Source organism: Argentina anserina, chromosome 3, assembly GCF_933775445.1.
Source record: "Argentina anserina chromosome 3, drPotAnse1.1, whole genome shotgun sequence".
Classification (NCBI taxonomy): Eukaryota; Viridiplantae; Streptophyta; class Magnoliopsida; order Rosales; family Rosaceae; genus Argentina; species Argentina anserina.
Genome location: NC_065874.1, coordinates 22046369 through 22190547, shown reverse-complemented (window position 1 = coordinate 22190547; position 144179 = coordinate 22046369). Strand labels below are relative to the sequence as shown.

The 144179-nt window shown below is 37.4% G+C and overlaps 8 protein-coding genes and 3 non-coding genes across 16 annotated transcripts in view; 8 read left to right on the top strand and 3 right to left on the bottom strand.

Annotated features, from left to right (window-relative positions):
* Window positions 1–7051, bottom strand: part of LOC126788620 (NAD(H) kinase 1) — an 8615-nt gene extending 1564 nt beyond the window's left edge. The window contains exons 1-9 of one of the 2 annotated variants that reach the window (XM_050514629.1): window positions 6886–7051; window positions 6163–6316; window positions 5899–6018; window positions 3246–3383; window positions 2279–2454; window positions 1755–1868; window positions 1535–1629; window positions 1051–1157; window positions 414–487 (exon numbers count right to left, since the gene is read on the bottom strand). In XM_050514629.1, coding sequence (XP_050370586.1) covers window positions 414–487; window positions 1051–1157; window positions 1535–1629; window positions 1755–1868; window positions 2279–2454; window positions 3246–3383; window positions 5899–6018; window positions 6163–6316; window positions 6886–6912 — 1005 coding nt within the window. In that variant the 5' untranslated portion in view covers window positions 6913–7051. The remainder of the gene's footprint in view (window positions 1–413; window positions 488–1050; window positions 1158–1534; window positions 1630–1754; window positions 1869–2278; window positions 2455–3245; window positions 3384–5898; window positions 6019–6162; window positions 6317–6885) is intronic. The other variant, XM_050514627.1, reaches the window with a different exon arrangement.
* Window positions 7052–50805: 43754 nt separating this feature from the next.
* LOC126789696 (small nucleolar RNA R71) lies at window positions 50806–50912 on the top strand. Its single transcript, XR_007671609.1, has one exon. It is a non-coding gene; the product is annotated as a small nucleolar RNA R71 (small nucleolar RNA).
* Window positions 50913–59103: 8191 nt separating this feature from the next.
* LOC126788622 (protein TRAUCO) lies at window positions 59104–62830 on the top strand. The gene is made up of 2 exons (XM_050514632.1): window positions 59104–60279; window positions 62369–62830. The coding sequence occupies exons 1-2, from the start codon at window positions 59223–59225 to the stop codon at window positions 62632–62634; spliced, it is 1323 nt and encodes a 440-aa protein (XP_050370589.1). The 5' UTR covers window positions 59104–59222; the 3' UTR covers window positions 62635–62830.
* Window positions 62831–64234: 1404 nt separating this feature from the next.
* LOC126787245 (ABC transporter G family member 15-like) lies at window positions 64235–68416 on the bottom strand. Its single transcript, XM_050513161.1, has 9 exons — window positions 68124–68416; window positions 66836–66920; window positions 66301–66762; window positions 66100–66216; window positions 65784–65915; window positions 65399–65683; window positions 65033–65305; window positions 64825–64932; window positions 64235–64594 (listed from the first exon to the last, which is right to left on the bottom strand). The coding sequence occupies exons 1-9, from the start codon at window positions 68414–68416 to the stop codon at window positions 64235–64237; spliced, it is 2115 nt and encodes a 704-aa protein (XP_050369118.1).
* A 13333-nt stretch (window positions 68417–81749) lies between these two features.
* On the top strand, window positions 81750–81856 carry LOC126789632 (small nucleolar RNA R71). The gene has a single exon (XR_007671548.1). It is a non-coding gene; the product is annotated as a small nucleolar RNA R71 (small nucleolar RNA).
* A 6238-nt stretch (window positions 81857–88094) lies between these two features.
* Window positions 88095–92439, top strand: LOC126786613 (ABC transporter G family member 15-like). Its single transcript, XM_050512480.1, has 9 exons — window positions 88095–88311; window positions 89358–89437; window positions 89598–90059; window positions 90143–90265; window positions 90626–90757; window positions 91122–91406; window positions 91489–91761; window positions 91860–91967; window positions 92082–92439. The coding sequence occupies exons 1-9, from the start codon at window positions 88095–88097 to the stop codon at window positions 92436–92438; spliced, it is 2037 nt and encodes a 678-aa protein (XP_050368437.1). The 3' UTR covers window position 92439.
* On the bottom strand, window positions 89455–89528 carry TRNAT-AGU (transfer RNA threonine (anticodon AGU)). Its single transcript has one exon. It is a non-coding gene; the product is annotated as a tRNA-Thr (tRNA).
* A 594-nt stretch (window positions 92440–93033) lies between the features above and the next one.
* Window positions 93034–98448, top strand: LOC126787803 (uncharacterized). 2 transcript variants are annotated; one of them, XM_050513709.1, is made up of 10 exons: window positions 93034–93628; window positions 94071–94201; window positions 94310–94372; window positions 94520–94609; window positions 94784–94949; window positions 95426–95615; window positions 96004–96842; window positions 97165–97779; window positions 97861–97926; window positions 98012–98448. In XM_050513709.1, the coding sequence occupies exons 1-10, from the start codon at window positions 93047–93049 to the stop codon at window positions 98117–98119; spliced, it is 2850 nt and encodes a 949-aa protein (XP_050369666.1). In that variant the 5' UTR covers window positions 93034–93046; the 3' UTR covers window positions 98120–98448. The 2 variants fall into 2 exon arrangements, with proteins under 2 accessions (XP_050369666.1, XP_050369667.1); XM_050513710.1 differs by having other exon boundaries at window positions 93389–93628; window positions 94082–94201.
* An 11591-nt stretch (window positions 98449–110039) lies between these two features.
* On the top strand, window positions 110040–113294 carry LOC126787810 (RNA-binding protein Y14). The gene is made up of 4 exons (XM_050513717.1): window positions 110040–110379; window positions 111551–111687; window positions 112294–112445; window positions 112935–113294. Exons 1-4 carry the CDS (start codon window positions 110094–110096, stop codon window positions 112984–112986), a joined length of 627 nt encoding a protein of 208 aa, XP_050369674.1. The 5' UTR covers window positions 110040–110093; the 3' UTR covers window positions 112987–113294.
* A 5576-nt stretch (window positions 113295–118870) lies between these two features.
* LOC126786343 (zinc finger CCCH domain-containing protein 46-like) lies at window positions 118871–121636 on the top strand. 2 transcript variants are annotated; one of them, XM_050512139.1, is made up of 8 exons: window positions 118871–119850; window positions 119937–120098; window positions 120189–120368; window positions 120469–120560; window positions 120655–120897; window positions 121024–121102; window positions 121211–121431; window positions 121553–121636. In XM_050512139.1, the coding sequence occupies exons 1-8, from the start codon at window positions 119036–119038 to the stop codon at window positions 121588–121590; spliced, it is 1830 nt and encodes a 609-aa protein (XP_050368096.1). In that variant the 5' UTR covers window positions 118871–119035; the 3' UTR covers window positions 121591–121636. The 2 variants fall into 2 exon arrangements, with proteins under 2 accessions (XP_050368096.1, XP_050368095.1); XM_050512138.1 differs by having other exon boundaries at window positions 120994–121102.
* Window positions 121637–138100: 16464 nt separating this feature from the next.
* Window positions 138101–142481, top strand: LOC126785697 (zinc finger CCCH domain-containing protein 55-like). 3 transcript variants are annotated; one of them, XM_050511321.1, is made up of 9 exons: window positions 138101–139308; window positions 139512–139688; window positions 140594–140773; window positions 140859–140950; window positions 141035–141307; window positions 141401–141539; window positions 141673–141869; window positions 141968–142019; window positions 142142–142481. In XM_050511321.1, exons 1-7 carry the CDS (start codon window positions 138284–138286, stop codon window positions 141824–141826), a joined length of 2040 nt encoding a protein of 679 aa, XP_050367278.1. In that variant the 5' UTR covers window positions 138101–138283; the 3' UTR covers window positions 141827–141869; window positions 141968–142019; window positions 142142–142481. The 3 variants fall into 3 exon arrangements, with proteins under 3 accessions (XP_050367278.1, XP_050367276.1, XP_050367275.1); XM_050511319.1 differs by having other exon boundaries at window positions 141670–141869; window positions 142147–142481; XM_050511318.1 differs by having other exon boundaries at window positions 141670–141869.
* Window positions 142482–144179: the final 1698 nt, after the last annotated feature.

Here is a 144179-nt window from a genome sequence, read left to right as displayed (position 1 = left end):
ATGGTGATTGTAGCTTAAGTAACTTGCACAATTGATAGAAAATACTATACTGTGGTTTCCTATTAAGGAATGATAATAATGAAGAACATCAGGTCCATTAAACAAGCAAAAAAATTTAAAAATGTAATAGATCTGACCCTGTTGATATACCTTCAATCAATTTATTAACCATCCCTGAAATTCCTATCACTTATCATATTCCTACATATCACTCGGCATAATTATACATGGACAGGGCAACAACTGAGGAAGCACCAAAAGAAGCAGAACCCTTGTTTTCCATATAGTGTAGCATCTATGCATATGATGACTTCACATTCCCCTACATAAAGTACTCAAATGTTCTAAAACATCTGAAGTAAGGTCAAGGTAAACTTGAGAAAAAATAAAAAACAAATTCCATCAACACATACCCAGAGGACAGTTCCATCCCCACCAAGAGTTACCACAAGGTCAACTTTTGTGTGCAGGAGCATAATCTCGGTCTCTGTCAAGCAAAGCATCAAACTTTAAACAATTAATAACAGAATCATAAGCAAAACAAGTAAAAAACTAATTGATTCCTTAATTTATAAGTCACAGTGATCATATGTCATTGATTATGCAAATATGACCAAAATGACTTGTGATTTTGTGGCTAGAGCTTGAAGGTCGATACACAATCAAACACAAACAGAAATTAAAAAAGAATGAAAGAAAAAAAAACTCGGTTACTACTATGTATGGAACTTCAAAGATCAAAGAGCAATAGTTAAGACTGATTTTCTTCTTTACTTGACGTGTTCTACTGTTTTCTTCAGTTGTTCTACTAGCAAAATTATAATGTTCTCTATTTAAATATAAATAGATAAAAAGAATAAAAGGGATGAGCGAATAAGTAGATGCATCTTACATGTAAATAAATGTATTAAACAGATATCCAGAGTATAAAAAGGATTTTGTGAAACCACGTCGATACCAAGTCCTTGGAATTTGGCACGAGTCTGAAAGAGACACTTCCATTTATAGCATTTTATAGTAGGAACAAAACAACCCTTTTGTGGCACTCACCTTCTTTCCAAGTATGGACGAAGTTGTAGTATGATGACTCTGTTACAAGTTCAACTCTCACACGTGGCTCTACATAAATATCTAACCCTTTCTGCTCTCTCAACCATCTGGAAACAAAAAATGACTTAGAACATCAATAACATATAAAACATATAGCAAAATTTTGAAAAGTTTAGTAGCTATACCCAAACAATCCGAATATTGGCAGGAGACTTCATAAAAATGATAATCATTTTACATCGTAAGTGCATATGCTGGATGACTTTGAATTCAAATAACATTTCCAAAACAAGTGTTTCATTTAAATGAAAGATGACATACAAGAAAAGAAGCCTGCATCTATATATACACTCTAAAATAAGCACCAGTTTGAAAGACACAGCTTGGATTTATCTCTTCTGGAATTTATGGGTAACACATATCAAAACAGCCTATCCAAATGAATAAATCTGATTTCGCAAGTGACAGAGGATAAGATCCACACCTGACCATTTGTGCACATAGAACTCGAACGGAAGTTGAATTTGGTTTGGTCAATATTAGCACAGTCTGTGGGTGAGTTTCCCACTTCAAAGAAATCTGAAGTGAAAGTGAACGTCAGGTACGGTAAATTCAACGGTAACCCTACCAGAAAATATGCCAATCTTTTGTCAAGAAACATAGTGGCAAACTAAAAGCAGCATGCTAGAAATGATATTGTATACCTGTTTACTGCTACGCTCTGCAGTTGTAATGTTTCCTCTTTCGAAAGAGACGATGTCATGCTTGTGCTGGTCACTCTGATCGCCTTTGGAGCACCATGAAAGTTTGAACGACGCCTGCAGAAATGACTCCATAAATGTGAGAAATTCATTGCAGTAAAAGCAACATGAGAAAAACAAAGAGGTGAAAACCCAATATAGAGAAGCAGTAGTGTAAACATAAATATTGTGGTATTGATCATTATAACAGTAAAAAAATTGTTATTACGCTAAACTATATTTAGGTGATATATGCAGCTCAAATTTTAACCATATGATAGATTTGTCTCATAACAGAAAAAATAAAGTCTCCAAATTCATAACCAATTGGGAATTACTACCCAAATCCATAGCTAGTTCTAACAAAAATAAAAGTTGATCCAATGAATGACACCATAAGCCTTAAGAAGCCAGAGAGCCAGAGATGTGAATGGACACCACCCCCCCCCCCCCCCCAAAAAAAAAAACCCAAGAAAAGGGCACATTACCTTTCTTGCAAACTTATTGAGAAGCGATTTTGAATCAGAATCACATTCACCATCCTGAAGAACTTCATGAGACCATATCCCATTACTCCCACAACATTGTTCAGATTGGTCATTTGATCTCGTGGCCAAGTTTTTTATCCTCTCATCATCCCCATTATTCTCTCTACTTGATGGCCCTGTAACATGGCAGAGCAATCAGAGAAAAAAACACTAATCTGACTATGTTTCACTTATTCTTTGAATTACGGGAGTGACAACACAACTTGAAGTGGTCAAATCATAGAAGAATATAGATTAAGTCCAAAAAAAAAATTATCAATACGTTGCCTGATGCTAAACAATTTCGTACAGTAATCCGCGGGTGACAGATACCCCTCTGTACCAAGCACCATATAGGCATCTTACTTTAATCATGCAGAACAGAAAACAATTAATTACCATGAACATAACTAAGACAATATCTTTCCCCAAAGGCGAATGATCAACCTAAAACCAACAAAGCACCTATGCATTCATAATAAGTAGCAAGAATATCACAAACTCTAAGCCCCTTCCTGATATCAATTTTGGTTATTGCTATTATGGGATGTATTCACACTAGAGTGAGTATCCAGCTTCAATCACTTGATATTATACTGATGAAGAAACAAATGAATCCCTGTGGGGAAACAGTAATAAAGATACACTAACTTTATAAACAACTGTTACTATAAAATTCCTTCCCCGCTTTGTTGTTGGCCTGCATCTGGTCCTTGTAGCACCTTCATTCCAAATTATACAACACCACCTACAAGACCGTCTGACCTTAAGCAACAGTGGCCTGTTGTGGTCTCAATTAAGTAGCGCTTATCTTATTTTTCTTTTCTTGATATCGAGTCCTCATAGATGAGGCATTGTCTTTGGTAAAAATTTCCGCATGTTCTTCATGGAAGAATTGCTATGACTATTTGTTTTAAAAAAAACGAACCTTCAGAAATTTTTCTGTCCCGTTCCTGGCATATGTCCCATAGATGAGACATGGAAGTATAAACTCCTATAGTTCCAATTGCATTACAAAAAGAACTCCAAGTCCACCAACTCTGAAGTTTTTCATACACGTTGTAGCCTGATAACGGACTATGCACAATATGATGATATGAGTACAATTTAATTAGCACGACGAGCAATACCAAGGAGTAACAATCAGTTTTGACCATTTGCGGATGAATCTAGAACTAAAAGTAAATTAGAAATGTGACCATTAAGACTTTCACCACACAAAGTTACAACTAGTAGTTTCAAAACAACAAAATCTTTTTATTTTCAGAAACAGACATGACAAGCACAGAATCAAACAAAAAAATTAGAGAACTAATACTATTTAAAAAAAAAGAGATATTTCAGAAAATTTCATAAAAAGGATGATATAAGAGACCCTCCAAGTCAAGACGTTTTCCAAACGCCACCGTAAAAACCTTATCACATATTGTTAAAAAAAAAAAAGAAGGTCGCATGATAAGCTTCTCTCTAACTTTTTTTTTCTTTCTTGAATAAATAAAAAAAGGAGTGCAGCATGAGGCGGCCACCCATCCTAGCACTACTCTTGCCTAAGCAAGTTTAATTTCAGTGATGGGATCCCGTGCATCCTGTCAAACATTAGGTTGATTATTAAAACAGAAGCCCTGGCTAATGACCAGAACATTGATATTATCTCCTACTTCACCACTTGTCACCCGGTGAGCAGTTGCATCCAAAACACTTGGATGCTACAAGTGGTACTAAATCACCAACTTATACAGTGATATAATTTTGTAGCTTTTTTATTGGGGAACTTTCGCCCTCACATGCAACCCCACCACAGGGCCACACTGGCAACCACTTCTCATAGGGAACTGATCAGTAAGAACAGATGGGGTAGCTCCTGTAAGATAGATAGTTTCATGACAGAATGTTCTCAAGTTAACCGCTTCTGTCCAATGGGCCTGGCTGCTATTAGTAGTAAAAGACCAACTTATATAGATTATGCCACAATCGAATGTCGAACTGCCATCTTTTAAGATACGGATCGTGAGATTTTGAAGGCATCATAATATACTCAAATTAACTAATCTGTATATGACCCTCATTTTATAGTTTCAACTTTCAATTAAGAGGAACTATGAACAGATTAGGCTGCAGTTTTAGCTCTCCATCAAGCAGGGATGATTTGGTAAGGTGGACCTTACCAGATACTAAGGTTCTACAGTAAATAATGGCATTTGAACTATTAGAGAACAGCAAAAAAAAAATATGAGACTACTGCGGTTGCAACTTGCAATGAAGATTGCAAACAGAAGAAATCAAAACTATAGAGAAAAAAATATCTGATCCTTCAGTAAATAATTATATGTTTCTCTTCCAATCTTCTTCTTGTGACTTATAGGAGTGGGCCTTATTTAGAAACATGCGAAATAACTCAAAACACCTGGGTATCAAGCATCTGATTATTCTTAAAGACTTAATAGACATCCAGTTATTCTAGGACTTGAACTCTGAATAGCACCCAGAACTGACAAAAGGTCGACTCTGACTTTTTGTTATGGAATTATTAGACTGCTAATAAAGGTTTTTCTTATAGGTCAAGTCTTGGAGTGTAGGATGAAATCATTTCTATTTGAATGAGTCTCTTTGATAAAAGATAGAATCTCCTAAAGTTACTATAAGCTACTGTTTTGAATTCCTAGATTGTTATCATTTACACACAAAAAAAATCAAAGTTTCTAGATGTGTTGATCTTTCTATTTTATTTTGTAACAGTTAAAGCTACTATTCCATATTCCCAGAGTGTTTCAAACAGAAAACCTCTAGCACATCCTTTAGAAGAAAGCCTTCATACCACACCCACTTAAGGAGTCATGCATAAAAATGGAAGCTATGTTGGAAGCTATCCAACATCAAGAAAGCTTACCAGGATTCCTATGCAACACTGATTAACTACTTCCTTATTTTCTTTTTTGTTTTCTAGCTAAGCCAATAGGTTCCACCAAACAAGAGAAGTGCAGTCGACTATGGTACCAGTTTTTGTCTTGGGTTTGCAACCGTAGTACCCCTTTTCTTTAAATTTTTTGATAAGAAATGACACTGGAATCCATAAAATTAAATAGCATCCTTCGCACATCGATAGTTCTATATAGACAATGCCATTCTTAGCAGGGAACCGGAATATTTTACCCATTACTAAATTTACAAAACAGACAGTCTATACAGATATTACATGAATATACAGGTCATCACCATGAACGACAAGCACTAGGAGAAGCTTAACATTGCTGAATTGATAAAGTGAAATGATCGAAGCAATGAAGACTAGAATATTAACTAAAATGGTTAAGTAAATGCAACGAAGACCAACAACTTAGTAGTATGAAGGCTTTCGTTTGACTGATCAGAGCTACAAGATATGGAGAAAATCTCAAAAGAAACATGAAGCCTGAATAAAATGATGGATGAAGGATGCAGACAAAATAGGGAGATGACCAAAGCTAAAGGAAACCAATTCGCATGATACTTGTGCAAAGCATCTAACAGTTATGATAATAGCACAGAAATATTGGATAATGGCATATAACAACTAATGCAAGTTGTTCAATCATTCAAAAAACCTTTATGCTCCAGATGCAGATTGTGCACCCTCTCCAGTTCATATTTGCGCTTCCATTCAGCTGCTTCAGCTTGTGCAGAAGCCTTTCCTTCGGCAGCTCGTCTCAGGGCCTTTGCAACCGCTAGAGAAATTTGGACAAGATATGAGCATTGTATCTAAAGACACGTACATACCTACATATAATCTCTAGTTACTCGCGCACACATGCATACACAGAGTTTCAGATGAGAAGTATAGAGCATTAAGAGTGTAAAAAAGACCATACTTCTCATAGCCTCAGAGAACTCTATGAGGTGGTCATCTGTTTCCTGAATAGAAGACTCCTCGAGAAGCTCCTGAACCGCCTTCTCTGAGCTTAAGAGGGAAACTGAACTGAGACAACCATTCTCTGGTTGTGGGCATGAAACACTTGCATCACCCTGTCAACAGAAACCATAATCAAGAGCAATCAAGGTTCATATACAACAAAGCCTAAAAATCATTTCCTGACTTCCCAGACCGTGAAGCTAATAGATCATCATGACGTCATAAACAAATGTCAATTAATCATCATGTTATAACCTCATAGAATTCCCCATTAGTAATGATTACTCATTACTTAGACACAAGGACACCAAATTGACCTATCTAGGCGATGATGATCCATACGTGTATCGGCTACTTTCTAATTCGTGTTCTTATCGTAAGTCATCGGTTACTTTCATAGACTCAAGCCTAGTCTCTCTTAGATTTCAAGCCCGGTGGGATCGACCAGTTTCCTTCAACTATTGGATTCATCAAAACTCGGTAGACATATAAGTTGGCAGCAGATAAGCAAAAACGCCTTGAATGATCACCACCGGTAAAGAAAAACAACAGTCGTTTCACTGCAAAAAAATTCCAGAAATAGTACATGCAAACCAGAAATAACACTAGAATTCACAACTCCAGATTTCGAAAACAATGCTTGATTCAGAGAGAGAGAGAGAGAGAGAGAGTAAGTGATTACTGTAGGATTGGACTTGCTGGGAGCCATGGATAGTTTTGAGCTGAAGAGAGACAAGACAGAGAGAGAGATCCCCTCTTTTTCCTTCCAGAATTGTTCTAACACGCAGTTCTTGCCATCTCCGAGTTTCACAAACAGAAAGGGAGAGAGATTTGTGAATTTGTCTGATATTTTAGAGGGGGGGGGAGAGAGAGAGAGCACCTACTGTTGTTGTGTCTACAGAGAGATAGAGTGGGATATGCGCGCGGGGCCCACGCAAGAGGCGTAGCGGAGACCTGGCCATCGTGCTTGGTAGTTGGTACAAGGAATATATATATTATATATAGGGTTGACTTGGAACCCCAACTACCCCTTTCTCCTTCCTATTTTCACACAACCACCCAACAACGACGTTACCAAGACAATTTTTCTCAACAACAAAAAAACGTTACAAAGACAAAAGATTTTGCATGCGAATCATCTTTTCGTGTGCAAGTACGAGTGCCAAAATTTTGGACCTCATCTTTGTCTCTCCGTAGGATTTTTTTAATGAAAAGCTTCATTGCACTCTTGAAGTCATTGTCTTTCCGATAATCTAAAAAGGTCATTTCTTGTTACTCTACTAGTTCTAAAATCGAAATGGGTTAATTCCTCCTATGGTACTTAATGTATGACTACTTAGACAATTTGATACCTGATGTAAGAAAACGGACAATTTGGTACCTCAAATTCTCATTTGTAAGCTATTTTGGTACCTCTATCAATTTTAATCATATTTTAAAGTTATTTTCGTCATTTCTAGCCCTAAATTCATTAAATTCATATTTTTCTTCATTGCTTCATATAATTGCCTCTCTTTAGAGATAATTAAATTGATATATCTACTCCACTTAGCATCTACTTCACATATATCGAAAATAAAAAAAAATTCTTAATATACTTAATGTATCCTAATTATTTTTTGTAAAGGAAATAAATTGCCTTTATGCAATATAAATTTTTATTAAAATATATTTTTTAAATTATTTATAATTAAAATTAATTTTGATTGATAGCTACATTATGAAAACTTATATACGTAAATCATCACAGATACTAAGTGGAAGCAATATGCACCACTCTTCATGGATTAGATTGTTTTGACATTCTTAGTCTTGAATAGTACTTGGAGAATAAAGCTAAAAAGTAGTTCAGTACTTGTGTCACTATTAAACAAAAGAGACATTTAGCCATTTATGTTCTCTTAGCATATTGAGAGTTGTTACGTAGATATGTCATTCTTTGCAACATTCATTTACTAATACTGTTGTGGCCAAGATGCATGAGTGCAATTGGTGTAATACCCCTATTTTTCTCTCCCTTTCTCTCCGCACGCGCGCCTTCAGAGTCGAAATTTTTCTTCTAACACGACCCGACTTTTCCGGCCGACTCCAGCGGTATCAGGCAACCAGGCCAACCCAGATCGCTTCGCCTCCTCCTTGTGTGCCTCCCCGTGGTGGCGGATCGTGGAGTAGTAAGCCGGTTTCCACCCATCGAAGCCCGGAAGTCGACTCGAAAACCCAACAGTGACTCGGTTGTGTTCTTCAAGAGTCGCTTGGTTGTAGTACAATAATATGTGTGGATTGTTATTGTACGTGGTTTTAACATTGAGTCTTGATAAAACATTTTCTGTCTTCGGACGTGTTGTAGTACAATAACATGTGTGGATTGTTATTGTACGTGGTTTTAACATTGTGTTGTGCTAAAACGTTTTCTGTCTTCGGACGTGCTGGCAGTGGTCGGAACCGAGCCTTGGCCGGGTGTCATTTACGATTCAGTTAGATCTCTAGTCTGTTTGTCGGTGTACTTCATGAGGGGTAACAGATGGGTTGCCTGGGTCTCATGAGTACCCATGTTTTTGTTGATAGTGAGTAACAGATGTGTTGCCCAATATTTGTCGGCGTACTGCATGAGGGGTAACAGATGAGTACCTGGGTCTCATGAGTACACGTATTATAAATGTAATTTGGGTAAACAGATGGGTTGCCCAATGTTTCATAAGTACACATATTTTTAAATATTATTGGACGACCAGATGGACCGTCAGTGTCATATGAGTACAATTTTTTTTTAAATTTCATTAGTAATTTCTTTGTATGCGACGTGTGTTATATTGTTTGTTTACTCATACGAGCTGCAAAGCTTACCCGGGTTTGTGTTTACAATCTCGATGCACCTATTCGATGGTATATGGGATAGTTCTGCAGGTGTGGATTAGTAGAATTGGAGGACTTACTCTGAAGATTGTTGAAGTTTATTTCTTCTATTTGTGGTGAGGATTAAGAGAATTTTACATTTCCATTTGTTATAATACTTGAATTATAAATGGTTATCTATTAATCAGGTCGACTGAGTCGTACTATGAACTCAGTTTCGATACACTGTTACTATAAGATGATTTTAATATATTTGAAATTGTTTTAGAGTTTTCATGGCTTCGAATTCGAATATTTATCATTCGAAATTTTGGGGCTATGACAGTTGGTATTAGAGCGTAGGTTACGTATTTGGTGATCTATCAATATCATCTTGGAGCGATGGCCCGACTGTAGCCGATTCTCATCACATGCTCTTCGGTATTGATATGTCACTGGATACGCAAGAGTGTTAGGAGCCACACCTTAAGGTTTGGTCCTCTAAATAGAAGTGTTGTAATAATACTTCGATGATTCATCTGCCCTCTAAATATCTTGGTTAATAGCGGGACACAGGAATGGAAATTGCCTTATTTATTTTTGACTACCTTGCTAAAGTACTGTTGGATACGGTAGCATCACACTTTTTTATTGCTAGTTCGGTAGTGGAGGTGTTAGGGTTGATTTCTACATCTCTTGGAAGCTTTTTATGTATCACTTTACCTCTTGGAGTAGCTCTCGAGTTTGAGACAATCTGCAAGGATTGTCCTATTGTGATTGGGATAGAGAATTCTCTGCTTTCTTGATAGTGATTCCAGACCACACCTATGATGTGATCTTAGGAATTGATTGGTTGAGGCTACAACATGCTTGATTGATTGGTTTGACATGGTAGTGTTTTTCCATAGTCCCGGGGGGCCATTTTTTGTAATCGTTGCATCAAGTCAGATAATGCCATGAGAGCAGGAGTCTTGGCACATGTGGAGTATGTGGATCAGGAAGTAGCTATCGCAGAAATTGTTGTGGTATCGAGTATAATGAGGTGTTTTAGGAGATATCGGGTTTACCTCCTCTGAGAGTTGTTGATTTCTGCTTTGAAGTTGTACCCGGTACAACACCTATGTCGAATGCGCCTTATAGGATGGACAGATCGAGCTTTTAGAGTTGAAAGTGCAGACAAATGGGCTATTGGACCAAGGGTTCATTATACCTAATGTCTCACCTTGGGGTTCGCTAGTGTTGTTCGTGAAAAAAAAAGAGATGGTTTCCTGCGGTTGTGTGTGGACTATATGGAATTGAATAAGGTGACCATCAAGAATATGTATCATTTGCCTATGATTGATGACTTGTTCGATCAAATTTGAAGGGCTATGGTATCCTCTAAGATTGATATGAGATCCGGTGACCATCAACTCAAGGTGAAGAAGTTACAAGAATGCTAACTAGTTTGAGTAGATAGATTTCCATCAGGGTAGAGACCTATCAAGAAGTCTTGATGGAGAGCGTTGATCCTGCATTGAGGGATATTGAGTCTTCCAATGCTGAGCACTAGATTTTAGTTATGCAACTAATCCAAGTTGAGGCCCAATGAGGTTGAAGTATTGTTTTCAAGGTAAGAGATGTGAAGACCATAGGTTGGAGGTGGTTTAACGAAAATTTTCATGACAAGCATTTCTAACATTATTTGTAATGGAGTGGTAGGGTGTGTGATACATCCTTAATGTGGTAATGCAATTATTGAGTTGAGATTCACATTTTGTCACTGTCGTGTTTCAACTTATTTTGGTTAGGCCGTAGACAATTGATGTTACTCATTGTTCTTAGCTGACCAAGAAATCTAAGGTGTTGGGAAAATTTCATTTATGGTGTCATGATTTAATTATTTGCTAGATGAGCATTTAATTGAGAACGCTAATATGTCGTGAAATTAATCATCTGTCTGGTGTTGAGAATTGGAACGTAGCTATGCCACTAATCCAAATGAGATGCAGTGGCAGTGAAGTAATTCTATTGAAGGTAAGAAATGAGATGACCTTAGCTTAGTGGTGTTTTAACGAATTTTTCGTGACAAGCACCTTCTAACTATCATAAAGGAGCGGTTGAGGACCGAATTCTTCTTCCAAGTACAAATGGTGTTTAGTGTTGGAGACTTGGAGGCTTAGTTCTCTCTATGCATCAGGTTGTTTATTGTTGAATAAGGAGATGTTAACTCAAGAGTTCAACAAGGGCTAAATTTTACTATAAGGGAGTGATCCTTTAATTGCTGCTTGTAGAACAGTTATTTTAGCCAAATGCTTTGGTAATTGAACAGGAGCATTTGGCTTCTCAAAATAATTAGGTGGCCATTAGGGGTTATTGAAGAAACTAAAGAAACAATCGTTTAGAGTGATAATGCATCGATAATTTTGGGTGAGTATGGAAGAAATGGTGGACCCAATATCATGCTTTTGTTGAAGTGGTTACTGAACTTATTAGTATTACAAATGTGGGGAAACCAATACTTTAGATGATGCCACTAGGGCGTTTGTGTAGACCCATCTGTCATGCCTTTGAGGCATGCATGAACCAGGGGGTAGGGAATGTCTCTGTTGTGGTCGTGTTGGGATTTGGACTGTAAAGTCCACCTAATTTTCATGTTCCACTATCGGGAGATAAATATCTTCTTTGTCTGTCCAGCAAATTGTGGCATACCACTCATAGAAGCATGTAGATGTAATTGATTTCCGACTGTAAGAATTGGTGAGGGTGGTAGGGTGCATGAAACATCTCTATTGTGGTGGTAGTAGAGGTTCTCTACTTCCTTGTATGTGTGTTAGTCAATTCTCTGGTGAACTGTTCGAGAGTTATTCTTAGTTCAAGGTGGTGTTCTGTTGGGGTGGTGGAACCATTGAGTTAGGATTCTTATCGTGTTATCTTTACGAATAAGATGTTTGTGTGGGCATCATGCATGCCAAATTTTGTGACCTTATAATGAGAGGATCATGAAAGGACATTGTTTTGTTGATTGGAAAGAAAGGTAGGTTCGTGGTTCTAGCGATGAATTGTGGTGAAGTCATGAAGGTACTATTGTGGATAAAGTACGATTTTTTTGAAAACCATTATCTGTGATGTAAGTAGTAGCATGTGTTAATCATTGATTTGACTCATGTTAGATGTCGAGAGTTTGCGACCATGCTTAGTAGTAGGGGCTAGCTCATGACGTGAGTATTGCCTGTTAATCGCAAGAGAGTGGTGAATTAGACAATAGGGTATGTTGACGTCTCTATGCCGAGAACATCATTATATTTCGGGAGGATCATTATATTTTGGGTGGCTCACATGTGGCTATTAATGTTAGGACATGTGACAGTTAGTTTGTTTGGAAGAAGTTAGAGGTATGAGTAATTAAAAACTAAAATGGTCCGAGAGACTTGGAAATTTCGGTTTCTAAGACTTGACACCGACACAGTGTAAACAGAGATTATGTAGTGTTGATGTGGGAGACCACTTAACCTCGAAACCTCATTATTCAATAGGGTAGTGAGATATGTCAGAGAAGATAAGTCAGCTGTAAGATTCGTTGAACTTTTTCAAAAGTTGGTGACAATCAAGACAACGATGTCTAGCGTGTCTCCTAAATGTCCTACCGTGCAATATGTTCCTTTGAACTTATATTACCCTTACGAGAAGACTATTAGAGTGGCGCCGTGTGACCATTTAGTTGAAGGGCTCACCTATAGTGGGGTGGTGGGAGTGGGCAGGAAGAGAAGTTGACATTGAGGTACGCTGGACTCTACGGGAGCAAGGTTGGTAATTTAGTATACCAACTTCATCATCTAGCAGGTTCAGATACTTATTGTATGCTATGTGCTTATGCTAAGGTTGTACATCCTTGCACCCAATGTGTGTTATATATGTAAATGCAGTTATGACCTGTTGGAATTTGGGTGAATAGTGAAGTTCGTTTCTAGATTCGCCTTATTTCTTAAGGGTCTTGTTCTGCGGAACATCTGGTTTTATATTTGATCCTGGATGGTTGAGTTGTGGTTCTCCTTGAGCGGTGTTATTATGCTCATTGTAAATTTCATTTCATACACGATGAAGTTATATAACACCATGATAGAAGAAAAGTGAGCTATGATCGCCGTATGGAGATATCATAAAGAGGAAAATTGTTAGGAAAGGTGAATCAAAGTTTTAGGAAGAAGTTAAGAATTAGTGGTTGAGTAGTGCGCTTAAATTTCGGGACGAAATTTCTTTAAGGGGGGTGGAATGTAATAACCCTATTTTTCTCTCCCTTTCTCTCCGCACGCGCGCCTTCAGAGTCGAAATATTCTTCTGACCTGACCCAGATCCGGCCGACCCGACCCAACTTTTCTCGCCGACTCTAGCGGTTTCAGGCGACCATGCCAGCCCAGATCGCTTCGCCTCCTCCTTGTGCGCCTCCCTGTGGTGGTGGATCGTGGAGTAGCACGCCGGTTTCCACGCATCGAAACCCAGAAGTCGACCCGGAAACCCGACGGTGACCCGGTTGTGTTTTTCAATTTTCCGACGAGCTCTGGTGAGTTTATGCTTCACCACCGGTCTCAAACTCCTTGCCTCAACGTCGTCAACAACCTCTGAGAAGGTTTTGAGCTAAATCGAAGGGTAAGAACTCGAACCAAGAAATTTCAATTCTAGGGTTCTTGATTTGGGATTTTTCGGAAATTCCGAAATTGGATGTTTTAAGCTTTGAATAAGACTTTGTTGTGAACTAGAAAGTTGTTAGGAATGTCATTTAGATTGTGATGGTGAAATTTGGTGGTCATTGGTGGTGGTCGGAAAATGGTGGCGGCACGTGAACAGTAACTGTGAACAATGTTTTGTAAACAGTAAAACACGAACAGTTCTATGAACAACATTTAGCTGTAATGAAATCGTCACCTGATATTTTACGTATCATTTTCTAAGCATTTTATCATGCTATTAGGTGACTGACGAAACAAGTGAGGGAATCGCTTTCGTTGTCGTGAAAGTTGCATGCATGAAATAAGGTGAGTAAACCTCACAATGATTATCAGAATCGAAATACTGTTACGATTATTGAATTTAGTTTGAGTTGTTACCATAGTCGTTGCATCACTAGTTTATAAAAACTATTTTAAAAATATGTTTTGGTTTAAATTACATGAACTTGATCGTCAATGGATTATGAGTAAGTAAAACGCTATTTTAATAAATATGTTTTTTAAAAAGGTTTTAGTGATTATGGACTATGGTGAATGTAAATAAATCTCACTATGACAAGTCTACCCTTAGCGGTGACTTATTATTTTGAATTATTAAAAAGAGTGAACCGTGATATTTATATAATATAGTGGGCTGTGTATGTGTATGAAAATGGTAAATACGATACATATATATGAGTTGCTATATTATATAATGTTTCGGTTTTATTTCAAATGTGAGATTATAATGATGTGACTATATTCATATTGTTGTGCAAGAGTCGCTTGGTTGTAGTACAATAACATGTGTAGATTGTTATTGTACGTGGTTTTAACATTGAGTCTTGATAAAACGTTTTCTGTCTTCAGACGGGTTGTAGTACAATAACATGTGTGGATTGTTATTGTACGTGGTTTTAACATTGAGTCGTATTAAAAGGTTTTCTATCTTCGGACGTGTTGGCAGTGGTCGGAACCGAGCATTGGCCGGGTGTCGTTTATGATTCAGTTAGAGCTCTAGTCTGTGTACCGGTGTACTACATGATGGGTAACAGATGGGTTGCCTGGGTCTCATGAGTACTCATGTTTTTGTTGATATTGAGTACCATATGGGTTGCCCAATATCTGTCGGCGTACTGCATGAGGGGTAATAGATGAGTACCTGTATTATAAATATAATTTGGGTAACCAGATGGGTTGCCCAATGTTTCATGAGTACACATATTTTCAGATATTATTGGACGACCAGATGGGCCGTCAGTGTCATATGAGTACAAATATTTTTAAATGTCATCAGTAGTTTCTTTGTATGCGACGTGTATTATGTTGGTTTACTCATACGAGCTGCAAAACTTACCAGGTTTGTGTTTACAATCCTGTTGCACCTATTCGATGGTGTAGGGGATAGTTCTGCAGGTGTGGATTAGCAGAATTAGAGGGCTTACTCTGAAGATTGTTGAAGTTTATTTCTTCTATTTGTGGTGAGGATTGAGAGAATTTTACATTTCCATTTGTTATAATACTTGAATTAGAAATGGTTATGTATTAATCAAGTCGACTGAGGCGTACTATGAACTCAGTTTCGATACACTGTTACTATAAGATGATTTCAATATATTTGAAATTGTTTTAGAGTTTTCATGGCTTCGAATTCGAATTTTTATCATTCAAAATTTCGGGGCTGTGACAATTGGTGAGCAAAATCAAAAACAAGACGATAGAAAAAAGTGAACCATTTGAATTTGATATCATTTCTCATTAGTAAAGATGTATTGCAAAATTAAAAAGCAAACAAAAAAGGTTCATATCATGTCTCTACATAATAGTTTGCCCAGCTAGAAATCAAAACTTCAACTCTCATCTCATGGAGATGCAGTATATGCTCTTTGACATAATTGATCTCGATGGAGGCTTATGACTTTGTCTAGTCTTTCTTCAAAAGAAATTGTGCCTACACTAACATAATATACTTGTATAAAATTTTACCAAATTATGCAATAACAAAACAGGAAGTATTTCAAGTATGAATACTTGTGGACAATTTGTTACGCAACCTTGCTGATAGTTCGTTATAGAACCTTATGGATAATATATTCTAACATTGGCACCTCCAAAACCCTGTTGATATATTTAAAGTTCCAGACATAAACATACGGTAAAAATAATAAACATTTAGACACATAAAGAAGCCTGGTCACCTGGACATGTTGAAATGGAGATGCAAATTGTATTTGGGAAAGCAAAGTAGCTAATGTGAATTGCATTTGGGGAGGCAAATTAGTAGGCGATGTGAACTGCATCTATGGAGGCATGGTTTTTAGCTTGTAAGTTCCATTACTGATATGGAGATTTTGTAATAATTATGTTATAACTAGTGATACAATCTTGGTGTAGTAGTGAGCAAATGTTTTGTAAAACAATCATATATATATATATATAATTTTATGAGACCTGACAGCAATAAAGCTAAAGAATGCATGTTACCTTTGGGAATTGAGCTCCAAGATTCAGCTTCATTCTATCATGAAGATCATGGTGCATGTTCAGCTCCATTATATCATGCATGGTAGAGAAAGGATTCTGGTGCAAATGTTTTTAAATTAACATATAAATAACTAAGCAAGTACAACAAAAACATGACATTATAGAATATCCAATATATATATGACCCGAAGTAAGTGTGATGGTTGAGGTAAAACTGTATTTTCGATGGATTTATCTATACTAGACTTTGTAAAACCGATCCCCTGCCAATAGGATAAAATAAGGTGAATGAATGTGTAAATATAATGGAACAATATAACAACGTCCTTCAATAAGTAAGCCACAAATATAAACAATTTAAGTAAATTAAGAACTACCAACCTGTTCTTTCGTTTGATTTAGTGAAGAAGGAACCATACTTATGGATTCAACAGGTGAGGACTGTGTTTGCACTTCTATTTTCTGTGTGGAATGAAGTTGATCTTGTGTAGCAGAAATACATGTGGAGCTCACATTTAAATGTTCTAATTATGGTTCTCTTTGGTGTCTAGATGAGGTACCAACATCATTCTTCTGCCTTTTTTTGCGAAGAGCTTTTCTAGAGCATTTTTTGGTCGAAGAGAATCCTCCTTACGAACAATTTTCTCTCTTACCTTGATTCCTCTCACCCTATGATCATCAACAACATCCTCAGGTATACTATTAATGATATGAGATTTAAATTGAGGTGCTTCTTGATTGGTCCTTTCCTTCAAAGATGCCTTCACATCTGCTAATGTCTTGTTAAGAGCCACTATATCATTCTCATAAGCTTCATCGGTTTCAGCAGCAGTTGTAGCAATTTCAGCATGTAATCGAGCAATTCTCTGTAACGCCTCACTATTTTTGGGGAAGACACCTTTGCTCTTTCATCTTTGAAATCCTTTGCTCTTTCATCTTTGAAATCCTTTCTCCATCTCTTTGAGATGTACTGATTAGAAATAATCTTTACATTATTTGCCGACAAGACCTTCAAAGCATATGAACATAAAAATTCTAGCAAACTCAAATTTCTTACAATTGCATGAAATAGTATTATCACCCAAGTCAAATGTTACAACATGGTGAAAACGCTTTCCATGAGCAGTAAATTCATATATGCGCATCATTCCAATGTCACTAAATAACTTCAGGCTACAATCATGAGCTTTACATAACTCAGTTTGGAACCACTGGAAAATTGTTGGTGTGTAAACTTACTGCATTTTTCAATATTTTCACTGGAAATGCTAATGCAGGGGATGTATGAGTTGCTTTGAAATCAGCTACCAACTCATTATAACGACGATCGTCAAGCAATCTTTGAAAGTGACGAAAAAACCCCCAACAAATCATACTTGTAACTCACATACCTCTTTATACAGTTGTTCATGCTATCACTGCATTGAGTAGTGGTTATATCTGCACGAAATATTTCCCATAAACTAAAGCCCATTTCTCCTTAACTCAAATAAACGGTCTAACCATTTATTTTCTTGCAGATTGTACTTTTCAAGCATTTTCTTCCAAGTAATTAAGAAGTCTTCAATATCTTCATAATCATAAATGATACTGCTAAAGTCTCCAGAAAAATCCTTAAGCTTCTCAAAGACACTACTAAGATGCTTAGCTGCATTTTGGTATATGTGCCAAATGCATAGTCGATGATGTGTTTCTGGCCATTGGGAGGCTAAGGCTTTTGCCATGGCGGGATCTTGATCAGTCAATATGCTCTTCGGTTTCTTCCCCAACATTGTCTTTGCAAATGTGTCAAACAACCATCTGAAAGTTTCAACGGTCTCATCATATAACAATGCAGCACCAAAAATAAGTGTTTGCTTATGATTATTGACACCAACAAACATTGCAAATGACCTTCCTTCTTTGTTTTTCCTCTATGTGGTATCAAAACATACTACATCACCAAAAATAATCATAGTCTACCTTCATCTTTGCATCAGCCCAGAAAATATTAGTTATGATATCCTCCTTATCCACCTGTATAGAATAAGAAAAACATGGATCACTCACCTGCATGTTTTGTAGATATTCCAAAACATCACTTGTATCCCCCGACTTCATCTCTATTGTTCACTTTGAGTGTAAATAATTCCTCAAAACTTCTGGAATAAACACTAGATGCTCACGTCCACGGGCTTGTCTACTCAATAGCTCGATAGTTTCTTTTGGATATATTCCCGAATCAGCAGCCATATCAGCTTGAACAAGTTGTGCATGAGAGATTTTTCTGTGAGACCTATAATGATGGGTATTTCTAGGAGATGCAGTTACATGGGTATGATCAGCAACAAATTCAACCACAATATACTTTCCATATAATGTATCATACTTGACTTTCATCATAGCTTTACAATCAAATCTTGTCTCAACATGATGAGATTTGACATATAGATCTCGCTTGTCTTTTGCACGTTTGCCTTCAGCTGTACAGACAAAAATCCTATCCCTCAAAAAGCCAGTGGAGGATACATGTGCCCTACCTAGTCTAGTACCGAAACCAAATTTATATGCATATCAGTTGTAAAATTCATGTGCATCATCCACCGTTGAAAACTCCATACCAACTATAGGAACAGTTCTTGTTGAATTCTAGAATGAATAACCTTAGCCATTTTTATAGGCCTTGTAGCTTCTTCTGACTCTTCTTCATCACCTCCAACTTCATTAGTTTCAACTTCTACATACCCATTCAAGCTCATGCGTTAGTAAAGAGTGATGCCTATTGAATATAAGATGCCATCTATTGTAGTTCAATGTTCCTTATTCTTGATAACACAGAAGTGCATACTTCTTAGACCCCAAAAGATTTTACGTATACATACATATATGTGTATACATATATATATATATATTTGATGGTTGTATATATGTTTCAAAAAGAAGAAGACTCAACACTTACCGGTGTTGATATTGCCGAATGATTTGAGTTTGATGGAATCTGAAATTCAAGTTCCATGACCTGAGTAATTTGGAATCAGGTTAATATCATAGAAGCTTCCTAAAAGCTTGATAAAATTGAACGGGGACAATTGAACATATCAATATAATATGACAATCAATATTTCTATAAAAAAAATCGTTGAAGACTACTGACCTAATTGTTGATCAAGTAAGAAGATTCATGCAATTGGCAACTGATTGATATATATTCAAGGTTCAAGGAATGTTAGCCAATACTTATATGTTGTTCTGTATTACATAGTAGGCTAGGATGAAAATCATAGAAGCTTTGAAGAAGAAGAAGATAACTAGAAACATGAGTCGTTGGTTTAGTACTCTTTCTTCAGTTCCTTGACGTTTTGTATTCTCCTTTAATTTCCAGTGTTATTATAAATATAAGATTATGATTTTTTTAAATTAGAGAAGAGGTAGAATAGGGTTAGAAGGGGTTTAACGGGGTTAGCATGGGTTAAAAGGCTGTTAGGATGATTAGGCTGATAATGCCAAGTGTCAGAAATTCAATGGGAGACAGGGAAGGGAATAGGCTTTTGGGAATAGAGGATTAACTGCCATATCCACTCATGTAAACAAATTCGGATATTTATATCCGCGTGCATGGCTGCCTTTATAGGCATGTTAGGATACAAAAAGTTGACCGGTTTGATTAACGGCAAAATAAGTTTTTTTTTTCCGGACAATACCAATTAATACCTCATAATTACTCTAACATTATTAAATTTCAAAAAAAAATATCGATTTATTGTAGTTGATTGTGTCGCTAGTATTGTTGTTGAACTTTATTCTTGCTTATATTGAGGGAAATAAATTTTGAAAAATTGATATTACCAATACAGTGGAATAGGCAACTTAAAAAAAATCATCGTTATCTGATAACATTTGAGTCATATTCCCCTTTGTTAGTCTTGTGCATCATTTTTCCTCCTTAAAACATACGTGTTGTGAGTCCCAAGAATTTTATCGTACTAACTTTGGAGGTTACGACAAAGTTAGTAACTGTTTGTAGAATTCTAAAGTAATACATCATTTCTTCCTACGACGATTTCTTAACTTTTTCAACTCTTCAATTTCAAGCTACGACAATTAAGCTCATGTCGTTACGAGTTCACCAATACTTCCGGAATATTTTTCTGAGTTTCGAGCTATCGTCTATGATTTTTCAAAATTTAGCAATATTGAAAAATCATTCCTATTTATTCAGAAAATAGGTGAAGAGATCATAGTCATTTGTCTTTTCCACCTTTTCCCAAATTTGATCTTAGCCCTCCATTCTAATTACTTTTTTTTTTCATTTTAAATTCTGGCCAAGATTTTAAATTAGAGCCTTTGGATCAACTCTCACTTTTTAATCTCAGCCCTCCATTCTTTTATTTAAAAGGAGAGTAAGTCCAACTTTGGTCAAAAGACCAAAACCCACATACTGAAGCTTCTTCTTCCTTTCATGTTTCTCCCCTTCAGACCCGACAACCCGCCAAGGAGCAGACGGGTCGGCCCGACTGGTCCAGCCAACTTCGGCTACTGCATGACGCCGGGAGCTCCATATCCGCTTTTCTCGACATGACCATCCTCCCTATGCCGACATGCAGATGATTGGAGTAGAGATTAAGGGATTGGAAATTTGAGTTCTCCATCTCCATTGTTCATCATCTTCCAATTCGATTGGATTATGATTCTCTATGGTTTTTAGGTAAGAAATCACTTACATTTTATCGAAATCTTTACTTCCTTGTAGCTCAAATCCTTATCTAATTCTCTAGCATTCAGTTCAATGGAATTACACTCATTTTGAATTCCTTTTCTTCTGCATGCTCATATCGGCGATATCTTCCTTGAAATCCATCCATGTAGCTCATCGAATCGAATAAGAGTTTAATTAGAACATTAAGGGAAGCATGAAGAGAAGCTGAGGAGGAACTCAACTGAATGACTGAGGTCAATTCGATTTCATTGAATCACGAATTTAGAGTTAAGCTTCACTGTTCCAAATTCGAAAGTTCATGGCTCTATGTTTGGAACTTCGCTTTTAATTCACTTTAACGTTTCTATTTAAGGAGAATAAAGATTTACACTTTTGAACTGAAGCCATGAATTAGATAAAGACAGCAGCGCCGCTTTACCTCTATCTTGGGTGTAGAGATCAATTTTCGAATTGATACATAGCTTTATAAATCGGTAAGCTTCTAAGCTTTTCATCGCTTTATCGTGAAGCTAGACTCAAGTTCTAACTTGCTGGCATTTGGTCTCAATTTAGGAGAGGGCTGAAGAAGGACTAAAAGGCTTCAACATCAATTACAGAGAGGAACAGAGAACGTACTGCAGTCATCCATTTTTACCTTCACAAACGTGTATAAGGTAATTGATTTGATCTCACGGCTTTGATCTCCTTGCATTTCGACCTTGGAGTGCAATATTGAATTGTATGTCTTTATCCTAGTCTAAGGAAATGAAGAGGAGCAGCATGACACTTCCACGAAGTGAATTGAAGGACAGAGAGGATAGGAGCAACTTGTATTAACTTCATTTCTCTGGAAACTTCATTAGGTAAATGCCCAATTCCTTTGGGTTATTTCCTTGATATATTTCTAGTTGGAATGAAAGAAATATGGATTGATTATCCAAGTAGATGTCTTAGAAGGTTGTACATGAATTTTTCAGCCTTGGTTTTTAGCAGAGAAGGAAAAAGGAAGACTCCGGCAATGATGTCAACTTTCCGACAAGAATATGTTCTCTTTGACTAAGGCCCTTGAGATAGATTTTCCCATCCTTCTAAGCTATGTTTATGACAAGTTTCTAATTGGGAAATATATCTTGGGTGTCCTTAGTAATTTTAGAGATATCGGTTTGCTAATACGACTTAAAAACCTAAGTCGTAAGTTACACTACCTTATATTGTCGACCTATTAATTTTGTTAAGTATTTGTATGAGTGTGACTAAGGTAATAGATACGAGTACTCGATAGTACTCAAAGAAATTTGTCGATAAGTGGGTAGCATAGTTAGCTATAATCGATATTTGACCATCACTTTGGTCAAACCGGGAATGAGGAGTAAAACCTCCAATTTCATTCGTGTAGCGACATTTAAATTATATTTATATTAACAGTCGCTCGTTGATTGATTATACCAAGACTTGGATGTTTGGCGAAGGCTTTAGCTGAGCGAAAGCATGATTGTGGATTGAGCATTAGCTTTGCATATTCCAGGTAGGGTGAGCTAACCCCCTTTGTGTATTTCGTGCCCGTTAAAATTCATTGTCTATGCCTAGGTGATGTATTGTTGGAAATGCATATATGATTTTAGAAATGCTAAAACCCGAGGATAGGCGGATAGATTGTGAGTGAGTAGACCTGAGAGTGTATGGGGCCAGGTAATCCAGTAACCCCTCAGTGTCGAAAACCGTAAACCTCCGGAGGGGCAGTACCCTGTTTATTATTGGATCCATACCTTACAGTATTATTTAGGGCATTCCATTAAATGGACACTCTCACTCCTTTGTTGTTTCAACAAAGGCAGTCAGCCTCGACTTAAGAGGTGACTCTTTCGGTCACCACTAACTTCATATTATTGATGGCCATCATGCATGTTTTTGCATTATTTTCCCGTTCTTATTATTAAAGTTAGCCAGTTTCTGATTAAATGATTTAAAAAGCATGCTCATATCTAAATGTTTTAAGTTTTCATAAAACTTAACCAACCTTACTTTTAAACCACATTGGTGGACTTGCCTCTACTGGGTGAGCGAGGACGAAGCTCACCCCTACTTTAGATGCCTTGCAGGTTTCTGGACTTATTTCGGGGCTTAGGATACAAGAAGTTAGAAGTACATTTCATTTGAATTCATTATGTTTAGAGTAGTCCTTTGTATATTATCCGTTATTGATGTTCGTACATTGAACCTCTTATTCCGAGGTTGTGATTTCATTTCTGTCACCATTCTTGTTTATCTTGGGTTACTTGTATTATTTTTAGTTATGGCCTGGTCACACCCACTTCTACTTCCATTTTTGAAACCTTGTTGTACAACTCGCGTATATCTTAGTAAATATTCTTTTATGTTGGAAATGTAAAGGCTTCTTTCATTGTAAACGTGTTAGCTTGTTTCCTTTCGCGAAAAAGTTAAGCCGTTTTTCAGTTTTCGAGTGTTCAAGTCAAACTGCGTTTGTTTGTTCGTTTGTTAACTTTCTATTATACCATTTCAATACGGTCATTGTTCCTTCCGAGATGTGACACGTGTCGTGCGATAATAAAAATTTGAAATTTTTTGCATGAGTGGATAGGGACATGACTGTGAGAGTTACTAATTTCGCAAGAAATTCAGGTCACCGAAACCATTTATGATATTTTTTTGAACTTCAAATATAATGAAAATGATTTCACAAAAGAAATTTGAGTCATAGAAGTCTGTGGAAAATTTACGGGAACTGAACGAGTATTGCATTCGCCTACATGTGTCATTAACTTCTTAATAATATAAAGTCCTATGGTAACAGAGAAAAAACGTTGTTGTCCCTCTCACACCACCACTACCACCCATCGCCCCATTTGACAAAAAATAAAATGTATTTGTTGTTTCTATGATAATGGCTATTAAATTTTATTTAGCTCCCTTTTATAATTTTCTTTTTGTTGCAGGAGGAACGAAACGAGAATAATAACAACATAAATAAGGGGTAATCTATACTAATAAAGAAATCTAAATATGCTAAGACACACACAATGGTAGAATAAAAATTCTCCCATAACACTCCCCCTTGTGTTGCATGCCTAGGTTGTATGGTTCACATAACGTTGCCTCGGTAAAAACATTGTCAAGCAAAATAAAAACCTCTTGGGTGAAAAACAAAAGCTTAATCAAATGAGAAAAAAAAAGCACAACGCACCGTATACATTTGATAGCATCATGTAAGGTATACTCCCCCTGATTAGTGCCATAATCCTGGAGTACAAAGAACAACGTATACAACATTCATTACATGCTTCTCAAACGTAGTCTCGGGCTAATGATTAATCATTAATCTAGGCTATACTTAGCCAAACTTAGATCTTAGGAAACAAGATTGCATAACAACTCAAAACAAGAGACTACAATGAAAATCAGATTCTCGAGTTGAATGACCATCACTCACTTAAACGGCCATAACTTCTATGTTATAATACGTATGAGTGAATCGTAAAATATTCTGAAATGTAGACACATGTGGCTTTCCAGTGATATAAAGTTCACAACCTAATTCGACCGGAGCAGTTCACAGGCTCTGTTGAAGTTGACTGACTTGAAAATTCCTGGACATAACTGTCCTAATTTGCTAAAACGGCCATAACTCACTCAATACGACAGATATAATTGGTGTCCCTGAAAAGTAGACACATAGACATTTCCAATGGTACCAAATGCAACATATTGCATTTAGTGAGCTGTCTAATAGGTCTCGTTGAAGTTGACATACGAAACTGGACAGATTCTGATTTGTCATATTCAATGTGTCTTTCACAAAGGAATGAGGGAATAGACTAATGGAGGACTGATTTTGGTCCGAGACAGAACCATACGCATCCTCTACGCTGCCAGTGTTGACTGATACACTAAGGCGTACGTTGATGTTGCTGGAGCTGCTGGCGGCGTTTGTGCGGATAGGATTTGTGTTGGTTCACTAAGTATAGAACTTAATCCCATGTCAAAAGAACAATTCAAGTCCAATGACGATGCATAGGTGCATAGTTAATCACATCATGATGAAAGCAATAGTGTCTCAACAACACTTTATATATGAATCTATAGCTCATTGAATCTCTTCATCATCTTAACTTAGACGGAATAAAGAATCCATAATTGGCTTTCATATGAACACATATGGGTATGAGTTCTTGCAACCGATTGTATTACGTTCTCTCGAACGTCGCAATCTAACTGCATAAGCTCTTCGTGGTCTGGAGGCATTTAATTGAGCAATTAAGGTCCTTCAGGCACTTTCATATATGTGTCAAGATCCCTCTATAGATATGCTACAACCACTATCATATGCTGCAAATCAGTTTTCATTGACACTACTACTGATCAAGTAAGGGAAAACAATTATGTCCATTACGACAGAATATAACTCATCGTAGTCAATACTAGGATAATGAGACAATCTTTGCGCCATAAGTCCTGCAAATATCGCATGACTTCATATTTCTCATTACACTTACAAACAATGACTAACATAACAAGTATAATTCAGCCTGTATTGATTTCTTTGCACTTCGGTCAAGGTGCTCAACATTGATACTTCACAGCGTACGATGGTGTCATCGCCAGCTTTCTTCCCACTCTAAAGAATGGTGTCAATGGTTCTAGGACCAGGTCATATGAAATTCTCATATTCTGAGAGTTCCAACCTTATCGGCACATCACAGCATTTATGTGCGATCTCGTCACTTTCGCAATATCAGTAAAGTCATTGAGCATCGAATCTTTGACTTTCTAGAGGTCGATAATGCGTTGAACTTCTTGCTTACTCAGAGCAGTGTAGATCTTAATGAGACTTAGTGTCACACCACGATAATTCCTGGCGTTGAAACCTGAATGAGAGCATTCCATAACTCCTCCTAACGACGGGAAGCATGTCTCATAAAAGTGACCGTCTGCAGATATCGAGGGATAAAGATCCATGATTATAGATTGGAAATAGTGGACAAGTGTTGGTAATTCATAACCAACTAGAATACTTAATAGTTTCATGTAGATCCATTGAGATACTTAAATTGAGGCACATAAACAACTTAACCAAATAAGCGTTTGTGAAAAGAACGTTGGGATCGTATCGAGTAACCATTTGGTACGCACTAAAAACTTGGTCAGTTGTGGGTCTGAAATGAATCAGTGTTGCTGCATGCAACATCATTACATAGCCCCATGTAAAGACCGGCAGGTTAGTACCCATAACCAAGCCCGAGCTCTGCTGGATTATAATATGAATGAACATGAGGAACAAAATGTTCAACAACGATCTTAGTAGATGTGTAATACGAAATCATCAACGATCTTGGAGGTGAACTCTCCAACAATATCCAATTGAAAAGATTGGAGTGGATCAAAAGGATGGTGAGCCCATAGTATGATGATCATATCTAAAAACTTAGCAAATGCAGCATTCCATATGGATAGCAAAGCGACGTGTCACCAACGTGTCGGTGCATCAACCAATACCATAACATACTTAGAAGGTCTGCATTCCTGGTTGAATAAGTCAACAAATGTCACCTTGAATACCTTGTAAGAATGGACTATGCTCCATTAAAGCCTTCAGATGAGAATGTGGACTATTACAGTCATCAATTAAGCAGGTTTTGTCAAGAGACCGTGCAGGGAGGCCTGCGGGGCAGTGCAGAGCAGCCATAGCCGTGCAAGGCAGCTGCGGGGTAGCAGAGCCGTGCAAGGAAGTTGTCGGACATGCAGCAGGATTGCATACAACCATCTGTTGAATTTCTGACAAATATATTCCTCTTCATTGGCTGGAAAAGTCGCTAGAAAATCGGTGGCGCCGGTGACCAAAAAATCGGCCGGCGGCAGCCGTAATCTGGCCAGTTAGGAGGCCGAACTTCATATCCAACTGGAAGCACCAGTGATGCGACGCGTGAGCGTCACATAATAAACTCTGTAAAATGTCATCGTTAGTATAGAATAAGCAGGGATCGTTCTGTCCGGGGAATTGAAGGGAACTCTAAACTTTTAGTGTTAACAAATAATTGGGGGATTTAAGAATACTTTTCTAACTATTATGTAAGAATAAAACCTAAACTACTATTTACATGATCGACTTCTCATTCGGAAAGTTTCACCAAAACAATCTTAACACAAAACACTTACACATTCAAATTCAATTACGCATTCAACACATATTTTAGACACCGATACAACTAGAGCCTTAGCGGTCATCTAGTCATGCAATATCTCTTATGTATTTTAGGCTGACTTAGCGCATAATACCTAAATTATATGTAATCACATTCAAAAACACGTAGTGTAGAATTCAACCAAAATCACATATAAGCACTAGAGCTTTGTCGGAGACATGTTAACATGGAGGCGTCACTTACCAAGCAATACATTCAAATTTCCAGAAATTTAAACCCTTTTAATTGATACAAACCAAACCTACTTAGCGCATGATTTGATTTGTATCAAAATGGTAGTTGAAAATAGCACCCAAACACTATCACAAAGACTGCATTCAAACACTAAATTCGGTTGCACTTATCTAAAAATTATCAAAAAACATATAAAGGAAATGAAGAACACATGAATCGAATCACAAATAAGGAAATTGTCATAACATAAGGACTATAAATTGTCTTCTAATTATCAAATAAAATCTGAAAATTTATTAACAACATACAATACCAAAGACTAAACATAAACACAAAATCAAATCGTTCATAGACAAACGAATATGAAACTACAAAGATCAACAAAACCATAATGAAGGTTGTGAGAATCACACTTTGGAGTGGTTTTCGTGGGCTCTACTCCAAAGGAGATTGGTCGGCGTGGATGGTGGAGTGTCACACAGTGTTGCTTAGCGCTAGGGCCATGAGGTGGTGGTAGGAAAGATGAATGAAATGGTGGAAAGGCTGCTGATTTTTTGTAGGTGTGTATGGAGAGAATTTGACAGAGTTTTGGCTTGTGTTTGCAAATGAGAAGTGATGTCAATGTGTAGGAATGACATGCATTTATAGAGGAATAAGGGAGAGGGGCTGCATAATAATGGGCTGATTCTCTATTTCATTTTTTATTCTTTTCTTTCCTTCTCGATTGAATAATGATCATCTTTGTTGGTCACATGCATTCTCCCTTCTTCTAGGCCACATGCATTCTTCATAAATATCTCTTAGTTCTCTCATTCCTTTTTATTCTTTTGTTTTCTTCTTCTTTCATTTTTATGGCCGGATGAACCTTCCCTCCTTTGAGGGACGCGATTATGTGTAGAGCACGAGGAGCGAGACTTGGGGCGCAGACTTCGACACTGCTATATCGCTAGGTTGAGCCGCCCGCTAGGGTGAGTCGGTATCTTCTGGGTTAGTGGTTTTCTATATAAAAAAATGTATATGCTATACGTCTTTATCCCATGTTTCCAATCATTTGCACTTTACTTTGGTCGTTATGTCTCGAGACTGGCCTTTTATTTTATGCATTATTATAAATCGGTAATTTCGTGTACTGATGTCTGGTACCGCATGTTTTATTGTTATATGGTGAATCCGTGTACTGATATCTGGCACCATGATTTATCAACGGTAATTGTCGTTGTCTTGATGTTCGGCGTTGTGTGACTTATTTTACGGTGATTCTGTGTCATGATGTCTAACACCGTAGTTTATGATTTTAGCACATTATTAGCTCTTGATTCACTCGAAGGCGAACCTTGGAGCCGGTCGGGTCGTATATACCTCATCGGTGTATTTGATATTTCGAGCTGAGTCGCATATTGATAGGAGCACTCTGTGCGACGTTCATAACATGTTTTTACCTCCATTTGTACTTTACTTAGCCCTTATTATTGTAATGTTGAGTCATTGAGTCGAGTTAGGAGTCGTTGGTGGCATTAGTTGCTTTTTGGTGCTAAAACGGGTGTAAAATGCAGAAATTGTCGAGAGTACATAGAGTAGTATTCCTTATCAAACTAGGAAACCTAGTTGGGTTAGGATTTTTATTATTCGACATTTCTGTAACATTTGTGATTTATATTTATTATTTTCTTTCTTTATTTCAGAATTAAATGAGAGATAATGGCTTGGAAATTAAGGAAAGAAAGAGGAGGAGAAGGAAACAAAAGGAGAAAAAGGAAAGAAGTAATTTAGTTTCTGAATGGGATGAAAAGGAAGAAGAATGCAGCCTTAAAGGAGGGAAGGTTCATCCGGCAATTAAAAGGAAAGAAGAAGAAAAGAAGGAAAAAAAAGAAATAGAGAATCAGCCCATCAAAACCCTAACAACCCCTCCTCTTCTCATTCCTCTATAAAAGGCACGGCCTCCCTCACAATTCACCATCTCCATTCTCTCACAAACAAAGCCGAATTGCTGCCCAAAAACATCCAGAAAATTGAAGCCAAAAACTTTCATCCATCATCACCAAGCCGTGCTCATCTTCCTCCTCCACCAATTCGAATTCATCCTTGCTTCATCCTAGAAGGTTTCTAATGTGTGATTCATCCATGGTTTGTAATCTTTCTTTTTATTTTCTGCAAATTTCGAATTCATTGTATGAATCATTGGATGTTATTTTCGGTTTCATATATGAAGAACATAAATTCAGACTTCTTTGGTTTTATGTTTTGATTGCATGAACTCATGAAATATGTGTGTATGCCGTGTGTAGCATCTATGGGCAGTAGGTTTTCAATTTCTATTTAGGTTTTATTTTAATTTATTCCTTGAATTTGTGCATCTAAATCAATGCTTGAGGAAGCCAAGGCCATGGTTCTCCTAGGGTTGCGATTTCATTCACCAAAGTAGTATTTGATCGAGTTATGCGCTTCGTGTCTCAATTATTGCTACTCATATAGGGCTGTGATAGTTCTAGGAATTTGCATGTTTAATCAAGATGAGTGACGCCATGCTTGCTTACATGTCTTCAATTCGACTTAATGTGCTTATGTGCTACTTTGTTGTTTAACTAGAACGCTTCGTTATGTTGAACTCTTTGTAGCATATGTTTAGGATTGAACGCTTCGTTGATTCTAAATAATTAAGAAGTCTTAACGATTAGATGAACCGCTTCGGACTCTAATTAGAATTGGAATTGAAATTGACTTAGATATAATCGAAATAAGTCGCTGCCTATATGTTGTTCTATGCGTGTCATACATGTTTTATGAGTTGAATTCGTGTTTTGGTTATGTGATGAACGGTTGATCAATTGTATATAAGTAATTTAGGATTTATTTTAAGTAGTAGTTTTAGAATCCAACTCAAATCCCCCAATAACATGATAAGTGTTGAGGCCCTTTTGATTCCCCGGACTGAACGATCCCTGCTTATTCTATACTAACGATGATGTTTTTCAGGGTATTTTATAGACGTTCTAACAAAACGCTCTATCACATATTTCATATTTGCATGATTTTATTGATTTGCCCTATTTTGGTCAGGAGACATGTTATTGTCTCAGTTTGACTTTCGTTACGTATTTCTACATCAGCGGTCTCTTTATACTCTTATATATATATATATATATATATATATATATATACACGGTTTTCAAACCTAACTACGGTTCGGTCGTCTCACCCGAATCGGATTAGCGAGGATGAGTGATCACCCATACTTTTCAGGTACCTGGGAGCCGGTACACGAGGACTTGGACTAAGTACTAGTGGTGCTGCATCGCTCGTAGTCTATTTCTGGCACCTTGGTGCTAGTTTCCAGTGTGACTTCTTATTGACCCGATCTCTGTTTCTACTACAACAATCGCACGACGTGTACTTTGTTACTTTGCATTTTAGTTGTGCGGTTGTTTCCTTTGACCCGTATTTATTATGATGACGTACTTTACTCACGTCATACTTGAACTTTATTTTATTTCCTACCTTCCACTTATTTGTGATAATCATAATTTGAACCTCATTTACTTCTTATTTTGATTTCGTTTGTTATTCATTTATCCCTAGCCTTATAGTCGTGAGTTAGGGTGATCGATGCGTTGGATCTCGTATTAGTTGCTTCTAATTCGGTACTATGGCCATTACTGTTGTATTTCTGGACCAGAATTGATCCTGGGGTGTGACACATCATCCTGTTGTAAATCTAGCACTACGTAGTTTTTAATTATGTCCACACTCCATGCTTCATTGCATGTTTCAAGGCTATTTCTAATTAAAAATTTTCATTCTTATAACATTTATAATGACTGTTGGTAATAATTATTCAAATTAACCATTATCATTTCATTAATTTCTTTCAAGACTTTTGTCAATTATGTTGTTTGACATCATATGAATAATCTAAATATGAATATCTAGATTATTCATTCACACACCATGTGTTAAATATTAGATCTTGATTTGAGTTTAATTATAATTTATTGACGTAGTCTTCCTTAGGCTGTTGTTGAATTGAATTTATGAACTACTTGCTGCAATCATGGCACTTTCAAGGATAATCAAATTAAGGTTGTCCCTTGGTCTCTCTCTTTTGGCCTTTTTAAAGTGTTTCTTTGTCTCCTATTTTTATATTCTTATAGTACTAACCTTACTTTATTTAAATTAAATTTATTTAATCTTAATCTAATCAAAGCTTCATATTTCTATTTTAAACCGAATTCAAATTTCTACTAAACAAATAACAAAACAAAATAAATTCCATTTTATATTGTTTTTTTTCAATTGGAAATTTCCAATTATTTTTCTTTTTATAGACATGATTTGTGGGTATTGAGATGAATTTTATTATGGTAAATGAATATCACAAAAAAATTAAATATTACGTAAATAATCGAAGGATGATGTTTAAATGGGTGAAAACTAAATTCTTTATGGTATATATTTTCCTTGTTAACTAAAACCCGAAATAATAATAACTAATTTTAGGGATGATCATGCTTTGCTTTTCTGCCTTTATAATGAAGAAAAGAAGAGTTGTTAGGCTGGGGGGGGGGGGGGTCCGCTGAATGAGAAAAATGACTATGGAAAGCTGAGATTTTTTGTTTAGATTTTAGTTTGAGCTTTGAGTTTTAAATTGAATGATCATCGTAATTTCATACAAATATATTGATTGGTTTAAATTACTGAGTTTGGATTTTAAAAAAAAAACTATAATCACCAGAAATAATAAATTGACAAATGAGCGTATGCGTAATCTTAATCAACCTTAAACACCACACCCAAGGGCGGAGGTATGAACGTGTGCCGAGGGTTCTGATAGGAGTACAAAGTGTGACGTTCTTAATGCATTTATGCCATATTCTTATTCTTTGTTACATCTTATTTAGTATGTTTTAGTTTCTTTTATATGAATAATTGTCTAGGTAGAGCTTATATCGATTATGAGTGAATTGATGATGAAATCGTGCTAAGTGTTAAGAATCATTCTTGAGATATGATTCCTTGTTCGAGTAGGATTCATCCTTTCCTATTTCATTATTTCTAACGTACTTATTCTTATTAGGAAATACAAATCCATGTTGAAGAAGGAAAGCAATCGTAGTTCCACAAGGAAAGAGAAGAAGATATGCACTTAAAAGCCCAATTCATGCAAGAATCAAAATGCTGTCAAGATTCATAGTCCAACTTCGACGGGGTCTCCTGGATAGCTCCGATCGAATTAGAAGACTATATGGATAAAAAACTGTGTCAGTCTAGTTTCTGTAGGATTTGGAATCAAATCAATATCTTATTCCTACAGGGAGATATGACCGAATCAATACTCGGAGGTCCAGTGAGCTCGGCAGAATTATCTCATCCATTGATTTGCTTTTCATCCAAGGGCTGTGAGGGAAACTTGGGACCTTATTTCTCCTACATATAGAGCACAAATCTATATCAGAATCACCATAAATTCCTGTACCAAAGAATGTCAAAGAAGGAATGCAGCAAATTAAATGAAAAGAGGTAACAAAGTCAAAGAAGGCATGCAACAAATTAATGAGAAGAGGTAAGAAAAATCAAACATGGCTGCAACAATTAAGACTCTTGCTGCCTTCCTAATTCAAAGGAAGAAATTTGTGCAAAAGAAATCAGCATTAAAGGAGGAAGAAGATATGCAATCAATGTCCAATCCTTATAGAAATCAGAATTCTGGCAGTGCAGATCATCCAACTTTGACGGGCTCCCCTGGACAGCTCACAATGAATTAAAAAATGCATGATATATGGATGAACAGATATGGGAGTCTATCTTCAAATGCCATTAGAATCAACTCAATATCTATTTTCTATAGAAAGTTATGACCAGAACAAGGCACAAAGGTCAGATCTGCCGAATTGAGAAAATCTAGGAAACCTCAACCAATTTGGTTTCAACTTTGTGGCCAGCCTCCCTTGGGTTTCTTCCTCTATATATAGCACCTCATTTCCACACAAAAAAACATCATCAACCTTGCTCACAAGACTAGCCAAAGCTCTTCCTTAAACACTACTCATCATCCTCAAAGCTATTCAAACTGAAAACATCATCTTCCTTTCATTCCATTCGATCCAAAGCGCTACGCCTAGGATTTCCATTCAAGTTGAAGCCGTGCTGCCTTGTTTTGATACCGCTAAGGAGATCTACAAAGTGTAACTCGTTACTTCTTCAACTATGTTTTCGGTTTGGATTCTTTGTGTGATGTTGTGTTTATGTTTTTGGCTAGTTCCGAATTTGTGGAATACTCTCATGTAGTTTATGATTTTGCAAGATGTTATAAAGTAGTTTTGATTTTGTTTTCTATGATTCCTATGTAGATGTCATGAGTTTATAATTCAATGATTTAATGATTCTCTTTCTTGTGTGTTAACTATATGTGATTCAAGGCGCTAAGTTAGTTTTGCATATAGGATTCTTAAGTGTTTTTGTTAACTTGTTAAAGTAAGTGACAGGCTTGACTTGTTAGTAATCACTAGTAATTAACCATGATATGTTGTTATCTAAGATGCGCTAAGTAATTAGATAAGAAATGAATCAATGAAGTGGTACGATTGAGAATGACATGTTACCTTGTAATTTCTAAGCGCTAAGATAGGATTACCAGGCCATGTTTCGAGTTAGGGATGCGCTAAGTAACCTAGTTCGGCATTAGGTTGTTGTTTGTTCACTCAATACTTGTCCGCTAAGGCTCGGTGTATGCATAGGATGAGATTATGATTTTGAAACTACTTGTGACGTTTTGTTTGGTGATGTTTATGTGTTGGTTGGTTGATCACATGTATATATTAGTTTAGGATTTATTTTTATGTTCTTGATCCGATCTTATATCAAATCTTTATATCTCTTATGAATTCGTTGTTAAATGTTTGTGATTCTTTACCCTGGTTGGATCCCCAGTTTGTGAACGATACCCTATTGCTTTATACTACTAACGATGCTTACAGGGTTAATATTGATCTCGAGTAATCGAGCCGATCAAATGGCGTCGTTGCCGGGGATCCATCTTTATGGATCCCAATCTTTTAATTTCGAATTCACTGTTCATATTGTAAATTTATATATGTTTTTCTTACTTTGTTCTAATATATAGTAATTGTATCTTAGGTTGTTATTTTTGATTATTGAATGAATGATTGTTGTAGGTTGTAAATCGAATGGAATATGTAAAGTCCCTTTTGTTAATATTAGCCTTAACCCCTCATGTTTTCTTCCAATGTTTATGCATGAGGTTGAGGGTGGCTTTTATTAACACTTAGAGATTTTTCTAACACCCAAGTTTGTTTCCAACTGAGTAAGGGGCACGCTCTTTCATTACCCTAGTGCATGAGACCTAAATTGGATCTCAGAGAACTATTGACTGACATACATCTCGGTGATGGAGTCGATAGGGGGTTTGCCCTCCGTAGTTCAACAAATGAGTCCTACCATGTTCACTATCTCAGAATTAGCTATCCGGCCTTTTGAAACAACGATTCGAACTTGTGTCTAGGCATCCATACTTAGGCCGCACGTCCACCTTGGTTTACAACTTAGAATCAGTTGATCATTTAATTGTTTGAATGACAACTTAAGAATGTTGAAGCATGAAATCGATTGAAAAGTAACTTGTAAAAAAACAAAATTTTGAGTTGAGAAATTAAAACAAACTTAAACATAAGATTTGACAATATGTTGGATTGGTTGTTAAGCTAGTTTTCATTTCTTTTCTTTCCTTAACTTGTGCTTGTTATCTTTGTTTGACTTTTGACATATTTGTAACTTGTATATCGTAGACTTTTGAACTATCTTCTCTAACTTTTGCATTGCATCTTCATCATTTCATTCTAATTGCATTCATTATGCATTTCTTCATTTTACATCTCATTCTTGTTACATTTTAAATTCCACATAATATCATATGGCTAGAGGAACATAGTCTCTTAAGAACCTCGTGTCTTGTGTTATGTTCGTAGGTTCCCACTTTCACTAATAATTTTAACTGAGATTCTATAGATTTATAGTGAATTAACCAGCAATGAGCTCGAGAATATACTATAAGGTTGGACAACAAAATGGCGGAGGAGAAACCCCATAATGTGTCACCTACAAAATGATTGAAAGAAAAACTCGGTCTAAGCTATTACACTTTAAACTTAAGCGCTTGTTGGGAGGCAACCCAATTTGTTTTCTTTAGTTATTTTTTTTGTTCTTTTTGATGTGTTTTGTGTTTCGAAAAAAAATTGAAGATGAGCAAAACATTTTCATTCAACAGAATCTGGCAGAAGCAGTTCGTCGACTTGGGTAGGTTGTATCTCCGAGCACAAAGGGAGTTAGAGAACGTACTTTACATGCTTGGAAAGCTAGCAACATCAGCTTTCTATTCCCACTGCTATCACACTGATCGAAGATGAGTTTCAAACGTGATGGAGCCTGGAATTCAGACTGTTGGACCGCGCCATGGGGGAGCTTTTCTCATCTTTTCTCCTGTTTTTATTTTTGTGTCTTTGTTTCCTTCCACTATGCTTTTGTCTTTCATTGCATTATTTATTTTTGACATTCATTGAGGACAATGCATGATTCGAGTGTGGGGGAAGGTTTACATGTTAGAGTCATAAAATCAAGAAATAAAAAAATGTATTTTTTGTTTTGTTTTTCATTTTGTTTTGAGTCTTAGGTATGCCTTTAACTGTCTAGGATGAGTTAATCTTTGGACGATTGGTTGATAGATGATCACATGATTGGAAATTAAACATAATTATTATTTGATGGTTAATCGATGTGTAGAGATTGTAGGAACATGTAGTAGATGAGTATTTTGAAACTTAGGAACATAATGAACATGTTCCCTACTTATTTGAATTCATGTAACCTTGTGAGTTTCGAGCCATATATGTGTCTTTATTTTGAATTTTTTCTATCATTTTTTGGCTATATCACCTCATTACATTTATCTTGATCAATTCATATGTCATAGAATTGCAATAAACTAGAGAATGCTAGAATTTACTTTGTGAAACTTTCAAAACTTTTATCATAATATACTCTGATTTGAAAAGGATTGTTGGATTCTTTTTAGAATTTCCACTATTTTATGCCAAACAGCTGTATCTTTATTTTGAGCCCTGCTTGGGACACATTAGTATTAACTCATTTGAGCCTACGTTAAACCTTTTATTTCATTACCAACATGTTAATATCCTTGCTTAGTATAGTTATATCTCTACTTTGTCTTTGAGGCTTGGCAGAGTCGATTCTTAGTGTTAATGTGGAGGGATGATTCAATTCAAGTGTGGGGTCATGCTATGTATGTTTTTATGCCGTATGAAAAGGGTGAAAAGAAAAATAGAAAAATAAATGGACACGGCCGAAAATATAAATATATAAATAAGTTACGGCATAGCTATGTTTGATGTGAATTTGGAGTTGTGATGTATTTGTTGAAGGCTCAATAATGTTGTACTTTAGCGATTTTTCGTTTTCACAATGTTTAGAGTGAAGAATGGGTCCAACATGATAAAATTGACCCTTGTTTAATGGAGTATGGCGACATAAGGTGGATGATTTTTGCTCTGCTAAGTCTTGAGGATGACCTTTGTGATTCTTTTTACCTGAAAAATTATATCCTTACCGAGCCTAAGCCTACCTTTTATAAAGATCCGCATGATTATTAAAATGAGTAACCTCCTCCTCCTAGGCACAAATCCACCGGTGGTGAACCCCGAATCCGATCTTCAACCCCCGATCCGGGATCTTGAGGCGGCGATTCCGGCCGTCTCCGGCCGACTTGGGGTGAACTAAAGGTATGGTTACGATCTACTCCTCATGAACTTCATCTTTGATGTTGGAAGTTTGTTGATTTGATGAAATTTGGGCGGAGGTGGTAGTGGTGCGCGTGCCGCCATCTAGGGCGGCGCGTGGGAGCAGATGAGGGCGGCAGAGACTAGGAAATAGGCCTAGGACGGTGTAGGAAGGAAATCGTTTGGTTTTGGGGCCTGCGAAAAAGGTCACGCGCGGCTGCTTAGGCGGCGCGTGAGCCCCACGAGCAGCTACTGTGGGCGGGGCATGAGCGCCACGCGCGGCGACTGCGTGCGGCGCGTGAGGTCACATGTGGCTTCTTGGGCGGCGCGTGAGCCCCACGCGCGGCCATCTGCGGTAGCCCGTGAACTGTGTTTTCAAAACAATGTTTTCATGAACAGTATTTTTACGGTAATTAATAATCACCTGTCGGTTTACGGGGCGTTTTCTAAGCACTTTGGCATGCTATTAGGTGACTGACGAAACAAGTGAGGAAATCGCTCTTGGTGTCGTAGAAGTTACACACAAGAATAAGGTGAGTAAATCTCACTATGACAAGTCTACCCTTGGCGGTGACTCATATTTATGATTTCTTAAAAAGAGTAAACTGTGACATCTATATAATATAGTGGATTGTGTATGTGTACGAAAATGGTAAATACGATACACATACATGAGTGGTTGTATTATATAATGTTACGATTTTTATTTAAATTATGAGATTGTATTGTTTTCGATTAATTGTGGCGGATGAGACCGGAAGGGAGATAACGTACCTTCCGGTATAACGGATTATTGGAGTGACTATATATATATATTGTTGTGCAAGAGTCACTCGCTTGACATTAAATCAGAACCAAGCCTTGGCCGTATGTCGATTATAATCAGTTAGTGCTCTAGTCTGTCGGTCGGTGTACTGCATGAGAGGCAACATATGGGTTGCCTGAATCTCATGATTACCCATGTTTTAAAATGATACTGGATAACAGATGAGTTGCCTAGTGACTCATGAGTACACATGTTTGTAAATAATATTGGCTAACTAGATGGGCTGTCCAGTTTCTCATGAGTACACATGTTTTGAAATGTTATCTGTTATGTTTCCTTCATATGTGATGTATGTTATAATGTTGGTTTACTCATACGGGCTGAAAAGCTTACCGGGTTTGTGTTTATAATCTCGGTGCACCAATTCGATGGTGTCGGGGATAGTTTTGCAGATGGAGATTAGCAGGTTCGGAGGGCTTACTCAGAAGATTACTGAAGATTTGTTTCTTCCGTTTGTGGTGAGGATTGAGTGAATATTACATTTCCAATTGTTATAATACTTGAGGTATAAACTGGTTATGTATTATTCAAGTCGATTGAGTCGTACTGTGAACTCAGTTTTGATACACTGTTACTATAAAATGATTTCAATATATTTGGGATTGTTTTAGAGTTTTCATGGCTTCGAATTCGAATTTTATCATTCAAAATTTCGGGGTTGTGACAGTTAGTATCAGAGCGTAGGTTGCATATTTGGTGATCTATCAATATCATTCAGTAGCGATGGCCCAACTGCAGTGCATTCCCATCACATGCTCTTCGGTATTGATATGTCACTAGGTACGCATGAGTGTTAGGAGCCTCACCTTAAGGTTTGGTCCTCGAAATAGAAGTCTTGTGATGATACTTCAATGATTCTTCTTTCCTCTAAATATCTGGTTAATATATGTTGGATCTATTTTATTTGGGTCCAAGATTATATATGTATTGACTAAGTGTTTAAATGTTTCAAGGTGATAAATTTAGAGAAGTGTTGTGTGAGAGGCCGAGGCCGAGCTAGGGGTGTAGGCCGAGTTCGCAATATGGAGAACTTTTATGAGAATGAGGCACCACCGGTTGAGCAAGTTGACTCCGAGGCTGTCGTTAGAGATGAGGGTCGTGTGCTTAAGCTGATCAAGGACATCAGTAGTCTGTCAGCACCATCATTTTATGGGGGTTTGGATCATATGGTGGCAGATTATTGGATCGAGAGTATGGAAACCTACTTTGAGATGATGATGTGCTTGGAGATTGAGAAGAGGATGATAGCCACATTGTTCATAAAAGGATGATGCTATGGATTGGTGGAAGAGTACAAGACGGACTGTGGATGTGTCCACTCTGACTTGGGAGGGTTTTGTGGAACTCTTTCGAGAAAAGTACTTTCCATCTACGGTACAGGAGGAACTGGAGCTTGAGTTCCTTGATCTGGTGCAGGGAGATATGACCTTCAGGGAGTATGAGGCCCGTTTTGCACAGTTGTATCGATTTGTTAGGCCAATGGGTGTGACCTCCTTGGCTCAGAAGTTCCTACGGGGACTTAGGCAAGAGTACAAGACCATTATATCTGATGATTGCTCGATTACTCGACATCAATATTTAACCCTGTAAGCATCGTAAGTAGTATAAAGCAAGAGGGTATCGTTCACAAACCGGCGATCCAGCCAGGGCTTAGGATCACATCAATTAACACGAATTCATAAAGATATAAAAAGTTGATATAGGTTTCGGTATCAAAGATAAAAACAGAAAATAAAACCTAAGCTAATATATACATGTGATCAACCAACCAACACATAAACAATCACCAAACAATTCACATAGAGAAATCGAAACAAGTCCTATGTCCATCTTAAGAATCATGCCGAGATTAGTTCATAAACAACTAAGGTTGGATCATGCAATCTAAGTTCCAAATCAGTAACCTATATGCATAGACACTTAACACATTCAAGTCTTGCCACTCGGCTTCATTGAAATCTAACATGTTCATCTTACCATACAATCCCAAAGCCATGCATATCGAATTCATTAAGTATGTCACCTACTTAACCCCCAATCATGCAATTTCAAAAATCATATAGAAAAGAATAAACATGTTCATAGCATAAGTCTTTAATCCAACAACCTAAATATCATGCTACAATCGTATACATAACACATAAGTGTCGAAATTGATCAAGAACAAGGCTCGGCAGAAACCAAAAACAGAAATTCCATAAAACCAAACACAATTTCGAATCCTTTATATAAATTGAATCAAATAGCTATTTCATAGACAAAATTGAAACAAGATTACACTACTACACAAATCGCATGCTCATCCAAGAACAAGAATAAAACCAAAACCGAATGCAATCAATCAATCGATCCTACAAGGTGTAGCCAAGACTTCTAGGGGAATGAAACCTCTTCTCAATCGTGCTTCAAGGCTATAGATAAAGGTGGAATCGGTTTTAGGATATCTTGGAAGGATGAAGGATGAATTCGGCAGAGCTAGGCTTGTGTTTGTGTGTGAGGTTGATGATGCTCTGAATGGAGAGGCCGAGCCTCTATATATAGGAGTTTAGGAAGCCTCTTGCCGTCCTATAAGGAAGTAGAATCCAATTGGGAAGCTGAAATCCTCTTTGTTATGGATTTTGATTCATGTACTCTATATCCAACTTGATGTAGGAAACCAAATCCAATAGGGAAACATATATGGGCTGCACGGCAACATCCCATGTTCAACTAGGAATAGCTAGGCCGGCCTCTTCTTCTCCTTCTTCAACTCGAATATGATTTCCTTGTTCAACTAGGAATGCATCTCGGCATCTCTACTTCCTTTCCAAATATGATTTGTCTTTCCTGAAAAGAAATCGTCGATTAAGGAATAGGAAAGAATGAAAATAGGAAAGTAGAATCATAGTCGAGTAATCGATTAAGGAATAGGAAAGAATGAAAATAGGAAAGTAGAATCATAGTCGAGTAAGGAATCCTAGCTCAATAAGGATTTCTAACACTTAGCACAATTTCATCATCAATTCATCTAAAATCGAAATAGCTCTCCTTAGAATATACATATGACAAATATGAACCTAAAACAACTAAATAAGAAGTAACAAAGCATAAGAATAGAGCATATATACATTAAGAACGTCACACTTTGTGCTCCTATCAACAACCCCACACTTAGACTTTGCTATTCCCTTAGCAAACACTAAAAAGGGAAATCAAAACATGAAACAAAATCAAAGCAACAAAACTAACGACACAACATTCTAATGCCTTCAACATTTTGTCTCAGAGATCTTCAAACTCATAGCATCAAGAATAACACTCAATCGAAATAGATAAGATGAATTCAATGGTTAATAAACATGAGATTTCGTTTAACAAGTAAGACATGGCAGAAATAAAGGTGAAATTAAGCTCGACATGTTCAAAACAAGTTCAAATTCAACTCACATAGGATATGCACTCCAAATATTTTCTCTCAAGAACATGGCATATGCTTAAAAGCTTTTCACACACAAGAGTTATGAACAAAGTGAAATCGAAAACCTCATAAAAGATACCAATCATATGCACAAATGAACCCAAACCATATGCTTACTCATGAAACAAACTCCACAAATCAAGAGCTACTCATTTTAAGAATCATGCGGATCTTTAGAAAATGGTAGGCTTAGGCTCGGCATGGATGTATTTTTCAGGGTAAAGGAATCACAAAGGTCATCCTCAAGACTTAGCAGAGAAAAACATCCACCTTATGTCGCCATACTCCATAAAACAAGGGCCAAATATCATCACGTTGGACCCATTCTTCACTTTAAACATTGTGAAAACGAACAAAGGCTAAAGTATAACATTATTGAGCCTTCAACAAATACATCACAACTCTAAATTCACAAAAAAATAAGATGTATGCCGAGATCATCATTCTTCATTCAACTTTTTATTTTCTTAACCGTGCATCATGAATCTTTTCTTTTCTTTTCTCACGGCATCAATACATTTTTCTTTCTTTTCATTCTCTTTTCACGGCATAACATACATACAATAGCATAACCCCACACTTGAATCAAATCATCACTCCATATTAACATCCAAAATCGGCTCTGCCAAGCCTCAAAGACAAGGTAGAGATATAACTACACTAAGTAAGGATATAACATGTTGGTAATGAAAGAAAAAGGCTTAACGTAGGCTCAAAGGGGTTAACACTAAGGTGTCCCAAGCAGGGCTCAAATAAGGATATACGGCTTTTTGGCTTTAAGTGGTGGAACTCCTAAAAAGATCCAACAATCCTTTTCAAAATCATAGTATATTATAGGGGTGGACACGGGTCCATTCGGTTCGGTTTTGGACAAAACCCATAACCCAACCCAAATTTTAAATTCGGTTCGGTTCGGTTCGGTTTTTCTATTTTAGAGACTGTGACCCACAACCCAACCCAACCCGTACGGTTCGGTTCGGTTCGGTTTTTTTTTTCGGTTTTACCCGTATGTAAAATACGTAATATTATATATTAATTTTAAAAGTACAAAATTTAACATAAAGATGAAAAACTAATAGTCTAATGATTATTTCATACCTAATTGACTTATGCCTCATCATTTAGCCCGTGGATCTGTAAAGCTCGTCGAGGCCCGCAAGCCCGATGGGTTTTTACCCGAAAACAACACTATTATGTCATAAGGGAAGACCCATTACCAATATGCGAACACTAAAAGTCGTTTGCATATATGAAATCACCTAATTTTTGTCACCGATTGTGTGCGGTCGCACCAAAAAATTCCATTTGGCAAAGCCCTGGTCAATGAGGATTTTAATGTCAAAACTCCTTTTTTCTTAACCATAAGTATGGACGATCAATCAATATCCAAATCGGACGAAATTTTTACGGGTTCCCTAAATATATATACTGATCACATCTGCTGGTGTCGATCGACCATATTTCGAACTGGAGTTATCGATTGCTGAAGTGTCCACTAATGTATCATACCTTTATATTAGATTTATAATAAAACTATCGCATTATGAAGCGACTTTATGAAGTAAACTTTTAGGGATCGATCGACACCATCCGATGTGATCAGTATATATATTTAGTGACCATGTAAAAATTTCATCCAATTCGGACCTAGTTTGACCGTCAGAATTTCCGGTAAACTGAAAACACCACTAATTTGTCCTAAAGGAGAATCCATTACAAAGATGCGAGCGCCGAAAGCCGTTTGCATATCTGAAGTCACCTAATTTTTGTTACTTATCATGCGGGGTCGCACTGAAGAAATCTATTTGGCAAAGCCCCGGTCAATCAGGTTTTATTATGTGAAAACGCCTCTTTTTTGGTTGACCGTGGGTACGAACGGTCAAACCATGTCCAAAATGGACGAAATTTTTACGGGGTCCCTAAATATATATACCAATCACATCTGCTGGTGTCGATCGACCATATTTCGAATTAGAGTTGACGATCACCTAAGTGTCAACTAATGTATCATAACCTTTTATATTAGGTTTAAAATAAAACTATCGCATTATGAAGCGACTATATGAAGGAAACTTCTAGGGATCGATCGACACCAGCCGATGTGATCGTTATATATATTTAGTGACCCTACAAAAATTTCATCCAATTCGGACCTTATTTAACCGTCGGAATTTTTGGTAAATCGAAAACATCACTATTATGCCATAAGGGAGGACCTATTACAAATATACGAACGCCGAAAGCCGTTTGCATATTTGAAATCACCTAATTTTTGTTACTTATCATGCGGGGTCGCACTGAAGAAATCTATTTGGCAAAGCCCCGGTCAATGAGGTTTTATTATGTGAAAACGCCTCTTTTTTGGTTGACCGTGGGTACGAACGGTCAAACCATGTCCAAAATGGATGAAATTTTTACGGGGTCCCTAAATATATATACCAATCACATCTGCTGGTGTCGATCGACCATATTTCGAATTAGAGTTGACGATCACCTAAGTGTCAACTAATGTATCATAACCTTTATATTAGGTTTAAAATAAAACTATCGCATTATGAAGCGACTATATGAAGGAAACTTCTAGGGATCGATCGATACCAGCCGATGTGATTGTTATATATATTTAGTGACCCTATAAAAATTTCATCCAATTCGGACCTCATTTAACCGTCGGAATTTTTGGTAAATCGAAAACATCACTATTATGCCATAAGGGAGGACCTATTACAAATATGCGAACGCCGAAAGTCATTTGCATATCTGAAATCACCTAATTTTTGTTACTTATCATGCGCGGTCGCACTAAATAAATATATCTGGCAAAGCCCCGGTCAATGGGGTTTCAATATGTGAAAACGCCTCTTTTTTAGTTAACCGTAGGTACGAACGGTCAAACCATGTCCAAAATGGACGAAATTTTTACGGGGTCCCTAAATATATATACCAATCACATCTGCTGGTGCCGATCGACCATATTTCGAATTAGAGTTGACGATCACCTAAGTGTCAACTAATGTATCATAACTTTTATATTATGTTTAAAATAAAACTATCGCATTATGAAGCGACTATATGAAGGAAACTTCTAGGGATCGATCGACACCAGCCGATGTAATCGGTATATATATTTAGTGACCCTATAAAAATTTCATCCAATTCGGACCTCATTTAACCGTCAGAATTTTTGGTAAATCGAAAACACCACTATTATGCCATAAGGGAGGACCTATTACAAATATGCGAACGCCGAAAGCCGTTTGCATATCTGAAATCACCTAATTTTTGTTATCTATCATGCGCGCTCGCACTAAAGAAATATATTTGGCAAAGCCCCGGTCAATAGGGTTTCAATATGTGAAAACGCCTATTTTTTAGTTAACCGTAGGTACGAACGGTCAAACCATGTCCAAAACGGACGAAATTTTTACGGGGTCCCTAAATATATATACCAATCACATCTGCTGGTGTCGATCGATCATATTTCGAATTAGAGTTGGCGATTTCCTAAGTGTCAACTAATGTATCATAACATTTATATTAGGTTTAAAATAAAACTATCGCATTATGAAGGAAGCAAGACGGCTAAATAATGCGCCTCTTATACATTAAGTCAATTAGGTTAGAAATTATGTGCGGCTGTGAGGCCGACCACACTATTTTTTTTATTAAAAAAATAATAATAATGTAAAATTATAAATATGACAAAATGGTGTCGTTTTGTAACGTTGACCATTGACTTCGGGTTGTTCGGGTTGGTTCGGTTTCTAAGGGACTGAACCCAAAACCCAACCCAAATAGAATCGGTTCGGTTCGGTTTTTTTATTTTCGGTTCGGTTTGATTCGGGTTTCGGTTTGTTCGGATTCGGTTTGGGTTCGGGTCCGGTTTTTTTCGGTTTTCGGGTCAGTTTGTCCACCCCTAGTATATTATGACATAAAGCTTTGAAAGTTTCACAAAGTAAGTTCTAGCATTCTCTAGTTCATTGCAATTCTATGGCATATGAATTGATCAAAATAGATGTAATGAGGTTATAAAGCCAAGAAACGATAGAATAAACTCTCCAAAGAAAGGCACATATATATGCCTCGAATCTCACATAGGTTACATGAATCAAAACAAGTAATGAACATGCTCATTCTGTACCTAAGTTTCAAAATCCTCATCTACTACATGTTCGTACAAAATCTACACATCGATTAACCATCAAATAACAATGAAGTTCATTTCAATATCATGATCATCTATCAATCATAAATTCAAAGATCAACTCATCCTAGACAGTTAAAGGCATACCTAGGACTCAAAACAAAAGCAAAACAAGTTAAAAATCAAAAAACAGAACCAAAATGACACTAAAATTCGAAAATCAAAACAACAAAATTGAAACACATAAGCATCAAACAATAGAATTCAACGAATGATGTATACCCCACCCCACACTTAAAACTTACATTGCCCTCAATGTACAATATGATAAGCAACGAAAATTAAAAAGAGATAAGGGATAAGAAAATGCAAACACTCGTTGATGGCTCCTTCATTGGCTTAAGTTTAGAGTCTATAGCCTAGACTATCTCTAAAGCATCACTTGCTTGCCGTAGGATCAAAGAGAGACGTCTCCTCTACATTATACGCCATAAAATTCTCATAGTACGGCTTCAAGCGATGTGCATTGACCGTGAATTCCTTATCAATCACAACACCTTTAATCCTGATAGCACCAGAAGGAAAAATGTGAGTAACAACAAACGGTTCAAGCCACCTAGAACGGAGCTTACCCGGAAACAATCTAAGTCGAGACTTAAACAAAAGAACTTTCTGCCCAACGACAAAGTGTTTCTTCCTAATCATGCGGTCATGGAATGTCTTAGTCTTCTCCTTGTAAACCATTGCCGAATCATAGGCCTCATTTTGAATCTCTTCAAGCTCATGCAATTGCAACTTCCTATGTAATCCGGCCTCATCAATGTCCATGTTAAAATTCTTCACCGCCCACCATGCACGATGTTCAAGCTCCACAGGAAGATGGCACGCCTTGCCATAGACTAATCGAAATGGTGACATGCCAAGAGGAGTCTTGTATGCCGTCCTATAGGCCCAAAAAGCATCATCCAATCGTTGAGACCAATCCTTGCGTGATGGTCCAACAGACTTCTCCAAAATTCTCTTGATCTCACGATTAGATAGCTCCACTTGTCCACTTGTTTGAGGGTGATAAGGCGTAGCAAACTTATGCTTGATTCCATACTTCTTCAACAACGCCTCAATGGTCTGGTTGCAAAAGTGAGATCCTCCATCACTAATGATAACTCTCGGCATAGCAAACCTAGAGAAAATGTTAGAACGAAGGAAATCTGCAACAACTCGAGAATCATTAGTCCGGGTGGCTTTTGCTTCCACCCATTTCAAAACATAATCCACACAAACGAGTATGTACAAGAAACCATTAGAGCTAGGAAAAGGTCCCATTAAATCAATACCCCAACAATCAAATATTTCAACATATATAATCGGTGTCATAGGCATTTGATCTCTAGATCCTAAGTTTCCCATGCGTTGGCACCTATCACATGTCATGCAAAAATGATATGCATCTTTAAAAATCGTAGGCAAAAAAAAACCACATTCTAACACTTTGAGAGCAGTCCTATGTGATCTAAAATGTCCTCCACAAGATTCAGAATGGCAAAAAGTAAGTATAGAATGATGTTCATGTTCAGGGACACACCTCCTAATGATTTGATCAACACAATGTTTCCACAAGTATGGTTCATCCCAAACATAATACTTAGCTAATGCCTTGAGTCTATTCTTTTGAGCATGCGATAAAGTATCCGGAAATTGCTTAGAAACAAGATAATTGACAATATCAGCATACCATGGCTCACTTACCTCAACTCGAAAGAGTTGCTCATCCGGAAAACTCTCTTGGATAGCCAAGGGCTCGGCATCTCTCACCAAACGACTCAAATGATCCGCCACAACATTGTCACTTCCCTTCTTTTCCTTGATCTCGAGATCGAACTCTTGGAGTAGAAGAATCCATCGAATCAATCTTGGTTTGGCATCCTTCTTCGTCATTAAATACTTCAAAGCTGCATGGTCAGTGTAAACAATCACTTTAGATTGAAGTAAGTAAGAACGAAACTTATCTAGAGCAAAGATCACGGCAAGAAGTTCTTTTTCAGGTGTGGTGTAGTTTTGTTGAGCATCATTGAGCGTTCGTGATGCATAGTAGATGGCGTAGGGCTGCTTGTCCTTCCTCTGCCCTAGCACGGCTCCAACTGCATAGTCGGAGGCATCACACATCAACTCAAATGGCAAGAACCAATCCGGCGGTGCCATGATCGGTGCTGAAGTTAGGAGCTTCTTCAAAGTCTCGAATGCATGCTTGCAATCATCATCAAAGTGAAAGGGAACGTCCTTTTGAAGCAATGAACTCATTGGTCTCGCAATCTTGGAAAAGTCCTTGATAAACCTACGATAGAAACCTGCATGTCCAAGAAACGATCGAACATCCCTCACACTTGTGGGGAGGGGTAAGTGACGCACAAGATCTATTTTAGACTTATCAACCTCAATTCCTCTAGATGAAACAATATGGCCTAAGACAATGCCTTGCGTGACCATAAAATGATATTTTTCCCAATTCAAAACCAAGTTAGTTTCTTCACAACGTTTGAGCACAAGTTCAACATTTTCTAAACAAGTTTCGAAATCTTCACCATAGACAGAAAAATCATCCATGAAAACTTCAATTTTAGAACCAATATACTCAGAGAAAATGTGATACATACAAGGTTGAAACGTACCTGGGGCGTTGCATAAACCAAAAGGGATGCGACGATAACAAACGTACCAAAAGGGCATGTGAACGTATTCTTCTCTTGATCTTCTTCCGCAACACTTATTTGGTTGTATCCACTATATCCATCAAGGAAACAATAGAAAGAGTAACCAGCTAACCTCTCAAGCATTTGATCAATGAATGGCAATGGCATATGGTCCTTCCTTGTTGTCGCATTGAGCTTCCTATAGTCAATACATACTCTATGACCGGTCACTGTCCTTTGAGGCACCAACTCATTTTCTTTGTTCTTCACCACCGTGATGCCTAACTTCTTTGGCACAACTTGAATGGGAGAGATCCACCTACTATCCGAGATGGGGTAGATCACGCCACAATCATGCAACTTAGTGATTTCATCCTTTACAACTTGCATCATTGGTGGGTGAAGGCGTCTCTGACCTTCCTTAGTTGGTTTGGCACCATCTTCTAGCAATATTCGATGCACACACATGGTAGGACTGATTCCTTTGATGTCGGCTAGGGTCCATCCTATTGTCGTCTTGTGTCTCTTCAACACTTCAATCAATCTCTCTTCTTGCTCCTCATTTAGTGCAGAGGAAATGATCACGGGCAATGTATCCTCTTCTCCTAAAAACGCATACTTCAAGTGGTCCGAAAGAACCTTAAGATCAAGCTTCGGAGCTTGCACCACAGAAGGAAGATTCTTGTTAGTAGTTAAGAGAATTGGACTAGGAGAGACAAAGCTTACCTCACGTGCAACCTCAAGAGAGGTCACGTTCTCATGAATGAAAGATGGCACGGCATTGTTAGCTTCTAACTCCAAAATGTTAGAACCATCACTTGTAAATCCGGCCCCTTGGGCAATGGTGAGTGCCAACTCGTCATGTGCCAAGGTATCTAAATAGTTATCTGCAAGGAAATCAAGAATGTCAACTGAAAAACAATCACTTAACTCCGAAAGAGGATACCTCATAGCTTCAAAGATGTTAAAGCTAATCACTTCACCATCGAACTCAAAGGTGAGTGATCCACTAAACACATCAATTTTTGTTCGTGCAGTCCTCATGAAGGGGCGGCCCAACAAGATAGGGACCTCCTTGTCATATGCCTCAGTTGGTTCCATGTCTATGACATAGAAGTCGGCAGGAAAGATCAAGCTCGAAACCTGCACAAGAGCATCTTCAACATAGCCCAAAGGGACTTTGTTGGAACAATCAGCCAATCGAATCACAACATTGTCACGTTTCAAATCACCTAGACCTAGGTCCTCATAGATATAATACGGCATTACATTAATAGATGCACCTAAGTCTAGCATTATCTTCTCAAATGTCATGTTTCCGATTGTACAAGGGATAGAAAAACTCCCTGGATCCTTAAGTTTTGGTGGTAGCTTCCTTTAGAGCACGGCAAAAACTGTCTCACTCATTATGACAACCTCCTTCTCTCGAGTCATCTTCTTATTGGTGCACAATTCTTTCAAAAACTTAGCATACCTAGGATTCTGTTGTATGCATTCAATAAGAGGCATGTTCACTTCCACCTTCTTGAAGATGTCGAGCATGGCTTGATCAGAGTCATCCTTCTTTTGCTTTGCAAATCTACTAGGGAAGGGAACACGAGGAAGATCATTAGTGGAAACCAAACCACTAGAGTTAGGATCCTTACCTTTGTCATGCACGACATGATCTCCTTGTGGTAGAGGCACGGCATCATTGGCCTTAGAGGAGGCAGGGTCCTTCTCTAAGTCTTTGACATTGAAACTCTCGGCCTCCTTTCCTTTAGAAGGCACGGCCTTCTTGTGTTGCTGCAATGGAGCATCTAAGATCCTCCCACTTCTTGTCATCATAGCCTTCAGGTTAGGATTAGGCTCAGTTTAGCTCGGCAGCTTTCCTCCTTCATGGATCTTGCCCATGAAATCGATCACTTGTCCCATCTGCTTCTTAAGCTCGGTTATGTCCTTAAAATGAGCTTGTTGACTCGTAACTAAAGCTTGAGTAGCAGAGTTTAGATGTTGTTGCCCTTGAGCAAGAGACTTCAAAAGTTCATCATAGTTAGGTGAAGATGCGTTATTTGAACCATGAACATTAGAGTTAAAGGGAGCAGAACCTTGAGGTACCTGAGGCCTCACAAACAAACCTGAAGGACGAGGTCCTTGACCTTGAGCATTGGATGGTTGAGCATTGTTGCTCTAACGAAAATTTGGATGATCTCTAAGTCCAGGGTTGTATGTGTTCGAGTATGGATCGTACCTAGGACTTTGTTGTCCCATAAAGTTCAACTCTTCTTCAGTCATTGCACCATTTGGGCAATTGTCAGTCGTGTGATCTTTGAAAGAACAAATACCACATGCTTGATTATTGATGCTCGAACCATTGAATGCCTTGACTAGAACGTCAAGCTTCCTTTCTAAAGTAGCCATTTGATTCCTTGCATCAACATCATACACCCCACGGCTCTTGCTTCCTCTCTTCTCCTTAGAACTAAATTGGCGATTGTTGTCAGCCAAGTCATCAATCAAGGTGTAAGCTTCTTGACCGGTCTTGTTCATAAATGTGCAGCCACATACCGAGTCCACCATGCTCTTATTGGTGGTGTCGAGTCCTTCATAGAAGAATTGCACCAACTCATCCAACGAAATACCATGGTGAGGGCACTTCCTTTGTAGTTCCTGAAATTCCTCTCAAGCCTCATAGAGTGAATCACCATCCTTTTGAGTGAAGTTCTGAATCTCCCTCCTAAGTCTTTTCGTGAGTTGAGCAGGGAAGAATTGCTTCAAGAACCTCCTAGTCATTTCGTCCCATGTAGTGATGATTCCTGCATGCAAGGAATACAACCAACGTTTAGCATCATCCTTAAGGGTAAATGGAAACAAAAGCAACCTCAAGCCTTCTTGAGAAAGATGATGAATCGATTGGAGCTTGCAAATGTCCAAGAACTCCCTAAGGTGAACATTAGGGTCTTCCATTGAAGAGCCAGAGTACTTAGGCAGCTGCCCAAGCAATTGAACCGGAATGGAGAAGTTAGCTTCATCAGGTGGAGTGAAAGCAATGCATGAAGGTGATTCAGGGGTGGTGGGAATGAATGCATTCTTGAGTGCCATTGGAGCACCAATAGGAATTAAGTCACGGTCTGCAATTGTGTCTAAGTCTGAATTGAAGATGAAGGGGAAGGAAAGATCCTCCTCTTCTTCTGATCTAGGTGAAGAGTTTAAGATTGAATTGCTTGGAGATGTTTCGAAATTTAAAGGTCCACTTATGAAAGAGTTGTTTAAATCTCTAAGTGCTTGAATTCGATCCTTGAGCTCTTGTGTTCTCTTAGAAAATTCGGACATGCATAGTACCTGTTGTTCGAAAGTTAGAGTTAGTATTGAAGAATAGACAATGAACACATATAATTCGTGCCTTCCCTTAGTCATACACACGCACATTTATGGGGAAGGGCACGGCAACTATGTCAAGTTTACAAAGAGTTAGTTCTTTACGTTTACAAAAGTTCATACAATTCACAAGTTCTTTTTGCCATTTCAATGTTTGAACGATCGATTGATTCTAAGCTGTAAACCAAGGTGGACATGCGGCCTAAGTATGGATGCCTAGACACAAGTCTGAATCGTTGTTTCAGAAGGCCGGATAGCTATTTCAGAGATAGTGAACATGGTAGGACTCATTTGTTGAACTACGGAGGGCAAGCTCTCTATCGACTCCATCACCGAGATGTATGTCAGTCATTAGTTCTCTGAGATCCAATTTTGGTCCCATGCACCAGGGTAATGAAATAGCGTGCCCCTTACTCAGCTAGAAACAAACTTAGGTGTTAGACAAATCTCCAAGTGTTAATAAAAGCCGCCCTCAACCTCATGCAAACACTTTGGAAGAAAACATGAGGGGTTAAGGCTAATATTAACAAAAGGGACTTTACCTATTCCGTTCGATTTACAACCTACAACAATCATTCACTCAATCATCAAAGAAACATCCTATGATAAAATTACTATATGTTACAAGAAAATAAGATAAGAATATACAAATGTACAATATAAACAATGAATTCGACATTAAAAGATTTGGGATCCAACTTTATGGATCCCCGGCAACGGCGCCATTTGATGATTGCTCGATTACTCGACATCAATATTTAACCATGTAAGCATCGTAAGTAGTATAAAGCAAGAGGGTATCGTTCACAAACCGGCGATCCAGCCAGGGCTTAGGATCACATCAATTAACACGAATTCATAAAGATATAAGAAGTTGATATAGGTTTCGGTATCAAAGATAAAAACAGAAAATAAAACCTAAGCTAATATATACATGTGATCAACCAACCAACACATAAACAATCACCAAACAATTCACATAGAGAAATCGAAACAAGTCCTATGTCCATCTTAAGAATCATGCCGAGATTAGTTCATAAACAACTAAGGTTGGATCATGCAATCTAAGTTCCAAATCAGTAACCTATATGCATAGACACTTAACACATTCAAGTCTTGCCACTCGGCTTCATTGAAATCTAACATGTTCATCTTACCATACAATCCCAAAGCCATGCATATCGAATTCATTAAGTATGTCACCTACTTAACCCCCAATCATGCAATTTCGAAAATCATATAGAAAAGAATAAACATGTTCATAGCATAAGTCTTTAATCCAACAACCTAAATATCATGCTACAATCGTATACATAACACATAAGTGTCGAAATTGATCAAGAACAAGGCTCGGCAGAAACCAAAAACAGAAATTCCATAAAACCAAACACAATTTCGAATCCTTTATATAAATTGAATCCAGTAGCTATTTCATAGACAAAATTGAAACAAGATTACACTACTACACAAATCGCATGCTCATCTAAGAACAAGAATAAAACCAAAACCGAATTGAAACAAAGAGAGAATCATGGTTACACTTTATCAATCAATCGATCCTACAAGGTGTAGCCAAGACTTCTAGGGGAATGAAACCTCTTCTCAATCGTGCTTCAAGGCTATAGATAAAGGTGAATTCGGTTTTAGGATTTCTTGGAAGGATGAAGGATGAATTCGGCAGAGCTAGGCTTGTGTTTGTGTGTGAGGTTGATGATGCTCTGAATGGAGAGGCCGAGCCTCTATATATAGGAGTTTAGGAAGCCTCTTGCCGTCCTATAAGGAAGTAGAATCCAATTGGGAAGCTGAAATCCTCTTTGTTATGGATTTTGATTCATGTACTCCATATCCAACTTGATGTAGGAAACCAAATCCAATAGGGAAACATATATGGGCTGCACGGCAACATCCCATGTTCAACTAGGAATAGCTAGGCCGGCCTCTTCTTCTCCTTCTTTAACTCGAATATGATTTCCTTGTTCAACTAGGAATGCATCTCGGCATCTCTACTTCCTTTCCAAATATGATTTGTCTTTCCTGAAAAGAAATCGTCGATTAAGGAATAGGAAAGAATGAAAATAGGAAAGTAGAATCATAGTCGAGTAAGGAATCCTAGCTCAATAAGGATTTCTAACATTTAGCACAATTTCATCATCAATTCATCTAAAATCGAAATAGCTCTCCTTAGAATATACATATGACAAATATGAACCTAAAACAACTAAATAAGAAGTAACAAAGCATAAGAATAGAGCATATATACATTAAGAACGTCACACTTTGTGCTCCTATCAATATCAGCATTTTGTCTGATTACCAAGGAGCTGATGTATGAGAGTGTCTTGAATTTGGAACAGGTGAATAAGACGTGAGGCGGCGATGTGGAGTCTAGGGATGCTCGAGGAAAATGGAAGGCAATCAGTTTAGGTAGTGGGTCTACAAGACCGAAAAGTGGATCTTGGAAGAGGTCGAGGACCTATTACCAGACTCCAGCTAAAGTGGCATCTCCATCTGTTAGGGCTGCACATGTCAGACAGTTGTCATCAGTGAAGTGTTTCGTTTGCGGCGAAGTAGGTCACTATGCCTCAACTTGCTCAAAGCCAAGGAAGGTGGGATGTTTCAGGTGTGGGCAGGTGGGACATATGACTAGAGACTGCACCCAACCTCAGCAGGGTAGACAGGAACATCAGTAGAGAAAATTACATGCGGTCCAAGCTAGAGTGTTTGCGGTGGGTCAGTGGGACAAAAGAGTGGAAGTTACCTTACCTATTTTTGACTACCTTGCTATGGTACTGTTTTGATACGGGAGCATCACACTGTTTTATTGCTAGTTTGGCAGTGGAGGTGTTAGGTTTGATTCCTACATCTCTTGGAAGCTCTTTATGTGTCACTTCATCTCTTGGAGTGTCTCTCGAGCTTGAGACAATCTGCAAGGCTTGACCTATTATGATCGGAGGTAGAGAATTCTCTGCTTCCTTGATAGTGATCTCGGACCACACTTATGATGTGATCTTAGGAGTTGATTGGTTGAGGCCACAACATGCTTTGATTGATTGTTTTGACATGGTAGTGTTTTTCCATAGTCCCTGGGAGCCAATTTTTCGTTATCGTTGCCTCAAGTCAAATAATGCCATGAGAGCAGGAGTCTTGGCACATATGGAGTCTATGGATAAGGAAGTAGTTATTACAGACATTGTTGTGGTGTCCAAGTATAGTGAGGTGTTTAGAAGATACCGGGTTTACCTCCTCGGAGAGTTGTTGATTTCTTCATTGATGTTGTACCCGGTACATCACCTGTGTCAAATGCACCTTATAGGTTGGGGCAGAATGAACTTAAGGAGTTGAAGGTGTAGATAGATGGGTTATTGGATCAAGGGTTCATTAGACCTAGTGTCTCACCTTGGGGTGCGCCGGTGTTGTTCGTGAAAAAGAAGGACAGTTCACTGCGGTTGTGCGTGGACTATAGGGAATGGAACAAGGTGACCATCAAGAATAGGTATCCTCTGCCTAGGATTGATGACTTGTTCGATCAGCTTAGAGAGGTTACATTATTCTCTAAGATTTATTTGAGATCCGATTACCATTAACTCATGGTGAAGGAGGAGGATATCTCTAAGACGGTTTTCAAGACCACGTATGAACACTATGAGTTTGTTGTCATGCCCTTTGGTCTGACAAATGCACCTGCCGTTTTTATGAGTTTGATGAACCAAATCTTTAGCCAATACTTGGATGAGTTCGTAATAGTGTTTGTGGATGACATCCTGATATACTCCAAGTCCCAAGAGGAGCATGTGGTACACCTGAATATTGTGCTGCAAACTCTAATGGAAGCAAGATTGTAAGCCAAGCTTGAGAAGTGTGAGTTTTGGAAGGAAGAAGTTAAGTTCCTTGGTCATGTGGTCTCGAAGAACGGTGTGTTAGTGGACCCATCAAAGGTGGAGGCAGTGAAGAGTTGGAGTCGTCCAAAGACTCCTACAGAGATTCGTAGTTTCATTGGGTTGGCAGGTTACTACCGGAGATTCATTGAAGGGTTTTCTAGTATTGTTTCACCTTTGACCAAGTTGAACAAGAAGGATGTTCAGTTTGTGTGGACAGAAACATGTGAGGAGGCCTTCAATAAACTAAAGACTATATTGACTATGGCTCCAGTGTTGACAATTCCCACTAGTGGGGGTGGTTATGTCATTTATAGCGATGCTTCACATCAAGGCTTAGGGTGTGTGTTGATGCAGCATGGAGGCGTGGTTGCTTATGGCTCTAGACAGTTAAAGGTTCATGAGAAGAACTACCCCACTCACGATCTAGAGCTTGCTGAAGTTGTTTTTGCCTTAAAGATTTGGAGGCATTACTTGTATGGTGAGAAAATTTCAACTCTTTTCTGATCATAAGAGTTTGAAGTATCTATTCTCACAGAAGGAGTTGAACATGAGGTAGAGGAGATGGATGGAACTCCTTAAGGATTATGACTTCACTTTGGAGTATCATCCTGCAAAGGCAAATGTGGTTGCAGATGCCTTGAGTAGGAAAACTAGGGGTATGATAGCTTCTCTCATGGTTCAAGAATGGCTTATGCTTGAGACTGCATCTGAGTTTGATCTTGTGCAATCAAGAGGAGAACCAATAGTCTTTCTTGATAGTGTCTCAATACAACATACACTAATTTCAAGGATTATTCAAGGTTAGACACAAGATAGATTCTCACGAGCTAAGTTGGCATATCTTGTGGTAGATTCGCTTGATGAATGTCCATCAGAGTGGAGAATTGGATCCAATGGGGGTTTGAGATTTGGGACAAGATTGTGTGTTCCAGATTGTACAAATCTCAAGGAGGAGGTTTTTCGTGCAACACACCGATCTCGTTATACAGTGCACCCATCGAGCACCAAGATGTATAAAAACCCCCGTAGGCAATTCTGGTGGAATGAGATGAAGAAAGACGTGGCAGAGTTCGTATCAAAGTGCCTTACTTGTCAGCAAGTGAAGGCATAGCATCAACGACCCGCTGGCATGTTGAAGTCATTGCCTATTCTTCTTTGGAAGTGGGAGCCATTGCCTAAGTCTAGGAAGGGTCACGATGCAATACGGGTCATTGTTGATCGATTGACAAAGTCTGCACACTTCCTTCCGTTATCGATGAAGTACTCAATGGATGTGTTATGGAAGTTATGTGGATGAGATAGTGAGACTTCATGGGGCACCTGTTTCTATGTTTTTGATCGAGATGCACGTTTCACTTTGAAGTTCTTGGGTAGTTTACCCTTTACAGAAGGCATTGGGTATTACCTTAGACATGAGTACATCATTTCATCCTCATGATAGCCGAAAATTTAATTTTCAAAATCTGAAAATCTAAATGCATTTTGAAATGCTAATACTCAAAAGAAAAACCCGAGAGGTAGAAAGCAATTTTTTTACCTTGATTGGACGAAATTCGCAAAATAAGCTAGAAAATCATTTGAAACATAATAGGGGTTGAATCTTATATGAAAAGAAAGTCTATAACATAAAGACGATAATGATATAAGTTATATCACCGATTATTGCTGGAGTTGGCCTCGGTAATAGAAAATGTGGTGGTCACTAAGTAGGAGATGCTCTCTCTCTCTCTCTCTCTCTCTTCGCTTGTGTTCTCACAGGAAAAAAAGGGCGGGAAGAATCCAATTATAGTAGGTCATGTGCAAATGACAGAATTCTCCCAACATGATAATACATATAACTTTCTCATTATTATTTTATTGAGTTGACTGTTTGCGCCTAGACCCTTATATTGTCAGCCTCTCCAATTATACTAAGTCCTAAAAATAACATATAACTCTGGATAATGTTAGGTGACTTCTCTAACCACATCTCAAATACAAATGTTCCTAGATAAAATATTCATGCTGTAAATGTTCATGTAATGTTGGAATGCCCGAAAAATGGTCAAGTTTCTACTATATATCCTTGGTCATGGTGAGTTCAGTAGTGCTCACACCCATAGTGGAGATTTACCATTGATTTCGGATCCTCCCTAGAAGAGGGGGAGACAATGAGGTTCCACGGACAAACAACCCAGGAAATGGACTCGGGTTTAGGCACAACCCAATCTACTTATCATTGATTCAAATAATTTGAGTTTTGAAATTGTCTCTAATTATAACAATGTCCAAAAATCAACTTTGAATATTCTATGGGACGCTTCATAATCATTGTTGATGTCAAAGACAAAGAAATCTCACTGAACCTGTCAAGTGTTGAAGATATAATGGATAGACTTTTGTGCCTATCAACGCTCAAGAAATAATTAAAGAAGACATGGAACCACACTATTGTTGAATGCCAACGCACGGTAGATTTGCCAAAATAGAAGGAAGCAATTCAGGCGAAAATTTAACTCACTAAATAAATCTCCTCAGGGAACAATCAGCAAGCCCCGGTTTTAAACACTAGATGGTTCTAACCTTCGTTCTCTGTTGTTGCTTGGCGTGCCAGTACCTTTGAGTTAGGTACAACTCTTGCTTATTGATGATGATTGCACTCACGTACTGTCTTCTTCTCGAACGATTGTTCCGCAGTTGCTGATAAACCGCTGAAGTTCGAATGACCTATACACAACCGGAGTTGCTAGGTACCTTTCACTCCACCTCAGTAGTAGATGGCCGGTCTTACTTTAGACCGCTTGGGGAAAAGCAGAGTTTATAATGTGTCGTTGATAGCGGGACTCTCTTGATGTAGGGAATTGCTGACTAGTGCAGACTTTTGTGTTTGCTAGAAGCTAGGCTAGCGACTCGATGGACTTGACTCTAGTTGCCGAAGTTAATCGGACTTGTTGCTACATGCAGCGCGAGGCGTACATCTGGGTAGCTCCGCTCCGATGGGAGACTTGGTTGCGGAAGCTAATCAGACTTTTGCTCCGTGGAGAGACTTGACTATGCGGTTGCGCGATAGTTTGTTTGACGTTGTGTGTGTTATCTTGCACATTCGACCCCTTTATATAGAGAACACAAATCGTTCTTTCTTGCGGATCAAGTCTTGAGAACCTCCTAGTTGATTTGGATTTACCTTCCTTATTCAACTCAGATTCTATACAGCATCAGTCCCCGAAATATATTCCAATAAGGAATGTAATCTTGCTCTTCAATAGATTTTCCCCAAATAACTGGTCAACGAGCCTAAAAAATTTAGATAATACCGGAGTATTATTTTAGGCCCAAACACTTTAGTTCAGATTAAATCTTTTCCCTCATTCTTCCATATATCTTTAATTTCCATATTAAGAGACATTCACAGCTATCGTAAATGAAAAGATTGCACGCATGTGCGAACGCGGCCTTTTCGTATGAGCATCGTGCGTGCATGAAGGCTAATAAAAATAAATGAATTACATGAAATCAAGAAATCCCTACACTATCAGGTTGTATATACACTATCCGTGCACCGGCTCGTTCTCGTTAGTCGTAACCTATGGTGAAAAAATAATTTACATAATTCGTGACAAGAAAACCCCCACAAATTAGAACTCGTGACAAACAAAACGCAAAAAGAAAGGATAGTTGTATTAAGCCGTTCCCTTAATAACTGAAACAAACCCAGTTCCCACTTGTTTTCCCAGTTCAACTTCACTTCTGTCTCAATCCACATTCCCCCCACTCGAACAATCTCAATCTCTTCTCGAGTAAAACCCCCAACATTCTCACGATGGACGACCACCAATCCAATTACATGGACGAAGACGAGGAAGATGACGACCTATCCAAACCCCCCTCCACCTCCACCTCCACCACCCCCGCATCCGAGCCCACGGCGGTAACAGACCCCGAGCCCATCACAACAGAACCCATTATCAGTCCTCCTCCGCCACCACCCACCACCACCGACCTTCTCAACGGCAACAAAACCGAGACCGAAGCCTCCGAAGATCTATCAGAGTCCCTCAAATCCCAAGAAAACGACGCCGACGTCGAAATCGAAGACGACAACGACGACGGCGAAGAAGAAGACCCGCATCCCAAGAAGCAGAAGCATCTCTCCCTTCTCACCCCCACCGCCGCGCCGCCTTTCCCGGACCCGGCCCAGCTACCGCAACCCGCACCAGAATCCAACGGCGCCATCCTCCTACCGGCGCAGCCCAAGAAGTCGAAGAAGAAAAACAACAATGTGTGGGTCACCAAGTCGACCCGGAAAGGGAAGAAGAAGACCAAGCCCAACACCGCCACCACCAACAACAACATCCCCGGAGAGGACAAGGTCCTCGTCACTCCGGTCACCAGGTTCCCTGACAAGAACGACGACTCGCCGGAGATAACCATCTGCCTGTCCAAGGTCTTCAAGGCCGAGAAGGTCGAGGTCAGCGAGGACCGGATGAGTGCCGGCAGCACTAAAGGGTATAGAATGGTGAGGGCCACTAGAGGGGTTGTGGAAGGTGCTTGGTACTTTGAGATTAAGGTAGTGAGCTTGGGAGAGACAGGGTACACGAGGCTCGGGTGGTCCAATGAGAAAGGGGACCTTCAGGCGCCGGTTGGGTATGATGGGAATAGTTTTGGGTATAGGGACATTGATGGGAGTAAGGTGCATAAGGCATTGAGGGAGAAGTATGGGGAGGAAGGGTACAAGGAAGGTGATGTCGTAGGGTGTTATATAAACTTACCTAATGGGGGGTCTTATGCCCCCAAACCTCCGCATTTAGTTTGGTACAAGGGGCAGAGGTATGCTACCGCAACTGAATCCAAGGACGATGCTGTCAAAGTAGTGCCTGGTGAGTGCAATTTCTTTAAGTGATCAAACTTTTCGTTTATGTCGAGTTTTTAGTTTTATTCTTGCATAGACATTCTGTTGTGAATATGCTTGTACATTCCTGTAGATATCTCGGTTTTAGTTTTATAGTGGAGCATTTGTTTAGTTATCAATATGGTTGTAGATTATAATAGATAGGGCACTCTTTTTGTGATCTTGATTGCTGGCACCATAACAGAGTTGTACTAAATCGTAGTATTATGTTGCATTTGCTACTTATACTATCATGATTCATGAGTATCATATATACCTTACTTTGTTGACACATTCGCCTGTAGACTTGGTAGAATTTGGGTTAATTATACTCCGAGGCTACAGTGAAGTAAAGAGAGAAAGTGATCTTACTGCAGTTTAACATTGTTATCTTCCTCACAAGCGGAAGAAGTATTGAGTCAATAATCAGTCATTAGTCTAAATATTTTGGACACTTGAGCAGTGGCGGATCTAGGATTGAAATGCCATTAGGGCTAAATTTATGCGAAGTGTAAAATTACTTTTATTTACGCGAAGCGTAATGTTTTTTCTCCTTATATTAGGTATGTCGATATTTGTCATCAGAATGAAGTTATTTCAAATTAATCTCTACACACCTCTGTTTCATCTTTCATTATGTATCTATCTCGTCTGATGTTAATTAATAAACTTCAGTACTTTGATTCTAATTTCCAAATAGGCAAATAAAATACTCAATCTCTTATCATAGTCACCAGCCATTCTGTAACCGACAATACATACTAACACCTAATTTCGATTCTAAATTTCCAATCATTCTATATTAATACTTTAACCAACAAACTCATATACCAAAAATCCCAAATCATTCCAAATCAAATCAATCATTCCATAAGCTAAAATTTGATTCAATTTTGAAAGAGATTGGAGGAAAAGACTAACCTGTGGACTGGTCCAGAACTTCAGCGGCGCGCACGGGAAAGTGGAGAACGGCGACGGGCAATGGTGAGTGGTGAGTGATGACATGCAGGCTTGAACGAGAACTCGAGAAGATGATTAGAAGAAGAGGCTGAAGAGCAGATCAGCAGAAGCAGACGAGAAAGTCTTCAGAGATTGAAAGAAGAAGACGCGAATGTGTGAGAGACAGAGAGAGGCCCGTGCTGATGTTTTAATTTTTTTTTTAATAGAGAGTTGGATTTTTTTTTCTGGGCTTCATTTTCACTTGGGCTCCAGCCCAGTCAAGCCAGGGCTGGATCCGCCCCTGCACTTGAGTTCTCGTTCTCTCTTTCTTCCCCAATAGTTTCTTAGTACTCCTTTACATGAGATTGAAACGAGGTATAAACAAATTATGTCAATCGACAAATTTGGGATCATTAAAATGAGAATTGTCCATTGCAGAATTGCTTTGGTCTGCATTGCATGAGTCTACCCTCTTTTGCCATGGAACATTGGACTAGTGGCTAGGTACTAGGTACTGAGAGAGGCCATTATATGTAATGAAACTCACATTAGATACTCACAAGTCACGCAGACATTGTTAGTTGAATGTCATATTTAATAACAATGATTAGAGTAGTGAGCGATACACTGCAACAAATCAAATTTTTGTTTGTGTCAGGAAAGATAGCTGGACCTGTGTTTATCAGTTGATTCAGACCTCCCTATCAACCGTTGTGTATTAACTCATTGCTTGTTCTATATAGTGTGCAAAAGGTCCTATATAGTGAGTAAAAATAATTGCTTTTTGATCTAAGTGCGAAGTTGGTTATGGTTTTTTAATACTTGAATAATGCTTCCCATCTTCCCCAAAACTCCACCAATTACAACACCCATCCTACTTGTTTTGTGTTTAATAAACTCATTACAAACTCTTTATTGTGTAATTTATTTGAAGACAACATGTATGTTTAATCTGGGGTCAGCTTTGACTTTCTGATATTGTTGCTTCTTCCACCAACCTGCTACTTCGATGCTTTATGAAAATCACTTGTTTAGAATTCAACTGCAAAAATTATCCTATTTTCATAAAGTTGAATTACTGATAAATATATGTTTCATTAAATCTTAACCCTTGGTGTGACGATTGGTTTGTTGTACAGGAAGTGAGATATCTTTTTTCAAAAATGGGATATGCCAAGGTGTTGCTTATAAAGATTTATATGGTGGTCGTTACTATCCTGCTGCTTCAATGTATACTCTTCCCCATCAACCAAATTGTGTGGTCAAGTTCAACTTTGGTCCTGATTTTGAATTCTTTCCAGAAGACTTCAATGACTGTCCAGTGCCAAAACCCATGGTTGAAGTTCCTTATCATGGATTTAAAAACCGTGCTGAAAATGGAGTATCTGACGAGAAGAACAATTAGCCAGAAAGCAGCACCTTACAACCAGAATCTAAAGCAGAATCTTTTTCGTGGATTCAGGAGATGGCAATGCGTGCAGAATTCATTTGTAATCTTAATTGTTGCTAAAGTTATAACATGAAAACCACTGTATTCTTGACATTTATCTGACAAACGGTGCTTGAAAAATATTAATTGATATTCCATAAGCCTGATTTTCTGATTACTGTTGGTATTATCGATATTACTGCTGCGTACTGCTTGTGCATTTATCGCATGTGAGTTCGTTATAAGCTCTGCTAATTTGTTAAATTCTGAGTCTTTTGCATCGGTCGAATGGATGCACTTCTTTCTAGATTCTTATAAGCTATAAACCATTTATGATTTGGAAATTTATGCCTATTTTCTATCTGTTTACACTTCTATGATCTTTCAACGTTTGTCTTTTGCAGCACCTTAGCAAGCCTCATCTCTGCTCTGTTCTGGAATTGGATTGGTTACGGTGGGTCATTGATCCTTGTAAGTTGGCAGGAGATGGGATACTGAAATGCTAATGTTCTTTTCCTGGGACCTAAACTCGAAGGTCTCTTTCTCTCTCTTGCTCTCTCTTGCTCTCTAAGTTCTGTTTTGTTATGGTGAAAAAATTTCGAACAAATTTGATGATGCTAAATGTGGGGAAATTATAACTTTCTCATTACTTCTGCTGCATCTTATGGGTTCATGTTATATTGTGTTGCTGATGAATGGAAAAGGGCATAGATCCGTTTAGCAAATTCATGTCTTTAATCATTTGAATATTTGATCCATAAAAATTGGTGGTTTATTTTTGTGGAAACTCAAGTGCAGGGGTATATCTTGTTGAGCACTGAGTATCATGTAGGCCATGAAGCCTTAAGCATCAAGTCATAGGAACTTAATAATGGTTGGCTATGGTAACCTAAACTAACTTAGGTCTTAGATCATAAGTTGGCTTATAAACCTAAATTGATTGTATACAATTTGTAACGCCATGTAGCCTCAAGTAAAGTCTTAAGATCAAAACTCACAGAATAATTGATGCCATTTTAGGAACCCCGAGTTCTAAGTTGGGGATATATTTGGTCTTGATAGCTGTCAACACTAGTTTCCTTCTACTAGTGTTGAAGAGCTCCCAAAATTGACTTGATAGCTGTCAACAGTTCTTGGCAAATTTTAATTGATTGGCTCTAGCAGTTTTAGCTGAGAAGAATCAAGTGCCATGTGGGTACTTTTAACTGTGTCAGAGCTATGTGGCCAGTCGACAGAAGTAAAAGTTGAGTAGACTGTCTCTTTCTATGTAGGAAATTGCTATACTACCTGCTAAATTTACCCTGATTTATCTAGGGTCTACTATCATTATGACACCATTAATGATTGCAGCTCTGTTGCCAAAACTTTCTTCTATTAAGATTTTGGTTAGACAATTAAATTTCTTGATTTGCGATTGTGCTCTGACTTGCTCACTTCAGTCTCTCTCAACTCATATTCTGTATCATCAGAGATCAGAATATTCCAAGGGAAATACATGATCAAAAGTGTTTCTGGACTTCCAGGTAATACGAAATAATATAAAGCAAGTAAAACACGAGGATTTCAGTGTCTGTTTCTACTGCAATGGAGAGTTGAGACCTTCTTGGAAGGACAAGGGATGGAGAGGTTGATGTCTCTTGGAAGGGAAAAGAGGTCCATCTTTCCTGAATGAGGGTCGCTTCCTGAGATGCTTTATAGTTTGCTTGGCATAACATGCTCGGAAAAGAGGTGAAGCTCTCTCTTTGAGCTTGAGGATGATGATGAAAATAAGTCTGAAAGATACAACTACAGCAATGACAGCAGCCAAATCCCACCACTTTGATTGATCTGGTTGAATACCCAGCAGAGTTACGAGTATAAATTCGCCTTTTATCTTTGCGCCATTGGGATAAAGAGATTCAAACTCACGGCCAATCAATCCGTTCTTGTATTCTCCCTGCATACACAGTATCATTTAAATCATTTCCCTGTTTTGGTAATGCTTTTTTTGGTCTGAACTGTTTTGGTAATGCTTGATATTCAACTTAGTAGTCTACTGAATCCAAAGGTTCTCAAGCTTATATCATTTCATTGCTCCTTAGTGTAAGTCTAGCACCAGCTGTTAAACTTTTATTAGATAATTCAAGTTACCAAGATGTGGAAATATGAAATATTATTGCTTTGTACCTGCAGTGCCCAGGCAGCATAGTTCATGTATGAGACTGGGTAACGCCAAACTGGTTTGGGAATGTCAGGCATGAAGCGGAAGAATCCGGCAGTCATCATCATGATTCCCTGAATGAAACATGGTAATTGATGACAGTTAGAGCTCCAATTGTGCTTTATGAAGTTGCAAAAAAAAAAAAGTAAGCTATGAATTCTGATGTGTCCTGACCAGGTATCCTGCTCCAATTATTACTCCCATCAAGTAGTTTGGAACAAGAGAAGCTATGATCATCATGGCACTTTCTACCGCTGCAATGGCGCTGATAAGATCAAGGCACATGAACACATACTCAGACAAATGAGTATCCTTTTCCACCATGTAGTAAGTTATGGTCGCAGATGCGATTGACATCAAAGCCAAGAATGGGAAAGAAGCGATGAAATTTGACAGAGTAAAGACGGCAACTCCATAATGCCCGTTGTGCCTCTCTCTATGAAACACCTGTTTGAAGTACAAAAGCAGAAAATGGAGTCACCAAATGTAAGTTTGAATCCTCATCTCTATTACAAAATCGTATTTAGAAATTCTTTTTACCTTCATTTCTTCAAGGAAGGATGGGAAGCCTCCAATGGACATGAAAGTCATGAAACCAGAAATAAACCCAGCACAGGCTCCTCTTGCAAATATTGAAGTGTAACTTGTTCCCATGTCGTAGAAAATTGTACCAACGCATAGAGATAAAAGTATATAGACGATGATTCTCACCCAGTAATACCCCATGTCCCTAGACATGTTGAGGAATGATCTCTGTGTCAATACTGAAAGTTGTTTCCACCATTTTGCTTGGCTCCCACCCCTATTTTCTACCTCAAGTCCTTCCTGCCAAACAGAAATTTCGTTATAGTTCGTGGTCATACCTTTAAGAGTGCTAGCAGTAAAATAGTAAACATTAGGCTCTAGTTCTGCTTCTCTCCCTCACCATGGACGATATTTCTCGAATCCTGATTCTTGTGCATGTTGCATACTGCGAACGTCTGTACTTCTCAACTAGCATTGCTTTTATTGCTGCTGTAGCAAAGTCCATCAAAGGTTCAGTTGATTTTGGAACATCCTGTATTGCATACACCAAGAAAACAGAGTTTTGTATTATGATATGACCGGAACCAATTACCAAGTTGTTTAGCGTTTGTTTAACAGACAAAGGTGATGAACATGGCCAGACAGCCAAACCTGTTTACTATAGCAGCAAATAAGCAACAATAATAGTTTGAAGAAAAGGTTTGAGAAGAGCATACACGTATTTTGTGAGAGCTGTTCATTGTGACTTTGTCGAAGTCGGAATTAATACAACGAAGAAAGTGATCAGAAGGGTTTCTTCGACTCGGGCATGGAACTCCAGCTTTGGCAAAGAACTGTCAAATTTAAAGTGCATTATGAGATTGAGTTACACAATGCAGTGGTATGTATATAGGTATTTTTAAGCATGTTGTAAGTACCTCGACTGCCTTGTTTGCTTTACCAGAATAAACTGTTTGGCCATTAGAAAGCAGAACAAGATCATCAAAGAGAGCAAAGACTTCACTACTGGGCTGGTGAATCGAAGAGATGACAGTCCTGCCATCTTGAGCAAGATGTCTGAGAATTTGAACAACAAAGAAAGCCGCAGCACTGTCGAGGCCACTGGTAGGCTCGTCGAGAAACAACAGCCTTGGCATTGTGAGAATTTCAAGTGCAATGCTAAGCCTCTTCTTCTCTCCTCCACTTATCCCCCTCAAATGCCAGTTTCCGATGAGCCTGTGAGAGCATTCTTCCAGACCCATATCAGTAATTGTGGCGTCGACAATGTCATTGACCTCTTGTTTGGTGAGACTAGTTGGGAGCCTCAGATGAGCCGAGTATGTTATGCTTTCTCGCACTGTTAGAGTCCCCAACAGCACATTTTCTTGGGTCACATAAGCCTGAAATTGCAAATACATTAGCAAAATTGTCGAAGGGAACAATGAAACTTATGAAGGTAGAGTTGTTATGAACTTCACTTACAGCAACACCATAGTCGAGTCTCCTCTTCTTTCCATTAAGATGAACATTTCCAGTCATGACAACATTTCGTGCCAGTCTACCTACAAGATTTCCAGTTAATTTTTGACATGGGTCAGTTAATTTGTGGCATGGATCAGTTTCATTTTACTTTTACCACCGTCAATATAGATGAGATGAAATATGAGGTATCATAAAAGGGCAAAACTTGTGTCCCGGTGATGGGGTCGGCTAGAGGAAAATACGGAAAACATGAAGCAAGTGGTGCAACAACCCCCAAAAACCTAATGAATGAGATAAGAAGAAAACCACATTTTCACCATCCCCACCACTACGATATTTATCAATTGATTCATTTCTTAGTTCTACATAAGCAGACGTATTTCTTGATGATTGATGATGTCAATTACTCCTCAATATGATTATAGGAACAAAGAAACGAAATGCTCGATCTCAAACGAAAACCTCCAGTAACGTATATACTTTCAAATGCATGCAATGATCATATATAGAACCCTAATTAAACGGAGCTCTCTCTCTCTCTCTCTCTCTCTCTCTCTCTCTCTCTCTCTCTCTCTCTCTCTCTCTCGTTCTTGGTGCAAACAGGAGTAACATGCAGGTCTTTAATGGAGGCACTGCAAGAGAAAATAGAGATGGAGATAGGCGCAACAGAAAGTACATCAAGTCATGGGATCCAACGTACTGGAAGAGATTTCATAAGGGAGGTAGGTAGGCAGATTTGCTCAGTTTTCGTTTGTTGAATTCCATTGCACTCATCTATATATGTAAGAAATTAAAGGCAATTCCCTCATTTCCAACTAACTCAATCCCATATATAGAATAATACAAGTTCTGGTACTATCAGCTTCTTATATATGTACGTATATGACCGTGGTTGAGCTTAAATCATCAATAAACAATACAAAGTTCAAAAACCACTATCAAGTTGGAAAGCTACTAAATAAAGAGATGATATTAATTAGTGCATGGTTTAGCTAGGGTTACAAACATACAACATCTATTCTAGATCATTAATAATACTAAATTAACCTCTTTCAACTGGGTCTGTCAATAATCCCATGAACACACACTAATGATCTTCAACAGTTCAAAAACTCTTAATTAACAAAGCTTAATACCGATTCAAATGACTACCTACTGTTTTCTACAACCATTGAGTGTGATGTATTTTTCAATATTCATCACACTTTCTGATACTCTCCCACTCTGTGTGTGTGTGTATGAGAGAGAGAGAGAGAGAGAGAGAGAGAGAGATATAGACTGGCCTGCTAAAGCATCAAGAAGGGTTGTTTTCCCAGAGCCAGAAGGACCCATAATAGCCATGATTCTACCAGGCTCAGCAAAACCAGTGAGGCCATCGAGCAATCTTCTGGTGTGTCCTCCACCAGTGCTATTTCCAATCGGAAAGTTTGGAAGCACAACACTCACATCTTCCCACACCAAATACATCAAGCCATTCTTGCCACCTTCACCATCTCTCCTTACGCCACCGCCATCCAAATCTGAAGTTTCTGCTGGAGAACCAGCAGCTCGACCATGTTCCTCTAACTCCATAACTAGCTAGAATATAGCGAAGAGCTAATATTCTATATTGCACACTACACTACTATAGGTTGTTTTAAACTTGCAGATAAATAGGCCAGGCCAGCATAGTTGAGTCGTCCTTTTATGCCATAATATTACTGTCCGTGCTCATGGCATGGGGACATTAAAATTTAAATATGTAGAACTAATTGCATTTAAAGTGTGCTCCTAGTTTGGTAAGAGGGCCGGACTTACTGCGAAATTTGAAATGGGGCTTACATAAAATATACAACAAAATATTAGTCACTCCTCAAACTATCACAAGCTCGAAAATTTACTTTTTCAAGTTTCATTTTCAACTGATCACTCTTTATATTTTTCAAATTCAAACAATCTGGTCATTCTGTTATCTTTCTATCCAATTTGAGTGTTAAGTTGTTTTTTTGGGCAAAGAGAAATTAGATGGATTTAACACCCAAATTGGATGGAAAGATGATTGAAGGATAAGATTGCTCGAATTTGAAAAGTATAAGGAGTGATTAGTTGAAACTGGAACTTGAAAGAGTAAACTGTTGAGTTTGTAAAACTTTGAGGAGTGATCAATATTTTATCCTAATATAGAAAAGTTTTCAAATGCGGACGTCCGCACTGTGCGGATTCAGCGATTCCGGTGACCGGCAAAGCGCAACGACGGGGTGGATGGTGCCGGCTGTGCTCTCCCCTCCCGACGCTTCTATCCATGCTGGCCGGAGCTGCAGCGCCGGCCCATGGCAGCTGGGATCTCGAAATTTTCACACAGTGCCGAGAAACTTGAAGTTTCTATAAATTTTGAAATTCCGGTCGCCGTGGGCTGGCGCTCCAGCTTCGGCCGGTATAGACAGGAGCACCGGGAGAGTGGAGTACGGCCGACACCATTTCACCCCTTTGTCGCGTGCTGCCCGTCGCCGAATCGGCGAATCCGTACGGTGTGGACGTCCGCACCTGAAACGGCTTGTGTATATATATATATATATATATATATATATTTATTGTTTTAATTCTTCATTGAGAATTTGCTCTAAATTGGCGTCTTTATTAACTATATTTTGTGGTTTCTTGATAAGAAAGTATTAAAACCTCTGTTTTGAGATTGAACCAATTCATATGTTCTTCTCTTTTTATGATGGATATTTTCTAGTAGGAGCCACTGAGAATTGTATAGGTAATTAACAAGAAAAGAATTATGTGTGGGTTTCTTTTTTGACAAGAAGAAAAAATTACAACTTGAAACCCCTAACATAACTACTACCTACTCGATCAAAAAAAGAATTATGGGTGGGTTATAGTGTTTGATCATCACCTTTGGATGATTTTGTTTTTTAAAAAGTGAGTGTTAAAGACTATGATGGGTTTTGAACTCAAGACGTCTACTAACTTAGCCAAGAATAAGTAAACTCCCTCGTCAACTGAACAAAAGTGTTTAATGCATCTAAATTGATTTTAAATATATAAAATCTCATTTCAATGCCTTGTGCGATTGCACCAGTGGCACTCCCCATGGCCGGCCCTGTTTGGTAACTGATCATGACTTTGTGGTCGATACCGGTGATTAGTTACAATGGGAGGTGAATGAGTAATAAGTATGCAGAAACTGTGCCACCAAACTACCATAATTACTTAACCAAAGGAGATCGAGATGCACATGTGTACATATTTCCCCTTGTATACGTCTACTTGAAATTGGTTTCAAACACATTGCTCATCAAATAATATTGCAGCTCTCCAAAACGCAATTTGCTGCGTATTCAAACTATGCATGGTTTGTTATTGGCATACGTTCTGAGTTACCGGATGCGTGATATTTAAGGTTCACGTTCAGTGATTATGATCTCGGAAAAACTCAAACAAACGATCAGTGTGCATGCATGCATTTCTATACCGTTGCCAGGAATTCAAATTTACTAGTGCACAAATAAAATAATACAAATACGAAAAAGATTTCAAAAATTACAAGTGAAAACTTGTGTGTTTGATTTGAGAGTCAATACATGTTGCAACTACCGTAATCTATTTTGTAAGGTCAAAAACTTTAACAATAATCAACCACACAAAAGGGGGGAAAATAGCACATTAACAATGAGTAGTGTGCTGGAAAAATTATGAAAAAATGTACCCAAAAAAAAATTAGGAAAAAGGAAAAGAGTACACTGGAATCGAACCATAGACCTACTTACATTTGCACCCCAAATTTGGTCTTAATTGTCAATTTGCACCCCGAACTTACATTTGAGTCAATTTACCTCTTAAACTTGGTAAAAATTGCCGATTTACACCCCGAACTTGCATTTGAGTCAATTTACTTACTAAACTTGGTAAAAATTGCCGATTTCCACCCTATCCGTTAAATTTAATGTTTTCAATCCAATATTAAGTCATATGTCATACATTTAAGGGGCAGTATTGTCATTATATATTTATTCATATTTAATAATGAAATAAATTAATAAAATTACTTAAGAGGAACACTTGCTACAATGTTTGTTTTTTCGAAACATGTTATTGATTTATATATTTATTATTTTATGTGATATGGTATGTTAAAAGATATTAGAAAAATATAAATAAATAAATACATTGAAAATTAAAAATAAATGTGTGTTCCAAGAAAATTACTATTTTACCATTGTGTGTGTCTTAACTTTATTAAGTTTCCTGTTAGAGATAGATTCGCATCTCTATAATAGATTAGGACTCCGAATCCTACGAGATTGTGGTTATGTAATGCCTATATATTGTCCTCATTATCAATCAATAAGCGGTTACGTTCTGTTCTATTACGTCGTTATTATTCTCGTTTTGTTCCTCCTCCAACAATGTGTACATATAAAAATATATTTATACACAACACACTATATTTGAATGGGTGGATATGTTGAATATATAATTCAAAGTAGGGTTAAGTATGTAGAAAAAGATGTAATCCTCATTTTAAATAATATTTTTATTAGTTTTTAAGAAAAATATAAATAGAAAATGACAACATTACCCCTCATGTGCATGACATGTGATGTAAAATTGGATAGAAACAGTTAAATTTAACGGATAGGGTGCAAATCGGCAATTTTTACCAAGTTTAGGAGGTAAATTGACTCAAATACAAGTTCGGGGTGTAAATCGGCAATTTTTACCAAGTTTATGAGGTAAATTGACTCAAATACAAGTTCGGGGTGCAAATTGACAATTTCACCCAAGTTTGAGGTGTATTTTGGCAATTTTGCCATTAATAAAATTACTTAAGAGGACCACTTGCTACAATTATTTTTTTTCAAAATATTTTTATTGATTTATATATTTATTATTTTACGTGATATGGTATGTTAAAAAATATTAGAAAAATATAAATAAATACATTGAAAATTAAAAATAAATCTGTGTTCCGGAAGAATTATTATTCTATCATTGTGTGTGTCTTAGCCTTATTAGGATTTCTGTTAGAGATAGATTCATATCTCTGTAATAGATTATGACTCCGAATCCTACGAGTTTGTGGTTATGTAATGCCTATGTATAGATCTCATTATCAATCAATAAACGGCTACGTTCTGTTCCATTACGTCGTTATTATTCTCGTTTTGTTCCTCCTCCAACAATGTGTACATATAAATAAATAAAAAATAATATATATATATATATATACAGTCCCTATCCAGAGTGAAGCTTCACTCTGAAATTACAGAGTGAAGTTCTAATTTTGGCACACTTTTCGGTCAAATGTTTTCACCATAAGCGATTCAATATTTAGGTATGATATTCAAGATCATCTATACAAAATTTCATCTAATTCGGATATCGTTAAGGTATTGAAATTAGATTAAATCAATGAATGAATTAAAACTGTTCAACGTAAACCATTCGTGTAAATCCCAATTTTGAAAGCTCAAACCATTGTCAAATTGGATGAAATTTTGTAGAGATGATCTTGAATAGCATACCTAAATATTGAATCACTTATAGTGAAAAAATTTGACCGAAAAGTGTGCCAAAATTGGAACTTCACTCTGTAATTTCAGAGTGAAGCTTCACTCTGGATAGAGACTGTATATATATATATATATATATATATATATATATATACACAAGACACTATATTTGAATGGGTGTGTATGTTGAATATATAATTCGAAGTAGGGTTAAGTATGTAGAAAAAAGATGTAAATTATTTGATTAAAAAATAATCCTCCTTTTAAAGAACATTTTTATTTTTTTTAACAAAAATATAAATAGAAAATGACAAAATTACCCCTCATGTGCATGACATGTGACGCAAAATTGGATAGAAACAGTTAAAATGGATGGGGTGCAAATCGGTAATTTTTACCATGTTTAGTAGGTAAATTGACTCAAATACAAGTTCGGGGTGTAAATTGACAATTTCAGCCAAATTTGGAGTGTATTTTAGCAATTTTGCCTATTAATAATGGGTTGTGTATTAACAGAAACCTCTATAACAACTAAACACTACATGATCAAAGTACAGAGCATCAACAGCTTATAGGTTCATTTTTTCGCACCAGACCCGTAGACAGGCCCTAATGAAATTTGTGTTCAAATTAAGCAAACTAAGAACTTTAGAACGTATACGTACATAGTTAATAGATAACCTACTTGAGCCGGAAATAAACAATTAGTGATCTTTATTGATGATTGTTTCAAGTAATTTTATGTCTGCTTGATTAAGACAAAATTAATGATGAAGTATTTGTTAAATTACAACTTACAAGTATATAATACTAAAGTAGAAATTAGTTAGAAAAGTAGATTAATTAAATGATTAAGGTCTAATAGTGTGATATTTCGAATATTTTTTGTATGGCTTCTCATAAAAAAGTTCATTTTGACACAATGAAATGAGAAAATGGTCACCAAAATTTTGAAAATTAGAAAAAAGTCAATTCTTATTAATGCTTAAATCGTTGCCCACGAATTTCATAAAAATTACATGACTGTCATTGGAATAAACTGCTAGGTTTTCACTGTAGAATTAATTAGAAGTCAGAAACCGCAAAAACCATCACCTCCCTCTTTCTCTCCTGATTCTCTCTCTCTCTCTTCTCCGATTTATTCTCTATGTTCGATTCTCTCTCCTTTCTTCTCTGATCAATTCTCTCTGTCTGATTCTCTCCCTTTCTTCACCGATTCTCATCGATTCTATATAGGACAAAAATATCAAAAGGAGGAAGAGATAGATCCAGAATCCATTACGATGACCATTTAGACTTTGACGAAAGAAAGAGGAAGAGGAAGTACGACCAGATACAAGGTCAAAATCTATAAATCTCAAGCTAATAGTGTGACTGGTAGTGTAGCTCTGTGTGTGGCTAGTATGTGTAGCTAGTAGTTTGACAGTTGGTGTGGCTGGTAGTGTGATAATAAGTGTGATAGGTGTGACAATAGGTGTTACGACTTGAATCTCTTATCGTGTTTATCAATGTTTAAGCCTAGGTACAATTTGTACCGTAATCCAAAATTTAAGTTGTTGGCGTTTAGTTAGTCGTAAACAGAGTTTGACAATTAAGACCTGATTTGGAAATTTACTATTTTCTAGTATAGGGTTTTTTAAGTGGAAAGTTTCCTTTTTGGGAGGAAAGGAAAGAAAGAACAAAAAAAAATAGAGAAGAGAAGCTTCAACAATTTTTCCCGAGCCCCGAACCCGTCACCTTCTCCTCACGGGATCTCCGCCGTCCGGCCACTACAAACCGGCGTACCAGTCCGATTCGAAAGGTTACTCCGTCTCTTTCAAGTCTATGGCAGCACCACCAAAATAATTCATATAAAGATAACGAAACAAGTTCTAATCCTACTCTAAGAATCATGCCGAGACACCATCATGGATTACTAAGGTTGGATCATGCAATTAGGGTTCTAAGCAGTAATCTAAACACATAGACACTTAACACAATCGACTCTTCACAAGCGCTCTTAATCAAAATCTAACATACTCATCCTACTATGTAATTCCAACACCATGCATACTGAATTCATTAAGCATGTCACCTACTTATCCAACAATCATGCAATTTTGAAACTTATATAGAAAAGATAAACATGTTCATAGCATAAGTCTTTAATCCAACAACCTAAATATCATGCTACAAGCGTATGCATAACATATATAGATTTCAAAATCATTCAAAGACATATCACAGCAAAAACCTAAATTCATAAAACCAAAACTTGAAATTCCAACTTTATATAAATCGAATCAAGTAGCTATTTCATAGACAAAATCGAAACAAGTTTACAATACATAAATCGCATACATAACCAAGAACAAGAAAAACCAAAAACCGAAATAAACAAAGAGAGTATCATGGTTACACTTTATCAATCAAGCAATTCTACAAGGTGTAGCCGTGGCTTTCTAAGGGGATGGACTTCTTCACAAGCGTGCTTCGAAGCTAAAGATGATGGAAGAATGATGAAATCAGTTTTAGGATTTCTTAGAAGGGTGAATATGAAATTCGGTAGAGCTTTGGCTAGTATGTCCGCAAGGTTGATGATGATCAAAACGGTGAGGCCGTGCCTCTATATATACGTCTCAATATATAGCCTTCATGTCGTCCCAAGCTGAAATCTTCTTTGATATGGACTTTGATTCGTGTACTCCAAATCTAATTTAATGTAGGAAACCAAATCCAATTCGGAAACAATTACGGCTACACGGTATCTCTCCTTCTTCAACTAGAAAATGGCTAGGCCGGCCTCTTCTCTCCTTATCCAACTCGGACATGATTTCCTTGTCTCACTAGGAATGCATCACGGCATCACTACTCCTTGTCCAAATAGGATTTGTCTTTCCTAAAAAGAAATCGACGATTAAGGAATATGAAAGAATGAAAATAGGAAAGTAGAGTCCAAGTCGAGTAAGAAATTCTATCTCAATAAGGATTTCTAACACTTAGCACAATTTCATCATCAAAACATCCAAATTCGGCATACTCTACTAAAACATATAAATAACAAATATGAACCTAAAACAACTAAATAAGAAGTAACAAAGCATAATAATATGACATATATATATATTAAAAACGTCACACTTTGTGCTCGTAACAACCCCACAGTTAGACTTTGCTAGTCCCTTAGCAAACACTAAAAAGGGAAATCAAAACATAAAACAAAAACTAATACATCTAAAACTAACGACACTACTACACACGAAACATTCTAATGCCTTCAAAAATTTGTCTCAGAGATCTTCAAACTCATAGCATCAAAAACAACACTCAATCGAAATAGATAGGATGAATTCAATGGTTAATAAACATGAGATTTCGTTTAACAAGTAACACATGGCAGAAACAGATGTGATATTAAGCTCAACATGTTCAAAACAAGTTTAAATTCAACTCACACGGATATGCACTCCGAATTTTTTCTCTCAAGAACATGGCATATGCTTAAAAGTTTTGACACATAAGAGTTATGAATACATAGTCAAATTGAAAATCTAATGAAAGATACCAATCATATGCACAAATGAATCCAAACCATAGGCTTACTCATGAAACAGACTCCACAGATCAAGAGCTACTCATTTTAAGAATCATACGGATCTTTAGAAAATTGATGGTTTAGGCTCGGCATGGATATCATTTTTCAAGACTTAGCAGAGCAAAAACATCCACCTTATGTCTCCATACTCTATAAAACAAGGGCCAAATATCATCATGTTGGACCCATTCTTCACTTTAAACATTGTGAAAACGAACAAAGACTAAAGTATAACAGCATTGAGCCTTCAACAAATACATCACAACTCCAAATTCACAAAGAAAACATGTATGCCGTACACATTCTTCATTCTTTTTCTTTCTTTTTCTTTTCAAACTGTGTATCATGTCTCTTTTTCCTTCTCTTTTTCTCACGGCATCTTTATATATTTTTTTTCATACTTCTCATGGCATACTTACATACATAGCATAACCCCACACTTGAATAAAATAATCACTTCATATTAACACCAAGAATCGGCTCTGCCAAGCCTCAAAGACAAGATAGAGATATAACTATGCTAAGAAAATATATTAACATGTTGGTAATGAAAGAAAAAGGCTTAATGTAGGTTCAAAGGGGGTTAAACTAAGGTGTCCCAAGTAAGGCTCAAATAGGGCATACGGCTTTTTGGCTTAAAGTGGTGGAAATCAGAAAATAAATTTCACAAAGTAGAGTATATTATGACATAAAGCTTCGAAAGTTTCACAAAGTAAATTCTAACATTCTCTAGTTCATTGCAATTTTATGGAATATGAATTGATCAAAATAAATGTAATGAGGTTATATAGCCAAGAAACAATAGAATAAACTCTCTGAAGGAAGGCACATATATGGCTCGAAACTCACAAAGGTTACATGAATCAAAACAAGTAAGGAACATGCACATTATGTACCTAAGTTTTAAAATCCTCATTTACTACATGTTCGTACAATCTCTACACATAGATTAACCATCAAATAACAATTAAGTTCAATTCAATATTGTGATCATCTATTAACCATAAATTCAAATATCATCTCATCCTAGACAGTTAAAGGTATACCTATGACTCAAAACAAAATCAAAACAACATACAAAAATCGAAAAATAAAACAAAAAAATCAAACAAAAAATTGGAAATTTAAAACAAAACAACAAAAACTGAAACACATAAGCATCAAACAATAGAATACAACGAATGATGTATACCCCACCCCACACTTATAACTAACATTGCCCTCAATGTACAATATGATAAGCAACGAAAATTAAAAAGAGATAAGAGATAAGAAAATGCAAACACTCATTGATGGCTTCTTCATTGGCTTAAGTTTAGAGTCTATAGCCTAAACTATCTTAAAAAGATCACTTGCTTGTGGTAGGATCAAGGAGAGAAGTCTCCTCCACGTTATGCTCCACAAAATTCTCATAGTACAGCTTCAAGCGATGTCCATTGACCGTGAATTCCTTTCCATGCACCGTACTTTTGATTTGACTAGCACCAAAAGGAAAAACATTAGTAACAACAAACTGGCCAAGCCGCCTAGAACGGAGCTTGTCCGGATTCAATCTAAGTCGAGAATTGAACAAAAGAACTTCCGGCCCAATGTCAAAGTGTTTCTTCCTAATCATATTGTCATTGAACATTTTAGTCTTCTCCTTGTAAACCATTGCCGAATCATAGGCTTCATTCCTAATCTCTTCAAGCTCATGCAATTGCAACTTCCTATGCAATCTGGCCTCATCAATGTCCATGTTAAAGTTCTTCACATCCCACCATGCATGATGTTCAAGCTCCACGGAAAGATGGTCCATCATGCCTTGCCATAGACTAAATGGTGGCATGTCAAGAGGAGTCTTGTATGTCGTCCTATAGGCCCAAAGAGCATCATCCAATTATTGAGACCAATCCTTGTGTGATGGTCCAACCGAATTTTCCAAAATTCTCTTGATCTCATGATTAGATAGCTCGACTTGTCCACTTGTTTAGGGTGATAAGGCGTAGCAACCTTATGCTTGATTCCATACTTCTTCAATAACGTCTCAATGGTCCGGTTACAAAAGTGAGATCTTCCATCACTAATGATAACTCTTGGCATACCAAACATAGACAAAATGTTAGAACGAAGGAAATTTGCAACAATTCGAGAATCATTAGTACGGGTGGCTTTTGGTTCCACCCATTTCGAAACATAATCAACACAAACGAGTATGTACAAGAAACCATTAGAGTTAGGAAATGGTATCATAAAATTAATGCCCCAACAATCAAATATTTCAACATATATAATCGGTGTCATAGGCATTTGATATCTAGATCCTAAGTTACCCATGTGTTGGTATCTATCACAAGTCATGCAAAAATGATATGCATCTTTGAAAATCGTAGGCCAAAAGAAACCACATTCTAACACCTTAAGAGCAGTCCTACGTGAACCAAAATGTCATCCAGAAGACTCAGAATGACAAAAAGTAAGTATAGAATGATGTTTAGATTCAGGGACACACCTCCTAATGATTTGATCAACACAATGTTTCCATAAGTATGGTTCATCCCAAACATAATACTTAGCTAATGCCTTGAGTCTAATCTTGTGACCATGTGATAAAGTATCTAGAAATTGCTTAAAAACAAGATAATTCACAATATCTGCTTATCATTCCCCTCCCCTAACACGGCTCCAACTGCATAGTCGGAGGCGTCACACATCAACTCAAACGGCAAAGACCAATCCGGTGGTGCCATGATCGGTGCCGACGTCAGGAGCATCTTCAAATTCTCCAATGCATGCTTGCAATCATCATCAAAGTGAAAGAGAATGTCCTTTTTAAGCAATGAACTCAATGGTCTCGCAATCTTGAAAATTTCCTTGATAAACCTACGATAGAAACCTGCATGTCCAAGAAATGATCGAACATCCCTCACATTTGTGGGGAGGGTAAGTGACGCACAAGATCTATTTTAGACTTATCGACATCAATTCCTCTAGATGAAACAATATGGCCTAAGACAATGCCTTGCGTAACCATGAAATGACATTTTTCCCAATTCAAAACCAAGTTAGTTTCATCACAACATTTAAGCACAAGTTTCACATTCTCTAGACATGCATCAGAATTTCACCATAAACAGAATAATCCTCTATGAAAACTTCAATTTTAGAACCAATATATTCAAAGAAAATGTGATACATACAACGTTGAAACGTACTTAGAGCGTTGTATAAACCAAAAGGCATGCGACGATAAGCAAACGTACCAAAAGGGCATGTGAATGTAGTCTTTTCTTGATCTTCCTCCGCAACACTAATGTGATTGTATCCACTATATCCATTAAGAAAACAATTGAAAGAATGACCAGCTAATCTCTCAACCATTTAATCAATGAATGACAACGGCATATGATCCTTCTTTGTCGTAGCATTGAGTTTCCTATAGTCGATACACACACGGTGACCAATCACTGTCATTTGAGACACTAACTTGTTATCTTTGTTCTTCACCACCATGATTTCGGACTTCTTTGGCACAACTTGAATAAGAGAGATCCACCTATTATCCGAGATAGGGTAGATTACGCCATAATCATGCAACTTAGTCATCTCATCCTTGACAACTTGCATCATTGATGGGTGAAGATGTCTCTGACCTTCGTTGGTCGGTTTGGCACCATCTTCAAGAAAAATTTGGTGCACACACACGGTAGGGCTGATTCCCTTGATGTTGGCTAGGGTCCATCCTATGGTCGTCTTGTGTCTCTTCAACACCTCAATCAATCTCTCCTCTTGTTCCTTGTTTAGTGCAGATGAGATGATCACTGACAATGTATCCTCTTCTCCTAAAAACGCATACTTCAAGTGGTTCGGAAGAAACTTATGATCAAGCTTTGGGGCTTACACCACAGAAGAAAGATTCTTATTAGTGGTTAAGAGAATTGGACTAGGAAAGACATAACTTACCTCACGTGCAACCTCAAGAAATATCATGTTCTCTAGCACGTAAGATGGCATGACATCATTAGCCTCCAACTCAGAAACGTTAGAACCATCACTCGTAAATCCGACCCCTTGGGCAATGGTGAGTGCCAACTCGTCATGTGCCAAGGTATCTAGATAGTTATCCGCAAGGGAATCAAGAATGTCAACTGAAAAACAATCACTCAATTCCGAAAGGAGATACCTCATAACCTCAAAGATGTTGAAGCTAATCACTTCACCGTCGAACTCAAAAGTGAGTGATCCACTAAACACATCGATTTTCGTTCGTGCAGTCCTCATGAAGGGATGGCCCAACAAGATAGGGACTTCCTTGTCATCTGCTACAATTGGCTCTATGTCAATGACATAGAAGTTTGTAGGGAAAATTAAGCTCGAAACCTGGACAAGAACGTCTTCAACATATCCCAAAGGGACTTTATTGGAACAATCTGCCAATCGAATCACAACATTATTTTGTTTCAAATCACCTAGAACTAGATCCTCATAAATATAGTAAGACATTATATTGATCGATGCACCTAAATCTAGCATTATCTTTTCAAATGTCATGTATCCGATTGTACAAGGGAAAAAAAACTCTCTGGATCCTTAAACTTTGGTGGTAGCTTCCTTTGGAGCAAGCAGAAACCGTCTCACTCATTGTGACAACCTCCTTCTGTCGAGTCATCCTCTTATTGTTGCACAATTCTTTCAAAAACTTAGCATTCCTAGGATTATGTTGTATGCATTCAATAAGAGGCATGTTCACTTCCACCTTTTTAAAGATGTCAAGCATAGCTTGATCAGAGTCATCCTTCTTTTGCTTTGCAAATATATTGGGGAAGGGAACACGAGAAAGACCATTAGTCGAAACCAAACCACTAGAGTTAGAATCATTACCTTTGTTATGCACGGCATGATCACTTTGGGGTAGAGGCACGACATCATTAGCCTTAGAGGAGGCATGGTCCTTCTCTAAGTCATTAGCATTGGAACTCTCGCCCTCTTTTCCTTTAGAAGGCACGACCTTCTTGTTTTGCTGCAATTGAGCATCCAAGATCCTCCCACTTCTTGTCATCATGGCCTTCACGTTAGGATTTAGCTCAGTTTGGCTCGACAACTTACCTCATTCATTGATCTTACCCATGAAGTCGATCACTTGTCTCATCTGCTTCTTAAGCTCAGTTATGTCCTTAGAATGAGCTTGTTGACCTGTAACTAAAGCTTGAGTAGTAGAGTTTAAATTATGCTGCCCTTGGGCAAGGGACTTCAAAAGTTCATCATAGTTAGCTGCAGATGCATTATTCGAACCATGAACATTGCAGTTAAAGGGAACAGAACCTTGAGGTACCTGAGGCCTCACAAACAAATTTGAAGGACGGGGTCTTTGACCTTGACCATTGGACAGTTGAGCATGGTTGTTCCAACGAAAGTTGGGATGATCTCTAAGTCCAGGATTATATGTGTTTGAGTAAGGATCGTACCTAGGCCTTTCTTTCCCCATGAAGTTCAACTCTTCTTCAGTCATTGCACCATTTGAACAATTTCGGTTGTGTGATCTTTGACAGAACAAATGCCACATACTTGAGTGTTGATGCTCGAACCATTGAATGCCTTGACTAGAACGTCAAGCTTCCTCTCTAAAGTAGCCATCTGATTTCTTGCATCAACATCATACACCCCACGGCTCTTGCTTCCTCTCTTCTCCTTGGAACTAAATTGGCGATTGTTGTCGGCCAAGTCCTCAATCAAGGTGTAAGCTTCTTGGCCGGTCTTGTTCATGAATGTGCAGCCACATGCCGAATCTACCATGCTCTTATTAGTGGTGTCGAGTCCTTCATAGAAGAATTTCACCAAGTCATCAAACGAAATACCATAGTGAGGGCACTTCCTTTGTAGTTTCTGAAATTCCTGCCATGCCTCATAGAGTTAATCACCATCTTTTTGAGTGAAGTTCTGAATCTCCATCCTAAGTCTTTTCATGAGTTGAGCAGGGAAGAATTTCTTCAAGAACCTCCTAGTCATTTCGTCCCATGTGGTGATGATTCCCGCATGCAGAGAGTACAACCAACGCTTAGCATCGTCCTTAAGGGTAAATGGAAACAAAAGAAACCTCAAGCCTTCTTGAGACAGATGATGAATCGATTCGAGCTTGCAAATATCTAAGAACTCCCTAAGGTGAGCATTAGGGTCTTCCATTAAGGAACCAGAGTACTTAGGCAGATACCCAAGCAATTGAATCGGAATGGAGAAGTTGGCTTCATCAGGTGGAGTGAAAGCAATGCATGAAGGTGATTCAGGGGTGGTGGGGATGAACGCATTCTTTAGTGCCATTAGAGCACCGATAGGAACTAGGCCACGGTCCGCAATTGTGTCCGTCTCTGAATCGAAAATGAAGGGGAAGAAAGGATCCTCCTCTTCTTCTGATCTAGGTGAAGAGTTTAAGATTGAATTGCTAGGAGACGATTTGAAATCTAAGGGTCTACTCAAGCTAGAGTCTTGTAAGTGTTTGAGTGCTTGAATTCAATCTTTGAGCTCTTGTGTTTTCTTAGATATTTTGGACATGCATAGTTCCTGTAACACGAAAGTTAAAGGGTTAGCATTGAAGTATACACAATGAAGACATGAAATCGTGCCCTTCATTAGTCATATACATGGCACACTTATGGAAGAGGCACGGCAACTATGATGTCATGTTACAAAGAGTTAATTCATAAGTTCTTTTTTTCATTTCAATGATTGAACGATCGATTGATTCTAAGTTGTAAACCGAGGTGGACGTGCAGCCTAAATATGGATGCCTAGACACAAGATCAAGTCTTTGTTTCAGAAGGCCGTGTAGCTCAATTAGAGATAGTGAACATGGTAGGACTCATTTGTTGAACTACGGAGAGCGAACTCCCTATCGACTCCATCACCGAGATGCATGTCAGTAAATAGTTCTCTGAGATCCAACTTTGGTCCATGCACCAGGATAATAAAATAGCGTGCCCCTTACTCAGCTGAACTTAACCTTGGGTGTTAGACAAATCTCCAAGTGTTAATAAAAACTGCCCTCGAACTCATGCAAACCCAAGAGCTAGCATGAAGGGTTAAAGCAAATATTAACAAAAGGGACTTTACCTATTCTGTTCGATTTACAACCTACAACAATCATTCACTCAAGCATCAAAACAACAACCTAAGATATATTTATTATATGTCCAACGAAAAAAGATAAGAATATACAAATGTACAATATAAACAGTGAATTCGAAATTAAAAGTTAAGAATCCATCTTTTTGGATCCCCGACAATGGCGTTATTTGATCGGTTCGATTACTCGACATCAATATTAACCATGTAAGCATTGTTAGTAGTATAAAGTAAGATGGTATTGTTCACAAACCGGGGATCCACCAAGGCATAGAATCACAAACATGTAACAACGAATTCATAAGAGTTTAATGAATTTGATAGTTTCAGATCGGTTACTAACATAAATAAAACCTAAACTAATATATACATGTGATCGATCAACACTTACACAAACCATCACCAAAACAATTCATATACAAATAACGAAACAAGTTCTAATCCTCCTCTAAGAATCATGATGAGACATCATCATGGATTACTAAGGTTGGATCATGCAATTAGGGTTCTAAGAAGTAACCTAAACTCATAGATACTTAACACAATCGACTCTTCCCAAGCAGTCTTAATTGAAATCTAACATACTTATCCTACTATGTAATTCCAACACCATGCATATTGAATTGATTAAGCATGTCACCTACTTAACTCAACAATCATACAATTTCGAAACTTACATAGAAAAGATAAACATGTTCATAGCATAAGTCTTTAATCCAACAACCTAAATATCATGCTACAAGAGTATACATAACATATAGATATCGAAATCATTCAAAGACATATCACGGAAGAAACCTAAATTCATAAAACCAAAACTTGAAATTGCAACTTTATATAAATCGAATCAAGTAGCTATTTCATAGACAAAATCGAAATAAGTTTACAATACATAAATCGCATACACAACCAAGAACAAGAAAAACCAAAAACTGAAATAAACAAAGAGAGTATCATGGTTACACTTTATCAATAAAGTAATCCTACAAAGTGTAGCCGTGGCTTTCTAAGGGGATTGACTTATTCACAAGCGTGCTTCGAAGCTAAAGATGATGGAAGAATGATGGAATCGGTTTTAGGATTTCTTGGAAGGGTCAATATGAAATTCGGTAGAGTTTTGGCTAGTATGTGCGCAAGGTTGATGATGATCAAAACAATGAGGCCGTGCCTTTATATATAGGAGTCAATATAGCCTTCATGCCGTCTCAATTAGGAGATAGAATCAGATTGGGAAGCTGAAATCTTCTTTGATATGGACTTTGATTCGTGTACTCCAAATCCAACTTGATGTAGGACACCAAATCCGATTGAGAAATAATTAAGGCTGCACAACATCTCTCCTTATTTAACTAGGAAATGGCTAGGCCGGCCTCTTCTCTCCTTATCCAACTCGGACATGAATCCCTTGTCTCACTAGGAATGCATCACGACATCACTACTCCTTGTCCAAATATGATTTGTCTTTTCTGAAAAGAAATCGACGATTAAGGAATAGGAAAGAATGAAAATAGGAAAGTAGAGTCCTAGTCGAGTAAGGAATCCTAGCTCAATAAGGATTCTAACACTTAGCATAATTTTATCATCAAAACATCCAAATTCGGCATAGCTCTACTAACATATAAATAACAAATATGAACCTAAAACAATTAAATAAGAAGTAACAAAGCATAAGAATAAGACATATATACATTAAGAACGTCATACTATGTGCTCCTATCAACAACCCCAAAAAGCATAATAGCCCGTTTTAGGAGAAAAATGGTTGAAGTCACTAGAAAGAAAAATGTTCATGGCTATCATTTGAAAATAATTAAAGAACCAGTATTCAAAGCAGAGAAACTATTGGCTTTCAAGCATAAGATTGTTATGGATAATGTTCTACAAGCTTTCTATGAAGAAGATGAAGAACATATGTTGAGAAGCCTCAATGCCCTAACATAAGAATTGTATGGTGTCTATGCAAAAGAAAAAGAAAAAGAAAAATAAAAAGAAAAAGAAAAAGAAAAGGAAAAAGAAAATTGGAAGGAAGGTTGTGCAATGATCAAGTATTTAGAGGGTCCTGAAAGCGCACGTGTTCCCATTTCAGCACTAAAGGAATTAGCTTGGTGGGAATTTCACTACAAAATCGAAAACGGTAAAATACTTCCTTCGACCTTATCAATAGTTTCCCACTCATATTATGGGAGATATTTTGTAGATGCTCAAGCTGAACACCCTCAGAAGCAGAAGTTATGGCTCATTGAGAATGGATTTGTGCACAATCTTTGGACCAAGTGAAACGAATACCTAGAGGGTTTTCTAGAGTTCATAACTCAGGCAGTAAAGAATATTCGTCCAGATGGATGCATTCTGAAATTGAAATTCATTTTCTGCCCCTCCAGAATGGGAAGTGTTCAAGGTTATAAAAAACGCTAGGCGTTAATCGGGCGGACAGTTGAAAACCAGCGCCCAGAGGATTAATCGTGGATTAATCAGATTTGTACTTTTGTATATATTTTAAATTTTTAATAACAAATAATTATATGAATACAATTAAAATAAGAATATAATGCATGAAATTAATGTAAAAAATATATATAATGTCTAGAATACTGAAAATATTCTTAATCCTTAATCCTTAGAAATGTTCAACAATATTGATCTAATGATCTTAGCCTCTTAGGAAAAAAAGAAATACAATTCAACAACAATGAACTTAGGAAAATCAATAATATGAAACACAATTCACCAACCCTTTGGAAAATAAGAAAAATAATTCAAACAACGGGAATGTATTTTTGCAAGCATAATCCCTCGGAGCTCATCATATTCTTCTTCTCCATATCATTCAAGTATTTCTTTTGTATCCGAATCAAACTCAAAATTCAAAACTAAAAAAAAAAGTCTAGCCGCCCAGGATCCGCCGAGCCGCCTAGGCGGGCAAAAATCGTCCAGCCGCCTAACATCGCCGTTTAGCCCAAAATCGCGGAGGCCAGGGGTCTCCGGGTGCCTAGGCGGCCCTAAGCGGCGATTTTTAGAACATTGGAAGTGTTAGACGGATGCAAAAATTACATCTCTCCATTTCACTATGTGAGAATTATTCAAGATCCGATCAGGAATTCAAGAAATTCAGAAAAAAAAAAATGGCAATCGCAACAATAGCATTCCGTGGATGAAAGCCATGTCCATTATGTGAATCAAAAACATGGTTCAAAGGGATTATGAGTCTAGTCTTTTAGCCAGTGGAGAAAAAATCGTAGTCACATGCTACAATCATCCTTCACTAGATGCATGTGATTTCTTCTCTGCTATCATGAGAAATGAAATAGATGGAACTCCAGAAACCACCGCCTAGCTAAAGAAAGTGGAGAAAGAGCAAGGATACATGATTCCTTATCTTTTTCCCTATGACTCAGATCTAGATGAAAAGGAAGACACATAGCAAGAAAGCGACCATGAGGGCCAAGATTCTTTGGCAGATTATGATTACGCAGATGAGGAATATTACAATGTCACGAAAATAATGGAAAAATAAGCCAAACAAAGAATGTGAGCTGCCGACACATCCAAACAAAGAATGTGAGCTGCCGACGCATTCAAACAAAAAACGTCTTTTTCTACTTTTGTGAAATAGTTTGTCGACACATAATAACAACCAGCTTTAGAAAATGAGAAGATTCTTTGTCGTTCATTTTTGAAAGCGAGTTTTGTTCGATGCTTAGAGTCTAAGCTCTATATAAGAAAAGTGAGCTTCTTTGGGAAGAGAGAGGTTGGAAGAAAACAAAAAACAGAAGATTGTGGCATAGTCCAGAAAGAAAGAGTGTCATTTTACTAAGTGTTCTAAGAATAAGAGTGTATAATATAGCTTAAGTGTGAGTGTACTTATTACTTTGTTAAATATTCCTCTACTATATAAATCTGGTGTGGAGTGACTTTTTCTCAAGTAAGTTTGTATTTATATTTATCATGAGTAACTAAACAACTTTAGTTGTTTACCTAAGAGGAAGACTCTGAGTTTAATATTTGTATTTATGTTGAATAAATGAATTATATCTAGTGCCCTAAAATCCGTCGCAAAAGTATTTAATTTTGCATGAAATTTTCTATCCTTGCATATGCACATTTAGTCAAATTTATATTTTTCATCTATATTCATTCTGCTTTATTATAACCTAGTTTTATTGCTTTTTCTAGAACATCAGTGATTCCCCCAAAAAGAAAGTAACTGTTTAGACAAGGATGTTAATTAAGTGAAAATGATTGACATGTTTAATGCTAGTTTATAGGAATATAAATATAAGTTCATAATAGAGCAGTAATAAATTTTTTACTATCTGGATTTTACCTTTTTATCACTATTCACGGTATTGTGCATTGGTACTGTTCAACACTTTTAGTACTGTTCATACTCATTATGTGAATACTGTTCATACTTACTATGTAATACTGTTCATACTTACTATGTAATACTGTTCATACTTACTATTAACGTTGCATGCTATAGAGCACTGTAGTTATACACGCTACATAAGTACTTAAAAATGCAGCACGCATGCACCCATATCTGTAAACCCAATATGTATGTGAAAACAACAATTCTAGTTATACACACCCATCCACAACAAATCTAGTTATTAGTTGGAAAATTGAAGATGGAAATCTTCACATGCATTAGAGCCTCTATTTTGCTTGCCTTAGGTTTGTGCACACATATACAGAAGGGAAGGGGAGGATGAGAGTATCATGCTCATAATAATGGTCACATTTATTTCCTTCACTTTCCCACCTACCTGTTTGAACTAACCTAATCTTGAGTCACACAGCGAAGTGAGCATACCCCATTAACTCCGTCGTCATCTTTCTCTTCCCTCATTCATATCTCATGCAACCTTGGCCTCTTTGATAATATATATTACCAGCCAGCATTCATATTTTTCAGTTGTTTGTTGTCTGTTAATTAGTGTGAGTTAGTTAGCTTCAACTATATTGCATGGACATTTCTCCAAATCTTTCTTCTTAGTCCTCTTTCTCCAAGTTCCCATTTTATTTTGGGATTAAGGGTCTTTTAGTTAGCTGATCATTGATCCTAAATTAATCTGGTATGGAGATAGAGTCTATGAGAGGCGGTGGAAGTGGAGGAGGAAGAGGTGCTTACTTGGTCTGGGAAGATCTAAGCGTGGTGATACCAAATTTCAAGAACAATGCCCCAACAAGGAGGTTGCTCAATGGTCTTAGTGGGTTCGCTGAGCCTGGTAGGATCATGGCTATTATGGGTCCTTCTGGCTCTGGGAAATCAACACTCCTTGATACTCTAGCAGGTTGGTCATCTTTCTCTCTCTCCTTCTCTCATCTCAATGAACACTGCATATGTAGTTACTATGGATTACTGATTCACCTGAGGGATTTGATTGATCAATTTTGGTGCTTTTGTGAAAGTTTTGCAATGCAATAATACTGTTAATTCTAATTCAAGGACAACCGAATTTTCATTTGTCCTTGGAAAGTTATTTGGGATAAGGTTACAAGTTACAACACAGAATTAAGGAGAATTAAGGAGTGGTTTTAGTGTTTAATTGTTTATCATCACTTTTGGTGCTACTCATTGCAAACAATACGATTTAATCAAAGGAGCTCCCAGGTTTTCTGGAATGGTTTTGGGACTGAGCTTTAAATCATGACGATTTCTTATCAGAAAATGTAGAATCCATTGCAGTCCCAATTTTCCTGTCTCTGTAAGTTAAAAAAAACATTAACAAAAAATTAAAAAATGTTCTTATTTTATTGGTCAACAATTAGTAATCTTCTGGGAAATTGACACCTTTTCCAGAAATCATGTGCCTTTTAGATAAATTTTTGGATTCAGATGTTGAAATAACAAGAACAACTAGTAATCCTACCTATTCCTGGTTTTGTCCAATACAAGAGTTGAGGCAATACTTTTGTTCCCCCCACATTTATGCCACTGCCAACAAGATCCACCTATGAGCAATCAATTAGATTACACAAGTAGAAGTATTTCTATCCAAACAAGGCACAGTTTGACTGACTGGTAAAAATTCTTTCACCAATTCCACCAAATCTGTTGCCTAATTAGACGATTCTTTTTCAATTCATTTATGATGGGAATGTAAACAGAGAGACAGGAAGACAAAATTAAATGGCTAGTGTAATTATCAGGGACCATTCCTATATGCTAACATGGGCTTCTGAGCTGCCCATTTTAATGGTTAATTAAGGTGGCATTTGGCCAGCTTCAAATTTTTTTAGGATCATCTTTTCTATTTCTGATTGAATATGATTGCTACTATTTCCAACTGTCATAAACTGGTTATAACTTTCTTCTAATTTTGTGGTACTGAAACAGGTAGACTGTCCAGAAATGTGGTCATGACTGGAAGTATACTATTTAATGGGAAGAAGAAACGACTAGCCTATGGTGCTGTTGTAAGTAACTCCCAATTTGCTCTCGTTGAGAGTTGAACTCAAGACCTCCCGCTTACTAAACGGGTGCTCTAACCAACTGAGCTACGAGAACTAGATGGTAAATTTCCTTTTTTTTTACTATTACAACTCTTTATTAACTTTTAACTATGTGCAATTCCAGGCTTATGTGACACAAGAGGATGTGTTGTTAGGAACGTTGACAGTGAGAGAAACCATTACATACTCAGCATACTTGAGGCTTCCTAGTAGTTTTAGCAGAGAAGAGATCAAGAGTATTGTGGAGGGTACAATCAATGAAATGGGCCTCCTCGACTGTGCTGACCGTTCAGTTGGAAACTGGCACTTAAGAGGCATTAGTGGTGGTGAGAAGAAACGAGTGAGCATTGCACTTGAAATTCTGACAAGGCCTCGCATATTGTTCCTTGATGAACCTACTAGTGGTCTGGATAGTGCCTCAGCTTTCTTTGTTATTCAAACACTCCGAAGCATTGCTCGTGATGGAAGAACGGTTATTTCATCAGTTCACCAGCCAAGTAGTGAAGTATTTGCTCTCTTTGATGACCTCTTCTTACTATCTGGTGGTGAAACTGTTTATTTTGGAGATGCAAAGACAGCTATAGATGTAAGATGGCAAATCTAGCTTTGAATCTCTATTCATATTTTTATTCAGGGTGATTCTTGTTAATTTCAATTTTCGTGTTGTAGTTCTTTGCTGAAGCAGGTGTCCCATGTCCTAGTAGAAGGAATCCCTCTGATCACTTCCTCCGCTGCATAAACTCAGACTTTGACGTTGTAACTGCCACACTGAAAGGATCTCAAAGAATTCGTGTAAGCATTATTTCGAAAGCGCCAACTGTTGATCACCACCACCTATAACTTTCCATGTTCCAACTGAAATAATAACCAGTAATTATCTTCTGTGATTCTCATTATTAACTTCATAGTTTAGATAGTAACAATGAATTATCATGAACAAGAATCCACAATTTTTTAGAGATATTATCTAATAACCTGATTCTGTTAGAATGAAATTACTCTGTCACTTTCTACCTCAGTTGCCACCAATACAATGCAATTAGTTTTCTGGTTTCTTTTCCTTTCTTTCATTGGTACGCTCATTTTTCTGTTCAATATTTTCTGTATTTTCTTTCCATATACTAAGTAAATTTTGTTATTGACTTGTATTAGGATGTCCCAACATCAGCAGACCCCCTCATGAATTTGGAAACATCAGAGATCAAAGCCAGGCTTGTTGAGAAATACAGGCGCTCAAACTATGCACATAAGGCGAAAGCTAGGATGCAGGAAATATCAGCAATTGTAAGTCACAATAATTCATTTCCTGATGTTGAATTTAGAAGACCTTATCTAAATGCAATCCCTTGATTCTGCATGTTTCCTGCTATAAAAAAATCAAACTTTGATGCTGTGTTTTGTAAAAGAAAAAAAAATGTTCATTTTGTTCTAAATGAAAGTGATATCAGAATTGTTGCGGATATAATTTTTTTTATAATTCCTTCAATGACCTACTCATGAAATGCCGATATGGCAGTTTTTGCAATAATGTTAATTTCGCTTTAGCAAACTTTGTCTTACAATAAAAGGCCAGGCATTATAATTGACTTCTAATAGTTATGACACTATCATAATTATAAGTGTATATGAACTACTCCATATGCTGCAGGAAGATCATGTAATCGACATCAAAAGTGGTAGTCAAGCAGGCTGGTGGAGGCAACTTTCAACCTTGCTCCGAAGATCCACTTTGAATATGTCTAGAGATGTGGGTTATTATTGGTTAAGGATATGCATCTATATATTCGTATCAGTATGTGTTGGTACTATTTTTTTCCATGTTGGCACTGGCTATACTGCCATCTTTGCCCGGGCAGCCTGTGGTGCATTCATAACAGGCTTCATGACATTCATGTCCATTGGAGGTTTCCCATCCTTTATAGAAGAAATGAAGGTAGGCTAATATAGACACAGGAATACTTGCATACTTACTCTAGGCTTTAAATTTCTCATACTTTCTTTTATTCTTTTAACAGGTATTTTATAGAGAAAGGCTCAATGGGTACTATGGAGTTTCAGTGTTTATTATATCCAACTTCCTCTCTTCATTCCCATTCTTGGTTGCAATTACTTTAACTACTGGGACCATCACTTACTATTTAGTGAGATTTCGGACGGAATTTTCTCATTATGTTTACTTCAGTCTCAACATATTTCTCTGCATATCGGTGATAGAGAGTCTCATGATGGTTGTAGCTTCTCTGGTTCCCAACTTCCTCATGGGAATCATAACAGGAGCTGGAATCATGGTAAGTATATATGTATCAATTAAAAAATTTATTTTATTTCTGTTTCTGTTTCCATGAAGTTTAAGAATCCTTTTCCAACTGAATGGTTGTGTATGCAGGGCATCCTGATGATGACTTCCGGTTTCTTCCGCTTACTGCCGGATCTTCCCAAGCCATTCTGGCGCTACCCGATTTCATTTCTCAGTTATGGCTCATGGTCAATACAGGTAATTCCTTCTGAATCACATATTTGTAAATATTCTTCCACAAGGACCATATCAGCGGGGTCTAATTTAACATATAATGTATTAGTCTGATAATTTGTTAAAATGATCTGACAGGGAGCCTATAAGAACGACTTCCTTGGCCTTGAGTTCGAGCCTATGATACCTGGTGATCCGAAATTGTCAGGCGAGTATGTGGTCCAACATACATTTGGTATTCCACTGGGGCATTCCAAGTGGTGGGACTTGGTTGCTATTGTTGCTATTCTTGTGTCATACAGAGTCCTGTTTTTCCTTATACTCAAGTTCAAGGAGAGTGCATCACCAGTGTTTCGGACACTATATGCAAAGAGAACCCTACACCATCTTGACAAACGGCCTTCCTTCAGAAAGAAGCCATCTTTCCCTTCCAACAGGCACCAACCTCTTCACTCACTATCTTCTCAAGAAGGTCTTAACTCGCCACTCAATTAGTAGCAGCACATGCTGAGAGGTTTGTATGCAACAATATATGCGTTTACTTTGAAGGATTACTCCTTCAAACATGGAGTTTATGTAATTAGTCACTTTTGCTTAGGAAAGTTCATTCTGAACAAAATAGGAAGTTTCTGTTGGAGTTTTATTTGCAGAAACTTTTAATATATTTTTAATTGATATGATTGATATCATACAAGGAATAACACAACGCATTGGATATTCACTGATTTATAAATGGAAATGATTATATCTGCTATCCATGTACAAGCTTATAAGGAGCCCCCACAACTCTCTCTCTCTCTCTCTCTCTCTCTCTCTCTCTCATTGATGATTCTTTGAAGTATGGAGCCTGTGGTTCCAAAACTGATAGTTAGTAGTCCTTTGTCTAGTTGTTTACTATGAGCCTTTTTTAGATATGGACCATAGGCTCCATCACAAAAGATCAAACCAACCAAAGTACCAAACTTGTCCTTGGCACCAACCACTTATATAAACATAGATGTATCTTAGTTTCCAAGTCTTTCTTTGTTTCTGTGTATATAACTTCTCTTTCTATCACTCATAACATCTTTTCAAGCTTCTCAGCCACCCCACCACACCCCACCATGTCCAGATTATGCCATATGATATTTCTCATATGGGTCCTTTTGACAGTCAAGTATTTTATGGGTCTTGGCTCTGCTTCTGCTTCATGGTGCCAAGACCACCACTTTTTCCCGCATCCCAGTAGACATTATCAGCAGAAAACAGATAGGTTCTGGGAGTTCAATGAGCAAACCAAGAGCTGGGTTGAAGTTCAATTGCCTTATGATCTGATCTCTTGTGTTAATGATAACTGTACTGTAGTGGCTTCTATTGGTTCAAAAACCAGTGAGCTAGAAGAAGACCCTGTAGTAAGTCAATCTGAAGATGTTCCAAGATTCAACGAGAGCTTGAAAAACAAAGTGGATCATGGCTGTGATAAGGAGGAAGCTTTGCCTCTGAGGAAGAGAGTTTCATTGACCAAAATGAATGATGCATCAATCTGGATCACTGGTCAAAGTGGGTCTATCTATGAGAGATTTTGGAATGGGGTACAGTGGGTCATAGCCCCCCATGATTTACCAATATCTGGAGCTCATGCAATCTCTATCTTCTTATTCAATCACACAATTTTTGCTCTATCTGAAGCAGGAATTCTCTATCAGGTACCAATTCCATAATCCAACAGATGCTCACATATTTGATGAATATGATATAACCTTGTCATCTTCATGAATACTATTCAAATATACCTTGTTGTGTTGTTAGTAATCTTCTTACTACTTCTTTACAAAATTTGATGAGGCTGGGAGGGGGATCAATCTTCATACATGAACTTAATTAGAAAATATTTGATCAAAATAATTTCAAAAGGTGCCTGCAGTTGAAAATTTTCTTTCTTTAAAGTCCATCACCACAAACTATTTGATCAACTAGCTATGTCGTATGTCATAAGAAAACTTAATAATAAGTCATTCTTGTTACAAAAAATAATAATAATAATTTGAAGTGTCACCAACTCATGATGACAATCTTCAATTGACCATTCACCCTTATCATATTGGGCATCTTATATATTCAGTTGAGTTTTAATACTTTACTTTTCAGATGCAACTCAGTGAGAGCTCGCAGCCTATTTGGGTAGAATTCGCACCTACACTCAGTCAAAACACAGATAAAGAAGGAGAACAAAGTTCTATAATCCTAATTAAGTCTGGGGTTGTTTCATATGATCAAAAGTGAGTATACTGAACTGATAAGAAATGCTTAACTGAATTCCTTCACTGCAAAAGTTTTCAGAAATATATGTCCTTATAACTCCTTCATTTTGCTGCATTGCCTTCCAGGAGAGTATATTTCTGCACAAAAAGTGGGAGTCTATTAGAACTTAGAGAAATTGAACCTCCAAGGTAAGAATCACATATATACAGACAAGAACAAGCATCACACCCAAGGCCAAGTCTTTAGGTTTGAATTTCAGTATATATACTGTAGATGATGGGGAGACTCTAATTTCACTTGGACATTTGTGGCTTTGTGCTATGGACATAGAGCAGATGGGTAAATCATGGACAACCACCTGGTGCAGATGTTGCAGCTATAGCCAATGGTGCTAGTATTAGAGAAGATGTAATTTATACCATCAGGTAATTTCTCTTTACTATGTCTGGATGCATATTTTCAGTACTCAAAATATTGTGAAGTCATTGAAAATTGATATACCCTTCAATGATCACTTCATGAGCACTATAATGGCCTGAATATTTTAGTCTCATACTACAATTTTGAAAAGCAGCATAACATGAAATTGTAAAGTGCAGTTCTGCAGGTGATCTTTACGAATACGACAGGAGGTCTAAACCATCTTGGAAAAAGCATGTATGGAGAGAAGAATCAGCCCAAGATGCTTCCATAATGCCAGTGACCGGGAGTACATTGCATGGCTTGAATGGAGATCATTCTATATCACTGTTTCTACTAACAAAGGTACTTCATGTTCTGACACCTATCATTTCCAAGTTTCAAGACAGATCTGAGTCAGATTGATCGAGATGATATGATTGACAAAGAATGTGTGTAGATACGAAAACAAAATCAAGGAGAGTATGATGTGGTACTTTAATGAAAGCTCCATAACGATCTGGGAATGACTCATGATTCACAAGTATAAAATTACTGACAACTATCAATCAAGTAGTAAACCTCAGGATGATCAACTGTTTTGATATTGAATATCCAAAATAATTTTTACCTTGAGATTGGACTACAAGACATGCTCACACTAAGCAATGATAGCAGAAAATTTTACACAGGACTGCTGTAAATTTAGTGGTACGTTCTTAAAGTTACTTCAAGTCATCAACTTGAACCAAAACCACATACCCTTAATAGTCTGGTACCATTGGCTTCTTATTATTTTTAAATTTTTGACACAACTCTCACAATATTTTGCACATAAGCAGGGTGGTAAACTGGTAGAGAGACGATTACACCAAAGGAAGTGGAAATGGGTAGTTTTCGGAAGTCCAAAGGATCAATACCTGACATCCATAACACCAGTGCTGCACGATGATTCCAATGAGAAAAGATTTTCACTTTTCTTCACTACATCTACCGGATCTGTTTTTGAATATCAGATACCAAAACAATCAGGTGAGTGCAGATAAAAAGTTGTTAATTACTGAAAAAAAATCTGTATCATGCACCCTCACAACTTTCTCTCATTTAATTCCACTAGCTTTGTTGATGACACGCTAGAGCTGGGATTCTTCCCCACTTATTTTGTTCAAGAAAAATACCACATAACTATCTGCATACTGTATCATATTCCTTGCACCAATTCCTATATAACAGACTTACCCATGAACTTCCAAATTTTATTCTTCAATTTGGCTGATAAACTAGTTTCAACTCAAAACTCAACCTTAATCTAATCTTCTGGTTGACTCATGCTAATATGGTCCTTCAAAGGTTGCAAGGAGGGTATGGCCTATATGAAGGTACACACCTTTAATTGTATAATATCTTCACATCAATGTAGGAATAGCTCAAGAGAACCAGAGTCCAGAAGCATGGGTGAGCCATATGCACCCCTTACATGCTAAAGTTGCCAGAGGTCTTGCTGCTGTACAAATTCAGCATGGCAGAATTTTATTCCCATTGGATGATGCAAGACTTGCAGAACTGCATCTACCTGGCTTAGGTGGTGAACTCTCAGGTCCATCTCATCAAGTAATGTTCCGAAAGAAAGCTACAGTCAAGTATGTATGGTCAATACTAGATGCCCCAGAGACTGAAGGTTGGAATGCAGAGTACTGCACAGAACAGCGAGGACCCACAAATTGCATCACAGGGATAAAAGATGAGCAAAATGATCTTGAAATTGCAAGAACAGTGACAAGAAAGCGAAAAGGAAGTCGGTCACAGCAGCAGCATTACTTAATCCCAGGGCCATCAGGTACTGGCCTAGCAAAATCTTTAGAAGAACACAATTTACCAGACAACTGGATTAACTCGAATTACCATTTGAGAGCGATGCATGGAGGCAGATCATTTTTCCTTATAACAGATGGTGGTTTTACCTTTGAGTATCTTTATACTGAAAACGTATGGATATGGCTGAGGCATGAGCACTCAACAGCTATTAAAGGTGCAGTAGGAAACTACAATGGTAGCTTGTATGTTGTTGACACTAATGGAGGTTTGTTCTTAAGGGAAAGGAGTGACAGTGAGCTAGCATGGATCAACTGCAGTTCCTCGAGGAAAGGAAGGCAAGTTGTTGGAGGCCCTCCATGGGATGCAATAATTCCGGGTAGATCTATGACAGCAGATGATGCACTCTTTCTTGTGAGCAGAATTGGGAGACTACTTCAGTTCACTGTAAGTTTGAAGGTTCAGTCACCTTAAATTACACTGCGCCTGAATGTCGCTAGATAATTATCTCAAGTGCAATGCCTTACACAATGATAACACTGAAGCAAGAATAACATAAATTCATAATTGCCCTTCTATGCATGGAATCGTAAATTTTGTTCAGAGAAGTATTATATACTGAGTTCACTCGAGTATAAGTACTTCTGACATTAGAAAGAGATACAAGCCTAGAAGTAAAAGAAAGAAAACAGGGTTTACCTTTGAGTAGAATTTTTTATGTAGAATTAGAAATGCTCCGCTTGGCTACAAACTGACTGATCTTCTGTAGGTTGCCTTGAGGAAATTCAAATGGAAAGACTGCAGAAACCCGCGGAATACCAAAATTGCATCAATAGTTGATCAGGAACTGTTCAGGGAAAATATAGTGTTTGTCTTTGGGAGGAATGGTCGACTATACCAGTACAACAAAGTGACTGAATTGTGGCATGAGCATTTCCAGTCTCGGCATTTGATTTTATCAAGACTACCTGGAACTGCAATGCGGCCATCATTGCTTTCACTAACAGGTTCATTGTTCATGCTATCGGTAGATGGAGGACTAGTAGAATATCACTGGAATCCAATGGATGGATGGAGCTGGGTGGAACATGGAACTCCACATAAAGTTGTGACATTAGTTGGTTCACCAGGTCCATCCCTAGAAGGTAATCAACTGTTTCTTATTGGATCAAATGGAAATGTTTATCTGAGGTATATGGATCAGATGACATGGAAGTGGAAAAACTGTGGATTCCCAAAAATGGGATATTCAATTGCTGAAGATGGTAGACAAAAGGAAAGAAATAACAAGGAGCAAAAGTTCTGCACCAATGAAGATCTTGCAGCTACTTCAAGGAAGGATTCTGAAAACGTTAACCACCTAAGCAGTGACTGTAATCCAGAGGTTAGTAACAAGCTGCAGTGAATCAGTAATGGCTTTACTGCATGATGTGAAGTTAATGATCTTTGGCTTAATCTAATGCAGGTGGCACCGATACGACCAATTCTGTTTGCTCAGGATTTAGTAATCTTTGAGCTGAAAGATGGCAGAGTAAGATCATCTCTACCTGGTTTTAATCAATTTCCTGATAGACTCACAGTAATCTACAAATATTAATTTTAGTTTTACTCCACAGTTAGCTGAAATACGACGAATTGAAGGCGCAAATTGGCAATGGTCCCGAATCATAGGCACTCCAACGAGCTTATGCACAGAAAGTTACTGGACAGCTTTGGCATCATGAAAGAAAACAGCAACAGTAAATATCACATGACAATACATATAAAGCCATATATACTAATATACACGCACGCACGCACACACACACACGAGCATGAGAAACTCCAAAGCTAACAACTAACTTCATAGAACGAGGCTTCGCCACCTTAATCTTGTACAGAGAAGACAGAATAATACTCTAGGCATCATGGAAAAAAGTCTCTTTGCTAAAGTTGAGCAAAACCTATAGATGATCATCTGAGTGATCTGACAGCTGTAATCAAACACATGAATAACTAATAGATGCATACCATATACAGTATTCAATGGTTTATTGATATTACATTACCTGAACTTTACCCTACCAATTCTATTAATTCAACACCAACAATGGTTGTCTTGTTGTATACTGCCTTTTTGTTTTAACGAAAAGCTGTTTCTTTTCAAAAAAGAAAACGAAAACCACCAAGAATGGTATGCAACCGTGCGAGGCAATGCAAAGTCGTTCAAATCAATCAACCCATTACCCATTCCATTTTTTCTGTTGTTGATGATGATTCACATAGCGTTAATGTGTTATGGAATGTTTGTAATTGATTTTGTTTTCTAGATGTAGGACCGAATGGCAGCCCTCAAGACAATAGTAATACTGAAATTACATAATACAAGGGCGGACATAGAACTTTAACTGCAAATTGCAGCAATTCAACAGAGAAAACCTCGACATCACAGCAGATTCTCAACTAAATAATTGATGTATTCTATCAAACACCAAATAGCAAAGAGCGCAATATTGACAACTCCATTTGCTTTACAATTATGGTGAATTGGGAAAATAAAGCTCACTCGGAGCCATGAGTTTCTAATTCAAATAGTTTCCCCATTATGTTGCCACCAAACATAAAATCCGATGACTCTAGATTTCATTTTGCCACTAAGAGGCAGCGACCAATTGACAAAACAAGGTACTCGTTGTTGTCCTAAGGAAAACATTGCACGCAATGTGCTTAGAACAAGACAATGCTCACCCCTACCTCTCAAAAACTTGAAAAAAAAATATAAAAACAAAAAATGCATAGAACATAAACCATGAAGCTTTGGATATGATTCAAGCTCAATTTATTTACAAGCAAATTACAGCCGCCACCAACCAAAATATGTGTCAGGATAACTCACATACAGTGGTCACCACCCCAACTCTCACCAACTAGTATGAAATAAAACTCAACACACTTAATGTCTAAAGAGAGACATAAACAAATATTGAATAATAATGAAATGATAACTACCCAGATTGGCCATAACTCATGAACCAAGACCCAAGATAAGTCCAAAAAAGGGAACACACCACGGCAAGACTAAAAGATGACCTTCCTGAATTCTTCAATTGCACCACCATCCCTACCAAACCACCACCTCCATTGAGTCATTACTGTCATCGCACCACCGATTGATCGAGCCGAATGCTTGCGTTCAAAGTAGAGGTCATATTCCGGCCAAAGCAGTCGCGTAATCGCGATTTCGTTGCCGAAAATAAGCCCCCCACCCCCCCCCCCCCCCCCCCCGGCCAGGCCTTGACTCTCCTTAACCGTCCCCCACCATCGATTTTGAATTGACACAGTCGCAACCCTTTTCATCATTGTAACATATCTCAAATCCAAGCCAGAGGATTCTAGAGAAGAAATGAGAGGCTTGACAAACATGTCCCGTCCATCGATGATGTCGTTACGATGTGTCGCCGGACAGAGAAGAAAAAGTTGGTTGGGGTGCAAGCAATGACTAAAATATCGGTAATTACGGAAATATCGAGCATTCAAAAAATGGAAATTTCGATGGAAATATCGGGAAAATATCGATCTTGAAAAATAATTGAAAAAATTGATGGAAATTTTGGATGTAATTTTGAGAGATGTTTCTTTAATCAATTGTCTACTATATTTCATAAGAAAATATTGTATAATTTTTAGTCTATAAGGAGTTGTAGTGATTTGAGATAAAACAACCATCGAGAATTCGTAAAAATTGATTTTAAAGTATAAACATCTTATTGACTTGAAAAGAATATAGTGAATGATGCATTGTTGAGCTTCTCTCATAAATTCATCATCAATTTATATGACAGTAGGTAAGTGGAAGAAAAATCTTAAGAATAACAAATGAAATAGTAGTAGTGCAACAATGCATTACATCTTTTTATGTATTCATAGCATAGTAAAGTTAACAAAGGAAAGAAATTAAAAATTAGCTAACAATGACTTTTAGTTGAATAATAAGGAAGGGAAAAAGAAACTAGTAAAATTAGTTGGGATTAGACAATTTACCAAATTTTATTTGTAAGATGATATATATCATAATAATTGCACAGAAGAACAATAACATAATTTGGTTGAGATGGTAAGGTCATTGGGTGCCTAACCCAGTAATTAGGGGTTCGATTCTCCTCAAAAGCATATTTGAATTTTAATTTGTGGTGGCGACACGTGGCGGAACGTGCTTATATCGTGATATTTTCTAATAATTTTGAAATTATTGCCGAAATGTCAACGATAATTTCGATTTTTCAGTCCTTGGGTGCAAGTGCGTGGAGGCGCTTCTTTTCATCTCTAGGGTTTTTTTATTTATTTATTATTTAGTTGATGAATAGATATGACACTATAAGCATATAGTGTTTGTAAATGACTCTATTGAGTTTAAGTTATTTATGAAGTTATGTATTTTTCTTGAAAAAAAAAAGATTTGGTAATGCCGGAATAGCATTAAGTTTGGTAACACCAGGATAGCCTAGCTTTATTCAATCACCTACAATTCCACGCCAAAACGAATAAAGCTAGGAAGGTGTGAGACGTGCTAACTACCTAATACGAAACCCTAGAATTTTTTTTATTTTTCTTTTCTTGAAATTATAAGTACATGAACTAATATGTAAGCTAGAATATGTTTTTTTTAGGGCAAACCAATATGTTTTGTAGATATTTATGTGCCCGGAATAGCCAGTACATACTTCTCCGCTATGTCAAAGTATCAGACAAGAGGTTATGAGTCGAAACTCAAAGCTAGCATGCGAAATATAACTATTATTTGGTAGTAAGCTCAAATCTGAAGAAAAAAAAAGTTAGCCTATTTTATGACTGATACAAGAATAACAACAGACAACATACTAATCTAAATCTTTTCTTTTTCCTAGGGCCTGGATTATGACCTTCAGCAAGATCGAAATTGAACACATAGAGCGAAGGCCTCGTTCTTGAACCTCAAACTACGACGAAGCTTCCAAATCTGATGAAACTTGAGCTGCAGATCCTTGATCTCCACCAGCTCAGCATTGAGAGTTTTGACTAAGAGAAAGGTATTGGTTTCAAGCAGTGGATCCTTCGACGGATCCATGAACGACACATCATGATGTCTCCACTAAGATTGGGCAAACCTAGCAGCAACCTCCTCAAGGCTCGACATGGTGAACAATGGAAGGGAATAGGTGATTGTGGGCAGAGGAAAGATACTTGTGAGAGAGCAAAATAGAAGAGATAGATTGAATAAAGTTAAGGTTTGCGAAACCTTATAAGGGGAGCGGCTACTAGGGTTTTGCTCATATTATTAGACTTTTTTGGATATAGATCAGCTACAATATGTTAACCTGGCTAAGACATGCTGTAAATTAAACCAGAGTACATACTCTTTCCTCGGACTACGGACTACGGTCTACTCGATTCCTATATCTCCTGTGAGATCAAGTACTGATGATTGCTCGATTACTCGACATCAATATTTAACCCTGAACACATCATAGTAGTATAAAGCAAGAGGGTATCGTTCACAAACCGGGGATCCAGCCAGGGCTTAGGATCACAATACTTACACGAATTCATAAAGGTTTTAAGGTTTGATATAGATTTTGGATTGAATCATAAAAACAGTAAATAAAACCTAAGCTAATATATACATGTGATCAACCAACCAACACATAAACAATTACCAAAACAAATCATACAAAGGAAATCGAAACAAGTTCTATGTCCATTCTTAGAATCATGCCGAGACTATGTAATGAACAACCAAGGATGGATCATGCAATTAGGGTCCTAAGCAGTAACCTAAACACATAGACACTTAACACATTCGATTCATTCCAAGCGGTCTTAATCGAAATCTAACATACTTATCCTACCATGCAATTTCAAAGCCACGCATATTGAATTCATTAAGCATGTCACCTACTTAACCCCCAATCATGCAATTTCGAAAATCACATAGAAAAGAATAAACATGTTCATAGCATAAGTCATAAATCCAACAATCTAAATATCATGCTACAAGCGTATACATAACATATAGATATCGAAATCATTCAATAACAAGGCACGGCAGAAACCAAAATCATAGAACTAAAAACCTAAAATCGCATCTTTATATAATTTGAAACAAGTAACTATTTCATAGACAAAATTGAAACAAGTTTACTCTACACAAATCGCATGCTTCATCCAAGGACAAGAATAAAACCAAAACCGAAATTAAACAAGGAGTGAATCATGGTTACACTTTATAAATCAAGCAATCCACAAGTGTAGCCGAGACTTCTATGGATGAAACCTTCCTCACAAGCGTGCTTGAAGGCTATTGATAGGTGGGGAATGATGGAATCAGTTTTAGGATTTCTTGGAAGGGTGAAGGATGAATTCGGCAGAGCTATGGCTTGTGTTTGTGTATAGGGCTGATGATCATGCTGAATGGAGAGGCCGGCCTCTATATATAGAGGTCTAGGAAGCCTTCTTGCTGTGCTAAAAGGAAATAGAATCCAATTGGGAAACTGAAATCCTCTTTGTTATGGATTTGGTTTATGTACTCCATATCCAACTTGATGTAGGAAACCAAGTCCAATAGGGAGATCACCAATAGGCTGCACGGCAACAATCTTGGTCCAACTAGGAGTAGCTAGGCCGGCCTCCTCTTCTCCTTCTTCAACTCGAATATGATTTCCGTGTTCAACTAGGAATGCAACTCGGCAACTCTTCTTTCTTTCCAAATATGATTTGTCTTTCCTGAAAAGAAATCGTCGATTAAGAAATAGGAAAGAATGAAAATAGGAAAGTATAGTCCTAGTCGAGTAAGGAATCCTAGCTCAATCAGGAGTTCTAACACTTAGCACAATTTCATCATCAAATCATCTAAATTCGAAATAGCTCTACCTAGAACATACATATGACAAATATGAACCTAAAACAACTAAATAAGAAGTAACAAAGCATAAGAATAGGGCATATATACATTAAGAACGTCACACTTTGTGCTCCTATCAACAACCCCACACTTAGACTTTGCTAGTCCCTTAGCAAACACTAAAAACGAAAATCAAGACATAAAACGAAAATCAAAACACTAAAGCTAACGACACAACACCTAATGCCTTCAACTTTTTGTCTCAGAGATCTTCAAACTCACAGCATCAAGAATAACACTCAATCGAAATAGATACGATGAATTCAATGGTTAATAAACATGAAATTTCGTTTAACAAGTAAGACATGGCAGAAACAAAGGTGATTTTAAGCTCGACATGTTCAAAACAAGTTCAAATTCAACTCACATAGGATATGCACTCCAAATCTTTTCTCTCAAGAACATGGCATATGCTTAAAAGCTTTTCACACACAAGAGTTATAAACATAATGAAAATCGAAAACCTCATGAAAGATACCAATCATATGCACAAATGAACCCAAACCATAAGCTTACTTATGAAACAAACTCCACAAATCAAGAGCTACTCATTTTAAGAATCATGCGGATCTTTAGAAAAGGGATAGGTTAGGCTCGGCATGGATATTATTTTAAGGGTAAAGGAATCACAAAGGTCATCCTCAAGAATTAGCAGAGCAAAACATCCACCTTATGTCGCCATACTCCATAAAACAAGGGCCAAATTTCATCATGTTGGACCCATTCTTCACTATAAACATTGTGAAAACGAACAAAGGCTAAAGTATAACATTATTGAGCCTTCAACAAATACATCAAAACTCCAAATTCACATAAACAAGTATGTATGCCGAGATCTTTCATCATTATTTTCTCTTTCATTTTTTCCTTTTCTTGCCGTGTATATGAATGTTTTCTTTCTTCTTCTTTTCACACGGCATCAATACATTTTTTTTCTTTTCATACTCTTTTCACGGCATAACATACATACAATAGCATAACCCCACACTTGAATCAAATCATCACTCCATATTACATCCAAGAATCGGCTCTGCCAAGCCTCAAAGACAAGGTAGAGATATAACTATACTAAGCAAGGATATAACATGTTGGTAATGAAAGAAAAGGCTTAACGTAGGCTCAAAGGGGTTAATACTAAGGTGTCCCAAACAGGGCTCAAATAAGGATATACGGCTTTTTGGCGTAAGTGGTGAAAATCCTAAAAAGATCCAACAATCCTTTTCAAAATCAGAGTATGTTATGACATAAAGCTTTGAAAGTTTCACAACGTAAGTTCTAGCATTCTCTAGTTCATTGCAATTCTATGGCACATGAATTGATCAAAATAGATATAATGAGGTTATAAAGCCAAGAAACGATAGAATAACTCTCCAACGAAAGGCACATATATATGGCTCGAATCTCACTTAGGTTACATGAATTCAAACAAGTAAAGAACATGCTCATTATGTGCCTAAGTTTCAAAATCCTCATCTACTACATGTTCGTACAAAATCTACACATCGATTAACCATCAAATAACAATGAATTTCATTCCAATATCATGCTCATCTATCAACTATAACTTCAAAGATCAACTCATCCTAGACAGTTAAAGGCATACCTAGGACTCAAAACAAAACAACTTAACTACTTAAAAATCGAAAAACAAACTCAAAAATTCAAACTAAAAATCGAAAATCAAAACACAAAATTGAAACACATAAGCATCAAACAATAGAATACAACGAATGATGTATACCCCACCCCACACTTAAAACTTACATTGCCCTCAATGTACAATATGATAAGCAACGAAAATTAAAAAGAGATAAGGGATAGAAAATGCAAACACTCGTTGATGGCTCCTTCATTGGCTTAAGTTTAGAGTCTATAGCCTAGACTTCTTCATTTGCATCCACTAAAAGAATACGACATGGTCATCCTCTTCATCAGAAGATATGATCATGATGTCGTCATTATCCTCCTCATCTTCACTCGAGTCCGAATCACTGCTCTTATAGCTCGAATCAACTTCTTCCTTCAAACTCGGATCTTCTTCTTCCTCTTCCTCTTCTTCATTGACACGGCTGTAAGACTCCCCCTCTTCAATTGTAAGTTCCTTGCTCTTTTCCTTAGAGCTAGCACGAATCTCCTCCACAAGATCCTTTAACTCCCTATGCGATTTTGCCAAATCCAAAATCGATTGTTGCATTTCATTCATCATCTTGTCTCGGTGGTGCTCCGCTCTTGTAGGTGTAGTCTTAACTCTAGCCGGTCTACCTTTCTTCTTCATGCCAACTAGAGGTTTCAAATGGTCTCTAGTGTTCCCATACTCCCTAGCTTTCCTTCCATCCATCTCCACTCCAAAGAACCGAGAAGTACCACTCACCCTAGAGCATGACGTCGAAACCAAACTATCCCTTCTTTCTCCAAGTGCTCCAATATGCATGATCCTATCTCCTACCTCAAGATTCATGAAGCCTCTTGGTGAAAACGAATCAATATACTCTTGATAATCCCTTAACAGACCTTGGTAGAAAGTACTAGTCAATGCATGTTGGTTCATGTCATGGTCTAACGGTGCTACTATTTCTTGAAATCTCTTTAAGTACTTGTGATAGGGCTCATCATCTTCTTGTCTGCATGCTTGAATCATCTCTCTCATCCTTGCTCTTCTTGCCGTGAGCAAGAACTCCTCGAGGAATGCTTCTTTAAGCTCATCCCATGATCGGATGGAATTTTCAGGAATAGAGTGCAACCATTCTCTTGCTTTGTCAACTAGAGTGAAAGGAAACACCTCAAGATACAATAACTCCAAGTCTCCACGTTCCATGGATTGAATAACTTGTTGCACCTTCGACTCAAAAAGAAATATATGGACATCAGCCTTCTCAATCTTAAACCCTCTAAAGAGCGGCATGGTCTTTAGAATCTTGTATGTGACCTCCATACGATTATGATTATGCTTAAGAGCCGGCAACACAATGCACCTAGGATGAAACGCAGGGCTATCCCTCTCTGGAAACATATTGTCTACACGAAACGCAAACACCTCCATTGCGCACTTGAAAATCTTCTTGTGAATTGAGTGAACCGAATGTGGTAGTCTTCCTCTCCTTCTTATGAACTTGTGAATGGTTGGAAAAAGAATGAATAATGTTGTACCCGTGCTCTCTATATATACAGCAATCTTAATCCTTTTCCATGAGGTAGAAAGAAACCTACAAGGACATAGAAACTTTCTCCCATTCCCACTTGGAATCCAAGTCCGAATGGGACTTCTCCATTGATAACACACGGCATGGCTTCTCCTACTTCAACTATGATTTCTTTTCACAGCAACTTCCTTCTCCTAACTCACCTAGGAATCCATCTCTCCCTCTACTTTGGAAATCCCAATCCGGATGGAAATCTCCTTCTTGATGACACACGCACGCTTTCCTTGTTTGACTAGGAGTGTCATGGCCACTCCTCTCCTAGTCCAACTAGGAATTGATCTTGTCATCATATTATTTACTCTATGGATCCATTAAGAATCGGTGGTAGCTTCAACCTATTGAGAAATTTACACACAAGCAAGAACATTAGTTGAAACTAATCCACATGAGTTAGAAAACTTACCTTATCATGCACGGCATGAACAACTTGGGACAAGGACACGGCATCCTTGTCATTGGAAGGTACGGCCTTCTTCGTGGGGTGGCATGAGAGTGTCGAACTCTCTCACTTCTTCGCATAAAAGAATACAAAAATCATACAAGAAAGATACAAGGTTTCGTTGAAAAATCATACAAGAAACATACAAGGTTTGGTTTCAAAAAAAAAAAAATTTCACAAAAGTCTTTCAATCAATTACATACTTTACATTCCTAAGTCATTCAAACAATTAAATGATCGATTGATTCTAAGTTGTAAACCAAGGTGGACGTGCGGCCTAAGTATGGATGTCTAGACACAAGTTTGAATCGTTGTTTCAGAAGGCCGGATAGCTAATTCAGAGATAGTGAACATGGTAGGACTCATTTGTTGAACTACGGAGGGCAAGCCCTCTATCGACTCCATCACCGAGATGTATGTCAGTCAATAGTTCTCTGAGATCCAATTTTGGTCCCATGCACCAGAGTAATGAAAAAGCGTGCCCCTTACTCAGCTAGAAACAAACTTGGGTGTTAGACAAATCTCCAAGTGTTAATAAAAGCCGCCCTCGACCTCATGCAAACTCGAGAGCTAGCATGAAGGGTTAAGGCTAATATTAACAAAAGGGACTTTACCTATTCCGTTCGATTTACAACCTACAACAATCATTCACTCAATCATCAAAGCAACATCCTATGATAAAATTACTATATGTTACAAGAAAATAAGATAAGAATATACAAATGTACAATATACACAATGAATTCGCATTAAAAGTTAGAGATCCATCTCTAATGGATCCCCGGCAACGGCGCCATTTGATGATTGCTCGATTACTCGACATCAATATTTAACCCTGAACACATCATAGTAGTATAAAGCAAGAGGGTATCGTTCACAAACCGGGGATCCAGCCAGGGCTTAGGATCACAATACTTACACGAATTCATAAAGGTTTTAAGGTTTGATATAGATTTTGGATTGAATCATAAAAACAGTAAATAAAACCTAAGCTAATATATACATGTGATCAACCAACCAACACATAAACAATTACCAAAACAAATCATACAAAGGAAATCGAAACAAGTTCTATGTCCATTCTTAGAATCATGCCGAGACTATGTAATGAACAACCAAGGATGGATCATGCAATTAGGGTCCTAAGCAGTAACCTAAACACATAGACACTTAACACATTCGATTCATTCCAAGCGGTCTTAATCGAAATCTAACATACTTATCCTACCATGCAATTTCAAAGCCACGCATATTGAATTCATTAAGCATGTCACCTACTTAACCCCCAATCATGCAATTTCGAAAATCACATAGAAAAGAATAAACATGTTCATAGCATAAGTCATAAATCCAACAATCTAAATATCATGCTACAAGCGTATACATAACATATAGATATCGAAATCATTCAATAACAAGGCACGGCAGAAACCAAAATCATAGAACTAAAAACCTAAAATCGCATCTTTATATAATTTGAAACAAGTAACTATTTCATAGACAAAATTGAAACAAGTTTACTCTACACAAATCGCATGCTTCATCCAAGAACAAGAATAAAACCAAAACCGAAATTAAACAAGGAGTGAATCATGGTTACACTTTATAAATCAAGCAATCCACAAGTGTACCCGAGACTTCTATGGATGAAACCTTCCTCACAAGCGTGCTTGAAGGCTATTGATAGGTGGGGAATGATGGAATCAGTTTTAGGATTTCTTGGAAGGGTGAAGGATGAATTCGGCAGAGCTATGGCTTGTGTTTGTGTATAGGGCTGATGATCATGCTGAATGGAGAGGCCGGCCTCTATATATAGAGGTCTAGGAAGCCTTCTTGCTGTGCTAAAAGGAAATAGAATCCAATTGGGAAACTGAAATCCTCTTTGTTATGGATTTGGTTTATGTACTCCATATCCAACTTGATGTAGGAAACCAAGTCCAATAGGGAGATCACCAATAGGCTGCACGGCAACAATCTTGGTCCAACTAGGAGTAGCTAGGCCGGCCTCCTCTTCTCCTTCTTCAACTCGAATATGATTTCCTTGTTCAACTAGGAATGCAACTCGGCAACTCTTCTTTCTTTCCAAATATGATTTGTCTTTCCTGAAAAGAAATCGTCGATTAAGAAATAGGAAAGAATGAAAATAGGAAAGTATAGTCCTAGTCGAGTAAGGAATCCTAGCTCAATCAGGAGTTCTAACACTTAGCACAATTTCATCATCAAATCATCTAAATTCGAAATAGCTCTACCTAGAACATACATATGACAAATATGAACCTAAAACAACTAAATAAGAAGTAACAAAGCATAAGAATAGGGCATATATACATTAAGAACGTCACACTTTGTGCTCCTATCAAGTACTTCCTCCGGGCACTGAGACGTCCGGTGATCACCTAACCTCTCACAGAGTCACAGTTATCACATAACTTCAGCTTAGCACGTCTAGCATCTTGGTTGCAGCAGCGCCCCTAAAACACACACAATCTCAAACTATATCTGCAAACTACATCACATGCAGCCCATAAAAGTTGCATTCTTTGGAAAAACATTTCTGTACGCGCACTGTTTTGAAGTGTGCTCATCCACCAAGGAACAAATATTCATATGCATGTACCAGGAATTTGGCCTGAGATTTCAGACCAATGAAATTAAGTAGCTAATTAATAAAACGGCGGTTTTACGACGAGGAGGTGCTGGCTGTTTGATCATACAACGCTTTGATTTACCAAGAGAGTATCAGGGTCATCATCACAGGGCATGGAAGTATAAGCGCGAGGACGAGGCTTGGTGGGTACAAGCTTATAGAATTTGATATATCGTCGTACGTACCATGCCTGGTGCATCGGGTTCTTCCGCCCTGGTAACAGCTTCATCGTCAACCAACTGTAAATGGCTCTCTTCTTCTTCGGCTTTCAACTTCATCTTCATCTTCGCACTCTCTGCGAGTCAGGGCTTAGGTTCACAGTATTGCTACTTGGTTTGCACTCATTTTTATTTCAAATTGGGCCGTGGGCCACTGAAGGCCCAAAAATAAGAGCATATAAATCGAATAATACCGAAATAAAATCCCCAAAATCTCTGCAAACCCCAAATTGCAAGAGGGAGCAGCAGAGACTAGTAGTGAGCTCAGGAAATCAGGTATGGCGAACAACGCAGACGTCGAAGCCGTCGACTTTGAGCCCGAGGACGATGACCTCATGGACGAGGACGGCGCCATCGACGCCGACCCCTCCGCCTCCCCACGTGCAGCACCACCCCACAAGCTCAAGTCTGCTATCACCGGCGCCGCCTCCGCTTCTCTCTCCGCTCCTAAGAAGACCAAAGGCCGCGGCTTCCGTGAAGATCGCAACACCGAGCGCAGCACCCGCCTCGCCGTCTCTGACTTGGACGCCCTCCGTGCTCTTGACGGCCTTGAGCCCCAGCGATGTAAGAACCCCTCTCTTTTGCTTAGGGTTTTGGTTTTCAATGTTTTAATGTGTGTTTAGGGTTTATGGATTTTTCATCCCAATTGTAATTTTGTGTGATTGATTTGATAATCTGTTTTATATTACATTCAGATAGCTATTCATAATTGTGGTTTGGTAAAATGTACAAGTTGTTGATAATGTTAAGTTTGGGTTACTCTTCTTCGAATTCCATTTGGGCTTGTTCTCTATATCAATCTGTAGGTGCCAAGTCCGTTGTGCTAGTTTTTGTTAGCATGATTTCAGCTGCTGTTTGACCAAACCTGTGAGTGAGCAGTTTCACAAAATATTCCAGCAGACACGTCCCTCCTGGGATTCCTAAGGAGCTAAACCAGCAAACCAAGCCATATTTCGTTATTGAGGATCCAGTTTCAAATGTATTTCTTAGCTTGTTAGACTCACCGCAGTGTATATAGTTGAATTAAGAAGGTCTCGACTCAAAATTCCTTCAAAAGTCTAAGAAGAAAACGAATGTACGAGTTAGCAAAATTAAACTGGAATGTGTTGAACAAGGGAAAGCTTGTAATTAGACTTTATATGATTCAATTGGAGAGAGAGAGAAAGAGAGTCAATTGGTCAGTTAAAGCATTTATACACGTTGTCGCAGCAATTTAATTTCTTTCTTTTACTTACCAAGCAGCAGATACCATAATGTGGTTCTGTGGCTTTCCTCGATGAATTTTTTGTAGTCATTTTTCTACTTCAACAGCTGGGTTGGTTGAAACTGTAAGGGGGTCAATCATTAGGTCTTCTGGTGATATTTCTAACTTGAGGACTGCTTGGATATACTACTATATAATACACTTTTATTAAATTTTCTATGTTGGTGAATCTTGGGCAGGGTGCTGCATCTTGTATAGCCATTTATGTGAATGGCCTTCTAGACCGAACTCTTAGTTTTGGTAAAAAAAAGGAAAAAAGTAATTTGACTATTTGTGTATGGAACAGATCTGTCCGACTCTCTTTGGTTATGGTACTTATAAATAATAGTTTTGCTGACTTTGTTTTGAAGTTGATTTCATATAATATTTTGCAATTTCCTATATTTGTTTTCTAATCATAAGGTAATGATGATGTTTTTTTGTACTTACATGTCTATGGCCTTTTGTTTTAATAATAATTTTTAACTGCAGCCATCGAGGGATGGATTATTCTGGTTACCGGAATCCATGAGGAGGCACAAGAAGAAGATCTGCTTGCTATATTTGGTGAATATGGGGAAATAAAGAATTTGCATTTAAATCTTGATCGCCGTACTGGATTTGTCAAGGTTATGACTTAACTTGCTCTATGTTTAATATATTGGAATCTAATTTACTGTTGTTCATCTTCAATGCATGCTTGAAAAAACAATAAGAAATCATTTATTTTGTCAATCAGCAAAATATGACCTCATTGATGTTAAAGTATTTATACAAATTGCTGTTGGTGAACATCTCTGTTCAGTTTTATTCGTGTCTCATGATATTGATACAAATTGCTGCGGAAATAAGATTTATATAGAACGATGTGAAATACATTCTAGTGAATATTAAGTGTATAATTGGAGTGGTTTATTTAAGTGTACACGACTCACAAGTCATTATTTGAATGGTTGGCTTTAGTTAGCATTTTCAACTGGTTGCATACATGCTAGGTAGCATATCTTTTTAGGGTGTCAGTATCTGTGCTATATGTTTGGCAGGGTCATAACTCCCAAGTTCTAACAGAGTTTGTAAACTGAAAATAACAGGTATATAGATGAAAATGATGAGGTTTACAGGCTGGACATATAGACTGATTCTCTATGTAACTAACTTGGTGGTTTTATCTGTATATTTGTTTTCCCTTTGTAATGAATGCTCTTTAACGTTGATGTCATTTATTTCTCTACCAGGGGTATGCTCTTATTGAATATGAGAATTTTTCGGAGGCGCAAGCTGCAATATCCAAAATGGACGGAGACAATGTGCTTACACAGGTTGTTAATGTTGACTGGGCCTTTAGCAATGGATCCTTCCTTGATGGGTCAAAAAAGAAGAACCCAAGGTATGTCTTGCATGAAATCTTCCATTCAACTAATTAAGGGATGCTTCTTCTCAGGTCTTAATAAAATATATCTAAGCAGATGAATTTTTTCATTTTATCTTCTCCTAAGAGTTGATATAATATAAGTTTAAGGTTTTTTTAGCCTAAGCATTCACACTGAAGGGGAAACTCAGATAAATGTGGGGTTTTATGGTAAATCATGCATGACATTTGAAATAGTAGTATTATTCTGGTAGTAGTTATCCTTGTTTTGTATTATGTTTTCCACATAATGGTACTCAATCAGTATTTTGGGGATCTCTTTTGTGCTTGGTCCCTTTAAGTTCCTAGATGCCTTTAATCTCATACCAGCAGATTTTCTGTTTCCACAGGGTCTCTGTTTATTGGGATATTGTTCTTGTGATACTTTAACCGTTAGTCTTATCAAGCTTGCTTTATTATCATCATTCAACCTACCCTGATACATGTGTGAATATCTTGTTTTTGCAGACAACTACGAGATCGTCGCTCAAGGAGTCCTCATAGGGAGAGGAGATTCTAATGTGACATGCATGGTATTGTGAGGAGGTCTGGATTTTGAGCAATGAGTAGTGATACTTTATCATCAAGTGTGAGATTTAGGTTGATGTGTGCAATTTTCGCCTATTTTCTATTTACGGATTAATCTCAATTTGCCAAGGAGCCCTCAGTATCTGCTTCAGTTCAGCTGTGGTTTATTAAGTACTGTTTCTTTGTTTAGGGATTTTTCTCCTATTAACATGATGCTGTTTTTCAGTTGTGATTCACTTTCTGATTATAAAGATGTTGAGACCATAACTTTGTAATTTTAATGTAGATCAATCTTCTTCAGGTTCTTCTTTCCTTGTGTTTTCACTCTAATATGTATAATGTTAGAAAAGCAAAAATTATCCCTTTAGAGTCCAAATTAGCTGAACAACATAAATATCAGAATGACGTCCTCCTAATAAGAGGACACATGTCCTTTTGTTTTTTACATTTTTTGTATTTTATTTTTGCAGTTTTTTTAACAAGGCGTTATAAAAAGAAACACGTCCATTATGGCCAACAATAAGAGTTCATCCCCATAAAACTCAGCACTTAGATGCCCCTAGATTCCAAATTAACAAATATACATTACCTTTTAAAGACTGTTTATAGCATCATTATTTCGGTAGCTTTAAAACACTTAGAAGAAAATGAAAATGATGCAATCAAGCGAAACAAAGCTACTCTATATTCAACATTAGACCAAACTATGGGCCATAAAGACCAAATCTAACCAAATAAGCAACCCAGCCACAGTCAGTAGCCCATTCGAAAGGGAACGAGCCCACCAACCATAAGCCCATAAAGACCAAGAGAAAGCCTCAGCTAGAGGGGCCCAACTTCACTCAAGCCCAAGACCTGAAAACACCACCACCATCATTTCAGCAAGGTCGTCGGCAACAGAAAAGCCGAGAAGCTTTGACTTCCCCAAAAAACCCAGACCACCGTCGCCTTCAACCTAAACACAACGTTGTCGTTGTATTCCAGCCTTCATGACCATAAACCGTTGTATCCGCATTACCCAGCCCGACACCAGGCCAGATCTGCAACGTCAGCCTCGTCAAAACATCGCCCACCTACCGCCACCAACTCGGCGACAAATAGAAATCGTCCTCTCGGCCAAACGGCGCAATAGCCGTCTCCGAGATCACGTCGCCTTCCACCTTCAAGAGGTCGTCACTCTCGACGAAACCCTTGACCCCGATAGTAACCAATCCAAGAAATCGCCATTGCCAAAGATCTAGAGATCCACCAACAATCCTTGTTACGCACAGACTCAATCATGCCTCTGATCTCACGACAGAAGCACCGCCATTGCTAACAGCCAACGCCGCTACCAAAAAGCCAAAAACCCACAGAGAAAGGGGACCAAAAAAGCCACCCGCAGACCAACCAAAACGATGAGCAGCAAAGGTCCCTCGAATCAAAGATTCATCGTTGCTGGCTGATTTTAGAAATTTTGTCGAGAACAAGCACCGCCGATAAAACCCTAGCAGAGCTAGCGTCGAGGGAAACATTTTAAAAAAAAAGAAAAAATGTGTTTCTTCATATATCTTGATTCCGAGGCATTCTATTTTCACCTCCAATCTTACTTAACATACATCTATTACTTAATATACCTCTTTTTTATTTTTAAACTAATTGAAAACCTAAGACACCTCCAAATCTTTACCAAAATACCCTATGACTAGCTCTATAACTATATCTAACAGTATGTCATTGTTTCCATTATATTTGTTAAGGTCTAAACTTGGACACCCTATGAATTTTGAAGAGATGTTTGAATACTTAATCATGATGTTATATACTACTTTTGTTTGCCATAAAGTGAATATTAATCATGATGTTCTAACCTCTTTTCATGTTACAAAGGATTCATACTATAATTTTGGTGTATAATATTTCTTTCCCAACCACTTACCCGAAATTAGGGATGCAAGCAAAGTTTTGGGTTGTGTATTTAGATTAATAAGGTGTATGAAGATCGTATGATGGTATTGAAGAACAACAATTACATGGTTATTGTTATTTTCTTTTTAATATTTATCTATTTGTCCTTAAATGTCTTTTCAATTAGTTGACATAATAAAAAAAGTATAAAAAATTGTGATGGTACATACAACAATATTGGAGGTGCAAATATAATTTCTTTTTTTATTTCCTCTAATTTTGATTAAATAATTAACTCAATAAAAAAGGTAGTAATATTAAAATTAAATCGATCTTTCTTAATAAGGCTTAGTTTGGTATAACTTCACTTTAAAAAACAGTTTTTAAGTCAACTTTTAAAATTTAGTGTTTGGTAACTTTAGAAAAATCAGTTTTTATTTTTTTATGTTCTTAGAATTTATAAGTCACCTCAACAGTTTTTAGAAGCAACTTTCGAAATGCTTTTAGAAGCTATTTTTACTTAAGGACTTCTTATAAAATAGTCACTTTTAACACTTGAAATTAGAAAAAATCAAGCAATATTTCAAAATTATAAAAAAATCGCCTAATTAAATTTCTTAAACCGTTACCCCTGTTTTTCATAAAAATTACGAAACATGTCACTGGTAGAGTTTCGTTCCCAATCCCGATTTTGACATGACACGCATGCATAATCACTACTCCGATGACAAAACCGCCTCATGTCTCCGATCAGCGACGACAAGAATGAAGTCTCTCTCTCTCTCTCTCTCTCTCTCTCTCTCTCTCTCTCTCTCTCTCTCTCTCTCTCTCTCTCTCTCAAATCCATCATGCTGCTCTTCTAGTCCTTCTTCCTCGGTGCCACCTTCTTCTCCTCTCCACGACCCCGATCAGTTACATCATCGGGTTCATTGAGAGCGGCGACCGGAGCGTGATGTAGACCTTCTTGTATGCGGGCTTGGCGATTAAGAGACCGCCTCACTTCTTCTTCTTCTTCTTCTTCTTACCGTCCATGATTATGGTTCGAACTTTCTCAATGTCAAAGGTGTACAAGGATTGAGGAGGAGCTTGAATCGATCTTGGAATGATTTTGAGTGCGAATCCAATGACATTGAGGTTGAGGCGTCTGAGTCTCTGAACTCATGGATCTGGAAAGCGTGGGAGGGTTAGAAACGAGAGGCTAAAGAGGAGGTGAGATGGTGGATCTATGAAGTAGTGTGACCGGAGTTGTGACAGAGGTTGTGACAGGTAGTGTGACATGAGTTGTGACATGAGGTGTGATAGTGGTTGTGACATGTAGTGAGATAGAAGTTGTGATATGTAGTGTGATAGATGTTGTGATAGGTAGTGTGACAGGGGTTGTGACATGGGCAATGTGTGTGACAGTGGTTGTGACAATATGTGTAATAGTGGGTGTGATAGTTAGTGTAATAGGTAGTGTGATATTAGTTGTGAAAGATAGTGTGACAGAGGTTGTGACAGTGGGTGTGATAGTTAGTGTAAATAGATAGTGTGACAACTTCTGTGAAAGTGGGTGTGATAGCGGTTGTGATAGTATCTGTGACAGTAGATGTGAGATGTCGAGAAGAAATGTGGAAATATGCGAAATTTTGTTAAAATTCAAATGAGATTGGTATAAGTATACTCAGATGGAAGAGAAGAGCTAGAATTAGGGAACCTTGAGCTTCGGTTTCGCCGGAATTGCTTAGAGCACCGCCATCGATGACATCAACCCTTTGCGATGGTTGTTGCGCCTTGTACGGTTGGTCGATTTTTTCGGAGTGGGTAGTATATCAAATGAAAGAGGGGAGCGAGATCTTTCTAACGGTAGCAATTTCGTCAAAATCTATTGCCGGATGGAAAAGTTATGGCCGAAATTAGAAAAAAAAAGTGAGAAATGGCAAAACAGTCCAGAAAAATATTTTTAAAGTGACTTTTTTCTAATTTTGTTAACTTTTTCTAATTTCCACTTAAATATGATGATCTTTTTTATAATTAATTCTTAAGTAGTTACATATTCTAATATAAGTGAGGATATGGTACATTTTTATAATTTGCCATTTACTTAAAGCTCAATAAATGTTAATATTTTTCTGTAAATTCTCAAACTTTTGATCTGGTTTTTTTATATGGTTCAATAATTAGTTATGTAATATATGTTATTATATCAATACGATGTTCTTTTGTGCTATCCCTTAGACCTTAGTACATGACACACATGCTGTATATGCAACTAATGCAAGGGGAACTCATTCAGGTTGGGTTTGAGCTGTGTAATGTGTACCAAACAATACTTTATTTCCTAGTTCATGGTCAAGATTAGGTTACCAATCAATCCCTTATTCTCTAGGTCATGGTTTTTTTTCTTTATCAATGAACAAAACTTGATCTTCAAAAAATGGGAAGAATAGATTGAATAGTAATTGTTAGATTAATTAGAAGAAGGAAATTAATTGTTTAATCATAATTATTTCTTCTAAAAATTTAAAAAAGTAAGATATAGTTTTTTTTATGGGAAGTAAGATATAATCAACTTTGGTTAGATTGTTAAAAATAAAAAGAACATGTGACATCTTATTAGGAGATGTGTATATACAAAAAAAAGTTAATTCCTCCTATGGTACTTAAAGTATGGTTAATTGGACAATTTTGTACATGATGTATGAAAACAGACAATTTGGTACCTGAAGTTCTCACATGTAAGCCATTTTGGTACCTCTATCAATTTTGATAATATTTTTAGGGTTATTTTCGTCATTCTAGCCCTAAACTTATTAAATTCACATTTTCTTCATTTCTTCCTATAATTGCCTCTCTTTGGAGATAATTAAATTGATATATCTACTCTACTTAGCATCTACTTCGTATATATCCAAAATAATTTTTTTTTCTTAATATACTTATTGTATCCTAATTATTTTCTGCAAAGGAAATAAATTGCATTTATGCAATTGTAATTTTTTATTAAAATATATTTGTAAAATTACTTATAATTAAAATTAATTTAGATTGATAGCTACATTATGAAAACTTATATACGTAAATCATCACAGATACTAAGTGGATGAGTTATGAAATTTTTAGTGATAACTTAGAGGCAATTTGGAGATATTATAAAAAAATGAAGTAAAATTGAGATAAGATGACGGAAATAACCCTAAAAATATGGTCAAAATTGACATAAGTACCAAAATGGTCTAAATTTGAGAACTTTAGGTATCAAATTGTCCGCTTTCATACATTATGTACCAAATTGTCCAAGTAGTCAAACATCAAGTACCATAGAAGGAATTTACCCTACAAAAAATGGATGACAATTTTACTTCGGACTTAAAATGTTGTACTACTATATGACATTGTTTCTCGTGTGTTGAACATTAGACCAATTGATGCATGAAGTGATGAAAACCATTGCAAACTACGAAGTAATCTAAATTCATATGCTGAAGATCGACTCGGTTGAATAATTTAAGAAAGAAGATGTTCCACCAGTAACTTTGTTTTTCCTTTATCCTCTATGGTGTAAGATTTTCAGCTCTAGCTTTAGAAACGAAAGCTCATGTGATTGATTTTGAGGGGTGACTAAAGAATGCAGTTGAAATAAACAATGTTTTCTTTGTAAAAATAAAAATAAAGAAATAAACAATGTTTTGAACCAAAATTGAACCCGTTCTCTAACTCTTTGTCTCTTTCTATAAAGACACCAACACATTCAAAAGAAGAAGAAAAATAATGAACTAAGTGGGTCACTCTTCTGTGTGTGTGAGAGTGAGTTTACTCTCCCAAGGCTGCAACTCCTGCGCACTTTCTGTGTCATCATCTTTCCATCAATTACCCTCTTAGTTGATGTTGTGGTTCCAAAATAACCAAAGATTAGCTTCATCATCTCCTTCTTCAATCATCTTCAGAGCTCTAAAAAACAACAGTACCCAGCTCGTACTGTTCTGGTTTTGCTTGCTTTAGTCGGGCTGACAATGATTTTACTACATTAATCCACCCACAGTCCATTATTGCTTCTTTTTTTTATAACCAGCTAGCTTGGCCCAGCTTCACTCTCTCTAAAGCTTCTTCCTTTTTCTCTCCTTTCATCTCTCGCTCTGTTTTCATTTGTGCTGGTGTTTCTGTGGTTGTGTACCATGGATTCATATGAAGCTACCAAGATCGTTTTTTCAAGGATCCAGAGCTTGGATTCTGAGAATGCATCAAAGATCATGGGGTATCTTTTGATTCAGGACCAGAGTGAGAAGGAGATGATACGCTTGGCGTTTGGACCAGAGACTCTGCTTCACAATCTCGTCATCAATGCCAAAACCCAACTGGGTCTTCTTCACTCCAAGACTCCATCTTTCAACCCCATTTCCAGACCCAACCCACTTTCCATTTCATCTTCTCCAACCTCGAATCTTTGGAGCCTCAGCAACCGCATTAGTCCCAGCTCCACTTGTTCACCTTCTTATGCCAATGTTGTTAGCAAAAACAGTAACATTGGTTCTGGGTCCGTATCTCCATCCATCAACGACTCTTCTAGTGCGAGTGAGCTTGTTGACAACTTCCAGTTTTCTTTCCTCAATGATCCGAAGACAGAGGAGGAGTTTTTCGATGGAGGCCTTGAAGGTGTCTGTGGTACTAACTCGATGATCAAGCAGAGTTACTCTGCTCACTGTGAGTGTGCTTTTGGTTCTGAAGATGTGAACTCTGGGCTGGGATGGAAGCCCTGCTCGTATTTTGCAAGAGGGTTCTGTAAAAATGGAGGTAGTTGCCGTTTTCTCCACAGTGATGGTTTGACTGAGAATGTCAGTATGCTTGAGCAGTGTGAAGACTTGCTCATATCCAATGCTGCTGCTCAGCAGCACAAACTTGCTGCAGTGTCACAGTTCATATCGAATGGTTCTGCTTTGCCTTACAGCAAGTGCCTCAATTTTCTGATGCAACAACAAAATGACACCCAAAGGTATATTCATACTAGTAATTAGGGACGTTTTAGTTTCACAAATGGGATTGATGTTGGATTGTGATGGCCTTTTTGACGTGCTTCAGGTCATTGATGATGGGAGAAGAGCTTCACAAGTTTGGGAGATACCAACATGAGAGAAATGATATTTCAAGTAGTGGAAATGTAATTCCCAGTTCAAGGCAGATCTACTTGACATTCCCAGCTGATAGTACATTTCGAGAAGAAGATGTCTCTAATTATTTCAAGTATGTAATCATTAAAATAATTAGCCTTTTTTCCTTTTGGTTTTCAAGTTAATGAAGTCGTTTGAAGCATAATTGTGTTGTCTTTTGAAGCATGTTTGGACCCGTGCAAGATGTGAGGATTCCATACCAGCAGAAGAGAATGTTTGGATTTGTTACATTTGTATATTCAGAAACTGTGAGGATCATTTTGTCCAAAGGGAACCCTCATTTTGTGTGTGATTCTCGGGTGCTTGTGAAGCCTTATAAGGAGAAGGGGAAAATACCAGACAAGTACCAAACAATCCTTAATTCTTCATTCGGTTTTATTTTACCAGATCTTGTCTCCTGTCACATTGTTATCTAACTTTCTTTATATATTATACAAATACAGGAAGCTACACCAACATTTGGAGAGGGGAAACCATCCTCTGTGTTCAGGCCTATCAGGACTTGATTCTAGGGAGCCTTATGACTTCAATCTTGGTAAAAGAATAGGGTCACTTTGTCTCTTTGCTTCTGTCAATGGTGAAGACTGAGGACTCCCTGAAAATTGAAGCTTATTTTGATGTTTTTGCAGGATCAAGAATGTATTACAGTACCCAAGAGATGCTGGTGAGAAGGAAATTAGAGGACCAAGCTAATTTGGAGCATGCTATTGAACTCCAAGAAAGAAGACTAATGAATATGCAACTTCTAGGCATCAAGAATAACAATCGTCAGCAATACTATCAATATCAAGGTCTTTCAGAAGGATCTCCATTTCCCTCCCCAACTCTATCATATACACTTACAAATCAACTCTTCACAGATGTATCAGAAGGTTAATCTGCAATATGTTCTTGATCTCTTGATGCAGTAAAAAGAAAAGTTTAATTACTGGTAGATATTAATTTCTATCTTGTGACCATTATGCTAGTCTCAGTCGTGTCCCAAACTTATGCTTTAGATGGTGAGCAAGAAGAGGAGAAGACTCAGGAGAGTGGCAAGAACCAATCCAATGCTGAAGAGTGTGACCTCCATCAAAGGTATATTCAACTTGCATATAGTTGCAGTATTAAACATATTTGAATTTTCCAGTATCCATCTATATGTATAGTCTGCATTATTGAATGATACTTTATTTTGCGCAACAGTGTGGAGCACACTCTCCCTGAAAACCTGTTTGCTTCACCAGCACAAGCAGTAGCTGTAGACCACATTAATGTCTTCTCAACTGCTTCTGCACAGATCAATGATAGCTCCTCAGCAATATCTTCTTCATCCAATAGCAACAGCAATAATAACAATTTACTGCCAACCACTTCTACTTCTACCCCAAATGCAGCTTCCCCAAAATCTGTTCTTTCCAACCCAGGTACTACTTACTTTTCCTTGTTTAACAAGCAAAACAACACACCCATAGTCATTAGTCATTACTTTTGTAGTTGCCAATGTAGTTCATTGTCAACATAAACTATGAACTGTGAACTTTATAGGTTTTCTTTTGGGTATGGAACCACTGGAATGCAATTAAGAAAGTAGAGGATGGCTAGCACTGGGGAAACTTGACTTTTTGCTAGGGTAAGTATTATTATTCTCTGAAGAAAAAACATATCAATTTTAGGTCAAAAGGAATGATCATTACTCATGCTAAGTTTGTATTGTTGTTCTTTTGGTTTCTTAAATGCAGAAACAATTGGGAAGCCAAAATATCATACCCCTCATCAAAGAAACTTGTTGGACAAGATCCAAGCAAGATCATCTTCATCATTAATATATATATTTATACTAGTTACAATAATTACCTAATTGTATACAGTAGAAGAACAGATGGGACTGATTTATGGGACTGGGGCCTATATACTTGTCTGTACTCTTACTCTAATTTATCTATTTAGATATCTGCTGGACCACAATAACTAAGTAGCACTGTATCATACCAAAGAAGGGCTAGGACAGTATCCTAGTAGAGTAGTGGTAAACTCTCATATTACATCTTCTATAATATTTGAATTTAATTACTCCAGTCATCTATTACCACCTTTTCTATATGAGGTCACAGTTTCACTCTCTGACTCTCTGTATATAATGAAGTCACTGTACTGTTTGAGACTCAGACCTGCTTGATATGTGGTGATCAACTGTAGCAGAAGCTTAACAACTAGTCTGATATGGAGCCCCAAAAAGGGTAATATGCAGTGGGGATGAGTCAGTGGAGGGTAAAAAGCCGTGCCTCCGCCATTTTCTTTAGATTTTTTTGCAGCATCTAACTAGCTAGCCACAATTAGATTATAATATGTAGTAGGGGCTTGGATAGCCAATGTTCTAAATATCGTTTTTGGTATCGTATCGGTCGAGAGGTAAAACGATATATCGGGGGATATATCGGTTTTATCGGGGATATATCGGTTTTATCGGATTTGCTTATTTTCAATAAAATTTATAAAATTATACTTTAATATGTATCAAATAAACTAAAAAAACGGTACTAAGTAAACTAAAGAAAATAAATACTTGATTTAATGACAATTAAAGTACACGAACGACATCTAATAATAAAAATAGGCATTTAAGAATGATTATTTAGACTTGAAATTCATCATATATATTTAAAATATATAAAGTAAAAATATATATGAAAAAATGAAAAAAAAAAATAAGTTTTTCAAAAAAAAAAAGAGGAAATAAATATTAAAAAATTAAACAAAAATTGAGAAAATAATAAAAAAATCAAAATTTGACCGATATATCGGAGTTTGACCGATATTTGACCGATATATCGGGGTTTGACCGATATTTGACCGTTGACCGATATAGTCAACCGATATGGCGATATCGTATCGTTTTCTAAATATCGCCGATATATCGCCGATATATCCGATATTTAGAACACTGTGGATAGCTAATGCCATGCCATGCCAGGGCAGAGCTGAAAAGACCGGTTCAGTTATTACTTGTTAACTCAGATATCCATAATAGAGGGGAAAAAAAATTGAAAAGGGTTTTTGGTTGGGTCACCCTTTAAAATGAGTAAAGGGTTTACTTTAGAGGACACTTTTGTCTCATTTTGGGATTTCTTTTTGATATGGGATGTGAATTGTGAAAGGTTAAGGGCCACACTTTCATTCATTCTCACATGCAATCTGACACCATTGAATGGGTGCTATCTGCCTATCTGGGTACCACACACACCTCTCCTTCCCCTTTCAGTTTCAGCCTTTCTTACCCTCCCTTTCTCATTTTTCAATATTTCTTACTGCCCAGAATTTGAGATGACTTTGTAATGGAGGTGAAACAAGAGTAAAAATAATTTTGGGGGTGATTTTTTTGGGGTGATTTCTGGTGATACCCTTTGTTTGAATTTGAACCGGCCCTTTTTCTTTGCCTCCCATTTACAATACCATTTGAAGAAATAGTCAAGTATGGATGGTGACATATTGTTTGATACTTTGTTTGTTGTTGGTGAGTAGAGCTTGTAGTTAGAGAGAATAGGTTATCAAATGTTTGGTTTATTTTCTGAATGGGAATTTTAGAAGCTTTGGAGCACATGAATGGTTCAAGGACAAGGTTTCCCATAATTGCATTAGTGTCCACTTCGTAGGAGTCTGTTTGTGCACCAGTATTGTTGCCCATGTTTAGTCCAACATGAATATAGAACAAGCACCAGGAGGAGAGCAGAGGACCATTATAACAGTGTTTCATGTTTGTAATAAACTTGAATCTTAATTTGGGTTAAGATGTCAGCATCAATTAACACACCACATTCTTTCAAATTATATAGCTGGCCACCACGACCTGGAGAAAGTATCAAGACCACATCTTTGGGCAAATGGGTCATTTGTCTTCTGTTTATTGGTTTTTTTAGATAAGATTATTATTTTTTTAATTATATCAAGTGTGGTGTCAAAATCAGACTTATAATTAAGGAGATTAGTGAAAATTCCAAGTCATTTTGGTCCAGTACAACTAGTGGCGAGCCTCATGGCCTCAGGCAGTTGTTACATCATATTGTTACAATCAGAAAAAAAAAATGTCATACGCAAACTAAAAGATTGATTAGAGGAGGCTGGGGTTAAGCTTCAACTTCTTGCACACTCGTGTACAGTCCTGTACCAATCTTGATAAAGGTTAAAGATTTTATATCCAACTCGTGCGTTTTTGGAAAGGTGGGTTTTTTGAAAGGAGGATTCAGTAAATGATATCTAATTATTAGTCATTCTAATATTTAGTACTTCACATTTAAAAACTATCGTACTTGTACTATTTCAGTCTAATTTTAGTTCATTATGTCAATTAACACCGTTAGTTGCTTTATCTCCCACCATTTTTTTGGGGAATTTTCGTCACTTCATTTCCCTCTGATTTTATCTTTCATTTTCCTCTAATTTCAACTTCTATTTAAAACAAAAAAACAAGTTGATTAATTCATATCATTTCATTATAAAATTAATAAGTATCCTTCATTTACCACAAATATTACAAACAAGCTAAACAATTATAAAATAAACCAGCATATTTTTCATATTGTATATGTCCATCAACCAATAACCTTATTATTATAATAATATGCTTAAAAAACTATATTATAGACATTTAAATGTTTCGAAAGTAAAAGAAAATGACTATATAACAATTGGTTTGAATGGAAGAAAATGCTGGCTATAAACTAAGTGAGATCAGTTAGAAATAAAGTGACGAAAATACCCTTAAAATTGGTTGAAAATAAGTCACTAACGGTGTTAATTGACATAATGCACTAAAATTAGGCTGAAATAGAAACTTGATGTACCAATGCAAATGTGAGGTATTAAAAGTTAGAATGATCAATAATTAGGGTATTGTTTGTTGAATTCTCCATTTTTTAAGATGAAAGCTTTAATTGATTTAAGATGACCACAATCTCTTCAATGCCACAAAGCTTAATCTCTTTCCCATGCACACTCTTGGATGCCATAATCTCTTTTCAGAGTAACTGATATGGATCCTCCTCAGATGAGGAATGAAGTGCATTAGCCAAAACTTGTTGCCGAGCAATCCAATACACAGTTATAACCGAGTAGAAACTCTTTCTTTAGGACGCCATATTAATCTATCTAAAGAATTACGCCTGCTAAGAGGGATACAAAGAACTTTCTCAGCTACACTTGGAGGGAAGATAGAGTGCACAAGTTGAGTGTTCCATACTCTATGCTCCTGGTGAATAAGTTGAGCCACATGGGTAATATTGCAGCATGCTAGTTGTTGAAGTTGAAAAAATGAGTTCACTAGAATCCATTTATCGGTCCATATATTCACATTAGCATCATCCCAATTTTCCATTGTGTTCTAGCACAGAGGGCTGCTCTTACATTTAGAATACTACGCCAAGGAAAAGGAGTCACCCAAATTGTCATCTCAAAAAGAAATATAAGAGTAGTACCTGGCTTTAAACATTGAGCCATATGAGAGTTAGGCTTATTTCCTATTCTCCAACCTTGCTTTGCCAAATAGCCAAGTTATAAGCATAAAGATTTTTGAAACTCATGCCACCCTCTTTTTTTGTGAGACATAAATGATCCCAAATGCGTCTGTGGATTTTTTTCTAATCATCAGTGTCTCCCCCTCCCCAGAAGAATGAAGCAAACAATTGTTGAACGATTTTGTTGTGATTGGTCTGACAATAACAACAACGAGTCGCTTAACTGTAACAACATCGATTCGCTTGACTGTAACATCAATTACTTTCTATGCTTGCAAGAATAACTAAGTCTACAAAGGGGTGTGGTGAGGGAGTTGGATGCCTAAGAGTTTAGTAAAGAGAGTATTGCATGGTTTTGGCCAAGGACTAAAATATCGGTAATTACGGATATATCGAGGCTTCAAAAAATGGAAATTTCGATGGAAATATCGGGGAAATATCGATTTTGAAAAATAATTGAGAAAATTGATGGAAATTTAAATAAAAATATGGAAATTTTGGATGTAATTTTAAGAGATGTTTCTTTAATCAATTGTCTACTATATTTCATAAGAAAATATTGTAGAATTTTTAGTCTATAAGGAGTTATAGTGATTTGAGATAGAGCAACCATCGAGAATTCGTAAAAATTGATTTTAAAGTATAAACATCTTATTGACTTGAAAAGAATATAGTGAATAATGCATTGTTGAGCTTCTCTCATAAATTCATCATCAATTTATATGATAGTAGGTAAGTGGAAGAAACATCTTAAGAAGAACAAATGAAATAGTAGTGGTGCAACAATGCATTACATCTTTTGATGTATTCATAGTATAGTAAAGTTAACAAAGGAAATAAATTAAAAATTAGCTAACAATGACTTTTAGTTGAATAATAAAGAAGGAAAAAAGAAACTAATAAAAATTAGTTGGGATTAGACAATTTATCAAATGTTTTTTTGTAAGATGGTATATATCGTAATAATTGCATAAAAGAAGAATAACATGAATTGGTTGAGATGGTAAGGTCATAAAGTGCCTAACCATGTGATTAGGGCTTCAATTCCCCTCAAAAGCATATTTGAATTTTATTTTGTGGTGGCGACACGTGGATATATCACGATATTTCCCAATAATTTTGAAAATATCGCGATATATTGGACGAAATTATACTGGTATATGAAAGATATATCCTAAGGTGAGAAAATGAAATTATCGCCGAAATATCGACGATAATTTCGATTTTTCAGTCCTTGGTTTTGGGTAACAACTAAGGAAAATTGGATGAAAGTTGGGTATGAAGAGATGAAGCATGATCTCTTTCTTGAGGTTTCTATGGGTTCGAATGTCAGTTTTGCAACAGCAATGAACTTCTCTTTTTTTTTTTTATATCGAAGCTGGGAGGAGAAGAGAACCCCTTAAGAATTGATGGTTTTGGGGTGGACCTCTTCATTATTAAGGGAAGAGATTTCAAAAGATGGAATCAGATTCATGAAACGCTATGGAGGTTAGGGGAGTGACACAAGTAAAGCTAGGATGGTGTTTTTTTCCTAGATTCTTGATGTTGTGTCTATGAAGGAATCTGGTTCCTAAACATGCTCCAAGAAATTTATGAGTTGGGAATTGAAGAGATTTGGAAGATATGAGATGGCTTCATTGGCTTGTCTTTTCATGAATTCAAGGATGTTTACTGAAATTGACCAAGCACCAATCCCAGCAACAATCTGACCAAAACGTGCTATCTGTTTTGGGGAAGGAGATGGCAGACTTGGTGGACTTTAAGTTGTTTATCAAATGGGTATTGTATTTGGGAATAAGTTTAGTGGCCTTTGGGCTCGATTTATCTTGTTCCTCATTCCTCTACTAAAGCATGAATTTTGGCTCTAAGCCTAAAATTATTTACGAACCTTGTCTATGATGGGCCTCATAGGCTCTATTACCTTCCACACCACATCCCTTCGTGTAAGCCCCAAAACGTAGCTTGGGTCTACGAAAATTGCATGACGTGTTTAATCTACGATTGGGCTGATATTAAGATTAGTGTGATTTTAGGATCTTTGACCCGAATCTTTGCACGTCAAGCCTTTGTTTTGGGCTTGTGGAAAAACATGTATCAATAATCATCACAAAGTTTTAGTGAGGAGAAAAATAGCTCATAGCATATAAGGGCATGGTTTATGCAACTGCTTTGATCAAGATCTCTTTGCCAACACAACTTATTACCCTCAATATTCATGATTTAGGTTTTTTCTAGCTAAAACTCAATATAAGCAAAGCTTATGATTGAGTGGAGTGGTCGTATATCTATGCCATTTTCTATAAGTTGGGTTTTCAGTGACATGGATTCAAATGATTATGAGATTTATCACTTCAGTCTCATACTCTATTCTTTTCCAAGGTGCACCATCAGAAACTATCATGGTTACTCATGGTATTCAACTAGGGATCTTCTAGGGGATACATCTTTATTCTTGATTTTAAGGGTAGATTTGCTCTGATCACTCAAGCCCTGTGACAAAAAACATTCAAGGTCTGAAAATAAGTCCTAAAGCTCTTGCACTACACCATTATTTTTTTTAGCAAATGACAGTTTTACTTTTGGCACTACTACTGATGATAAGTGTGTGGCATACAAGTTGATTTTAGATCCTATGAAAAAACATCATGTCATAAAGTCAATTTTCCAAAGAATAATGTGGTTTTTAATAGCAATGTGAAAATGGAAAAGAAGTGTCTTTGGCAAGGGCTAAAATATCGAGGAGATTAGAAATTTCGATCTTCCAAATATAGATATTTCGGTGATAATATCGTAGAAATATCAATATAGCTAAAATTTTGAATTAAAAAAATGTGAATTATTTGGAATTTATATATTAAAACCAACATGAATAAATCAAAAATTGGCAAAGCAGGGATGGTTGAGGTGCTAATTTAGTACATGAGCAATCCAAGGTTCGAATCTCCTCAAGACAGATGTGTTTTTATTCAACTTATCCTCAGCCCAAACTGAGATTGATAAGAGATTTTGCCAGATATCACGAAAATTTCGGGAAATATCAAGGAAATTTCGGGAAATTTCGGAAAATATTGAGAAATTTCGAAAATATCTGAAACTCCATTGGTAGGTAGAGATAATTCCGGTGGCTTAAAAACGATAATTTCAGCGGAATTTCGTGGAAATTATCGATTTTGTAGTCCTTAGTCTTTGGGCTCTATCCTGGGTGTTGAAAGAAAAGATTAGCATGATTGATATCTTGGTCTATTACTTCGAGTAACTAAGTTGGTAAATTCAAGTCATCTATGATTTGGAGAGGAAAGAGCTTGATCTTTTAAAATTGAGTGAAAGAGGAAGAGATAGAGGCCATAATCATGTTAGTCATGGACTTATAAAGGATAAAATACTGGTCACTCCTCACAGTTTTACAAACTTGACAGTTTATACCTTCAAGTTTCAATTTGAACTAATCACTAATTATACTTTTCAAATTCGAGCAATCTGGTCATTCCGTCATCTTTCCATCCAATTTGGGTGTGAAGTGTTAGGTTAATATTAACATAGTAATGTTTGTCTTATTCTTATTCTTTTGCTTTATCTTTTTGTATATTTATTTATTTCTTATTACGTTTCCTACTCATGCTAGGAAAATATGCAAATGATCGGAAACACGTCAAAAAGAGTGTATTTAGCACACATTCTGGATTCGGGTGAAAGTTTCAAGCCAAAAAGAGCAAATGTGGAGATTTCACAAGAAAACAAAAGTCAACGCTGGAAAATGCCGGTTAAACTCCGGCGATGAGAAGGTGGTTGCCGGACATGGTGGTGGTTAAAGTAAATAAGTCAATGAAACATATTGGTGAATTATGAATTGTGAATTTTAATTTACAATTTAAATTCAAAATAGAAGAAGACAAATGAAGGAGACAATTTTAAGAACAAGATCCACAATTTGTACTCCATGAATTAGAGATTTAAATTTAAAATAGAAGAAAACAAATGAAGGGGACCATTTCAAGAACAAGATTCACAATTTGTGCTTCCACATTTGTCCACCATATCTAGTCATTCATCCTCCTACATCTCCACCATTCATTTGTGACATTAAAACCTACCCCAATTCTTCCCAAATTCGTGCAATCTCTTTCACCACACTAAAACTCCATCAAAATTTCATCTTTTCCATAGTTTCAACATAGTTTTCTTAGGCCTAAGTCATAGATATTAAGTTGTGCAAAGAAAAGTGTAAAGTGTCTTGGGTTTTCACCAAAAATTAAAGATCATTTACACCCTTGATCAATCACAAACTTGTTTCATAGATTTGGGTTGGAGTAAAGAGTTGTGATAGTGTGGGGGTTTTACCAAAGTCATACTCACTTCACTCTCTTCATCCTCTACTCATACTCATCCTCAACTCTTGTTCTTTGTTCCTAGATTGTGTGGATAAAGTATTGGTGTTCATGGAGTTCTCCCTTTGTTAGAACCAATTAATAACATACTTAGAAGCATTTTCTTTCTTATTACATCTTTGTGGGTAGTGAACCTTTAGAGGTACGGTTTGGTATCATTTGTACCAAACCCTTGGAAATCTCTTCTCTCTTTACTCTACTTCTCTTTCGATGTATTTTATTTTCCAAGGGTTTGTTGTATTTAATGGGTTGTGAGTAGTTGGATTTGAGGCTAGGCTAGCCCTAGCCAAACTCATGTGCTAATAAATTCATTTTACTTTTAATTGATGTTGATGCATGTTGAATCTATGAGCTTCTACACTTAAAATGCTTACTAGATATGTTGCTAGTTTTGTCACCTAGAAACATGTTTATGTAATTAATGAATCGGAATTTGAACTTGACAACTTCTTGAATCCGTGAGCATGGGTAGCCTTTAGGTGGTGGTTTAGTGTTTCTTACATGAAATATTAAGTTGCTTGAATTTCTTACCTTGAACTTAATGCTTGTGCTATGAGTGTAATTACTCTAAGTGGGTGTTATGTTTGTGGTACATAGCCCACTTGTATTATAAGGTAATATAATTGGGACTAAGATTTTGTGATTTAATTTGGCTCCAAAAGACTTTGTTAAATTGCATGATTAGTTGGTTTCTTGGTAGCTTCACCAAAGCACTAGGGGGAATTTGATTTTGAAATTAGAAGTTCATGTGTGATGTATTAAAGATTGACATTCAATAAAATTTCTCATTTTCTTGTTTACAAGACGATCTATTTGAGAATTTTATTTACCTTACACTTAGCATGATGATCAACGTGTACAACTCACGTGGTTTTTAAATTGGACATTTTTAGGTTACGTCGGATCCCAATAACACTACATTATGAATTTGGAACTTCAAAATTTGAAAACAGACATCGGAACGTTAAAAATGACGTCGTTTGGCCTTTTGCCGTACCCGGTTACTGTTATGGCGTTTCCGGAACGTTTTCCGGCGTTTTGCTGGCGTTTTGGTTGCCTTCCGGAAACTTACCGGCGTTTCTGGTGCCGCCATCCGGTTCCTGCTGGCATCCCCTGTCGAACCTGCAATTCTTCCTCCATACCGGCCAGCTCCGGTAATCGGTGCCGCCGGTTCCAGCGAGTTTTTCTGATGTTTTTTCGTCGTTTCTCGTCATTTTTTTAGCATATTTCTAGCAATCCTTGCTGCCACATTTTCCTATTCCAAAATTTACCCGGTTTTGAGTTCTTTTGACATGGTTTTCCAGTTAGTTGTCTGATTTTCTTCAATCCGTTATATGCACTCACCGACACTCTTTATGTGTGTTTTTACACTGTTTTTGGATGGTTTCTACCACCCTAATTTACTGTTTGGTATTTCACTGCTTCAATACCATGTTTCCCAACTCTTTAGTTGAAGAATGTAGTAAGATTGTCATGTGATACATTCGATGGGATCACACTTTGATCCAATTTCCGTTCTTATAATATTCTACGTTGTATTGTATAGAATTGTTCCTGTGTCACTGACTCTCTTAATTTTCATTTTGTAGATGTCCCGCGGTCTAGCTGATTGCGGAACCACCCACACTATTCTACGGTACAGGCAGTTGTTCACGGATCTAGTGTTTCGACTTCTTCGATGACTACAATAATTGGCTCGAAATCCATCATTCAAGGAAGAGGCACCGCTTCTTTTATGTTGCCTAATGGTATGACTCTCAATGTCGTTGACGCTCTTTATGCGCCGAAGTCTCCCCACACCTTGCTAAGTTTTAAGGACATACATGCCAATGGTTTTCACCTCAATACTTATGTTGAGAATGGAGAAGAATATCTTTGTGCTACATCTGAGAAAGCATGCTAGCACCGTATCTTAGAGAAGATAAATAGTCACGGGAATGGTTTGTATCTTACTTCCATTCGAATCTTTGAATCATATGCGGTTGTACGCAACTTTTGTGATTCAGACTCTTATATGCTTTGGCATGCCTGTCTCGGGCACCCTGTATGTGATATAATGATTAGAATTCTTAAGAATTCAGAAAGTCATCCATTTTTTAAGTCCCGGAAGTGATTGGAGGATCACCTCACCCGTGCCCCACATGGTGAGGCCGTGCCTACCCGTGCACCGCACGGTGTGGCCGAGCCTGCCTCTCTCAGCAGTTCCACGGCTTTCACGCCGTCGGTGGTGGCATCCCCTCCTTCACAGAAGCTTGTGATGCCTCCCGTACTTTCTAATGCCCATCGCTCGTTTTGCAAAGCTTGTTTTCTTGCTAAATTTCAAGGAAGTCATTCTTTTGCTAAGGCTTCAACCGAGAACATTCCATTCTTACAACGTATCCAAGGTGACATTTGTGAACCTATTCAACAAGAATGCAGACCTTTTAGATATTTTATGGTATTGGTTGATGCATCGACACGCTGGTCACACATCGCTTTGCTATCCATAAGGAATACTGCATTTGCTAAGTTATTAGCTGACATAATCAAACTTAGGGCTCACCACCCATACTATCCTATTAAATCCATTCTTTTGGATAATGCTGGAGAATTCACCTCCAAAACTTTTGATGATTACTACAATTCTATTAGGATCGAAGTTGAACATCTTGTTCCTCATGTTCATTCACATAACGGTTTAGCAGAGGCTACCATCAAGCGTATTCAGCTTGTTGCTCGGACAATGGTTATGGGTACTAACCTGCCGGTCTCTACGTAGGGATATGCAGTATTGCATGCAGTTACGCATATACATTTCAGACCCGCGGCTAACCAAGCGTTTAGTGTGTACTAGATGGTAATTGGTTACGAACACAATATTTCAGACTTACGCAGTTTTGGTTGCGCCGTCTATATGCCTATTACGCCTCCACTGCGTACTAAGATGGGTCATCAGAGACAATTAGGTATCTATGTTGCCTATAATTCCCAACGACTGTTCGCTACTTAGAACCAACCACCGGTGATCTCTTTACTGTAAGATTTACAGATTGTCACTTTGATGAGACATGCTTCCCGTCGTTAGGGGGAGATGAGAATGTTATCATTCCAAATAAACGTCAGGAATTGACATGGTGTGTCCCCACTATGTCTCATTATGATCCCCGCACTGCTCAAAGTGAGTTAGAAGTACAACGCATTATCGACCTACAGAAAGTCGCAGATTCGATGCCTGAGATGGCCCGACATGGAGCAGATTCGGCCTCGGCTCCTCAAAGGAAAATGGGGAGACCGATACACTCTAGGGATTCAAAGCCTACAAAGAAATGAATGACCAAGGCACAACGCGGCATTGACGCTGAATCACCATCGTATGAAGTTGTCTCTAATTACGGCTATGTCCATGAATCAACTCAAGTGTTACCGTGTGACGCTATGGAACCTTGTTTGATGCCAGAGAATAACAAAATCTCAGTGAACTTCACAAGTGAGCATTCGGTCCGAAACCGAGCCACTACATGCATTGATGCGTTTTCGCTTATTCCGTCGCACATGAGATCATATCTGAAGACGACGTTGAACCTCGCTCTGTAGCTGAATGCGAACATAGAGTAGATTGGCCGAAGTGGAAGGAAGCAATCTAGGAAGAACTTGACTCATTAGTGAAGATAGAAGTCTTCGAAAAGGTTGAATTGACTCCAAGAGATGTCAAACCAGTTGGACATAAATGGGTATTCGTTTGTAAGTGTAATGAGATGAAGGAGATCGTGCATTATAAAGCAAGATTTGTGGCGCAATGATTCTCACAACGACCTGGCATTGAATATGAAGAGACTTATTCTTCTGTTATGGACATCATTACCTTTCGCTACCTCATTAGTTTGGTAGTGTCCGAAAGACTAAACATGCAGCTTATGACTGTGGTCACAGCTTATCTCTATGGGGATCTTGACGCAGAAATATACATGAAAGCTCCAGAGGGACTACCTTTACCTCCATCAAGTGCCTCTAGACCACGTAGTGCTCATGCAGTCAGATTACATCATTCGTTGTACGGGTTGAAGCAATCTGGAAGAATGTGGTACAATCAATTGCACAAGTACTTGAAAGAGATAGGATATACGAATGAAGAACTATGCCCATGCGTGTTCATACGAAAGACAAATTCCGGATTCGTCATCGTTGCGATCTACGTTTATGACATGAATATAATTGGTACTCTTGATGATATTGAAGACACCGCGTCTTATTTGAAGTAGGAATTTGAGATAAAGGACCTAGGGAGGATGAAATTTTGTCTCGGCCTTGAGCTTGTGCATAGGTCCGACGGTATCTTAGTCCACCTGTCGAATTACACGCAGAAGATGCTTCAACGTTTCAATATGGATCTATGCAGTCCATTGTCTACTACCATGGTCGTCCGAAGTCTAGATATCAAGAATGATCCATTATGTCCTATAGAGGATGATGAAGAAGTTCTTGGTCCTGAAGTTCCATACCTTAGTGCAATTGGGACACTATTTTATCTTGTTCAATGCACTAGACCAGATATATCTTTCGCAGTGAATTTATTAGCTAGATTTAGCTCCGCGCATGCGCTACGTCATTGGAATGGAATCAAGCATTTATTTCGATACTTGAAATGTTCAATTGACATGTGATTGTTCTATCCATACAACAGAGAAAACACCACGGCGTGGCGGCAGACCACGGTGCCGAGAGCAGCAACCGGTCCCGTGCAGCTCCTTTTCCCAATGAAAAGACTCCAAACAACTTGTTAGTTGGTTATGCCGACGAAGGGTACATTTGTGACCCTCATAAGGTTCGTTCTCAAATTGGTTATGTGTTTACCATTGGAAATACGTCGATATCTTGGAGATCGATGAAGCAAACTCTTGTTGCTACTTCTTTAAATCACGCGGAGATCATTGCTCTCCATGAAGCAGTTAAAGAATGTGTTTGGCTACGATCACTCGTTCATCACATTCGTGATTATTGTGGATTAGTCTCTATAACTGATCAACCTATGAAGATAATGCTACTTGTATAGAGTAGACAAAGTTAGGTTTCATCAAGGGAGACAACACTAAGCATATTTCGCCCAAGTTCTTCTACAATGTTCAACAACAGAAGTTTTTGAATGTTCAGACAAATCAAGTGAGTTCAGAATCCAATGTTGCGGATTTGTTCACCAAGTCTTTGCCTAAATCTACTTTTGTGAAACATGTGAAGAACATTGGCATGCGTCGTATTTTGGAAATTTAGAGTTTGGTAGACTTCAGGGGGAGTCTACATCACATGTTAAGATCTTTAAGTTGGTGCGTTATGCTCTTTTTCCCTTCGATCAAGCTTTTGTTTTACCCAAGATGATTTTTTTTTTATTGACAAGGTTTTTACCGAGGCAACGTTGTGCGCCAAGCAACCTAGTCATGTGACACAAGGGGGAGTATTTCGGGAGAATTATTTTTTTTCTAACCTTATGTGTGTCTTAGCTTAATAGGTTTCCTGTTATGAGATAGATTAACATCTTTGTAATAGATTAAGACTCTGAATCCAACGAGATTGTAGTTTTGTAATGCCTATATATAGGCCCCCATATCATTCAATAAAGATACAGTCATTTCATCTTGCTTCACTTTTATATTTATTGCTAGACAATCCAAAATGGGATATTAAATTGCATTAAATGATTTAATTGATTACCTTCATTTTTGACTGATAAACATCATTAGTCAAAAACTTAATGTAGTTGATAAACGTCAAATTGAATATGGACGATTTAATGTATAAAATATATAGAATTTCTCATAACTTCGATTTGAGCCAAAAAAAATAAAACTCGTTCATTAGAGGTTAGAATATTTCATGTACGTGATGAACAAAACTCATTAATTAGAGGTTAAAATATTTCATATACGTTGATGTTACTATCAATGAATGAAAAATATAGTTTACCAATTTATTATGAATTTAGAAAATGAGTGGAAAAGTGATCGAATTACTTTGAGAAGATAGTTTGTGTGATTATTATGCATTTTTAGAGTTGTATATAATAAATGAATTTAAAATAGAGTATGAAAGAAATTAACAGATAGTAGTATGATTTGATATATCAAATTAGATAATATGCATTTTTGGAAAACTTTAGAGGTCTAAATAGTATTTTATGTATTTATAAAAACAAAATGAAGGTCTACTGAGTAAGAATGTCTAAATACCGTGTTTGGAGGTATGAATAAAAGCTTATTTTTCTATATGATCAATTTCCTCTGTTGCGTCTAGTTGAAAAGCCATATAAATTACTACCAAATTAATTTCTTAACTCTCTTCATGAAGTAAATTTTTTTTTTGGAGATAACTGTTTCACTCATGAGTGAATGAAGAATTAGAGGGGTTCAAGAAAGAATAGTCGAATGAATTATTGCCCAGTTCTCTGTTCAGCAATTGATTAGGGTTCCTCATTTAAAAGTTTAATATTAATTATTTTACATTATTTTTTTAATTATTATAATCTTTTAAGGAGGATAATATGGGGATATTGGACATAGTAAGGTGAACAAAGTATATGGTAGGGTGACAATAACCGTACTCTTTTATCATTCTCTAATGTCTTTTAAAAACATATGAATAAAACCAATTAAAATAAATAAAAATTTAAGGAATAAATTAATTTTACGTCTAAAATTTAAAGGAATAAATTAAAATTAATTCTTGTAGATTCACAACTTTTCTTTCATCACATGAATATAACTTCGGCTTCAAAAAGTCATAATTCGATACACTCCAATCTTCTTCTTGACCACTTTAGCCCCTTTTATGTTTTACACGAATTACTTCTACTTTCAAGTTTCCTCGTATCAACCGTCGAGAATCATATGGGTACAAAACTCTTGGGTACAATTGATTTTTTTTACCAATCCCTATGAATACTACCATCATTATTATCTTTTTTTAGTTAATTACTAATTTTTTGTTGGTGAAGCGTGAGTGGATTGCTATTAGATGTTATGAGTTATGCGGCTATGAGGTTTTTAAACATCTGTGATTTAGCATCACTATACTTTCTCTCATTTTGTATTTTTATTTTATATTTGTTTAATTTATTTTGGCTAAACTACAAGTGAAATTAACGTGAGGTGTTGCACCATGATGATGTCGTGGTTGTTGCCTAGCAAGGCTGGCGGGTCGCCAAGAGTAGGAAAGCGGAACTATCCAACTAGGGTGCCCAAGAATGCAGAAACTAGGGAAACAAAAGGATAAACATGCCAAACCAAAATTTGTTTTAGAAAACAAAATCCCATACTTCTCAGCAGTTAATGAGGTAAGGGAAAACTGTAAATAGAATAGAATAATTATTAAGCGGACAATAAAAGTTAAATATGATTAATAAGGAATCAAAGGACAAAATAGATGATTTTGTGGAATAAGCAGTCCATTTCAAGGGGTCCAACATTTGTAACTAGCTACTTGACCAGTTTAACTCTTGTTGCAGAATTTACTCTCAGTCTCACTTTGCTTTGGCACTGCAGTCCTTTTCATCTTAATCCCACATAAAATGGTAAATTATAGTAACATACAGTAAAAAAAAAGATGAGTGAGCAATACACTAAAGCATTAATTGCAATAATTTTGAATGGAAATGTAGCCACTAAGCTACTAATCAATTCATTTACCCAAAAAACTACAAGAGTATTATATTCCCCCTTAAAAATGGGTGTTGGACTCTTGAACTTATCAATTTGCACTGTTTTGTACCCAAATGTTTTTGACCCAATTTTTAATATTCAAAATTTGAAATTCTTTTGCCTTGTTCAACACTTTTAATGTATTTTTAGCCTAGAAAAGCAATAAATTTCTTTCAAAAAATAAAAAAGAATAAGAAGATGGGTTCGTGCTTGGGACAGTTTTGGGAGTAGGGTTTATATAAGGGTTAGGATTATGTAATCTATCTATATGTTTTTTATTTTTTAGCATAATCTTATATATGATTATATAAGCAAGATTAGTGTGTAATTGTATAAGTTTTATATAATGATAATGGGCTACACACTAGACTAGAGAACACGAACAAACAATGACAAGGGCAGGGGTGGTGTTGACAATTAACCTTGAAGTAGATCTGGAATCTACCACTCTCTCTCTCTCTCTCTCCTAGTAGTCTCGTCTCTCCCCCGTCTCCCTCAAATATAAAGATTAGATTAGAGAGAGAAAGAGAGGGACTTTCCAACTCTACTCGAACAAAAAGACCTGCTAGGCTGCTACTCTCTTTCAAACCCTGCTCACTACTAACTCTCTCTCTCTCTCTCCCTTCACTCTCGACTCGTGTTCTTCCACTTACTTCACTTGGCTTCCTCTCTGTTTCAGAGAGAGAGAGAGAGAGGGAGGCAAAACCCTTGTTGTCAAAAATGGGTTCTTTACAGTATGAAGTGACCAACCTACTGTTCGGTAAGATCAAGGCTTTGGAGCCTGAAAATGCCATTAAAATCATGGGTTTTCTTCTTATACAAGATCTCGGGGAGAACGATTTGATGCGCTTGGCTTATGGCCCTGATACCCTCTTGCACTCTTTGATTGTCAGGGCTAAAATCCAGTTGGGACTTTGTTCTTCTTCAACTTCATCTTCTACTCCCTCTTCTCCTTCTCCTCTGAACCCAATAGCCAGACCTAGCAGCAACCCATTCTCTCAGTCCTCTCCTAGAATCCCAAACGGTGCTTTTGACTTTGGGAAAAACCCATCTTCTCCTTCCTCCAATTCTTGGCCTCTTCCTGCTTTTTCCAACAACTCTATCAGCCCCAAGTCCAGTCCTCTTCTGTCTTATGACAACATCCGCGCCGGCGCCGGACCCGGGTCGGTTTCACTTCCCTTGCATTCCAAACACTCCGCCAAGGACGGTGATGTTTGGTCTGGGACTACAGACCTCATTGACGAGCACCAACTCAATGACTACTTGTCTTTCCTCAATGAGTCCTCCTCGTCTTCCAGGCCGGATGATTTCATTGATCCCCGGCTTGAATTGGGTCATGGGGTCCCTGAATGGGCTCATTCTCTCAACAATGGGGACTCCCCTCTTCACAGGAGGAGCTTTTCGGCCAGTGACGCCTGTTTCGGGACTGAGGATGCCGCATTGGGAGGTGGGTTCAAGCCCTGCCTTTACTTTGCTAGAGGGTTTTGCAAGAATGGGAGCAATTGCAAGTTTGTGCATGGCGGTTTCGGTGAGGCGGTTGATGTTGGTAGTGGTGGCATTGTGGGTTCCCCGAGTAAGTTTGATGGGTTCGAGCAGCTACAGCATGAGGAGATGCTGAGGTTGAAGGCTGCTTCCCAGCAGCAGAGATTGGCTGCTGCTGCTTCTCAGTTTATGGCTGGAGGGCCGTCGTCTCCTTACAGCAAGTATATGAATTTCCTCTTGCAACAGCAGAACGATCCCCAAAGGTATAACACGAGAAGTGTCCCCTTTTTTGTTTTCTTGGGGCGGCTTACTTTGCTTGTACTACTTAGTGTCTGTTGGTATGTTTGAGACAGCCCATTTTGCTGAATACGTGTGAAGGTTATTGATTCTGACGGTGTTTGGTTATTGAGGCATTTTATGTTTGGTTTAACTTGTTATTTTTGGGGTGCATTCTGTTGCATGGTAGAGCTGCGGCAATCATGATGGGGGAAGACTTTTACAAGTATGGGCGGTGCCGAGCTGAGAGGAATGACCTTTTGGCAATGGCTTCTGTTGAGAAGGCCACTTCTGCATCCAGGCAGATCTACTTGACATTTCCAGCTGAGAGCACGTTTAGAGATGAAGATGTTTCAGAATACTTCAGGTAGTTTTATACATTTATCCAATTTATATATCTAACTAAATGTTTCAAAGGTTAACTAACTAGCACATGAATAAATTTTAGGCTTTTGATCACTTTCAGTTGTCCTCGTCATTAAGTTTTGCATCTTAACTTCTTCGAATATCTGTTATAAGAATCTTGCAATGTCTTGGTGTATCATCATCAGTTTGAGTATGCAAAGATATTATTATGTCGTGGTGTTCATGTTACACTTTTTACCTCCTGCCACACCCTTCTTTGGTAGCCATTTTGGCACAATGTTTGAGTTCCTATTTTCCCAAAGCCATTTCCAACTTATAAAAATGGCTTGATCATTTCTCTAACTTTGATCAAAGTTAAATGATCATATTTCTGGTCACAGCAACAATCTAAATGTCTAGAAATAAAGCTCAGATTTTTTTTTGCATGACAGCGTCATCTGACTACCACATTATCTATTAAGTATAGTCCATAACAAGGTAGTCCTGATTAAGAAGTAGGATTATCAAACAATTTTGAACTTTAAATTTGCCCATTGTGGGAGGATAAGAGAAAGGGATACCAGAGCAGATGCATTGTTGTTTGCTTGAACTAGAAATACTTCTCCTGTCATTGCTAGACCAAAGGCATGTCATTTTCTGTATCTATCAGATGACTTAGCCAGGTATTGTTGCTTTGTATTTCATTTGAACTTTTTTCCATCAAGACAATAGGAGGCATAATGGCTTGGCATTAGCCGCATGACCTTCACAGTCACTGTTTCTTATTTTGCTTTGTTATTATTACAAAGCGATGAAATTGTTTAGTTTCACAAGAGAAGAGATTTTCGTTGTATTCTTACTATAATGTATTTAAGATTCAGAGTTTAGGAATTATATTAAATTTGTTTCTGTTTTGTACTGTCAAAGCAAGTATGGTCCAGTTCAAGATGTACGAATTCCATACCAGCAAAAAAGAATGTTTGGGTTTGTTACATTTGTTTACCCAGAAACTGTCAGGCTCATATTGTCCAAAGGGAATCCACATTTTATATGCGAGTCACGTGTTCTTGTCAAGCCTTATAAGGAGAAGGGAAAAGTCCTGGATAAGTATGTTCATCGTAACTTCCCTTTTATCTTCATATGTGCTTTACCTTTATTCACATTTAATGCCTTCTTTGCTGAATGTCTGCAGGAGGCAACAACAGTATCAAGAGAGGGGAGACTTTTCACCATGTTTGAGCCCTGCTGGTCTTGATTCTAGAGATCCATATGAGCTTCAACTTGGTTAGTAGAACTAGAACAGATCCTTTTTTTGAGAATCGCACCGAGAAAAAAAGGATGACTAACTGTTTGAATTGCCTTATGTAGGAGGAAGAATGATGTATGATACACAGGAGATGTTACTGAGGAGAAAATTGGAGGAGCAAGCTGAATTGCAGCAAGCCATTGAACTCCAAGGGAGAAGACTAATGAATCTGCAGCTGCCTGATTTCAAGAATAACCGCTTACCCCAGCAATATGTACCCCATCACTTCCGCAGTCTATCTATGGGTGCATCTGTTCCCTTGAGCCCTCAGTCTCATGCCCAGGTCAATCAGAACGTCATTCCATTTGATGGCATCAAACAGGAAGTTGCAGAAGGTATATAAATTGACAATAACGGTTGAATAATATGTATATTATTAGATTATCAAATGAAATTTGTTGTGCTGAATATTTATGTTATCGTCGCAGGGCTTGGTGATATGCCGACTGCCGCATTTTCTATGTCTACCGTTATTTCTGAGCAGCAACTCCAGAAGGAAGTTAACAATGCCAACGATGAAGCCAAGGAGCAAGGTGCAGATGTTGAAGCTCATGATCTTCACGAATGGTATGATTATTTATTTAATTTTAGGTTTTGCAGATGATTATTTTGTAGTTGAACTTTTATTCAAGTTCAGATCCTTTGTGCATTTTCTAACATTGTTTATGTATTGTTTCTGTGGCGATTGTCTTGAAAGCAGTGTGGAGCAGGTCCTTCCCGATAGCCTTTTTGCTTCTCCTAAGAATTCAGGTGGAGATCATACTGCAGCTGAAGATCCGAATGAGACTATCATAGTTTCTGAAAACAACTCATCAACATCTGTCAATTCTGCTACTTGCGCAGCTTCTCAGTAGTGCACCTCCTAATGCCAAGGGGCTGCCGCCGTTGCTTTCCATTGTGAGAATTCCCCCTCTAGTTTTATGAAAAATATAATTTATTTAGATGGAGATTAATTCTGACTTGGGTTTTCTTTTCTTTTGGTTGCCTGCATGAAGCTTTTGAAGTGTAGCTAATAATGGTGAGCATGGCAGTAGGGATTGACTTAGGGTAAGATAGATTATTTTTGCCGTCTCAAATCCTTTGATAATTTAGTAGTGGTTGTGCGTGCAATCAAATAATTATTATTGTTTTGAAGTTGGCTTATGATTTCCTTCTTACTCTTCATGCAGAAAAGTAGGAGAAGCACATAAAAGGAAGACAACCTCTAGATGTATAGCTGAACAATACCTACATCAAAGAGTAGATCCATAGAGAAGATCTCGATGACGACGAGTTCTCCAGTGTCATGAATACAACATACTGCTAACAGCAAGCAAAATAGATATTTTGATACATAATGGGACTAGTGAGAAAGTAGGGTTTCTCTCTCTCTTGTACCAATCTCTGTAGGTATGTGCTCCGACCACACAAGCTAGAGCAGAACAAGTATAATATTAGCTAGTTTTGTATCTTTTTTATGACAATTATCTACTATATAAAACACTTCTCGTCCTCTACCACATTGTTTGGTTTGCTCTTCTCGCATAATTTTTTCATTCTAAACCCTTATGGGTATTTCGGGGTAGTGTTTGTTAACGCCATCCCCTGAATGGGGTTGATCTCTGGCTAAATCTCCACTTGTTCGGGTCACCGGACCGGTGATCGGAGACCTGGAAGACTCATTAGGCAGACATGTCGGTTTGGCAACCCCTCTGCTTGCTTAGGTATCACCATTAATGCCACCCATGGTGGCTCGTCTTCAGAGATAGATACAATGTACTGACGCACATTCCCACATCGAGGGAATGGTCATGCACGTTCCTCAGTGCACCTATAAATAGGCTGCCGAAACCACTTAAAAGAGGTAAAATATTCTTAAGTCCTTAATTCACGAATTTATTCCGCACCGGTTATCAATTTAAGTTTCGGAGGGTTTAAGACTGGCGCACCGCTGATCCCTTGACCACAGAACTGACACAACGGAATACAAAGCTACGAGAATCTCGATCCCCCGAATTTAGGTCCCGTAACATTTGGCACTAGAAGGATGGTCCTCGTTAGCAACTTTTTTCAGCTTCACACAATGGTGACCCTCGGACACAACGCTTCGCTAAGGTTATTCCCTGACCCGCAACGCGGGGCCGGGAGGGGGGCGGGTATTCCTCGACTCCCAGAGCATGGTTCGGGAGTCGTCCCAAGTACCCTTCACGGATTGATAGGAGCACTTTGTGCGACGTTCTTAACATGTTTTAACCTCAATTTGTACTTTGCTTAGCCCTTATTGTTGTACAATTAAGTCATTGAGTCGTAGTAAGAGTCTTGGGCGGTATTGGATACATTTTTGTGCTTACATGAGTTAAAAACGCATAATTGGTCTAGAGTCTTAGCTTCAGTAGGAATCTTTGTAGGACTAGGAAATCTAGTTGGATTAAGAGTCTTCATCTTTCTACGTTTTGGTCGTATTTGCGATATCTTGAGAGTCCTTGCATTAGAAATTCTTTTTTTTACTAGAAAACGTACCATTTGGGAAAATCTTACTTAAACTTAAAATTTTATTCCGTAACTTTCCTAATCTTACTTTTCTATTCTTGTAACTTACTTGATATTTTTAAATGAATTATCTTATTTTTTATTATTTTCAGATTGTACAATGAAGAAAAAAAATAGAGGAAAAGTCAAGTAAAGAAGGAAAATAAAGAAAGAATGAAACACCTACAAAGGAGAAAAATAATGAATTTATCACAGGAGATTGCACCCACCAATGACAAAAATAAGTGAAAGAAAAAGAGAGAAAGAAAAAGGAATAGAATAAAAAGAGAAAATGCAAAAGAGAAAAAATGAGACACCTACAAAAGAGAAAAAAATGAATTTATCAAAAGAGATTGCACATACCAATGACAAAAATAAGTGAAAGAATTTGAGGAGAAAGAAAAAGGAAGAGAATAAAAATAGATAATGCAAAAGAGAAAGAAGGAGACACCAAAAAAGAAGAAAAAGAAGGAATTTATCAAAGGAAATTGTACCCACCAATGACAAAAATAAGTGAAATAATTTCAGGAGAAAAAGTCCAAGCTATAATATTCAAAGAGCCAAAACTCTTATATAAATAGCACATCATTCACAAAAGTAATCATCACTTCTCATTTGCATTCAAGAGCCAAATCTCTACCAAAATACTACCTCAAACATCATTAATCAAAACAGCAAGCCATTCTCCCTCATATACAA

Excerpts from the sequence above, each read along its gene's own strand:
- LOC126788622 (XM_050514632.1), top strand. The coding sequence starts at position 59,223 with ATGGACGACCACCAATCCAATTACATGGACGAAGACGAGGAAGATGAC. Across the intron at positions 60,280-62,368 it reads TGCTGTCAAAGTAGTGCCTG|GAAGTGAGATATCTTTTTTC; the intron begins GTGAGTGCAATT and ends TTTGTTGTACAG.
- LOC126787245 (XM_050513161.1), bottom strand. The coding sequence starts at position 68,416 with ATGGAGTTAGAGGAACATGGTCGAGCTGCTGGTTCTCCAGCAGAAACT. Across the intron at positions 65,306-65,398 it reads CCTTCCTTGAAGAAATGAAG|GTGTTTCATAGAGAGAGGCA; the intron begins GTAAAAAGAATT and ends TACTTCAAACAG. Across the intron at positions 64,595-64,824 it reads ATGCTGCCTGGGCACTGCAG|GGAGAATACAAGAACGGATT; the intron begins GTACAAAGCAAT and ends CTGTGTATGCAG.
- LOC126786343 (XM_050512138.1), top strand. The coding sequence starts at position 119,036 with ATGGATTCATATGAAGCTACCAAGATCGTTTTTTCAAGGATCCAGAGC. Across the intron at positions 120,369-120,468 it reads AAGGGGAAAATACCAGACAA|GAAGCTACACCAACATTTGG; the intron begins GTACCAAACAAT and ends ATACAAATACAG. Across the intron at positions 121,432-121,552 it reads ATCTGTTCTTTCCAACCCAG|GTTTTCTTTTGGGTATGGAA; the intron begins GTACTACTTACT and ends TGAACTTTATAG.
- LOC126785697 (XM_050511319.1), top strand. The coding sequence starts at position 138,284 with ATGGGTTCTTTACAGTATGAAGTGACCAACCTACTGTTCGGTAAGATC. Across the intron at positions 141,308-141,400 it reads CAAACAGGAAGTTGCAGAAG|GGCTTGGTGATATGCCGACT; the intron begins GTATATAAATTG and ends TTATCGTCGCAG. Across the intron at positions 141,540-141,669 it reads GCTCATGATCTTCACGAATG|CAGTGTGGAGCAGGTCCTTC; the intron begins GTATGATTATTT and ends TTGTCTTGAAAG.
- LOC126787810 (XM_050513717.1), top strand. The coding sequence starts at position 110,094 with ATGGCGAACAACGCAGACGTCGAAGCCGTCGACTTTGAGCCCGAGGAC. Across the intron at positions 110,380-111,550 it reads CGGCCTTGAGCCCCAGCGAT|CCATCGAGGGATGGATTATT; the intron begins GTAAGAACCCCT and ends TTTTAACTGCAG. Across the intron at positions 111,688-112,293 it reads GCCGTACTGGATTTGTCAAG|GGGTATGCTCTTATTGAATA; the intron begins GTTATGACTTAA and ends TTTCTCTACCAG.
- LOC126787803 (XM_050513709.1), top strand. The coding sequence starts at position 93,047 with ATGTCCAGATTATGCCATATGATATTTCTCATATGGGTCCTTTTGACA. Across the intron at positions 93,629-94,070 it reads AAGCAGGAATTCTCTATCAG|ATGCAACTCAGTGAGAGCTC; the intron begins GTACCAATTCCA and ends TTTACTTTTCAG. Across the intron at positions 94,202-94,309 it reads GTTGTTTCATATGATCAAAA|GAGAGTATATTTCTGCACAA; the intron begins GTGAGTATACTG and ends ATTGCCTTCCAG.
- LOC126786613 (XM_050512480.1), top strand. The coding sequence starts at position 88,095 with ATGGAGATAGAGTCTATGAGAGGCGGTGGAAGTGGAGGAGGAAGAGGT. Across the intron at positions 90,758-91,121 it reads TGCAGGAAATATCAGCAATT|GAAGATCATGTAATCGACAT; the intron begins GTAAGTCACAAT and ends CATATGCTGCAG. Across the intron at positions 91,968-92,081 it reads ATGGCTCATGGTCAATACAG|GGAGCCTATAAGAACGACTT; the intron begins GTAATTCCTTCT and ends ATGATCTGACAG.